Source organism: Euprymna scolopes, chromosome 46 (assembly GCF_053919585.1).
Source record: "Euprymna scolopes isolate OS-2025 chromosome 46, ASM5391958v1, whole genome shotgun sequence".
Classification (NCBI taxonomy): Eukaryota; Metazoa; Mollusca; class Cephalopoda; order Sepiida; family Sepiolidae; genus Euprymna; species Euprymna scolopes.
This window is the reverse complement of record NC_136527.1, coordinates 22,513,247-22,644,128: the sequence shown is the minus strand read 5'-3', so window position 1 is coordinate 22,644,128 and position 130,882 is coordinate 22,513,247. Positions and strand designations below refer to the sequence as shown.

Sequence of the window (130,882 nt, the reverse complement as noted above, 5' to 3'; positions counted from 1 at the left end):
TAGACGGGTGTTTATCGTGAAAGATTGGTGAAGGGTAACCAGAGATTGGAGCTCAGACGAGTGCGTTCTATGGAAGTAACGATAAAACAAAGACAGGCTCGCAGTCTCTTCTATGGGAGAGAGGTTGCAGGGAAGAAAAAAGGGCATCTCCCACTAAGCCAAGGAGTCTAATTTGTACTCTGTCAAAGCAGGATAGGCTGTTTTTAGTTGCTCCTGACAAGATGTTGTAGGAGTACTCCATCCTTGGACGTACTTGGCTCTTATATAGATAGAGAATTGCATCAGCAGTGAGATATCTTCTGGACCGGTAGAAGGATCCTACCATTTTTCCAGCGACCTTGGCTCTCTTTCATTGGTTTGACTCTTGAGTATGAATCCGTTAATATCATATGTTTTTATATAGACTGATGTGATTCTTGGTGGATTAGCTGAGTCTGTGTCAGATATATACTCGATAGTCAAAATGTGACCAGATGGTGTACTGGACAACGGATAGCCTTGCTGTTGGGTTGAGAAGCGGTCGGTTTTCTGGGTGGTCGTTTTGGCACGAGTCTAGGAGATTTCAGATTGTTGGATGTAACAGTGATGATGATGGTGGTGGTGATGATGATGATGGTGGTGGAATAAAGGAATCTGTGTTCTTAACAGATAATCAAAATGATCCCCACAAACGGGATTGTTAGGAAAAAATGACATTTAAGTGTTGTTTGAGGCACCACCAGAGAATCAAGTCAAGAGATTAGTTGTCAAGTGATCAGTTAATTTATAATTAAAAGCCATCTGGGAAGATTTAGACAACAAATTTTCTCATGGTGCATTATACAGGTGACCTTTGGGAAGAGCATTCCACGACTGATGATAAAAGAAAAATGAAACAGAAAATGTTTATTTAAAGATAAACAATGGTTCTCATAAAATCCAACCTTAAAACCATTTCTTGAGTGCTCCCCCAATCGGTTGTCAAGTATTCGTCTAAAATATTACAATTATGAGAGACGAGACAATCTGAGGATGACAGCTGAGTGAAGCCATATTGATATTTACAGCTAATCGATTCCAATATAACGAAAAGCAAAGACATCTGAACGACACACACTCCCCATTGCACTCCTGGTAAAAACTTGCCACATATTTTCTTTCTTAGTATACATCGATGATAAACAAAGAACTTTTTAAGCGAAGAACAACTGCCAGCCCCTATGAATTGTACAACGTTACTAACGCCTTCTGAACATTCTAATTTAATGCAATAATTATTTTGTGTTATGAAAAAAAGTTAATCCGTGACTTCTTTTGTCTTGTTTGTAAAACGCCATTGCATGGAAATGCAGTCTATTTCAGATCGGCCCGGTTGACACAGTTTGAAATCTGGACCAAGATTTTGAAACAAGTAAATGAACCATGGCGACGGGAGCAAATCCTACCACTGGATGGAGGTAAAGATGATGTCACAGGCATTGGTGCACGTTTCTTTCAAGCCTGTGCATTTGTTCAATCCATGTAGGGGTTACAAAAACAATGTAAAGAATATGCTGTTGTCATTAGTTTTTTTTTAGATAAGAACATCACAGAGTTACCCATTATTTCTCGCATCGTTTAATGCATATTAAGAGACAGTTTTTGTGGAAGATGCGGACATTCAGAAATCAAGCTGCATCATTTGTTGATCAGAGTGATATCTTGCAATAGAATATTTGCCTCTTGATTTTGATAATTTTATTTAATTTTCTAAAAATTAAAGCATAATAAGCTTCGGTAATTTTGGTAATTTTATTTAATTTTGATAATTTTATTTAAATTTCTAAAAATTAAAGTATAATAAGCTTCGGTAATTTTGGTAATTTTATTTAAATTTCTAAAAATTAAAGCATAATAAGCTTCAGTAATTTTGGTAATTTTATTTAAATTTCTAAAAATTAAAGCATAATAAGCTTCGGTAATTTTGTTAATTTTATTTAATTTTGATAATTTTATTTAAATTTCTAGAAATTAAAGTATAATAAGCTTCGGTAATTTTGGTAATTTTATTTAGATTTCTAAAAATTAAAGTATAATAAGCTTCGGTAATTTTGGTAAACTTTGCCAGGAAATCTATCTCCATTCTGGTCATAAAAGAATGCGAGCATGACGTTGACAACAACGGGCTGCAGCCTTTCATTTTTTGGATGTAATTGATCCAAGTGCTTCCCATGCACTAATTGGATTTTGGTCTCTGAATCGCAGTGATAGACCAAGGTTTCATCCTCTATAATCATTCTTTTGAAAACTTTTGACTCACATTATAGCACATCTTCAAATTCATTCTAGAGCAATCGACACATACATGTCACAATCACGTTGCATAGCAGTTCTATGACACAAGTCTTTCTTTTTATTCAAAGAACAACAAAATGTTGTCTCTTTTTTTTATACATTTCAACCGAGAAATTAATTCTCATACATTTCAACCGAGAAATCATTTCACCAAATATATTTGTCAGTTTTTTAAATTCTTTTTTCTAATTTCACTTGTTCCTTTAAATTACTGAAATAGAAATATTCCAAACATTCCAACTTTTTTTCTATCTATTTAAAAGCATTGGTCATCATTATAATTTTGTCCTTATCATAGTAAAAACATCCTCTTTAAAGCCAGTCTATTAAGCTTTCCTTACTTATATAATAATAAATCCATAAAAGACTTGTCACACTATTGTTTGGCCCATTTTTCCTTACTTATATAATAATAAACTATATATATAAAAGCGAAAATGTATGTATGTGTGTTCGCTTTTTCTGTATGGCTACAAAAGACTTTTTTCAGAGAAGCAGTCGCTCGTCTAACAACTTTTTATATCACGCATAAATGGTAATATCTCAGACTTAACAACGGAGCTCGCCTGTCTATTTAATTTGTTCGACTTCAGGAAGATAAATATTCAATAGTTTTCGCTCACCACATGTGGATTAAGCCTTTTCCTATAATTAATTTTGGCGGCATTTTCCCGGTTTCCCCCTACCCATGCGTTCCGCAGTAAATGAAATCTTACTCTGCAGTCAACAGTTGACCTATTTAAGTCATTAAAACGTGTACCTGCCAAATCTAGGTAATTAAATAAATTCAAACGCGTTTCCGTTGGTATGTCGCGGTGGTGCAAATCTCGCACGGTTCTTTTCACACTTTAATTTCCAATTTTGCCTCAAGGGTTCCAGTTCGATCCTCATACTTACCTACCAAAACATTTTTTTTATTTTAACCCCATCCCCCCGGAGTTTTGATTTACCCAAAACCAGACACACCTCCAAACACCTGGGCAACGCCGGGTACCCCTCGCTAATAAATCCATAAAAGACTGGTCACATTTGGCCCATATTTCCGATGTTCTGAAATGCAAGTTGTGAAGTATTTTTTAACTATTTTGTGTGATTTCTGTAACAGATTTGTTTTCTGATCCTATCATATTTGTAAGAAAGTCTTGTGCAAAATGGTTGGCCAGTTTCCTGATAGACGCTGTTCTGCTGGTTCTTGTTGTGTTAGGCTGGTATAACATTTTGATATATTGATTTTGGAAGATCATCAGATATTGTTCCATGTTGTACATACGTAAGTCCTTGGTATTTTATTTTTACCTTCTCTGCTCTGTTAAGTTCAGCATAATTAGGGACACCCTGTATGTATTTTCATATGACGCAAGAGAACTGACTTCAATTTAAATGAAGAACCACATACTTTACAAGAATGTTGTTTCTCTCCCGTATGTGTTTTTGTATGCCTTATCAAATTTGACTTCTGTGCAAAAGAAGAACCACATACTTCACAAGAATATGGTTTCTCTCCCGTATGTGTTTTAATATGACTCAACAAATTTGACCTCTGTGCAAAAGAAGAACCACATACTTCACAAGAATGTGGTTTCTCTCCCGTATGTGTTTTTATATGACTAAACAAAGTTGACTTCTGTGCAAAAGAAAAACCACATACTTCACAAGAATATAGTTTCTCTCCTGTATGTGTTTTTATATGACTCAACAAACTTGACTTCCATGTAAAAGAAGAACCACAAACTTTACAAGAATGTGGTTTCTCTCCCGTATGTGTTTTCATATGACTCAACAAACTTGACTTAAGTGCAAAAGAAGAACCACATACTTCACAAGAATGTGGTTTCTCTCCCGTATGTGTTTTCATATGACTCATCAAATTTGACTTACATGCAAAAGAATATCCACATACTTCACAAGAATGTGGTTTCTCTCCCGTATGTGTAAGCATATGACGCAACAAACTTGACTTCCATGCAAAAGAATATCCACATACTTCACAAGAATGTGGTTTGTATTCCGTATGCATTTTCACATGACGCAACAAATGTGACTTCTGTGCAAAAGAAGAACCACATACTTTACAAGAATGTGGTTTCTCTCCCGTATGTATTAGCATATGACTCAACAAATGTGACTTCCATGCAAAAGAAAAACCACAAAGTTCACAAGAATGTGCTTTGGCTTTCATGTTTGCTTGCATTATTCCAGAAAAAGTATATGCAATGAAATATATGATGATAGACAACTTTGGAAAATTTATATGAAGAAATTTATAATTATTTTAATTTTTAATATCAGCAATGAAGAAAGGCACTTCTTGTCCATTGATGAATTCCTTATCATTGTTGCAAATTCTGAAAGTATAAAATACATTTGAAAAAGTACATTTCATGTTGGAAAATTTAATTATGCTGATTTTTATTAAAAATATCCGAAACATCTATTAGGATTGAAATTAAAAAAATGAGTATAGTTTTATTCAATACTGGTTTGTTAAGAAAATTAATGTGTTTTTATTTTTAAGTATTTAACTAAAAATAATTACGTTTTTCATTTTAGGGATGAGCATTGATTATTCATATTTGGATTCTTCAGAATAATTTTCTCATTTTGGCTGTTATTTTCACAACTTTTCTATTTCACTTCTGATCTTATTCAGGTATATATTTTCGAACTTGGGAACCTTTATTTTGAACTCAGAAATCTTTACATAATTCTGAATTGAAACTCTTTTTTAATATATAAGATTAGCATACTCTCGTATTGGTAGCGATGACTGGATAAAACTTATTAAGTAAATTTTAATTCAATTTTCAATCTCACTGAGGATTGAAACTTCAACGTTCAGGAGTATGTGACTTACAACTAAATGTTACCAAGTAATCTAACCATAGCACCACGGATCATAGCAAGCAAATATAACCATAGAAACATGTCATAGCACAATGGTTCCTACCAGGCAATCCTAGTAAGAATTTGAGGAACTATTTTGTTTCTAGATGTTATCAGTATTTATTACTATGTATCATATATATATGGATGTATAGACAGTTTTTACTATATATATATATATATATATATATATATATATATATATATATATATATATATATATATATAAATGTGTGTGTGTTATTTGTTATTAATGGTTCCTATATCGTGTTAAATACTATATTAGGTAGGCTTAATAGTTGGACATTATATATTTTAAGAGTTTTAAGCAAATAAATTTATGAATAATAATGTACATTATATATTTTAAGAGTTTTAAACAAATAAATTTATAAATAATAATGTACATTATATATTTTAAGAGTTTTAAGCAAATAAATTTATATATAATAATGTACATTATATATTTTAAGAGTTTTAAACAAATACATTTATAAATAATAATGTACATTATATGTTTTAAGAGTTTTAAAGAAATAAATTTATGAATAATGATGTACATTATATATTTTAAGAGTTTTAAGCACATAATTTTATAAATAATAATGTGCATTGTATATTTTAAGAGTTTTAAACAAATAAATTCATAAATAATGATGTACATTATATATTTTAAGAGTTTTAAGGAGCTTGAGGTCTTATTCGTATTGAACGAGCATCCTACGTTGTTGGTTTTTAATATATTAGAGATCAAAAGTCAGATAATGAAATATTTAGGTTTAAAGATGCGGATGCAGAACAAAAAAGTTCATCGTGATGGACAAGTTAGTGTATTACTTGTCCCAACCCAACAACAAATTATTCATAAGGTTATATGTACCGACGTATCTTAAAAAGAGTGACAATAATGGTTGTGGAAAAGACATTTCATGTCATTAAGCAAAAATAATTCCTTTCATAAAACTGGCATTGGATATTTTGGGGCCCTATCCAAAGACACTTTTGAAAACCATAGTGACTTTTATCGATATGTGTAGTGGTTGACCGGAGGCTTTTGTGGTTCCTAATAAGAATACATAAATGGTGTTGCATCTGTTGTTGGATTAAATTCTCCTCATATTCGGGGCACCACCCCCAGCTGCTAACAGACATTTGGCCAGAAAATGTTAAAAAAGTGATGAAGAAGGCATTGAATGACCTCAACATACATCATGTGACCACATCATTTTATCACCATACAAAGTATGAAGTAGAAAGATTTCATAGGATGATGCATGACAGTTAAGCAAAAAGAGCAGAAACAATAAGTTGTCATGGGATATTTAAAAAAAATATATTTTTACACAGGAATCACCACTTATCATGGCCCAGAGGCCACTTGAGGATAAGGGTTAATAGGTATACATTAGTCAATGTAATTATAGCATAGTAAACATCAGTAGTGGGAATTTTGTAAATTGGATTATTTAGGGGGACGATGTATCAAGAACTTGTTTACATTGGACTTGAAGACAATCAGATTGTAGTCAGCTGGAAAGCAAGCAACAGGAAGAGAATTCCACAGACATGCAATTCTAAGAAAGAAGCTTTATCCATGGAATCTGTATTTAGGTTTAGGCACAGATAAAGAATGTGGGAAATTATTGATAGTGGTTTTGACTAGACGAGTGTTTTTTTGTGAAAGTTTGGCAAGGGGGGACCATAGATTGAAGCTCAGCTGAGCTTTTGCCATGAAAATAAAAATAAAGCAGAAGCAGGCTGACAATGTCTCTTCTGTGGGAAAGAGATTGCAGGGAAGAGAAAGGGCATCCCCCATTAAGCTACGACAAAGTCTATTTTGAACTCTGTCAAGGCAGGATAAGCTGCTTCTAGCAGCTCCTGCCCAGATGTGGCAACAGTATCCATCGTTGGCCGTTGTTGGCAGCTGTCACATTCTATGTGAGTGAAACGACAAAAATTATCAACATACTTCTTGGTCTACAACAGAGATGTGATCCTGCCATTAGATATTAATGCCTTGTAGAGTATACTATGGTGATGAGCAACACGAGATCACTCTAAAAGAGATGCATCGATCTTTTGGTAAGGAATAATATTCAGGAAGTTAGGAAAAACTGATAGAGAACAAGAATAAGAAAATAAAGTCAGTAGATTTTAAGATTGGAAATCTGGTTTTTTATAAGAACCACCAAAAGGCGCATGTGGAACATCTGTTGGCAACGTCGATAAAGGAATTCCAATGAGTTGGATAGCGATTGAGCCACAGAACAAGCTTATATTCCAATATTGATGAGTCAACATCAACGGAAGAAGCCGTTAATGGATTGTAGAGTCATGACGTATAGCGTGACATTAAAAATTTCAAATAATTTGGACACAAATTATCTGCTGTATCATCAAGAACAATCTGATATTCTAATTTAGAGAAGTCAACATCAATGGAAAAAGCCATTGATGGACCGAAGAGTCATGACACATAGCATGGCATCGAAAAGTCCAAATAATTTGGCCACAAGTTATTTCCTATTTGCATCTATTGTGGATGTCAAAGACAATAATAGGATCCATTCAAAACGGACGAGAGTTGGTTCTGAGTTTTGAAGTGGGAAGAGAAACCAGTGAGAGGGAATTATTTAGGTTGGGTAAGATCTATTTTCTGTTTTTAAAGAAATATTCCTTTCTTAGGGTTCGATCCATATGTGACACTTTGGAACATGATTTCCGCTAACAATTTTGACAAAGTATATGAAGCGTTAGGAATGAGTTAAGGAAAAAGAAAGATTATAAGAAAGAAATGAATTTTTTCTTGTTTATAAACTCGAACATGGAAGTCATCAAGTGTCAGCTACCGATGTTAATTTTAAATTATCAGATGATATTCACCATTCATCAGGTGCTCCCCATATTAAGACATTTAACAAAAGGAAAAAGAAACTTATTCTTGGAAAGAAAAAAATTGAGTAACAAGACAGTAACAATTTTCCGAAGATTAAGCAATGTAATTCCTTATGTTATGAATGGTGGCCACAACTGATGACATAAAGACTTACTTTGTTTAATATTCATAACACTACTTGTTTGCGGCAATTTAAAATGCGATATTCATTTTCAGCATACCTGAAAACCTATAAAAGTCGTCATGTTAAAAGTGATTGTTAAGAAGGAAAGGAAGTAACAATTTACCAAAACGCCCCTCCCCTCCCAGCCCCTCCCCAAAATATCACCATGTGGCCAGAAAGTTGGTGCTAATTTTACATTAGATTTATAAAGAAAAAAGTGATCCCCACTTTTTGCAAAATTAATTTCCTCATATCATGAAAACTAATTCTCTGCGCCACTTCTTCAGTACCCTTGAAAATCTATAAAAGTCGTCATTGTAAAGAATTTTTGGAGTTGGAAAGATTCTAGATATTGACCATTGTTTTTTTAGTTTTCATTAGGCACAGCCAAAATTCACCACAGAACTACCCCCCCTACGTAAAACGATGTAATTTTATTATGAGTTAATATTATCAATAGAACTTTTGTACCATTTAAAAGAAGGGCAAAATAAATCAGTAATAATTTTTTTTTTAAATTTTTTTCATCGAACGAAAATAATGAAATTGCAAGATGAAAATATTGTTTAAATAATTGGTGCTTTAAAAGACCATTCCCATGTAGTAAGCATTCCAAACGTGAAAACATACCCATGTTTAATAAATCTAGCAAAAATCAACAAATGATCAGATTATTTTGAAATTTTCGATACTTATCCATTTTCGAATGCAATTTCTTATATTTTAAATAAATATTTTAGTGTGTGTCCCCCCCAAATATTTTTTTTCTGTAAAATATACGAGGTGAAATATTTTAGTGCGTGCCCCCCCCCCCAATTATTTATTTTTTTCTGTAAAATATGAGGGGAAATATTTTAGTGCGTGTCCCCTTCCCCCCAAATATTTAGTTTATTCTGTAAAATATACGAGGGGAAATATTTTAGTGCGTGTCCCCCTCCCCTCAAATATTTAGTTTTTTCTGTATAATATATGAGGGGAAATATTTTAGTGCGTGTCCCCCTCCCCCCCAAATATTTAGTTTTTTCTGTATAATATATGAGGGGAAATATTTTAGTGCGTGTCCCCCTCCCCTCAAATATTTAGTTTTTTTCTGTATAATATATGAGGGGAAATATTTTAGTGCGTGTCTCCCTCCCCCCCAAATATTTAGTTTTTTCTGTATAATATATGAGGGGAAATATTTTAGTGCGTGTCACCCTCCCCCCCAAATATTTAGTTTTTTCTGTATAATATATGAGGGGAAATATTTTAGTGCGTGTCCCCCTCCCCTCAAATATTTAGTTTTTACTGTAAAATATATGAGGGAAAATATTTTAGTGCGTGTCCCCTCCCCCCAAATATTTAGTTTTTTCTGTAAAATATACGAAGGGAAATATTTTAGTGCGTGTCCCCCCCCCCCAATATTTAGTTTTTTCTGTATAATATATGAGGGGAAATATTTTAGTGCGTGTCCCCCTCCCCCCAAATATTTAGTTTTTTCTGTATAATATATGAGGGGAAATATTTTAGTGCGTGTCCCCCTCCCCCCAAATATTTAGTTTTTACTGTAAAATATATGAGGGAAAATATTTTAGTGCGTGTCCCCTCCCCCCAAATATTTAGTTTTTTCTGTAAAATATACGAAGGGAAATATTTTAGTGCGTGTCCCCCCCCCCAATATTTAGTTTTTTCTGTAAAATATACGAGGGGAAATATTTTAGTGTGTGCCCCCCCAAATATTTAGTTTTTTTCTGTAAAATATATGAGGGGAAATATTTTAGTGCGTGTCCCCCCAAATATTTAGTTTTTTTGAAATTTAGACAAAATATATTTAAATCTATCGAAAATTTCTATTTCTTATGAAACATAAGAGTTCAAATAAGTAAATATATATTTTTTTTTAATTTTAAATATATGTATTCAACAAAAATTTACCTGGAAGTTGTAATTAAAAAATTGATATAAATTTAATATTATTGTTTTTTTAAAAATAATTTAATTGGGCCGATAAAAAATTTTTTTCAAGAAAAATCGTTAAAATCCTTATGATGCACCTGCCACTGCACGAAGATGTCATATTCCAAAAATTACGTAAACCGATCAAGTATTTTTTGTGTAAGAAAATCAAATATTATGACACAATTTATCGGAGTAAAGATTGAAAAAGAAACAGATTTTATTTAATTATTTCGAACGATAATGGTGAATATTTTTTTACATTTCGATGATTTAATCTTTAAGTAAAATAATTCCTCTTAAATTTAATACAGTAGATAATAGTTTAAAAAAACTGTTCGCCGTTGCTCGCATCAGTTAATGACGTCACAAGATCATATGTACATTTTTGGAAAAGATTCACATAAAAATGATAAAAAATTAGTATTATTTTATTTAACAGTTATTTTTTTAATTCAGTCAAAGTTATTTGTAAGGTTTGTTGAATATATTTTAGAGAGAACTTAAAAATACAACATAGGTTTCTTAAATTATCAGAACTTTAAACAAATGAACAGAAACCCTGATAACTGCATTTTCAAATAAATTAGCAGGAAAACTCTTTGGTATACTTACGTGTGTACACAGTTTCTAATACATTGATACCTTATATTGAAAGCACTAGACGAGAATACAAACATTTAATTAAAGAAAGGAGACCACATAACTACATATACAAAAGGCTAAAAAAAAACAGCTTGATTCGTAAAATTTGGCTGAAAAAGTCGATGTTTCCAAACTGGGGGATCGATTTCCTAGCATGTTGTATGAGAAACAGAACACAGCTTAAAAAAATGGTAAATACTGATTATTTTTGATAATCTGGCGGATTAGTGACCAGTAGATAATAATCTTACTACTGATGCAATTCTCTATCTGTATGCCAAGTACATCCAAGGATGGAGTACTGCTGCCACATATGGGCAGGAGCTGCTAAAAACAGCCTATCCCCTCTCGGCAATCTTTCACGAGAAACACCCGTCTGGCTGAAACTACTGTCAATAATTTTCCCAACTCTTTATCTGTGCCTAAATCCAAACAGATTTCATGAGCAAAGCTTATTTTTTAGAACTGCACGCCAGTGGAATTCTCTGCCACTTGCCTGTTTCACACCTGACTACAACTTGGACGTCTTCAAGTCCAACATAAACAAACTCCTGACAAACCGCCCCCTTAAGTAAGACATACTATCAAAAACCCCAATACTAATGATTACTACAATACTATCTCATTGATTACTGTACACGCAATAACCCTTATCCCCAAGTGGCCTTTGGGCCTTGATAAGTGCTGATCCCCATGTAAAAAAAAATTCCATTGAATTTTTTTTTAAGATGACAATAAAAAAATACACAAGGGGGAGGGGTACCACTTCGATACGTACATCGAGCATTCATGTTTTAACTTGAAACATGAATCATTGAAAAATTTATCAATTTTTTTTTTTTACTTGAAACATGAATCATTAAAAATTTATCATTTTTTTTTTTTTTGAGTAAATGATAAATTGTTTTGGTCCATGTAACAAATATTCGCCCCCCCCCCAATATTAACAATGACGACTTTTTAAAGTTTTTCAAGAGTGCTGAAAACGAATCATTATAAATTTAATGTAAAATGAGCACCCACTTTATGGCCACCTAGTAAGGCGGGCATTTTTTTTAGATAAGATTTTTTATTTGTTTTCTTCTGATTTCATGTTTCAATAAAAACACAGGGACATTAAAGAACAAAAATCAAGAAAAATGTTATCAATTCTGTACGTGAAAACGCATACAGAATTGGCCACCACTGTCAGAAATTTCGTGAAAATAGTGAATAATTCCACCCCATCTTTCCAAGCTTATAACTCCTCGAAAAATGTAATTCAAGCCCTAATTTTTTTTTTCAATTAAAGGAGTAAGGACCAAGGTTTTATTTAAAAAAAAAACAAAACAAAACAATGTGTTTTTTTTTTTAAAAAAGGTTTTAAACTTCGGACTTTACAGGTAAATTTCTAAAAAACTGATTTTTTTTTTTGTTTTAAATTTGAATATATTATTTATTGACCTTTTCTCTTCAATTTGTGATATATAAAACTATTAAACATAAATTAATTATTTACTTTTTAATAGACATTTCAAAATGAGAGGCGTAAATTATTCGACCCCCTATCTTTCTAAGCTTATAACTCCTCGAAAAATGTAATTCAAGCCCTAATTTTTTTTTTCAATTAAAGGAGCAAGGACCAAGGTTTCATTAAAAAAAAAAAGACAAAAAGAAAAAATGTGTTCTTATAAAATAAGGTTTTAAACTTCGGACTTTACAGGTAAATTTCTAAAAAACTGATTTTTTTTTTGTTTTAAATTTGAATATATTATTTATTGACCTTTTCTCTTCAATTTGTGATATATAAAACTATTAAACATAAATTAATTATTTACTTTTTAAGAGAAAGTTGAAAATGGGGGGGGGGCGTGAAAATGGGGGGGCGTGAAAATGGGGGGGGCGTGAATTTAAAAAAAACGTTTGTCTAAAATATTATATTCGGTTTATTGGAAAGAACATAAAATTTCACATTGACCCTGAAAATATCGTAAAAATAGAATCAATAGAAAAATTTTGATAGATTTTTAAAATTTAAAAATATTGAGTTTAAAAATTGAAAAATATTGAGTTCGGAAAATTCATTACTGTTTTAAAAAAAAATAAAAATATTTTTATTACTTTTAAAACAACTGTAATAGTTTATTTTGGAAGTATAATCCATAAAGAAAATAAATAACCCACTTTTAACAGAGAAATTACGAGATTTTTATATTGTATTCGCAGTTTCGTGTTAGGGGTGTCAAAAATTCCTACAAAAATTCTGATACTGCTAGGCCACCACTGATAACATAAAGAATTACGTGTTGACCTTTTTTTATGTTTACGTCAGTATTGAAAACAAAATCTGATAGATTAGTAACCATTCGATAATAATCGGATGAAAAAATGAAAAAAGATGAAAATAAAAAAATACACATACGTGCGCCATGTAGCAATACTTACGTTTTTGTCTTATAATCTGCTTTCGATTAATTTTATCTGCTTTTATAAAGGAAACGATTTTTCAAATGTGATTGGACTTTACAAGCTCAACTTAACATCCAAGATGACGAACGGAAGAGCAAGTTCGCAGAAAACAAAATTGAAGAGGAAAAATAAAAAAAGAAATTATTTCGAAATAGAACCGATCTGTTTGGTGAATATCACGGATAAAATGAATATTATTTTATTTAACATTTTAATATTTACATGAGAGAGAACAGATTACAAGTTTCATCTTTATTAATTCTCTAATTCGTTACACATGCAATTTAATGGTGGAAACTGAAAGTTTTTAAAGCCGCCTTTTCGTATTTTTATTTATTTTTTTATTTATTATAGATTCCTGGTTATTCTTTATTGTGTTTGAAACATATAAGCCTAAAGTTAATGTGATGCTTGTGCAGTTTACCAAACACATTAAAAATGATGTAGTTTATCATATTTATTTATAGATTTTCTATTTTTTATCGTGTTCTCTAATTCGTTGCACGTGCAATTTAATGGTGGAAACTGATTGGTGAACATAATTTAGAAAGCTTATCATATTTTTTAATCGATTTCAAAACCATAATATTATAATTTGTCTGAGAATCATGATTGCTTTTTTTTTATTTAGTCAAAGTTATTTGTAATGTTTGTTGAATATATTTTTGAAAAAACTTAAAAATACAACATAATAAGTTTCTTTAATTATCAGCATTCTTTATACAAACGAACAAAAAACTTGATAACTGCATTTCCAAATAAATTAACATGAAAACTCTTTAGTATACTTACGTGTGTACACAGTTTCTAATGCATCATATTGAAACCACTCGACGAGAATACACAAATTTATTTTTTTAAAATGAGAAAACAATAACTGCATATCAAGAAGCCTAAAAAAAGCTTGATTCGTGAAATTTGGCTAAAAAAGTCGATGTTTCCAAAATGGAGGTTCGATTTACTAGAGTGTTGTATTAGAAACAGGGTACACCTTAAAAATGGTAAATATTGAATTCTTTTTTATATAATATCTGGAAAATTACTGAGCATTAGACTTCTTTGGAAAAAAAAAGATGACAATAAAAAAAACCACGGTGGGAGAGTACTTTTTATGTGTATCAGAATTTTGGAGGAATTTTTGACACCGCAAACATTAAACTACGAATAAAATATTAAAAAAAAACTCGTAATTTCTCTTTTAAAAGTGAGTTGTTTATTTTCTTTATGGAATATACTTCCAAAATAAACTATTAAAGTTGTATAAAAACTAATAGAACTATTATTTTTTATTTTTTAAAAAACAGTGTTTACAAAGTGCCGGCACGCCTTCATGCAGCCAGTTTTTACGTCATGAAATCAATTGAATTCTACGAGTTAATTATTTTTTTTTCACTTTTTAAGCTTTAAAAATCTATCAAATTTTTTCTATTGGTTAAATTTTTACGATGTTTTCAGCGTCAAAGTGAAATTTTATGCTCTTTCCAACAAACCGAATATAATATTTATGACGAACTTCTTTTTTTTTTTAAATTCACCACCCGATTTTGAAATGTCTATTAAAATGTTAATAATTAATTTACTCACCAAAGTTTTATATATCACAAATTGAAGATGAAAGATCAATAAATAATATATTGCAAATTTACAACAAAAAAGAAGTGTTTTTTTTTTTTAAATTTACCCGTAAATTCCAAAGTGTAAAACCTTTTTATTTAGAAAAAAAAGTTGATTTTTTTTAATTGGATGCCTATGTTCTGCTTATATTGTACAGTAAGTATTGGACGCTGACGACATGTTTTCTATTTTAGTCAATGTTTTCTTTTTTTAGATATAAAAAAATTAACGCAATAAAGAATTATTAAAATATAATAAATCAAAAACTTATGTATGTCTTTTTCGATAAGAACTTAAAATACTTACATAATGTTGCATTTTTCAAATCGGCGTTTAAGAAATTCTTTTATTTAAAAAATAAATGGAATTTAAAATATAAATATGGATAAATTCTTAACAATGAAAAATGGAACTACACATTGATTAGGAATTTCAACAGGTACGTGATTTTTTGGAATTTATATCGATTTTTTTATAATCAAAGTTAGTAAAATTTCGTTGATATTCTTCAAAACTTTTTAAAAGAAAACCTATTTAAAAAAAATTGCATAATTTGCTATTAAACCTGTTATTTTTTAATATGGTCTTGCTCTTTTAATTGAAAAAAATTAGAGTTTGAATTACATTTTTCAAGTAATTATAAGCTGGAAAAGATAGGAGGTCGAATTACTCAATTTTTTCATGCATTCTTAAGGTTGGTTTCTGACACACCTAGTACTACTTCCATATGTGCATCGAGCATTTTTTTTTTACTTTAAACATATGAATCAGTGGAAATTGAAAAAAAAATGAATGTTTTCTTTTTCTCTAGTAAACAATAAATAAGTTGTTTGGGTCCGCATTAAGAATCTTTCCAAACCCCCAAAATCTTTACAATGACGACTTTTTAAGGTTTTCAGGAGTTCTGAAAACGAATACATACTTTTAAAGTGGCGCAGAGAAATAGTTTTCATGATATAAAAAATTTACTTTTTCAAAAAGTGGGGATCACTTTTCATTATAAATTTAATGTAAAATGAGCACCCACTTTATGGCCACCTACTAAGGCGGGCATTTTTTTGTTTATGGTCTGGCTGTTTTTTTTCTGATTTCATGTTTCAATAAAGACACAGGGACATTTAAAGAACAAAAATCAAGAAAATGTTATCAATTCTGTACGTGAAAACGCATACAGCATTGACCACCACTGATAACATAAAGAATTACCTATTGATATTTTTTTATGTTTAATTGATATTTTTTTATGTCTGATAGATTAGTGACCATTCAATAACAATATGATGAAAAAAAAATTACGAGAACTCGTGCACTTATTGAAGCGTGCTGAAATAATAATAATGTTATTTCGAAAGCCATTCTTAACATGGGGAGAGGGGGATGTTTTGCAACTATTCTGTACTTTCAGTTAACAAATTAAAAATAATTATCGTAAAACTTTTATTTAACGTGATAGGGATTGCCAAAAGTCACCACAGAATTACCCCACCCTATATGTCACACGATGTAACGTTATTATAAATTAATATTATCAGTATAACCTTTGTACCATTTAAAAGAAGGGCAAAGTAAACTTGAAATAATTAAAAAACAAATTTTTTTCATCGAACGAAAATAATGAAATTGCGAGATGAAAATGGTGTTTACATAATTGCCACTTTAAAATAACGTTCCCATGTAGTAGATATTCCGAACATGAAAACATACCCGTATTTAATAAATCTAGCAAAAATCAACTAATGATCAGATTTTCGTGGAATTTTGGATACTTACATTTTAGGATGAAATTACATATAAAATGCAGTTTTCGTAAAATATACGAGGGGGAATATTTTTTTAGTGCGTGCCCCCTGCCCCCCCCCTATTTATTTTTTCGAAATTTGAACAAAATATATTTAAATCTATAGAAATTTCTATTTATTATGAAACATAAGAGTTCAAATACGTAAAAATATTTATTTTTTTTAATTTAAATACACATATTGAACAAAAATTTATCTTGAAGTTGCAATTTAAAAATTAATATAAACTTAATATTATTATGTATTTTGTTTTTTAAAATAGCGTTTTTTTTTTAATTTATATATATTATAATCATAATAATTGCCAAGAAAAAGAAACTTTGTAAACATTAATTAATTAATTAAAATATTAAAACGATTAAAATTCCATTATTTCAAAATGTTCCGTTACAACATAGATTTTTGATTAATTGTGTTTAATTTTTTTTTTTAAATATAAAGTTTTCATATAATCATGACTCTTGTAAGCTATTTTATCGCCAGATTAAAACACATTTGAAAATATTATTGCACAAAATTAAGCATTTTGTAGCCCCTCCCCCTCATATTTTGTTGGTCTCTTTTTACCGAACAAAACATGGAACCCCATAGGTAACCAAATGAACATTCAGTAAAATCGTTTAATTTTTAATGTTTAATGTTATATTCCTAAATACTTAGGAAATAAAGACAAACGTGAGTTACACCGAGTGGTATGTGTAATGGGGTTTATTTATAATACAGAAACGTAAGGCTGCTCGCCTAAGGTAAATAGAAGTACATAGTAACAAGTATGGGGAAGAAAGTCTGATAATCAACACGTAAGACTATCCGTCTTACTGCGACTGCTTGTCTGCCGCTGTCTGCCGCTGTCTGCCAAACAGTCCAATATATATATACAGTTTGTAACCGGTGTATAGCCAGTTATGTTCCTTCACAACACCTCCCCCTGAAGCTGAAATCTTCCTGATTTTAGCTTAAATACCTCTTCCTTTTAGGGTCAGGGCTTAATCTCCTGGTAACTTTTCTCTTTCTTGCGCTTTTCCTTCTGGTCAGCGTTACCCGGGGTAAAGGTTTCTGTCCAGCCCGTATGGTCGGTTCAGGCGAAATATTCATTGTTTGCGGTACACACGCTGGTTTTGGTATATCAAAAATATCGCACAATGTTTCCATTGGTGTCTCTTCCACATTTGGAGACAGTCTGGGACGTATTTGATTTCTGTGTCTTTTGCAGACAAAACTTAATCCTTGGATGGTATAGACCATGCTCCCAATCCTTTTTTTGATAATACCTTCAACCCACTGATTTCGTCCATTTTGAAAATTTTTGAAATATACATTTTCACCTGGGGAGAAGCACTTGGTATTAAGGTTTTCTTTTTTGAAAACTTTCTTTTTCTCTGGTAGCAGCCTATCGAAGACAGATCTTATCTTTCTTGCAAACATTAGCTCAGCCGGGGAAGAATTGACATTATTATTAGGATTTGGTGTCACCCTGTAAATTGCTAAAAATGTTTGAATACATTGTTCGTCTGTGTCCGTAGTAAGATTTTTCTTAAGTGCCCTTTTAAACGTATCTACAAATTTTTCGGCCAACCCATTCGATCGTGGATGGTACACAGGTGTTGTCATATGTAGAATATTTAGTGAGTCACAGAATTCTTTGAATTCATGAGCAGTAAATGCTGTTCCATTATCGCTCACTAAGGTTTTTGGCACTCCAAAACGGCTAAAAATTTCATTAAGCGCACTCACAGTGTTTTTTGCTGTTGGATGTCTAAACTTAAATATTTCTGGCCATTTTGAAAAAGAATCTACAATAATCAAGTAAAAATAACCATTTATAGGTCCCGCATAATCAATATGCAGACGTGACCAGGGTAGGTCCGTCTTTGGCCATGGCGTCGTTTTTACTGGAGGATCTCGAGCTGCTAATTGACATCCTCTGCATGTCTTGACACATTTTTCAACTTCCTTGTCCATACCAGGCCAGTACACATATCCTCTCATAAGGAATTTCATTCTCGAAATGCCCGGATGACCTGTATGAAATTCCTTCAGAATTTTCCTCTGTAACGTTAGTGGAATTACGATCCTCTCACCATACATGAGCACATCTTCACAGATGGAAAAAGGCGTTGTTTGATCTACCTTTTTATTTTTTTTTATCCATCCCAATTGATTTTTCATTTTCTTAATGAAAATGTCATTTACTGCCTCTTTTTTTTATTTTTTCGAAAGTTACCGGAAGTTCACGTATCATATTACACATTGAACTTGTACATTCACTTTCGTCTTTAAGCGCAGCAATTACCGTTTCTTCGAAACTTTCGCTTCTTTTAGGGATCAACCGTGATAATGCATCTGCGTGTCCTAACTTTTTTGAGGATACATGTTCCATCTTAAACTGATAGTTTAAGAGGGTTACAGCCCATCGCTGTAATCGATTCGCAGTATGTGTGGGAATGCCTTTCTTTGATCCAAATATGGTAAGTAGGGGTTTATGGTCGGTTTGCAAAATAAAAGATCGTCCATGGAGAAATCGATTGTACTTTGTAATTCCAAATATTATCGACAGCGCCTCTTTTTCAATTTGGCTGTAATTTTTCTCCGCTGCAACCAACGTTCTTGAAGCATGGGCGATAACTTTTGTCCTACCATCCTCATACTTGTGAAGTAATACAGCGCCAACACCGTAATCACTGGCGTCCGTTGCTAGTATTAGTTCCTTTTCTGGATTGAAATGTGCCAATGCTAAGTCTGACAGTAGACATCTTTTGATATTTTGGAAAGCAGATTCACATTCCTTATTCCAGTTCCATTTAACACCCTTTTTCAGTAACTCGTTAAGAGGAGCTCTTAAATTATGTATGTTAGGGATGTAAATTGCATAGTATTGAACTAATCCCAAAAACGATTTTAATTTTGTCACTGAATCTGGAGCAGGCATCTTTTCAATTGCTTCAGTCCTTTGTGGATCCGGTCTTCGACCCTCTTTGTCGATTATTTGACCTAGATATTTAATTTTTTTCATAAAAAAATCGCATTTTTCTGGAATCAATTTAAAACCAAATTCCTGTATTCTTTTGAATACTTCTTTTACATGCTTCTTATGATCTTGCAAATTTTCACTTTTAATTAGGATATCGTCAAGGTAGGCCATTGAAAATTCCAACCCTGCCAGCATCGTGTCCATAATTTGCTGGAAAATAGCAGGAGCAACCTTTAATCCAAAAGGAAACCTCTTTAGCTTAAAAATGCCCTTATGAGTATTTATGCCTAAGTATTTGGAGCATTCATCGCTGATCTTAATTTGCAAGTAAGCATCTGAGAGGTCTATCTTAGAAAAATTTTTTCCTCCGTTAAGCTTAGAGAACAGATCTTCTGCGGACGGAAGGGGATAATTATGGTCCAATAGACAGTCATTTAAACCCGTTGAAAAATCTCCACAGACCCTTATTCTGTTATTTTTTTTCTTTACATGCACGGTTGGACTTGCCCAATCTGTGTGGTTAACTTTTTCAATGACTTCCAGTTGTTGAAGTCTATCCAACTCTTTTTCGATTGCGTCCATCGCTGAAAAAGGCACATTCCTTTTAGGTTTGAATACTGGAGTGGCATTTTTCTTTAATTCAAATTTTGCCTCTGTCTTAATACAGAGTCCTAGTCCTTCGGCAAAAACATTGGGAAATTCAGTTTTCAAATCCTTCAGGAAGTCTTCCCTTTGGTTTGCTTTTTCTGCAGTTAAAACGTTACAAAACGAATTTATGGGTTTCTCCCATAAATTAAACAGGACAATCCAATCTACCCCAAACAGGCATGTATTCTTTCCTGGTACGACGTACACTTTGGATTTATGAGTCTGGTTAGCGAATGTCACTTTGCATTTTAATTCTCCCTTGAACTCTAATCTTTTGCCGCACACACTTCTCGCCGTCTTTCTGGTTTTCGTTAATTCAGGTCGACCTATCCTTTTCCATATATCTTCATTTATAATACTAATATCTGCACCGCTATCCAGAAGCAATGTAACCAGATGTCCATTTATCCGAACATCAACATATTTCCGTCTTTCGCAGCTTTTTTCTTTATTCATGCGAAGCGTATTTACATTATCGGTCCCTTGTCTTTTCTTCTGGGCACAGTATGTTCCCTTGTGACCTCTGAGACCACATTCATAACATATTTTGTTCCTAAACCAGCAGGTCTTATTGTTGTGTCTTAAACTACCACAACATTTACACTTTAGCTTTGGGTCTTTGTATCCTTTAAGGATCCTGTGTTCTTGGAACCTGGACTTTCTTGTGGTCCCTTGCCTTTTTACTTGCTGCACCTTAAAAATATTTTTCTCTTCAATGCGAGTGTTGTCTTTCTTTATGTTAATCAGACGTTGACACTCTTCAGTGACTTTTTGCAATGTTATGTTAGGATCCGCCTCCATAATTGTTAGGATCCGTGAACGTATATCTTTGTCCCTTGGTGCTGTGAGACCTTGTACAAAGATTAAACATTTAAATTGGTCTGCGGAAATTTCATTCAATTTAAATGATTCGCATAAACAGTTCACAGTGCAAGCATATTCTAGATAGTCTTCAGCTTCTGCCTTCTGAATGTTCAAACATTTGTATCTAGAGTGAAATAGGCTATCCCTTTTATCAAATATTTTCGACAAGGTACTAATTGTTTCCTCGAACGAAACCTCCTCCGGTTTTTTTGGTAGAATTAGATTTGCATACTTGGTGTTTTCATCAGTACCCAGTTTTTGTAGTAGCAGGGTAACTTTTTCCTAATCGGTCCAGTCTAAACATCTTTTCGTAAAAATTGTTTCGTATCTTCTGTAGTATGCAGGGAAAGTAACACCAGTATCCGGGGAGTAACGAAATTCCGTTAGTGAATTTGAAATACCCTCGGCAGAAAAATTAGTCTTCTTCCCGGTCGACGTTAGAATTAGCTTTTCTAAATTCTTTTGCTGTGTCGACATTTGTCGTTGTAGTATGTTTGTTTGTTCTTGTTGTGCCTCTAAAGTTTTTTGTGTTCTTTCTTGTTGTTGTTGCAGCTGTTGCTGTAGCTGTTGTTGTTGAATTTGTTGTTGTTGTTGTTGTTGCGCTAAAAATTGTTGAGTCATTTTTGTCTGTTCCTGGATGCTAAGGGCTAGAGCCTTAGTTAACTCTGCTAATTGTTCCATGTTAGCTTCTAGTACAAAAATGTCTTTTCGAATTCTACACAATAATTCCAAAGAAAAATCGTAAATTTACGTATATCGTAAACTAGTAGCAATATGCAGACACAACACGTTTCAACAAAGTTCATCCATAGTAATTCAACAGGCTTTGTAAAATAATTCTTTTTTTTTTTTTTTTCAACAACGTAAGTTCATACACAAAATATTTCTTACTTCCCACGACAAATAGTTCCAATTATTTATATAAAGGCAATAACAAACAATTAATTTTCCAAAAAAAAAAAAATATATGGCTGCCGTTCCCACGTGGCATAAAATGGTACAATAGTCGTTGTATTTATATTTTTTCTTTCGAAACTCGTAATCCTTTAGTGTAGTTTCGAATTCAACTTGCGACCATTTTTTTTTTTTTTTTTTTTTTTTTTTTACTTGTCAAAATAAATATAAATTCCACTTTACCTTGAACATGTTTCTATAATTTCTTGTGAGTTCTTTACGAAGAAAAATCCGTACTTTTCGCTACTTTAGGTAGGAAAAATTTTTAAATTCATTGACGCACGTGGTCAAAAATCCTTGTGTAGTTTGTTTTTTTCGTAAAACAAAAAATCCTTGCATTGTACACAGTCCTTGGTACGGTAATTTATCTCTGTTAAGAGAAAGAACATCCTTTCGTCGCCATTGTTATATTCCTAAATACTTAGGAAATAAAGACAAACGTGAGTTACACCGAGTGGTATGTGTAATGGGGTTTATTTATAATACAGAAACGTAAGGCTGCTCGCCTAAGGTAAATAGAAGTACATAGTAACAAGTATGGGGAAGAAAGTCTGATAATCAACACGTAAGACTATCCGTCTTACTGCGACTGCTTGTCTGCCGCTGTCTGCCGCTGTCTGCCAAACAGTCCAATATATATATACAGTTTGTAACCGGTGTATAGCCAGTTATGTTCCTTCACAACATTTAAGTATTGAAAATCTGATAGATTAGTGACGATTCGATAATAATCCGATTAAAAAATGAAAAAAAGATGAAAATATACGTGCGCCATGCAGTAATACTTAAGTTTTTTTAAAAAATGTGATTGATTTTACAAGCTCAATTTAACATTCAAGATGACGAACAGAAGAGCAAGTTCGCAGAAAACAAAATTGAAGAGGAAAAAAAATTCGAAATAGAGCCGATCTATTTGGTGAATATCACGGATAAAATGAATATTATTTTATTTAACATTTTGATATTTACATGAGAGAGAACAGTTTACAAGTTAAATTACAAATTAAAAGTTTCATCTTTATTAATTTTATAATTCGTTGCATGTGCATTTAATGGCGGAAACTGATAGTTTTTAAAACCGCCTTTTCGTATTTTGTTTTATTTATTTATTTATTTATTTATAGATTCATGTTTTGTTTTTGTTTTTTATTGTGTTTGAAGCAATAAAGCCTAAAGTTAATCTGATACTTGTGCAGTAAAACGTTTGGTAAAACGTTTGGTAAAACGGTACTTGTACAGTTTAAAATGAAGATATTCCTATTTTTTTTATCGTGTTAATTTTCTAATTCGTTGCACGTGCAATTTAATGGCAGAAACTGATTGATGAACATAGTTTAGAAAGCTTATCATATATTTTAATCGATTTCCGATTATTTTTTAACGTGTTTTAAAGATTAAAGCTTAAAGTTGATCGATAATCTTGACTGGTTACTTACCATGGGTGTAATTCGGCTAAAGGAAATAATTTACCCCGAATTCCAATTAAGACAGCAAAACATCGAACTGTAAATCGTAAATATGAATCGAAACGTTTCGTCACCCCCCCTTTTTTCTCAGTTTTTTATCATCGAAATGAAACGAAACATTTTTATTTGTTGTTTTTTTTTGTCTCTTTTTTTGTTGAAAAAAATCACATAACTGAAGTGAGGTTACGAAAAAAAATACAATCTTTTTCGCGACCTTCTTCTCAGGTCTTGTAACCACAGTAATATAAAAAATAAGAATAAAAATATTTATTTTCTGAAAATTTTACACAGTAAAAATTCAGAAAAATTTGGCACAAGGCCGAACATGGGGGAGGGGAAAGGACGGTCTTTGCTGTCTAATGCTAACTAATCTAACCTAACTAGTTCCTACTTTCACTCTACTTTCACCACAATACCACATTCATACTATACATCTATCAGCGTATACATCATACCATGGTAACCTAATTAAAACCCATAAGAAAAGGGGGTTTGGGAAAATAAAGTTTTTATATACAAAATAAAAATGAAATATTTACAATGTTAGTAACAAAAGACTCCCCCCCTTTGTTAAACTGTGGCAGATACACCGATTCGCCAGTCGAAAGAGTGATGCGGGCCCGAACACTTTATTGACCACACCTCTTACAAAAACTTCATAAGGGAACCCGCATCTCTGGCGAATCAAGCGATCTGTTACCTGATTGGGGAGGCTAAAAAAAGCAAAAAAAAAAAAAACGGGACAAACTTAAAACGGGGCCTAATGATTGCTATCCCACACTAGCAAGGTTATGAACACAGGAGCCTAAAAAATGGTCCTTAACTGTGACTAAAAACGAGTCAGAGCTGCTGTCTGTCTCTGCTACCCAAAATTTTTTTTAAGGCACATCCAAGAACCAGTCAAGACTTGCTTCTCTCACCCGACACACACGCGCAATTGACACCCACCTTTCAACAAAGTCTGACGAAGAGAGTCTAACTCTCTCAGCCTTGACACGAGCCTTCAAATTATCACGGAATATTCATATTCGTGTGTTCCAAATAACATCTCTCATCACTTCTAGCAATGTCAGTCACAATTCTCTTCTAAGCCTATCCGTTATTGGTGCCCAGTTGCTACAGACATTAATAGGAACCAAAGTTAATGACGATGTGTTCAGTATGCAAACCATGAGACCTGTAACAAACTCAATCAGCGGCACCACAATGCGATAATATATGAAGGCGTGACATAAAGTCTCGACCTTATCACCGCAACGTTTACAAATAGGTGAATCCGCCAAGCCAGCTGAGTGAATGAAGTCTCTTACCGACCCAGAGAGCATCCCGAATTACCAGCCAGGTCAAGGAGGCCTCATCGTTAATGAAACATCCTGACCCAGGCGCCTAAGGCCAGTTTGAGCAGAACTGCCCCTTTGTCAAAGGGAGCCTCTCTTCGATAACATCCTTTATGGGTCCTCTCACTAAAACCCGATATAATGCCTTTCGGGACAACAGCAGGGAGTTTGAGAGGCTTTCCTTCACTCTTAAGAGGAACTCCAGCATGTGCCGGCACTCGTGATAGAAGGGTAATTCACCTCGGGGCAACCTTTGTGCCTCCCCCTCGGACTGGTGCATCCCTCTGAAAGCCGGGAGGGTTTCTTGGTATCCTCCATCCAGATACCACCGTTTTCCCTATCTTGTGTGCACATTCGATCCAGCTAGTAGAGCCATAGTATGTGGAGCCGAATCTTCACGTGTGGCATACCTAGACCGCCTTCAGAAGGATGTAGATAGCAGACATAGCGACAGACCATAGGGGCCCTTCCAAGCCATAAAAAGTTAAAAAGAGCCCTCTGCAAATATAGCAGTGTATTTGACGGGATTGGAAGCACTGATAGACGATAAATAAAGATTGGATAGATGTGGGTATTACACACCTCCACTCTACCCTTTAATGAAAGGTTTCTACTGATCCACAGCCCAGCTGCGGACCAAACCACTTTCAGAACCTCCGACCAATTTTTATCCAGCTGCAGGTCAGGACCGAACCAAACGCTGAGTATTTTGTAAGGCCTGTCGCACTAACTAAAGGGCCCGTGAAGAGGCATAGCCCTCCAGGCACCAATGCGCAAACCCAAAGACTTGTCGCAGTTAATTTTGGCCCCTGTTACCATTTCATACAATCTGATTTCTACAGCGAGGACCCTAATCTCAGCACTGCTTGTTACGAGCACAATAACGTCGTCGCAAAAGGTGGAGTACTTTACCTGGGCATCCGCACCTGGCAAAGTGATTCCGCATAGGACCGGATTCACCCTTAGCCTGTGCAAAAATGCCTCGATCGCAAGCACATATAGCATGGGTGATAAGGGGCACCCTTGACGAATTGAACGTGACAAACTGAAGAGTCTCGACCTCTTCCCATTCACTTCTACCATCACCCTGGGGTTAGCATAGAGAAGATGAACCCATGAGCGAAATTGCGGGCCAAAACAGGCTGCCGAAAAAACAGCCCCCGAGTACCGATGGTCAACCATATTGAAGGCTTTGGACTAATCTAAATTGATCAGCGTGGCCTCAGTGTCGACTTTTTCTATCATAAGGCACATCGTGTGCAAGTTATCCTGGATTGTCCTGCCCGTCACAGCACATGTTTGTTCGGGGCTAATAAGACATGCCAAGACAAGCTGCAGACAGTTTGTGAAAATCTTGGCCAAAATCTTTAACTTAGCGTTAAGCATCGTTAAGGGCTGGAAATTACCTAACCCATCCCCACCATCTTTGCTTTTACAAACAAGCTTTATCACATACATGGTAAAATACTTGGGGGATTGAGCCGTTCCTAAACCATGAGTTAAATAAAACCGTCAGCAAAGGGACAAAGATGTGAAACAACTTCAAATAAACTTTGTAGGGCAGACCATCGATCCCCGGTGACTTATTAAGAGCGATCTGCTTTAAGGCTTAAATGACTTCATCCTGTGTTACGCCACCTTCACTCCTAGCCACTTTGGTCGTCGAAAGACAAGAAAAGTCAGCCAAATAGGTGTCGAATTTTCAGATGGGTTCCATGGAAACAAGCTCCTGGAAATGAGATCTAAACGCCCCCAGCACACCCTGGTTTGTGGTCATGGTACGCCCGTCCAGCAATTCTTTTTAATCTAGCCCTAATCACTAAAGCTTGGTGCTCCTTTTCAGTAAGGGAGGCAAGCTGATCCTTAATTATACTGACGCTATCACTATCCCCTTCCTCTACTGCCCGATCTAATCTAGACTTCAGTGTCGCTTTAGCTGCCATAGAATCTAGGTTGAGTCTTTTGCTAAAGTTGGCAGCAAAAGACCTAATGGCTTCCTTAATTTTTACCCACCACTCATTCCCAAAAATCCCCCCCGACAATTCCCACTGTAGGGTTAGTAATAACCCGTCAGGGAAGCCCTTCATATCGAACAATGATGTGTTGAGCTTCTAGGAACTGGCTAATCTACCTAAGTTTACCCGTACATGAACAAGTCTGTGATCCGAGTAAACTATATTGTGGAAACTTGTGGAGCTGTACCCTACATGTTCAAGTCCACACTAAGTCACGGGGCTTTTCATTTATGAATTTGTCAATAAGATCAAACTTATCCAAAAATTCTCGAAATAAAACAGCATCCCGATCTCTGTTCGTTCCCCTAGATGTTAACCCAAATCGATCTAACTGGGGATCCAGGACGGCGTTCCAGTCTCCCACTAAGATAACCGTTCTAGAAGTATATATGAACTGCTCAATTCGCTGAAAAAGGCCAGCCTAATCAACGACGCTATTGGGTGCATAAACCCCAATAAGACGAAATGCCCTAATCTTTTATGGTAACATCCAAAACACATAGTCTTCCCTCCGGATCCATGTAGCACGGTTCATACAATGCATCCAGGCATATTTAAACTAGCCAAGAAACCCCTCTCGGGTGAGAATGAAGGTACGCTGAGTAAGCCTTAAAGGTCTTAGACAGCGCATGCAAATGATCACCAAGAATAAAGTGGGTTTCCTGCACACACAAAATATCCACTCCCAGGTACTACAGGTCCAAACTCAAGCGCCATTTGCGCGAGTCAGTCGTTAGCCCTCGAACATTCCGACTAGCAAGTTTGAGATCCATGGTGGTGCCTTAGGGTTGGAAACCAGAGACGAACATCACGTTCGTAAGCATGAGGAAATATGTAGCCATCATAGTGTCGATACGAAATGGATAGGTTAGTTTAGCTATCCTATAAAGGGAATGGTTCGTAAGCATGCCGATGGCTCTCATGAGGAAATAAGTACCCATCATAGTGTCGATGAGTCCATCATTAGAGATACCGCTGATACAAAATGGATAGGTTAGTTTAGCTATCCTATAAAGGGAAGGGTGTATTTTTCGGGACCATCCCAACACAACATTTTGGAGGCTGCGAATATCAGAGTCTTTAAATCAATTACTAAAGGGGTTAAAGTTTTGAAAGCTTTGTTGGCTTCTTCCAACATTGCCCATAAGTCTTTTGCTTCTTTTTTTTTCTGATTACGGTTAACACACGCTTGACGTTCGGAAAGTCGGTAGGGACGTCAACAGGATTCCCGGCTACCTCCTTGAACTCAATTAATTTCATTAAGTCAACTCCTTTAAAGTTGGTGGAGTTATTTATTGCTGCATCATTTATTATGCAAATTTCTTTGCCAGGGCGGTAGAGGGCTTTTTTGTTTTCAGGGAGGGTATTTTTCTATGTGACTATGGGAATGAGAATGTCTCGTGAGGGCTTTATGGGAGAAGCAGTCGGAGTATTGCGGGGGGTGCAGAGGTTGAAGAAACAGGCGAGGCAGTTTTCAGTTGATTTTTCATGGGGCTGAGCGGCTGAGCGGCTGAGCGGTATTAGTTTGGGGAGTTTTGCGGGTGCAGTGGATGAACATGGTGGAAGCGGCCATATCCGAACCATTATAAAACGGGTAAAAAAAAGTTCATCAAAAATAACTGATAAAAATGAACAGTCAAAAACACGGCAAAAGAAACTGGTAGCAGCAAAAGAATGTCGACAAGAATAACACGTGAGAAAGGAATGCAATAAAACAATAAAACAATTCAACAAAACGTCGTTGAGAGGAAGAGAAGTAATTTATTTTCGAAATTTTACAGAAGTAAAAAATAGAAAAATTTGGCACAAGGCCAACCATGGGTGGGTGGAGGGGAAAGGACTGTCTTTGCTGCCTAATACTAACTAATCTAACCTAACTAGTTCCTACTTTCACTCTACTTCCACCATAATACCACATTCATACTATACATCCATCAGCATATAAATCCTTCGTCAGTCACCATAAGAACATCATACCATGATAACCTAATTAAAACCCATAAGAAAAGGGGGGTTTGGAAGAGAAATCTACCCAATGATTGCCTTACTGTAGTTATAGAAAATTGTTGTTGTAGAGCTAACATTCTCATTGGTTCGATGAGTGTAATTAAGGTGTCACCTGAGTAACAAAAACAGTGTTTTTGGCGCCAATTTTGTTGTTGTTGTTTGGATTGTTTGCATCTGAAGATCTTACCTAGTGAAACGGATCACCTTTCTTTAAGTAATAAGATACCTTGAAGGTTATCAATTTCCTTCAGCGAAGGGTCGCAACGTAACCATTGTTGCAACACCATATTTCGGATTGCACCTAAATGAACTTTTCCACAAATACTAGCATAAAAAGTATATTTAAAAAAAAAGATAGGGAATAAAAAATATAATTATGGATAAATTCTTAACAAGGAAGAATGGAAGTACCCATTGAATAGTATTTTTCATAGGTAAGTGATTTTTGGAATTAATATATAAATATATTTTATTGAAGTAAGTAAAATTCGTTGATTTTCTTTAAATCTATTTTTAAAGAAGACCGATTTAAAAAACAACAAATATTGCATAATTTGCTATAAAACCTGTTATTTTCTTTTTAATTTGGTCTTTACTCCTTTAATTGAAAAAAAAATTAGGGTTTCTATTACAAATTTCAAGTAGTTATAAGCTTCGAAAAATAGGAGGTCGAATTATTCAATTTTTTATATCGCGTTTTTAATGGCGTTTTCTGATACTCCTAGTAAACCACTTGTGTAAGCTTACTGACAGCATTATTAGCGTCCTAAATTATGAGATGGAAAAATGAATGAATCTGTTAGTAAAATACTGCGCCCGTTTTCGTGGGTGCTGAAAACGAATATCACAGTTAAATTTGCTTTATGATATGAAGAAATTACTAGGTGACCAGAAAGTGGGTGCTCATTGTACGTTAAAGTTATATAGGAAAGCGTTCCACCACTTTTTGAAAAAGTAATTTCTTCATATCATGAAAACTGCTTATCTGCCCCAAATTTACACATGATATTTGTTTTCACCAGCACCGAAAATTTATAAAAGTCGTCATAATTTTTTTAGGAGTTGGAAAGAAACTCGATATTGACTATATATATATATATATATATATATATATATATATATATATATATATATATATATATATATATATATAATCAGAAATACACGAATATTTTTTAAAGTTACAAGAATGAAATTAAAAAGAAGTTTACTTACAAAACGATAGAGTTAAGTTCCAAGATTAACTTTTAAACCGTCTTTTCAATTAAAAAAGCACATTTTTTTTATATAAATAAATTAGAATAATTAGAAGTTTTTTTAATAGTTGTATAATTTGCATATATTATGCCTTGTAGTTTAGTCCCTTCCATAGTTATCTCCCTTGGCCGGACATTTTTTTCTTATAGAGTTTCCCCTGACTCGACATCGGCAGGTTGATCGGTGTTTTATTCCCTAATTGTAGTCAGCAACCTTTCTATCCCAACATTTCGTTTTAAGCCATCTCCGGTAAGAAACATATTTCCTTCTTAAAGAGACTTTTTTAATAATTTTATTTTTTTTTTATATAAATATTATTTCATCTTAACTACGAACTTTGTTTATTTTCTTTACCCACATGTCCGACCCCCTTACTTCTAGCTGTGTTGTTCATTTCCTTACGCATACGACTCCCCATTCAACCCTTTATAACTTCTCGATTCTTATCTGTTCTCTTTGTGTGCTCAATGCATTATTCGGCTTGCTAAAAAAATTGTTAATTTATTTATCAAAGATTTTAAAATGGCTTTTTTCGTATAAATATTAATGTTTTTTTTGCTTAACTTAAATTAATTATTTTACTTAACATATTCACCGAATTTCACCGAATTTCACACTTCAAAACTCAAAAGCGGGATAATTAAACACAATCGAAGTGCTGATATTCAGACATCAAAATGAGGTATGCAAACAATTTTTTTTTAAATCTATAATTCTGTCCCTTACAACAACACAATATGTTGTGTTCAGTTTCAGATGATTATTTTAAGCATATTTGTACCCCCCTCAAAACAAGGGGGGTTGTAAGCAATATATATATATATATATATATATATATATATATATATATATATATATATATATATATCGTTTATGAAAAATAAGTACACTGTTATAAAGTTCATTCTTCTCTTAATAATCGCTGAAAATTTCGTATTGATCGGATAATTATCTGATTTTTGGTAGATTTTTAAAAAGACGGTCCGTCAAAAAGTACTTAACTAACCCCCCCCCACACACACACACAGTTTTGGCGGTGCCTATATAAAAGGATGGCAAATGTGCGTTTCAGCGGCATAAATGATTTGACAGACAAAAATTGGTGCTAATGCAGAGAGTGATCCATCCGTGCTATTTTTAAACCATATTTCCACGTTTAATTAAAGTTTTATGATATGTTTTTTTTATTCAATTGTAAGGTTAAAGTACAGAATAGGTACAAAACACCCTCTCCATGTTAAGAATGGCTTTTTAAATAATAACATTATTATATCAGCACGGATCACTCTCTGCATGAGTACCCAAAATTTATAAAAATTATTTATTTTTTAGGTGCTAGTGCACTTATTGAACCGCGCTATTTTCTTTTTTTTTAAATAGTATTTTCAAGGTTAATTAAAGTTTTATTATATTTGTTATTTATTAAATTGGGTAATGTATGTAATGGCACCCTTGAAATAACAATAAATGTTTTTGTTATATCTTAATGTTAAACATGTTTTTTTTGTTTTGTTTTTTGCAAACATATTTAAGTTTTATTTTCCGTTTTGTTACTTGTTTATTTTCAAACATTTACGTTTTTTCTTTCGTTTTTGCAATGTTTTTTTTGTTTGTTTTTGCTATGTTTTTCTTTTATACATATTTATGGGTACAACCGCTTTTCCGCGAGTATTTTTACGCATTATAATAAAAAAAAATCAACGTTTTTTCTTTTATCTTTTTTATGGACCCCACCCGTTTTCCTTAATTTTGTTTGAAAAAAAAACAAACTTAAATATGTTTGCAAAAGAACAAAAAAAAACATGTTTTAAATTAAAATATAACAAAAACATTTATTTTTATTTCAATGGTGGCATTATATACATTTTGTGCTTCCATAACTGGGTGGGCAGACAGTAACGCCACCTATAGTTAAACGGAGGAAACGGGCTCTCTCTTTCTTCCAGATTACCTTAAATTGTAAGGTTAAAAACACCCTCTCCACCCGATGTTAAGAATGGCTTTCTAAATAATAACGTTATTATTTCCGCACGGATAAATATGTGCACTAGTACCATTTTTTTATCTATATAAAACACATTATCCCAAGGTTGAAATAAAACCCGACAAAAAATAATTTTTATTATTTTTTCAACATTTTTTTATTAGACTAAATGGACAACAATTGAGGCCGCCAACTTATTTTGAAAATTTGGCCTTTGTAAGGCTTTTCAGATTGGCCATTTTTAGGACAAATTTGGCCTTGTTCCGCTCTTGTATGGACCATTGGCCTTTCTAATGTTTAATATATTGGCCTTTTTACACTCTTGCATAGACCATGGTTCCACACAAGAGCGAAAAAAAAGGCCAAATTTGGCCTCAAAAAGGCCAATCTGTCAAACATTAGATAGGCCAAATTTTAAAAGCAATACAGTGGCTTCGATTTATAGTTTTCTTGTCTCTCAAATAATTTACGCTGCTAAACTACACATTTGCCAAAATGATGAAAAACATAAAAAAATCGAACTTACTAGAGGATATAATAACTTCCGGTGAATGCTGGAAAAATATCCAATAAACAAAACATTGTTTAGTAAATCTGTATTTTATGTATGTAAATATGTATTTTAAACTAAATATTTAATCGTGGTTTATTTGGGGGAAGGCATTTCATTTAACTTAATATGAAAATGGAAATAAACTTTAAAATATCAATTATTGAATGGATTTTATTATTTCCTTTTCTTTAAAACTCATTTTATTTTTACTTTTTATGGATACCTGTGTCCAGTGACACCGATATGATGGCTAAAATCATAAATTATTGTCTTTTTCCAATAAAAAAACGCATGAATTTCTGTTTGCTTTGTTTTATATAAAAATAAAACATTTACAGATGTTAACAATAAAAAATATTTTTAATATTTCAGGAACATTACGATAAGCAGTATTCATTCAATATTTTCACAAAAAATAATATCAAAAATAATCGCTGTGGTTTTAATGATAAAAACTATCACAAAAATTTTGCTTACATGGTTTAATGTCTGTTTTTTTCTCTCAGAAAACATTCACGTTCATTTCAAGCCACGTGTGACACTCTGTTCATAAAAATCAGTAATCTTAAACTTCATGCTATTCTCACGAGATCCTCATTTAGCCAAGCCTGCATAATGGACAGTCGTTACGAAAAAAAATCACGTTTGAACGATTTTAATTAATATTCCTAACACATAAATAAATGTTATTTCATCTTAATACAATGATTTCGAGTTATTTTTCTAGTGTCGTTATTTTAATATTTTTATTTTATGTATGTGAAGATGTGCCTAGCCTTGGTGGAAACCTATTAATTGCTGATCTCGTTAAATTTACTTTTAACGGTCCTGCAGATACTCTACTACTTTTGATTTTAAGAGATTTCTGCACCTGCAATCTCGCTCCTAAAAATTGATAGATCCTAATTATGTTATCTCTCACGTAAATATTAAAATGTTAAATAAAATGATACTAATTTTATCCGTGATATTCACCAAATAGATCGGCTCTATTTCGAAATGATTTCTATTTTTGCTCTTCAATTTTGTTTTCTGCGAACTTGCTCTTCCGTTCGTCATCTTGAATGTTAAGTTGAGATTGTAAAGTCAATCACATTTGAAAAATTGTTTCCTTTATAAAAGCAGATACAGTTAATCGAAAACAGATTATAAAACAAAAACGTAAGTATTACTACATGAATTTAGTATCGATTTTTTGCGCATTTGCAGAATACGTTAAAAATGTAAGGCAGATAACTACATTTACTAAGCGAATAATCCTAATGAAAATGTTGATTTATTGTTGAAAAATTTTCGCTGTGAATTGTTTTTTTTTGTTTTTAATACTGACTTTAACAAATAAAGAGAAGCAAGAGTAACGCGAGCTGCTGATAACGCATCCACAAAGCATTCTCTACTCTTCATTAAAAAAATATTAAGTATTGTATTTAAAAGCCCAACTGGCGTGTATTAAAGAAGCATGGTGATAGATTCACCTCTTACGAAATAATGTAGTTATTAATATTCGAAATTAAAACATAAAAACTAAAATAGCAGCCACTTATCTCGAACCGGCTTCGTCTCCAAAATGCAAACTGTTGAAAAGAATTTTAGCTTAAACAACAACAGCTCCCAACTCCCAAAAGACTTTAAAAAAAAATTAACTTTTAAAACAAAAGCGTGATCACTTTCTCAATTTTTGATAGTGACGTTTTAAGAAATTGTGATATAAACGAACAGCGAGGGGGTCTGAAAGTCAACTAGTGCCGTTATAAGTAAATTAAACATAAAATGGAAAAAAACAGGAATGGAGGGGGTGTGAAAACAAAAATAAAGTTCTAAATATTAACTGCTATTATTTCAACACGGTCCGTAATTCATATGCCAGCTTTTTATTTATTAAATTGTTAGGTGAAAGTACAAAAGTGTTAAAAATATACACTCCCCATATTAAGAATGGCTTTCTAAATAATAACGGTATTATTTCCGCATGCTCTGTATTTCGAATGTAATTTTTTTATTTATGAAATTGTTGGGTGAAAACAGAATATTTAAAAGATACTTTCCCAATATAAAAAATGGCTTTCTAAATAATGTTAATACTTCAGTATGGTTCGTATTCCATATGTCAGTTTTTTTATTTATTAAATTGTAAGGTGAAAGTACAGAATAGTTTAAACATATGTTCCCCATATTAACAACGGCTGTCTGAATAATGGCGTTATTATTTCAGCATGGTCCATATTATGCATGTCAGTATCTTTTATTAAATTCTTAGGTGAACGTATAGCATAGTTAAAACATATACCTCCCATATAAAGAATGGCTTCAGCACGGTCTGTAATCTTTATGAAATTAGATTGAGAAACAGATGCTTAATGTTGACTAATACTAAACAAAAATAGAGATAATACATGGAAGGAAATTGTCTGGCTTTTTCTCAGCAGTTCAGAGATCTCACCCCCCATTTGTTTTTCAGGGAGGGGATAATGCCTGGTAGAAAACTACTTGGTTACTTAGCTAAGATAAAAGTGATGTATCTGTTTTGATGCTTCATTTCACTTTTTTTTTAGTTGGTGGAGAAGTTCTTCATAACTGAGACAATTATTTTAAATTGTTAGGAGAAAATAAAGGATAGTAAAAAACATACCCTACCCTCCACATATTAAGAATGGCTTTCTAAATAAGATTATAACTTCAGCAGAGTTCGTATTCCGTATGTCTGTTTCTTATTTAATAAATTCTTAGATGAAAGTACAGAATAGTTGAAAAAATACATTCCCTCCCCATATTAAGAATGGCTTCCTAAAACGTCTGTATTCTGTGTTATTTTCCATCTCCTCTGCCTTAAAAATGTCTTTGAAATAAAGTAAATATGAAATCTTAAAAAGGAGAAATATAAGTTTGTCTTTGTACTTACAAATTCAAAACCGTGAGTAAAATTTACCTATTATTTCATTTTTTTAATACAAACACATAAAAAATATCTAGCATTCCAGTTTAATATTGTTTTCTGTATTATGTGCGCATGCGCATAAATGCAAATATTGTTGACTAGTGGTTAATGTACATTTAATAAGTGTACATTTTGCCGATGTCTATACACGTTATTCATGTAAACAAAGATATAACTCGCTATAAATCATCCTTCATGCATGAATATTATTTCCTAAGAATTTCAGTGTTATGTGACCTGTAGTTTAAGGGTTTACCTGTTAGATATTACACACACATGTACTGTTTTATTAATATGGATAAGTACGTCAGGTTTCACATTAGCTGTTAGGATTGCATGATTGTAGTGTATAGTATATGTCATTTCAAATTGATCTTTCAGGTTAAGGTTGCCTGGACTTGCTGCTACACAGGATGTTAATTTTTTTCCAGTGTTTTCATGAGTCAAAAAATTTGACTTCTATGCAAAAGAACAATATACTCCTGTATGTGTTTTCATATGATTGAACATTGACTTACGTGCAAAAGAAGAACCACATATCTTACAAGAATGTTGTTTCTCTCCAATATGTGTTTTCATATGATCCAACAAATTTGATTTCCATGTAAAAGAAAAACTACATACTTCACAAGAATGTGGTTTCTCTCCCATACGTGTTTATATATGATCGAACAATGTTGACTTCTGTGCAAAAGAACCATATACTTCACAAGAATGTGGTTTGTCTCCCATGTGTTTTCATATGAGTCAACAAATTTGACTTCTGTGCAAAAGAAGAACAACATAATACACAAGAATGTGGTTTCTCTCCCGTATGTGTTTTCATATGACGCAACAGACCTGAATTCTGTGCAAAAGAAGAACCACATACTTCACAAAAATGTGGTTTCTCTCCCGTATGTGTTTTCATATGACGCAACAAATCTGAATTTTGTGCAAAAGAAGAACCACATACTTCACAAGAATGTGGTTTCTCTCCCGTATGTGTTTTCATATGACGCAACAAATCTGACTTCCGTGCAAAAGAAGAACCACATACTTCACAAGAATGTGGTTTGTATCCCGTATGTGTTTTAATATGACACAACAAATGTGATTTCCGTGCAAAAGAAGAACCACATACTTCACAAGAATATGGTTTCTCTTCCGTATGTTTTTTAATATGATCGAACAATGTTGACTTATGTGCAAAAAAAGAACCACATATTTTACAAGAATGTGGTTTCTCTCCTGTGTGTATTTTCACATGATTCACCAAAATTGACTTCCGTGCAAAAGAAGAACCACATACTTCACAAGAATATGGTTTCTCTCCCGTATGTGTTTTCATATGATCGAACAACGTTGACTTTTGTGCAAAAGAAGAACCACATACTTCACAAGAATGTGGTTTCTCTCCCGTATGTGTTTTCATATGATTCAATAAAGTTGATTTCTGTGCAAAAGAAGAACCACATACTTCACAAGAATGTGGTTTCTCTCCGGTATGTGTTTTCATATGACGAAACACATGTGACTTCTGTGCAAAAGAAGAATCACATACTTCACAAGACTGTGATTTCTCTCCCGTATGTGTTTTCATATGTGTCAAGAAATTTGACTTCTGTGCAAAGGAAGAACCACATACTTCACAAAAATGTGGTTTCTCTTCCGTATGTGTTTTCATATGAGTCAGCAAATGTGACTTCCGTGCAAAAGAAGAACCACATATTTCACATGAATATGGTTTCTCTCCCATATGTGTTTTCATATTATCGAACAATGTTGACTTATGTGCAAAAGAAGAATCACATACTTTACAAGGATATGGTTTCTCTCCCGTATGTATTTTCATATGATTCAACAAATGCGACCTCTGTGCAAAAGAAGACTCACATACTACACAAGAATATGGTTTATCTCCCATATTTAATTTCATCTGATTCTGCAAACTGTATATTGAATTGAGTGTATGATAATAAGCTGATAAGTTTCAACTTTAGATAAATTCTGTGAAGGAAGGTAGAATTATTTTCAAACTTTTTTAAATTACCAATGAAGAAAGGTTCTTCTCGTCCATTACTGGACTTCTTTTCCTTGTTGAAAATTCTGGAAATATACAATAAATTTGAAAAAATATAATTTATGTGGTAAAAGTGAATTTATTGTTTTATTTACATTAAAAATATCCACAACCTTTATTATTAAATTCAAAATAAAATGAGTATAGTTTTATGCAATACTGGTTTGTTAACAAAATTAACTCGTATCTATGGTCAAATATTGAACTTAAATTTTCTCATTTTTTCATTTTACAAATAAGAGGATTGATTACTCATTATTTCATTCTTCAGAATAATGTTCTCATCTCGTAGCATTAGCGATGTCTGCATAAAATCCTATGTAATTTGAAATTTTATTTTTAATCTCACTGAGGATTGTAACTTCAATGTTCATGAGTATTTAACGAAAGTGAGCGTACCTGCTAAAATCAGATCACATACAGCCTAGAAAGAAAGGCAAAAGGTGAGAGGCTTGCAGTTAGTCGGCAATCAATACCACATAAAGTATACAAGTTTAACAAAAAACTGACTGCAAAACATCCGTTTCGTTTGGCGCCATTTTGGGACCAATTATTCTAACAAAGAATAGAGGAGCCTGAACGAAGCATAAACACACGATAAAGAAATTTTCTGTGAAGTTCGGCAAAATGAAAAAAACAAAACAAGAAAAAAGGTGATATTTGATTTTTTTATCCTTGTTTTTCTGTTCCAAAATATATATGTATATAAATTTATAAATACGCATATGATGCACATCAGATGATTAAAAAAGATATATATGATTCCAATTTTAAAGTTCATTATTTTTCTCTCTTACATGTTTCTTAACAAAAATTGATTTTGAGTTGTATTGGCATCTTGTTCTTTTCTCAGTAGTCTACTATTGTTATAATGGAGCAGCATCTATTTTCAAATTTTGTGCAGGGATTGACTTCACTATTGAAAAATGAAGTGGGGTCAGTAACAACATGAATAAAAGGGGAATCTCCTTTTAACAAAATAGTGTTGTTGGAAAATAAAAAAGACAGTGGTTAAAGGAGGTGGATTGATGATGTCTAGCGATATTTTAGGGTGACCGGAGCAGTGGATGAGGAAAAATGTCAGATTGCTCCACTAAGCAAAAGACAAAGTCGGACAATTCATGAACAACTAATGTTAAACAATGAAAGTTTAACATGGGCAGAATTGAAGAGGTCCTTAGAGGACTACTATTGAAGACTAGTAAGAAAAGATGAAATAATGCGATTCTTTATAGAGGGTCTTACCATACTACTTGTTCTACAACAGAGATTTGATCCTGTCATTAGATAATATATTAATGCCTTGCAGAGTATACTTTGGTGATAAGGAACAAGAGATGCATCGATGTTTGATTCGGAAACTACGAAAAACTGATAGAGGATTCTCATAAGAAAACAAAGTCTGTAGATTTTAAGATTTGCGATCTGGTTTATTATAAAAACCACCAGAGGTGGAGAAAGCAAGATGTGTGTTGGAAACGGTATTATGTGGTTATAGAAAAAACAGACTCATTCTCATATAGTATTAAGTACCAGTTGATAGGTCCATGACAAAGGTGCATGTGAAGCATTTATGGATAACATCAATCAAGGAATGGGAAATTCCCAGGGTGGAAAGACTATTAAGAAATCACGCAGGAGTTAAATAGAAATTCAGTCACAGAACAAGCTGCTATCTGAATACAGAGGAGTCGATATCAACAGGAAAGAGCGGATGAAAAGTCTGACCTACCATTGATTGAGAGGAGAGTCATGGCAGAGAGTATAACTTCAAAAATTGCATATATTTTGGACATGACTTATCCCCTATTTTCATCACTTGTAGATGTCAAAGACGTTAATAGGATCCGTTGGGAAAGGCCTGAATAGGTTCGATGTTTTGAAGTCGGGAAGAGGAACAAGTGAGATGGAATTGTTGGGTAAGATCTATTTTCTGTTTAAAAAAAAATTCCTTTCTCGGGTTCATTCCATACATGATTTAAAAAACTTTTCATCTATCACATGTAATTGCTTGATTGGTGGAAACATGAACACATTCTACATCCAATTATTTTCTCTTTTTCTACATTTTTACTAACGAATAAAATTAATAAAATTGTTTTTTAATGTTAGAATGAGACTTTGTCTTTCTATACTACAATCCTTTCAGCAGATAAATATAAATTAGCAAATTATGGTTAAACTAACAATTTCTCAGGTAAATTCGATACACTGTTCTAAAAAATTCCCAATATAAAACTTGAAAGTGTTGTCAAAACTTCACACTCCAAAACTCTACACTCTATTGTGAAAACTTCCAACTCAAAAATTCAACATTCTTTCAAGTTAACTTGCACATGATTATGTACATTACACGCCTTTATCCAACTTGTTCTCCTGTTTGTTTCACAAACGTTTTTATTCACCCATTTCATTTGCATAGAAATAGTGTGTTGCACAAGTGACCGTCTGTTAGAGAATAGCAAGGCAGAAGCAGAAAATTATCTGTTGATCTGTTTATCTATCTGTTTATCTACCTATCTCTGTATCTATCTATATATCTATCTGTCTATATAATTACCCATCTAGCGATGAGTTGACAACAGAGATTTGAAGGCATTTTCAATGACATGTTATGTGTTCCATTTTGTGAAAGCATACCTGTGAAGGAAATGTCTCAAACTGGAAGAATAGAAGAAATCTCCAAAGATGTAAAATCCTATACTGTCTTTGGTCCTGTCTTGAAGCGTTCCTTTAAACAGATTCCAGCTCCCCAAGGACGTATGATAAACCTTTGAGAAGTAGCAGAAACATGTATGACGTCATGTTATGTTATATATGTATATATGTTGACATGCAAGCACACACCGACACCTAGAAGAATCATGGGCATCTACAATAGACATTAAAGATCTGATGACAATAGTCCGTTACACAACAAACACAACATACATAGTAACACGTCAATAATAAAACCAACTGATATTTTAACTTTTCTTTTTTGTTACACAACTAACACTTTGAAGCTCACACACATGCTAGCCAAGTAAGTTATGATTTTCCCTACACAAATTCATTATATCCACTTATGAAAGTCCCATTTATAATACCTACGACCCTTTACATCTATCACTGTTAATGTTCCATAAAATAAAAAATAGATTGATTTTATGTCATCATCACTCTTTAAAACGGAATTAAAATTAAATTAAATTACTACCACAATCCGGTAAGTAAATATGGAATTTCCATTATTGCTAGGAAAAACAAAAAACAATTTTTCGACATGTAAAAAATACATGTAAAGAAACAAAAAACATGTTGTGATTTGTTCGTACCATTTGGATTATTTGGACATCTTAAGTGTTATTTTTATAATATTTGCACAATAAATAACACTCAAGATGAGAACAGTAGTCTTAATAATCTAAATAATACAAAGAATCATTCCTCATCTAAAAAATTCAGAACCATAATATTGTAATTTGTTTAAGAATCATAATTATTTTTTTTAATTTAGTCAAAGCTATTTGTAAGGTTTGTTGAATGTATATTTGAGAAAACTTTAAAATACATAATAATAAGTTTATTTAATTATCAGCATTCTTTAAACAAACGAACAAAGATCTGATAATTGCATTTCTTATTAAATTAACAGGAAAACTCTTTGGTATATTTATGTGTATACACAGTTTCTAATACATCGATCCTTCATATTGAAACCACTCGACGAGAATACAAACACTTAATTAAAAAAAAAAGAGAAAACAATAACTGAATGTCTAGAAGGCTTAATTCGTGAAATTTGGCTAAAAAAAGTCGATATTTCCTAAATGGGGGTTCGATTTACTAGAGGGTTGTATTAAAAACAGAGTACACCTTAAAAATGGTAAATATTGAATTATTTTTTATATAGATTCTGGTAGATTACTGAGCATTAGACTTTGTCGAAAAAAGGCAAAATAAAAAAAGGTGACAAAAAACAGTGGAGGGTATTGCTTCCATACATGCATCGAGCATTTTTTTTTTACTTAAACTTATGAATCCGAAAAACATTTAAATTTAAAAAATTGAAAAAAAGAAAAAAAATTATAAAATTGTCCTTTTTCTCCAGTAAACAATAAATAAGTTGTTTTGGTTCACCTCAAAAATCTTTCCAATCCTCCAAAAAATCTTTACAATGACGACTTTTTAAGGTTTTCAGGAGTTATGAAAACGAATATATACTTTAAAAGTGGCACAGAGAAATAGTTTCCATGATATAAAAAAATTACTTTTTCAAAAAGTAGGGGATTACTTTTCATTATAAATTTAATGTAAAATTAGCACCCACTTTATGGCCATTTAGTAAGGCGGGCATTTATTTTTTTTTTTTTCCTGATTTCATGTTTAAATAAAGACACAGGGACATTAAAAAACAAAAATCAATAAAAATGTGATCAATTCTGTAATTGGCCACCACTGATAACATAAAGAATTACGTATTGACCATTTTTTTATGTTTAAGTCTGTATTGAAAACAAAATCTGATAGATTAGTGACCATTCGATAATAATCCGATGAAAAAAAGACGAAAATAAAAAAAAATGCACGTGCGGTGCGCCATGTAGTAATACTTATGTTTTTGTTTTATAATCTGCTTTCGATTAACTTTATCTGCTTTTATAAAGGAACGATTTTTCAAATGTGATTTGACTTTACGAACTCAACTTAACATTCAAGATGACGAACGGAAGAGCAAGTTCGCAGAAAACAAAATTGAAGAGGAAAAATAAAAACAAATCATTTCGAAATAGAGCCGATCTATTTGGTGAATATTACGGATAAAATTACTATTATTTTATTTAACATTTCAATATTTACATGAGAGAGAACAGATTACAAGTTTAATCTTTATTAATTCTCTAATTCGTTGCCGGTAGTTTTTAAATCCGCCTTTTCGTATTTTTATTTATTTATTTATTTTAGATCCCTGATTTTTTTTTAATTATTGTGTTTGAAACATTTAAGTCTAAAGTAAATCTGATTCTTGTGCAGTTTAGCAAATATATAAAAAAATAAAGATATTGGTGAACAATAGTTTATCATATTTTTTTTTATAGATTTCCTATTTTTTTTTTATTGTGTTAAATTTCTAATTCGTTGCACGTGCAATTTAATGGCGGAAACAGATAGGTGAACGTAAGATAGGTGAAAGCGGGTTTGTATTACTGTACACATAGATTCGAAAAAGTTGTCAAAAAACAAATATATAACAAATAAATATTATCAAAGGTAAGATAAGTTACTTTTCTACCAAACTGGATACATTTTTTGTTTGTTTTTATTCAATGTAACATGTTTTTTCAGCTCGACAAACATGCAGTGTTTACCGATGTATTGGAAAATTCAAAATGGCGCCCGACACTCTCTTCAACATAGTAAGTTTGGGAAAAGGTGTTATAAATAATAAACTAGACAAAATACTATTTAAAAAACACCGAATATATGTCAACTTATGTCACGGTAACATATAATGAGCGAATTTCTAACAGTATGTCGTCTAGTTTATTATTTATAGCATCTTTTCCTGAACTTACCGTTTTAAAGAGAGTGTTGGGCGCCATTTAAAATTTTCCAATACATCGGAAAACACTGTATGCTTTTCGAGCTGAATAAGCATGTTAGAATGAATAAAAATACGAAAAATATATCCAGTTAGGTAGAAAAGTAACTTATCTTGCCTTTGATAGCATTTATTTGTTATATATTTGTTTTTTGACAACTTTTTCGAATCTATGTGTACAGTAATACAAACCCTTAATCGATAATCTTAAATGATTACTTACCATGGGTGTAATTCGGCTCAGGGGAATAATTTTCCACGAATTCCAATTAAGACAGCAAAACATTGAACCGGAAATGTAAATATGAAACGAAACGTTTCGTTTTTTTCTCCCATTTTTCTCAGTTTTTTTTATTAATGAAATGAAACGAAACAGATTTATTTTTATTTCATTTTTTTGTCTCTTTTTTTTTATTGTTTTGTTTTTCTTTTATTTTTATTTTTGTTTTCTTTTTATTAGTTTTTTTTGGGGAGGGGGTCTTCTATTTAAGTAAACGTTCCAGCCTCAAATTTCAAATTACTAATACTAAGGTTTTTCTGGCCGCTGAAAACGAAAACAACGTTTAAATTTTCAGGTTGGTTGGTTGTTTTTGTTTCACGGCATATCAACCCTTTTTGGGTTATTTAATGCCGAATCCAAAGATTTTGAAGAAATAATTTTTAATAAAATATATTTGCTGTTTTCAAGACGCTTTCTATTTAACCTCTTGTTGGAACCCTAACAGATACTACCACTCAGGGTCAGAATGGACCTGGGAGCAATGGTAATTAAAGGCTGGCTCATCACTCCCCCAAAGCCCGCAAGCTGGGGCCTCACCACTGAATATAGTTTAAGGTCATATCCAGGACCCCTATTGAGGGAGTTTTACCCTCTGCAGGGGAGCAGTCGGTGTATTCTAATGCCCCACCGACAGGGCCTAAAATTTCAGGAACCGAATAGTTTTTCAGACCTGAAAAAATTATCGTGTGAAAATGAAGGGGATCACTTTTCTATATAAATTTAACGTAAAATGAGCACCCACTTTACGGCCACCTTTGGGGGGGTAATTTTTTAAGGGGATATTTATTTGGTAATTGTGACCAGCAAATATGTGTGTGTGCTTTCGTTTACTGTATCGAATTTGACTTCAATCGTCACCAACGCTCACAATAGTAACACAATAACCTCGTGACTGTGAATGACACTGCCTTCCTCTCACTCAAGCTTTTTATGCAGTTTTTCAATCTGTCTCATTTGTATGTGTGCCCTCTGTTTTCTTGTGATCTCGCGATCTCGTGAGACCACAGTTTATAAAACACCAGGCGCCATCTTTTTTTCACTTTTCTCACCAAACACTTCTCTGCAGCAAGTCCAGACCTCCTCCATCATGACACTGTTTACACACACATCTACACAATGCACAAATATGCGGACGCTTGCTACTCTGGTGAGTATTACACTTCCACCTGATCTGATGATCACACAGAATGCACTGCGGGGTTGGTCTCCTAGTCTGCTTACTTCTGCAAAGGGGAACATTCATAGGCTCTGGTTCTGATTTAGGTTCTGGTTCAGGTTCTGATTCAGATTCTGGTTCTGATTCAGATTCTGGTTCTGGTTTTGGGTCTGGTTCTGATTCTGTTTTTGCTGTGTCAGATGAACTATAATCATCACTCTCTGGTCTGTTGATTTCGTTCATTAGTAGTTCATCACTTGCGGATTCATTGTTCATCACTTGAGGATTCATTGCTCTCCTCTGCAGTCGTATGATGCACCTCAAAAGCTGGGCGAATGTCATGCACATAGCGAGGGGTTCCGTCAACTAGGACCAACTGCTGGCTGATAACCCCATAGATTCATCCTTGATTGAATTTGGTGGTGCACCGGTTTCTAGGTGACCTCACCCAAGCTGGACCCCCTTTAGTCTAACACGCTATGTGTATATGGCATTGGCCGGCGCTGTTATAGGTAATTTCCCATTCTTTGGCATGACGTTATACCAATACGTGGCCTCCATAATGGTACACAACTTTCTGACAGCAATTCTCTTAATGCTACAATGGCTCCTCTCAGCAATACCATTCCATGATGGCACATGAGCGCATCGTAGCTATAGTCGGACGCCCCATTCATTTAACAGCTACCGAACTTGTTGGTTGCAAAAAGCATCATTGTTATCTGTCAAGATCTCTTCTGGCGAAAAAAAAGATGAATGACAAGATGCGAACAACACTTGCCGAGTCTTGTCTTATCATGTGTCGCCATACTGCAAAACGTGTGGGTCCACAATTGATAAGAGTTAGAAAGGATTTGCCACTAATGGCCAATGTCCATCACCACCTGCTGCCACACCTTCTTGACGTCCAATCGTCCTTTTTGCCATTGTTCTGGTACAGGACCAATAAACTGACACGCCTCACAGTGCCTAACAATCTGTCTGACATCTGCCTTTGTCACTGCTGGGTCCACATGCCTTGCAAAATACAATGTCCTCTTGACACCTGGATGTCTGCTCTATGCATGAATCTTCTGTATTTGACATGGGCTAATCACACCAATTGCAACTGCACGAGATCAAGCAGTGTGCTCCACACCCATCTTCACAGTTCCATACCATCTGTGAGGTACACAGGTTAGTTGGTCGGCACGATTACAATGTGATGTTACCAGCATTACAGCCACTGTTAACCAGACTCTTCAGCATGTCTAGCCTTTGCCGGATCAACATCTCACTGGCTGCCTTAATGCGGATTCTTGTCCATCCTGAAAGCGTGTCAGACACCCAGTGGTAGATGCAGAGAGAATCCGTGTACAGGTGCAGTTTCTTCGATTGCCATTGCAGTGCGAGATTTATTCCCTTTACAACAGCGTCCAGCTCTGCTAAGTTGATGTGCTGAGCATCACTCACGAGTCGCAGCCAACATGCGTCTTTAAACACATTCCCTTCTTGCTCTAATGCGACTCCCAATGCCAATGAACTAGTGTCGACCCACACATTTATGTGGCCTGCATCAACGCACAATTTTCCACGGACAGGGTCCTCCTTGCTGAGTTTCTCCAGGGTCTCAGTTACCATCAGAGTTAGAAGAGCATCGTCAAGCACATCGTTCCAACCTGTGGTTATCCAATTCTCTCTGTGTTTGATGACACCCACAGATACACGGAGCCAGCGACAGGCTGGTAAATGTCCAACAAGTTTCCCACACCATGATAAAGCAGTCCACCTCATAACAACGTCAGGGATGCCTAGAATCTCACTGCCACGCCTCCATTGTAGGGTGCAGTCTTTCTCACAGATGTCTAATCCAAATACGCACGCTCCATTCCTCAGACGTTCAGGATTCTTGCACTGCAGACCAAACTGAGCCAATTTTTCTTGACACACGATACAGATTTTATGTCCTCATTGGTGTCTTAACGGTCTTTTCTTGAGACAACACCGCATTTACAATGGTCTTCATGATCTGCAGTGCCACATTCAGAGCAAAGCCAAGTCATGTTAGGCAGTACCTCTGACCCCGAAACCACGCCGTCTAGAACGGCTACAGCGTCTCATCTACTCGCACCTGCAAATATGCCTCCTGCAGGTCTAATATCGACACATTAGAGCCCTTCTGGCACCATTCCCTCAGTTTGCTGGCGCACACGTCAGCATCGGCAGTGTAAGCCTCAATGTACTGGTTGAGCTCACAATAATCCAGCGCTGGTCTTACTTTTGACTTGTTATGCTGGATAACCACCATTAAAGGTATCAGACCCTTGGGCGGGCCAAGCTTCTTGGGGTAGGGGATCAACCATCCATCTCTGCTCCATGCTTCAAGCTCTTCCTCGTACTCATCACGAGCCTCGTCAGGTATAGGTTATGCTGCGACACCATTCTTTAATTCAGTTGGTGCCCTTCCTTGGTCCACTTCCATGATGCAGTTCAGGCTTGCTGGCTATAGTCATAGCCTACCTTAAGGTCAGGGAGATCGCTGTGGATTGCACAGACACCGGTTTTTTTTTAAAAAGTGCACGCTCCCATCTCTTTTGCTGATCACTCCGCCCAGTGCCTTGATAGCATCGTAGCCCAGCAATTCATAGCAAATCCCCTCGCATAATCAACGCATTAATTTCCGCGGCCACACCAGAGTCATGTGGACCTTCATAGTTCCGGCTCCACAGCTTGTGTCTCACCACCTATTGTGGTGATTTTAATGTTCCTTTTAGTCCAGGTCTGACACAATCTGGAACTTATGATTGTATGAGCAGCCAGAGTCGAGAAGAACTGAGCACTTGGTTCACGTACACAGTTATCGTAGGTTGCACATCATTTAGATCTTGTCTAGGAAGCACGGCGGCGCTGACATCCTGCCCCCTGACGCATTTTCTGCACAGTTTTGGGCTGGGTGCCCTATGCCGCCACATTGGAAACAACGCAGTCGCCCCCACCCTTTGTCAGTGCAGCTTCTCACAAAATGACCTCGCTGACCACAGTGGTAACATCTTCCATTAGTTGTGGGGCTCAGACTGGGAATCTCCCAGGCCTCCTTCTGGGCTGCCTTTGTCACCATCACAACTGGTTCCCCCAGGTCCTCCTCATTTCTGCTGATAGCTCGGGCGCATTCCATCAAGTGCTTTATAGGCATTGCGGACACTCTGGTAGAGTCTCTTAACAATTGCTTAACACGGGTGGGAAGGCCAGCAACAAATGCACATGCCAATGTCCTCTCCTACACTCCATTGTGGCAAGTTTCTTCATTTCCACAAAGAATCCATCCACAGTTTCTCCCGGCATGAGTTTCCTGGAGGCGAATCTTTCATAAGCCATGCAAGGATCCATTGCAAATGTCTTGTACAGCGCATTTTTATAGTCGTCACATAAGCCTTCACGGTGGCACTAAGTTGCTGATACACACTCAGAGCGCCCCCAGTCAATCTCAGGGGAATCACGGTGTGCACTCTCTTTACCTCACAGAGATTGCAGGTCAACTCGACCCTCTCAACCAAGTAACGACAGATGTGGACCCATCAACTTCTAGAATCAGTTTTAGATCAAACTGAGTGGTTCATTTTTCACAGCAATAGCCGGAATAGCTTGTATCAAATTCAACTTCAATCGTCAACAACGCTCGCAATAGTAAATCAAGAACCCTGTGACTGTAAACGACAATTCCTCCCTCTCACTCAAGCTTGATTTTTATGTAGTTTTAACCCTATCTCATTTGCATGTGTGCCCTCTGTGATCTCGCGATCTCGCGAGACCACAGTTTATAAAACACCAGGTTCCATGTTTTTTTCCTCTTTTCCCACCCAACACTTCCCTGCGGCAAGATCACCCCTCCTCCATCACGGCACCGTTTGCACGCACATCTACACAATGCACAAATACGTGGTCGCTTGCTACTCTGATGAGTATTACACTTACAACAATGACCACTAGTAGATGTATCAGAGTTTAGGGAGAATTTTTGACACCCCTAACACAAAACTGCGAATAAAATATAAAAAAAACTCGTAATTTTTCTGTTTAAAGTGGTTTGTTTATTTTCTTTATGGAATATACTTCCAAAATAAACTAATAAAGTTGTTTAAAAATAATAGTAATATTATTTTTTATTTTTTTAAAAACAGTATTTACAAAGTGCCTACGTGCGTTCAGCCAGTTATTTTTTCACGTAATGAAATCAATTGAATTTTACGAGTTAAATATTTTTCAATTGTTAAAATTTAAAAATCCATCAACATTTTTCTATTGGTTCAATTTTTACGATATTTTCAGGGTCACTGTGAAATTTTATGTTCTTTCCAATAAACGAATATAATATTCTAGAAAAGTTTTTTTATCCCCCCCCCCTTTTTAAATGTCTATAAAAATGAAAATAATAAATTTTCTCCCCTCGGATTTATATATCCCAAATTGAAGATAAAAGATCAATAAATAAAATGATCTAATTTAAAACAAAAATGAATAGTTTTGTGCAAATTTACCTGTAAAGTAAAAAGTTTAAAACCTTTTTTTTTAAAACCACGTTGATTTGTTTAAAAGTGAAACCTCACATTTTAAAAATATTGTCCTGAAAAAATTGAACACTTACAACAATTTTTTTCAGATTAAAAAATCACTGCATAAGGAAGTAATAAAATATATTAAATCAAAAACTCATGTATTTCTTTAATTGAATAAAAAAAATGGAAAATTGGTCGAGTGGATTTTGTTTAAACGGCAAAAACTTATAAGATAAATGTGATAATTTTGCAAGTACTGTGACCCATATCTCACGCACAAGGCACGATGCCTCACGCATATGTGTTGTTTTTACGTTTTTGAAATAATTAATTATCGCCCTGTTAGCATTCCGTATTTGACAACTGCAAGAAAGCAAGGAAACACCGCTTTCGCTAACACTGGGTAATAGCTTACAGAATGGCGATCTTTTCCAATGGTTGCTTTAAAATTCTTTTATTTAAGAAGTACACGGAATATAAAATATAAATATTGACAAATTCTTAGAAATTAAAAATAGAACCACCCATTGATTAGTATTTTATATAGGTAAGTAATTTTTTGAATTTATATATATTTATTATATTTCGATTTAGATAAAATTTGTTGAATTTCGTGAAATTCTTTTTAAAGAAAACCGATTTAAAAAATATTGTATATTTTTCGATTAAACCTTTTATGATTTTAAAATTTGCTCTTTGCTCCTTTTATTGAAAAAATAGGGTTTAAATTATATTATTCGAAAGATAGTGAGTCTAATTAACACCTCCTTTTTAATTGCGACTTCTGACACTTCTAGAGCTTATATACAGCATTTGGTACAGATCCTTTTGTTGCATGGTAACAGTTGACTATCCGGCGACTATATTCCACTGAAACGGTGAGCGTTTACTTAGCTGATTTACGGATGTCAACGACAAAATGTTAAGCTTTGCCATTTTCGCTGGGCTGATCTAAGGATGTCAGTTGGCTTTTATCAAGCGTTGTCACGTATTGACAGATTAACAACGGACGAGTTATTGGTCAAAACGCGAAACATCCTTAAGGAACCAGAACCAATTACAACAGCAGCCGGCACTAATCATGCAACATCTAAACCTATGGAGACAATATAGATTTCTTCTCAGCTACCGCTATGCATTAGAACCCTGTCTGCTATAAATGTGGGGGCCCTAACCATTTTGCTAAAAGTGCCAGAGTCAAAGTTGTATGATGAATGTTTATCCACAAACACATAGAACACTATAATGTTTTCGCTGCATGTTCACTGGGACTGTCACAATCTGCACTGAGAAAGGTATCACAGCTGAAGTTGACGTCCTGGTGATGCAAGAAAATCCCTTGGATTCAACTTATCAAACCAAATAAAAGCATTAAAATACATAACTGAATCAGGTAGGTAGAAGAGAAACTCATCGAACCGAATAAAAGCAGTAAAATACATAACTTATCCAGGTAGGTAGAAGAGTAAATTATCGAACCGAATAAAAGCATTAAAATACATAACTTATCCGGGTAGGTAGAAGAATAACTAATTAAACCGAATAAAAGCATTAAAATACATAACTTATCCAGGTAGGCAGAAGAGTAACTTATAAAACCGAATAAAAGCATTAAAATACATAACTTATCCAGGTAGGTAGAAGAGTAACTTATCGAACCGAATAAAAGCATTAAAATACATAACTTATCCAGGTAGGTAGAAGAGTAACTTATCGAACCGAATAAAAGCATTAAAATACATAACTTATCCAGGTAGGTAGAAGAGTAACTCATCGAACCGAATAAAAGCAATAAAATATATAACTTATCCAGGTAGGTAGAAGAATAATTAATTAAACCGAATAAAAGCATTAAAATACATAACTTATCCAGTAAGGTAGAAGAGTAACTTATCTTGCTTTGCCACTTTCTTGGTTGATTGGTTTCTCTTAACAAAACTCCTCAAAACGGGTCAAGATCAAAGTGTAGTTTCTTTTCTTCAGATGCTGCACTTCAATTTCTTGTTCTCTGTCAGTGGAGGAGAAATCCTTCACGACTGGGACAATGTTTTATTTTTGTTCCTTTTCTCCACATTAAAAACCGACCATGGTGTCTAACTTTATCCTGTGGGGAGACATTGTAAATAGGAACAAAACTCCCCAAAACGGTGAATTATTATTTTAATTATCTTGAATGCAACTTTTTTTATTACAAAATATTTTTCTACTTTATTTTTTGTTGCGGTGAAAAGTGAAGATACAGGAGAAAATAATTAAAACTAATTATTTTATTTTGTATCTTCACTTTTCACTTTTGCTTCTCTTAACAAAACACCCCAAAACGGTGAATTATTATTTTAATTATCTTGAATGCAACTTTTTTTTATTACAAAATATTTTTCTACTTTATTTTTTGTTGCGGTGAAAAGTGAAGATACAGGAGAAAATAATTAAAACTAATTATTGCAGTATTTTTTTTTTTTTTTGATTTAAAAAAAAACGGAAGAAGTTTTGTTTCGTTTCCGTTCTTACATCTTCAGCTTCTTGATACAACTTTTAGATGAACCTTTTTTCGTGGCGGAAGCCGGTAAGAAACCTATCTTTTTACCTTTTATTTTACTAATTATCTTTGAAATAGACACAGAAAAATAGTATTTATTCTTAATGGGAATTTTTGGGTTTTACAAGGAATTTATTTAACTTTTAAACTTTGATGTATTTGTCAGTTTCTTCCAACGTGATAACAGTTTTCATTATAACTTTTTTCTTCAACTGTAGTTTATTACATTTAATCTCTTTAATTAATCTTTTCTCGTATAGATTAACTTTAGATTAATCGGGTTTGTATTACTGTATACATATATTAATCTTTTAAACACTATCGGAAATCTATATAAAAATAAATAAATAAAAGTACGAAAAGGCGGCTTTAAAATCTACCAGATTTCGAAATTTCTTTTTTTATTTTTCCTCTTCAATTTTGTTTTCTGCGAACTTGCTCTTCCATTCGTCATCTTGAATTTTAAGTTGAGCTTGTAAAGTCAATCACATTTGAAAAATCGTTTCCTTTATAAAAGCAGATAAAGTTAATCGAAAGCAGATTATAAAACAAAAACGTAAGTATTACTACATGGCGTACGTGTGTGTATTTTTTATTTTCATCTTTTTTTCATCGGATTATTATCGAATGGTCACTAATTTATCAGATTTTGTTTTCAATACTGACTTAAGCATAAAAAAACGTTCAATACGTAATTCTTTATGTTATCAGTGGTGGCCAATTATGAATGTGTTTTCACGTACAGAATTGATAACATTTTTTTGATTTTTCTTTTTTAATGTCCCTGTGTCTTTATTGAAACATGAAATCAGAGAAGAAAAAAAGGCGAATAGTTCTAATGAAAATGTTGATTTATCGTTGAAAATTTTTCGCTGTCGATTGTTTTTGTTTTCAATATTTACCAAAAATAAATAAATAAATAATTTTATAAATTTAATTTTATATGTTTTTAACGGTTTAACAAGTTTTAAAAAAGTCAAATATAAAAAAAGGTCAATTTCTAAAATCTTTAAAAATTACAAATATTCTTTACAATGACGACTTGTACAGGTTTTCAAGGATGCTGAAAATGAATAAATACTTCAAAAGTGGTGCAGAGAATTAGTTTTCATCACATGAGGAAATTATTTTTTCAAAAAGTCAGGATCACTTTTCTATATAAATTTAATGTAAAATGAGCACCCACTTTCTGGACACACGATAATATCTTGGGAGGGGCTGCCTTAAGCCGTTTTAATAACTTGTTACTTACTTTCAATCTTAATAGTCATCTTTACCATGACGAATTCTATAGGTTTCCGGGTATGCTGAAAACGAATATCACATTTAAAATTGCCGCAAACAAGTAGTTTTATGGATATTAAGGTAAGTAATTCTTTATGTTATCAGTGGTGGCCACCATTCATAACATAAGGAATTACATTGCTTAATATTCGGAAAACTCGTTATTGTCTTGTTAACTCAATTTTTCTTTCCAAGAATAAGTTTTTTTTTTTTTTTGTTAAATGTTTTAATATGGGAAACGCCCGGTGCATGGTGAATATCATCTGATAATTTAAACTTAACATCGGTAGATAACACTTGATGAGTTCCATGCTTGAGTTTATAAACAAGAAAAAATTCATTTATTTTGTCTTTCTCATAATTTTTTGTTTCATAACTCATTCATAACGCTTCGCATACTCTGTCAAAATGGTTAGCCGGAATCATGTTCCATAGTGTCACATATAAAATGAAACCCGAGAACGGAATATTTTTTTTAAATAGAATATAGATCTTACCCAACCAAAACAATTCCCTCTCACTGGTTCCTCTTCCCCACTTCCAAACTCCAAGCCAACTCTAGACCTTTCCGAATGGATCGTACTATTTTGGTTGACAACACAATTAATGCAAATGGGAGATAACTTGTGTCCTAAATATTTGCAAGTTTCGCTGTCATGATATGTCATGACTCTCCGTTCAATCAACGACCTTTCCCGTTGATGTTGACTTCTCCATATTGGGATATCAGTTTGTTCTGTGGCTCAATCACTATCCGACTCATTGGGCTTTCCTCGATCGATGTTGCCCACAGATGTTTCACATGCGCCTTCTGGTGGTTCTTATAAAAAACAAGATTTCCAATCTTAAAATCTACTGACTTTATTTTCTAATTCTTGTTCTCTATCAGTTTTTTCCTAACTTCCTGAATGTTATTCCTTACCAAAGTAAAAGATTGATGCATCTCTTTTAGAGCGATCTCATGTTGCTCATCACCATAGTATACTCTACAAGACATTAATATATTATCTAATGGCAGGATCACGTCTCTGTTGTAGAGTAAATAGTATGGTGATAATTTCATCATTTGTTGTTTAGCTCACATGAGATCTGACAGTTGCCAACATTTGGTTTATATATATATGTATATATATATATATATATATATATATATACATATATATATTGCTTAACTGTCATGCATCATCCTATGAAATCTTTCTATTTATTTCTTTATATGATAATAAAATGTTGTCACATGATGTATGTTGAGGTCCTTCAATGCCTTCTTCATCACTTTGTTACCGTTTTCTAGCCAATTATCTGTTAACAGCTGGGTTGGTGCCCAAATCTGGGGAGAATTTCATCCAACAACAGAGACACCACCATTTCTGGCTTCTTATTAGGAACCGCAAAAGCCTCCAGCCAACCAATATACAATATCAATGAAAGTCACTATGTACTGGTTACACGAAAATGTCTTTGGGCCTAAAAATATCCAATGCCAGATTTATGAAAGGAAAATGAGGCTGATTGCACTTCTGCATTTGAGGTTGTTGCTTCCTCAGATCTCTGGTTTTGCACATTTGATATATTTCCTACGTATTCATTCACCTCCTTAAATAAACACAACCAGAAATATTTTTTGCTTAATTGTGTGAAAAGTCTATAACCTCATCAATAGTTTGTTGTCGAGTTGGGACAAGTAATACACTATCTTGTCCTTCGCTATGAACTTTTTTGTTCTGCATCTTTGAATCTAAACATTTAATTATCTTCCTCTTGTTCCCTAATTTAATAAAAACCCAACAACGTAGGATGGTCAGGCGATACTGATGAACCCTCAAGCTTCTTATATGTTGAAAACTATTTTGGCTCAAACAAAATGATACAATAATTTCTATCATCTATTTCCACCAGAATTCTCATTGTCTCAACTAGAGGTCCACACAAACAGCATCCTGCCTTTTCAAGTACCATCTCGTCTGTGTATCACTAAGTTTAGGTTTTTTGTTTTTAACATCTTTACCCTCACTCACCTAGATCATTTTTGACAGACATGCTCAATCGCATCATTGAGGCATCTGTGTACAATCTTTCTCATGATCAGGGTAAGCCAGTATAACCATATCTGTGAGCTTCGGTTTTAGGCTATCAAAGGCAAAATGACATATGACGTCACATTAAAACCCCACATATTTCATCATTAGATGAACTAACGGCTCTGCAATCTCAGAAGACTATTTTATAAATAGTCAATAATATGATGTCATACCAATGAAATAATATGACGTTATACTAATGAAATAATTTGACGTCATACCAATCCAAGCTCTGACTTTTCTCACACGAGTTGGAGATGGGATTTTATCGATTTGACTTTGTCCAGTTCTGGCTATATAAACCCCACACTGATAGGTTTCACCCTGAGCTTGTACTCATGTGAACTGGCTAGTAGTACCCTATCTATGTGATCTAAGTGACTTTCCATAGTATCTTAGGATATTAAAATACCATCCAAATATTGTAATGCATAATCTTTCTTTCCCTGTAGACTATGGGCAGTAATTTCAGGAAATCCCGGGAGTGTTTGCAAGTTCAAATGGTATCACATTAAAGTGAAATCAACCCCAGTGGCAAGTGAACAAAGTGTCCTCTTTATCATTCTTACTTAATTTTACCTGTCTGTACCCTGACTTCAGATCTAATTGTAGGAATTATTTGGCTGACCCAAGTTGGGCTTATATGTCATCATTGACTGGTAACACTCAGGCATACTTCTTCGTGAGTTTATTTAAAGCCCTAAAATCCATGCAAAATCTTTTATTACTGTTAAGTGTTGAGACATTATGTTGAACAAAGATGGCGGTAGTAAATCAAATCGCAAAGAATTAATGCAGTCATGATCTCAAGTGTTGAGTATTTCTTATGAACAAAGCTGGTTCCTTTTAGATAACGAAGGACTTGTTTTGCATGAGTTAAGTCATTAATTGTCAGTTTTGATAAGTTTTTGGATAGCTTTGTTACAGTGTAAAATATATCAGGCCTAGTGATGGTCATCAAATGAATTAGATTTCCAATAAGTTCTCGTATAATCGATTGCCTGTTAATTTAGTTTCGATCTCTATATTCTTGTTTATACCAATATCAATGGTGGTAGTTGGCAATCTCACATTCCAAACTTCATCAGGATTTTTTCAATGTACCATGATTGTTATAGTTTCATTTTCACAGGTAAACTTTATACCGAGGAACTATGACAATTGTTGAAGATTGGTCATTTTAAATTTTTTGTTTAACTTATTTTTTAACATCTTTTTAAGTGTTGTCTCAAAATTGTTGTGAGTAATATATCGTCAATCTAAAAAAAACAAAATCAAATATTTATTACCTATATTTGTGGTATCTATGTGCAAGTTTATGGGACACTGCTTGAATTCTTGTTCTATTAAATAATTATTGAATGTAAAATTTTAATTGCGAGCGCTTTCTTTTAACCTGTACAGTGATTTATTCAGTTTCCATACAAAATTTTTATTTTTCATTTTAAATCCCTCTGGGGGGAATATATATCTCAAAGTCAATCAGAGCATTTAAATAAGCATTTTTTTACATCCATTTGATGGATGTTTAAATTGTATTGAGCGGCAAGTTTCAATAAAATTCTAATTCTAGTTAAAGCTTGTTTCTTTCAATAACTACAAGAAACCCTTTGTATCACCAATAGCAATGGCCAAGAACACATTGCCTAAAAGTACTTCTTTTAAACTCCTCGGCCTAACGTTTATGTGAACAAACATCTTTCTACTCATCTCGCTTCATAATGCCCCCGCAAATTATGTCCCTGATAGTAGCCCCCTACTTCAAAGTGGCACTGTGCCTTGTTCGGGGTGAAAATTGAATAAAAAAAATTGTCATTGGTGAGAATTTGGCAAAATATTTGATTTAAGAGGTTTAGTGCATTTGATGAGGTTTCCCATCATCCAAGGCATCTCTTATAACCAGAGACAGACTTCTGTCGCCTAAGCATTGAATCAGTTCTGCAAAAATAGTCACATATTTTTGATAAATTCAGTGTCATCAAAATTCTCTTCTGGAGATTTAATAAGTTTGTGTAGTTTTGGTATCTTAAATACACCAGGAATTTCACCTGCCACCGTCAAAGCAAAGTCGATGTTGCATTAAAAACACTGCTATTTATTACTGACAACTCTGATTCCCTATCCATCAGACTTCCATAATTCTTTCCCTCAATTCTAATCAAAACAGAATATGATGCGCCCATGTTATCAACTATCCCATCGGTGTACCCTTGCCCACCTCAACAAAATAGTAATTATCTGCCTCTTTCCTTCTCTCTAGTTTTAAATCCTAGTCCCCTACTCTGTACTTGGTTTCCTGTTTTACGTCTGTCTCCATATCTTCAGGAACTGGCTAGACCCATAGCCTCAACTAGTATCTGCTACAAACCTCCAGGGGATAGTTTTTATACTCATTGTATGCATTAGGCCAGATCCTCCATTTAACTTCTTCTAAGGCTTTCTGATAAGCCACTTGAAGATCATGTGGCTTGTGTCTTATCACAAGCATCTCCACCTTCCTATACTTGAGACCTTCTATACAGAATCACAGTACCTGTTATTTAACTGGTCTGCTTCTCTGGACTATCCCACTAAAAGCGGCTTATTCTCATCTAACTATCCTGTGCATATAGTCAGGTACCCCTTCTAACCTACCCTCTCACGTTTGCTAATTCGACTTTGTTAGGGTTTGCGACAATTCCATAGTAGTTCTCTAAAGACCTCTTCAAATCAACCCATGTTAAACTTTCATTGTCAAAGATGAGTCTGGTCATGAATTGTTCGACCAGGCACCATGTGGTTAAGAGAGCTATCCGATATTCTTCCTCATCCAGTGCTCTGGTCACCCTAAAATACTGCTCTACATGGTCCACCCACTTCCTGTAGCCACCGTCTTTTCTATTTTCCAACAGCATTGTTTTCCTTAGAAAAGATTTCTCTCTTATCAGTCTTCTTACTGACCCCACTGCCTTTTTCAATTCTCTTCATCATCCATCCACCTGCTGTAGCCACCATCTTATCTATTTGAAAATAGCTGCTACTCCATGATAACAATAGCAAATGCTACTGATGAAAGGACGAGATAACAATACAACTTACAATCAATTTTTGTTAACATGGAGTGTAGACTGCGATGTTGATTTGTTTTTGTATAACAATATAAATAATTTTATTTTCTCTTTCTTATACTGCATATGTGTGTGCCTAGCTAGATATGGAGAGTGTGAACCGGGAGGTTGGTAGAGTAAACAATGCTTGTGCGATGCTCATTCCTGGCTGACTGTAGGCCTCTCATCCTTTTTCTTTTTCTATGGTTTATATATGTGACATGCTTTTTCCAGATGCTCTCACCTTCGACACTTGCATGCGTCAAATAGTGAGCCATGTTATTCAATAACAGTAAGTTAAAAAAAAACATTGAAAAGCTGTAATATGTGGAGAAATTGAAAAATCAGTTATGGTGGAATATATATGGATGGAAAAGGGCAACCCTCTACCATCTATAATACAAGGGATAAGAATCTGTTTAAATGTGTGTATGTATATATGTATGTCTCGCAAAAACGTTCAAGAGGCAACGGATTTTCTTTTCGATCGTCTAGCTTTAATTTATACCTATGTCACTTTCGATGGGCACAACATCTAACATGTTACATTTTTTTTTACTTTCTTTTCCTCCTTCGCGGTACAGGTTTGCCTGCCTGCCTACTACCACTTTTTTGTGTTCGCAATTTTCCTTTGTTTTTTTTTTTGCTCAACCAACACTTTTACACACACCTCAACTTTCTTTTCCACCTTTGTCTCACCAGTCTGAGCCTGCCTGCCTACTACAACTTCATTTGTTTTGCTCGACGCACACCTACAAACACCCGGTCAATGCTGGGTACCCAGGCTAGTTATGTAATAAAGAAGAAATTATAGATGGAGGTAAACAATGAAGCATTATCTGCTTAAGGGAACAGTGCATATTCCAATGATCAACTACTAAGCATATCTAGTATAATATTTAACACGATATAGAAACCATTTATTATTATAAATAATGTTAATATATATATATATATATAAACATGTTTATGTATATATTTAGTAATAAGTAATAAAAAGTGTCTAGAAAAAATAGTTCTGCAAATTCATACTAGGATTGTCTGCCAGGGCCATAGTGCAATTGTAAGAGTTCTAAGTAAATTCACTTGTAAGTTACATACTCGTGAATGTTGAAGTTTCAATCCTCAGTGAGATTTAAAATAGAATTTAAAATGACTTAGGAATTTTTACACAGTCATCACTAACAATCCAAGGGCATCCTAATCTCATATACTAAATAAAGGGTTCGATTCAGAATTATGTAAAGATTTCTGAGGTCAAGGGAAAAATTCGACAAAAAATAGAAACATTATGAAAAAGATGAGAACATTATTCTGAAGAATCCAAATAATAGGAATAATCTAACTTCACCCACAAAATGAAAAAAACGTGATTTTTTTTAGTTAAATTAAAAAAAATAATTTTGTTAAATAACCAGTATTTAATAAAACTATACTCATTTTTCAAAAATTCATTACCAATAAATGTTTTGGATATTTTAATAAAAATCAACATAATACAATTTTACCACATGAAATGTATTTTTAAAAATTCATTTTATATTTCCAGAACTTACAACAATGAAAAGAAATCAATTAACGGATAAGAAGTACTTTTTTGCATTGATGATTTAAAAAGGTTTAAAATAATTATAAATTTCTTCATTAAATGTTTCTATGTTGAAATTTATTAGCGTTCCTACCATCATAAACTTCATTGGATTTTTACTTTTTGTGTAATCAGATGCAAGCTAACATGAGAGACAAACCACATTCTTGTGAAGTATGTGGTTCTTCTTTTGCATGGAAGTCAAAGTTGTTGTGTCATATGAAAAGACATACGGGAGAGAAACCACATTCTTGTGAAGTATGTGGTTCTTCTTTTGCAAGGAAGTCACATTTGTTGAGTCATATGAAAACACATACGGGAGAGAAACCACATTCGTGTGAAGTATGTGGTTCTTCTTTTGCATGGAAGTCAAATTTGTTGAATCATATGAAAACACATACGGGAGAGAAACCATATTCATGTGAAGTATGTGGTTCTTCTTTTGCATGGAAGTCAAATTTGTTGAGTCATATGAAAACACATACGGGAGAGAAACCACATTCTTGTGAAGTATGTGGCTCTTCTTTTGCACGGAAGTCAAGTTTGTTGAATCATATGAAAACACATACGGGAGAGAAACCACATTCTTGTGAAGTATGTGGTTTTTCTTTTGTACAGAGATCACATTTATTAAATCATATGAAAACACACACTGGAGAGAACGTCCATTCTTGTGAAGTATGTAGTTCTTCTTTTGCAAGGAAGTCACATTTGTTGCGTCATATGAAAACACATACGGGATTCAAACCACATTCTTGTGAAGTATGTGGTTCTTCATTTGCAGAGAAGTCGGATTTGTTGCATCATATGAAAATACATACAGGTGACAAACCATATTCATGTGAAGTATGTGGTTCTTTTTTTGCACGGAAGTCATATTTGGTGAGTCATATGAAAACGCATACGGGAGAGAAACCACATTCATGTGAAGTATGTGGTTATACTTTTGCACAGAAGTCAAATTTGTTGCGTCATATGAAAATACATACAGGAGATAAACCACATTGTTGTGAAGTATGTGATTATTCTTTTGCATGGAAGTCAAATTTGCTGAGTCATATGAAAACACATACGGGGGATAAACCATATTCTTGTGAAGAATGTGGTTCTTCTTTTGCACTGAAGGCAACTTTGTTGAGTCATATGAACACACATACGGGAGAGAAACCACATTCATGTGAAGTATGTGATTCTTCTTTCGCACAGAAGTCAAGTTTGTTGAGTCATATGAAAACACATACGGGAGAGAAACCACATTCTTGTGAAGTATGTGGTTCTTCTTTTGCACAGAAGTCAAGTTTGTTGAGTCATATGAACACACATACGGGAGAGAAACCACATTCATGTGAAGTATGTGGTTTTGCTTTTTCATGGAAATCAAATTTGTTAAATCATATGAAAACACATACGGGAGAGAAACCACATTCTTGTGAAGTATGTGGTTCTTCTTTTGCACGTAAGTCAGATTTGTTGAATCATATGAAAACACATACAGGCGAGAAACCACATTTTTGTGAAATATGTGGTTCTACTTTTACATGGAAGTCAAGTTTGTTGCGTCATATGAAAACACATACTGGGGAGAAACCACATTCATGTGGAATATGTGGTTCTTCTTTTGCAAGGAAGTCACATTTGTTAAGTCATATGAAAACACATACGGGAGAGAAACCACATTCTTGTGAAGTATGTGGTTCTTCTTTTGCATGGAAGTCAAATTTGTTAAGTCATATGAAAACACATACAGGGGATAAACCACATTCTTGTGAAGTATGTGGTTCTTATTTTGCACAGAAGGCACATATGTTGCGTCATATGAAAACACATACGGGAGAGAAACCACATTCATGTGAAGTATGTGGTTCTTCTTTTGCAATGAAGTCACATTTGTTGAGTCATATAACCATGCATTCGGGGAGAGAAACAACATTCATGTGAAGTATGTTGTTCTTCTTTTGCATTGAAGTCCAATTTGTTGCATCATATGAAAATACATACAGGAGATAAACCACATTCTTGTGAAATATGTTGTTCTTTTGCACAGAAGGCACATTTGTTCAGTCATATGAAAACGCATATGGGACAGAAACCACATTCTTGTGAAGTATTTGGTTCTTTTGTATGAAAGTCCAGTTTGTCACATCATATGCTAATACATACAGGAGAAAAACCTATCAATCATTCCAGTCATTATAGGAGATACTGTGCTAATAAAAAAGAATTTCATAAACTATCTAGTGATTAGGCGTTGTGAACCAAGTACAAGAGAAATTCAATAAATTGTTTTTAAAGATCTATTCGTTGGGGTAACTCAATTAATGGGAGAATGTTTGACATATAGCAGAATCCCATCAAAAACATAAATGAAATTAAAACAGACAAACCCCATTATTCTGATATATATCGTTATTTTGCATGGAATTCTCCTTTATTTCGCCATAGGAAAACACATACAGGAGAGAAAAAATATTCTGATTTAATATTTGGTTCTTTTGTATAAAAGTCAGATTGGTTGCATTATCAGATTGCTTGCAACAAACATATACAGGAAACAGTCATACCAGTTATTATATGTGCCACAGGACTTATGAAGAAAAACTTGAAGTCCTACCTAACTAATATTCCTGGTGAGCCTAGTGCAAAAGAGATCCAGACAATTGCACTTAAGGGGAAAAGGAGGATACTAAAAAGAACTTTCGGTTGTTTTCAATAAGAAGCAACGAAATGTTGGCAGCTGGTTTAGCTGCCCCCTACCCAGCCTTACAATCTTCAAAGGAAAAAAATTAAAAAAAGAGAGAGAATGCAGATTCTGCCACATGGAATTGGAAAGTGTGGGTCATCTGATATCGAGTTGGAAGTTTCTTTTAAAAGATGGCTACTACACAGCAAGACATGATGGAGTATGTAAGTACCTCCACTGGACCATCTGTAAAAAATAAACATGCAATGTAGTAGCAAGTTCTGGGAATATTAACATTAAAGAACAGTGGGAAATGATATATATACCATACATTACAACTATGTAATCCCTACAGCCACCTACCTTGAAAATGCTGCTGTCAAACCTTACATAGTTATATGGAATAAGTCAGAGTGACAACTTTGGTTGTAGTGAGTGTCATTAATGATGGACGTCTGAACAGCTCTGAAAGAGAGAAACAGACCAAATATCAATGTCTCATGTATGATATTAAAAGAAACTGGAATCTTAGGGAGATATCAATCATACCAGTTATAGGTGCCACAAGGCTTATGAAGAAGAAGCTGAAGTCGTATCTAACTAATCTTCCTAGTGAACAAAGTGTAAAATAGACTCATTAAATTTCACTTAAGGGAAGAGCAAGGATACTAAAACGAGCTCTTGGTTGGTTTTAATAGAAAGCGAGGCAATGTTGGTGGCTGGTTTGGCTGCCCCATACCCAGTGTTACGATCTTCAAAGGAAGAAAATTTTAAAAAACGAGACAAATCATATGCTTGCGAAGTGTGCGGTTCTTTTGCATGGAAGTCAAATTTGTTCAGTCATATGAAAACACATGCGAGAGACAAAGCACATTCACATGTTGTATGTGGTTGTGCTTTTGCACTGAAGTCAACTTTGATAAATCATATGAAAACGTACAGGAGAAAATTTCTTTACTAACTCAGTGTTTGAGAGATAAAGAATTTAAATGGAACATTCGAATATCTATGTATCTCATATAAAGTTCAAGTGTTAGCCGCAGGTTGTGGGCCTCATGATTTCTGAGAACTTTTATTTAAAAAAAAGAAACAAATCATGTTCTTGTAAAGTATGTGGCTGTTCTTTTGCAGATAAGTCATATTGGAGACTGACCAACCATTTTGCACATGGCTTTCTTAAAAACATTACAGAATCAGAAAACAAATTTGCTACAAAATCACACAAAATAGTAGTTTAAAATACTCCAACTTGCATTAAAGAAAATTGGAAAAAGTGCTCAAACAAAAGTGGGACAAGTCTTTTTTTGATGTATTATTATTATTATTATATGAAAAAAGGGATACTTTATAGATTGACTTCAAAGAGAATGTCTTCACTATGATAAGGACAGAGTTATAATGACTGCTCACAATTAAAGTTTGATTACCAATGCTTCTAAGTAGATAGAAAGGAAACTGGAATCGTTGGAAAATTTCTATTTCAGTAATTATAGGAGATAATAAAATTAGACAAACGAATTTTAAAAACTGGTGAACCAAGTGCAAAAGAGATTCAAACCAGACAGAAACCACATTCTTGTGAAGTATGTGGTTCTTCTTTTGAACAAATGTCAACCTCCTTGAGTCATATGAAATACATGTGAGAAAATTGGAAAAAGTCTTTTCTTGATTGTTTATAGATTTATTAATAAATAATTATAAGAATTATTATTATTATTATTATTATTATTATTATTATTATTATTATCATAAGTCTTTTCTGTATTGATAATAATAATAAAAATCATAATAATAATAATTATTATTATTATTATTATTATAAGGAATGTTTTGTAGACTGGCTTAAAAGAGGATGTCTTCACTATGATCAGGATAGAATTCTAATGACTGCTCACTATCAAAATTTGATTATCAATGCTTCTAAGTAGATAGAAAAGAAGCTGTAATTTTAGGGAAATCTCTATTCCAGTAATCATAGGAGCAAGTAAAATTACTTAAAAGAATTTAACAAAGTACCTGATAAATATATCTGGTGAACCAAGTGCAAGATAGACGGTTTGAATCTTAGACCTTCCAACTCCCAAACTTGACACTTGTTGTCAAAATTCTCAACTCCCAAACTCACACTCTGTGGTCAAAACGTCCAAATCCAAAACATTTCAAGTTTATTTGCACGTCTTCTTCTTACTCGTCTTCTTTTTACATCTGTTTTTATTCACCTTTTTATCATTTGCATAGAAATGCAACAGTCTGCATCGCTCTAGTGATCGCCTATGATAAAACTAACTTGGTAACTTAGTGTTTTTTTTCTGTTTTTGTTACAAGACCAAACTTTTCATACAAAGTAAAATAAGAAAAACTAATTTTTGTAATGTATGTGGCTGATCCTTTGATTATGTTGATAATTTTCATTAAGAAAATAAGTTTTTATTCTCAGGTAAATATTTAAAAGGAAAGAACACAACTTTTATGCCAAAGTAACTATTTTAGTCTTTTTCTTTTTTGATACAAGACCTTTTGAAGCATTCACACATGCTAGCCAAGGAAGTTTCGATATTTCCTACAAAATAAAATAAGAAAAACTAAAAAGCCATATTTTTGTAATGTATGTGGCTCTTCTCTAAAAATAGAAAAGAATAGAATCCTTTGATTATGTTGATAATTTTCTTTAAATAAAAAAGTTTTTATTCTCAAGTAAATGTTTACAATGAAAGAACACAACTTTTATGCCAAGGACTTCAGGTTCTTCTTCATAAGCCTTGTGGAACCTATAAATGGTATGATTGATATCTCCCTAAGATTCCAGTTTCTTTTAATATCATACATCAGACATCTTAACAGGTTTTTACTTCTAAAATTTACTACATCTCAATAAAACATCTATTTTATATCGAGTATTCATGTTTAAATATCTACTTAAGCGTTGTAAGATTTTTTTAAGTACGTTCAATAGTGAACAGGAATGGAGATGAGAGATTTCCTGGCAATGTTTAACTCAATTACAGGAGATTATTGCACTTAATTTTATAGGAAATTAAATAAAGTTATCAGCATTAGGAGGCTTATTGTACTTCATTTAATAGAAAATTAAATAAATAAAAATCAACATTAAGAGGTGGGATCAGATCAGCAAATATGTCCCTGCAAAATATCACACTGATAATCTGATGATGCAGCTTGATTTTTGAATTTCTGCATCTTCTACAAAAACTTTCTCCAGAGATGCATTAAACGATGTGAGGAATGTGTAACTCTGTGATGTTCTTATCTAGAAAAAGAAACTAAAAACTGTGGCAATTTTTGTTCTAATTATATTTGAAATTAGACTGTGGCATTATTATTTACTTTTGCAGCATCATGATATCGAGAAAGTATAATTTTGTTTCCAAGAACACTAGGTATAAATTGCTTGGTTTACTTAATGTAATATTTTAATGTTCAACAGAATTCCGTACAGTCTTTTCACAAACACAGTTTTTCTCACTTGCGTTTTCGTTTTCAAGTGATCAAGGATTTTTGTTTAATGCTCGATTCAATTAGGGTAATTGACTTCTGATCTCGTGGTGGTTGAGGCCTGGCCCTCACTTTAGATAAATTTAACAGACAAAAATTACACGTGTAGTAAAACAATGAAGATTTTCTGGTTTTCAAAGGTTTTATTTAAAGAGAAATTTTTCAGAGAGGAGAGACCATTATCTTATTAACTAATTACTTCTTGATCAGTTTTTCTAAGTTAGTTTTAAGGATGAAAATTTAGAGATGCAGACAGCTAGACATGAAGGTTTTAATGGTTTAGATTTTCCTTCCATATTCAGACTGATTTTGCTTGTATAGAATCCAGATTCAGACTCCCTCAAAACTCTATTCCATCCTCAAATACGTGATATACCTTTTTGCTATATCATGTTACACTTGCATTTCTTACGTGTTTAATTATTGAACGAAACTTTCAATCACACCACCTGCAGCATGGCATATTTCTATTTGCTAAACAGATTATCCTGATATGTACGGCTCTAAAATTCAGACGTATAATCCCAATATTAAGAGTGTTATTTTTCTAGTTTAAAGGTTAGGAGGAGAGAACGAGGTTGGCGGGGAGAACGAGGAAAGGAAAAGTGGGGGAAGTGAATTAAAAAATAAAAAAGAATATAAAACGAAAAATACATATAAAAAGTAGTGTTAATGAAGAAATGTAGTATTGGGAATCCCAGCTTAATTGCTATCTAGGTAGTTTAGAAATAGAAAGTTATGTAAGCATATTTTGATTTCCCATCAGCGAGTTAGCAGGGTCAGAAGGTTAGGTTTGACAGGCATCAAACTCGCTTCCAGTTGACGACCACATGGGCTGGGAGTTGGTCCAGGCAGCAGATGAAGCAGACGGAAAATTGGGTCCCTCCCGACAATCAGGGTCCGAGATGATAGGCTTGCCTTGAATAAAAATTTGAAGCTTCAAATCCCATCTTGTTCATTAATGAATCTGTCTGCAGAAGTAAGTACCACTCCCCAGCAAGATGGCAGACCAGCGACCAGAAGATATCCGCTGGCCAAAGCAACCAGGTATGTTCACACTACATTGCGCATACACGTCTCAGAAACCTTCCAAGGCAAAAGAAACTGTAAGAATGAGAACACACACACATATAGCAGTGGACTTCATGTAAGATACGTAAGATCATACACGCACACACACGTATATGTAAGAACAGTGATAAACGTTACAGTACTCATAACAAGAAAACGTAAAAGTAAACAGTAAAACCAAAAGTTTAATAATAAGAAGAAATAAGAATAATAAGCACATAAACAGAAAGAAAAGAACAAATATCTATATATATATATATATATATATATATATATATATATATATATATATATATATATATATATATATATATATTTGTTGCCTACATAACCCCAAAGTGAAACAATGATGAGGCTAGCCAATACCAGATGCATAACTATTCGGGAATGCTAGGCGTCGTATGTGTTGAAAACAATTCTTGCATCTAGTATCACGGTTAGGCCACTATAGGTGAATAAAGAAGATATTTCCAAAAGAAATCATCGTATTTTTAGCAAAATGCGCAGTTATTTATTAATTTCTTTTCTTTTATGGTATCGATTCTTAAAAGGATTTAAAAGTACTTAAAAGCATGGTATATTGAAAATGAAAGTTTCGGCTTATCGTTTTAAGCATATTTGGGCCCACAAATACAGAAGGGGTTGTAGACTATATATATATATATATATATATATATATATATATATATATATATTATAAAAATGTACATCATTATAAAATTCATTCTTCACTTCATAATCGGCGAAAATTACGTATTGATTGGATAATTACTTGATTTTGATAGATTTTAAAAGAAAGCCTCCGTCAAAAAATATACTTACTTTCTCTTTTAGTGTTGGCCGTACCGATTTTTTTGTGTCTGTTTTTTAGTTTGTTTGTTATTTTTACATATTAAAATATAAAAGTAACTGAAACAATCATGATTTAAGAGTTAATTCAATTTTCTTGTGCACGGCAGCTTTTACAATCTGTTAATATTGAATAAAAATGGCTTTCAATATTTATTTTAACAGTAGAAATTCATTTCTTTCAACATTTGTACAATTTAGATATCATGCTTATCCCCTTCACAATAAATTAAAAACGAAAATATCTTATTTTCTGATTAAGGGGGAAAAATAGATAATGTGCTTAGTCTGGCAATTTCCTTCGAATTATATTTTTACAATTCCAAAATCGACCTACAATATAAAGTTTTAAAAAGTAAAGAAAAAAAATAACGCATGAATTTCTGGTTGCTTTTTTATAGATGATAACACCTCCACAACTTTTTTTTAAAATTACGACTTTTAAATGTTTTCGACTATGCTGAATGAGAAAATATCATTTAAATTTTGCAGAGTATTTTTGCGGATATAAAGACTTTTATTATGCACTATAATTCACTGGCTTCCATTTATGCGTGTTATAAATGAGTCTACTTCTCTGCGACTGCCAACTCCCACTTTTTTTTAAAATATAGTATTTGCGGGTTGGTACGCTGACAACGAATATCACAGTTACATTTGGAGCAAATATCCCCCCTCCCCATCAAATGGAATGTTTATTGCAAAATCCATTTCTTTAAGAATTTCGAGGATTAACATGGGGAGGTTAAGGTTGTCTATTCTGAAAGCCGTTCTTTACATGGGGAGGTTGAGGATGTCTATTGTGAAAGCCGTTCTTAACATGAAATTACTCAAGGAAGTATAGTCGTAATTGTTTTGGCTTATACACATGCATATTACTAATTTCTCGGTTGTGAAAAAAAAGTGGATTTGTTTCCGTTAGGTGGCACTGTCGGTCACAGAGAAGTAGATTTGTTTATCGCGTGTGCATACAACATTAAGTGAATTTTAAAGTGAATTAATGTTGAGGTGAACTTAATGTTTAAAAAATACCTTAAACATATTTTTAATATTTCACAAACATTACGATAAGCATTAAGCAATGTTCATTCAATATTTTCATGAAAAAATAATATAATTATAAAAATATTTTTTAATATTTCACGAACATTACGATAAGCAATGTTCATTCAATATTTTCATGAAAAAATAATATAATTATGAAAATATTTTTAATATTTCACAAACAATACTATACGCAATGTTCATTCAATATTTTCACAAAAAATAATATAATTATAAAAATATGGTACTTGCACAGTTTAACCAAGACATTAAAAAAAGGAAAATATCGAAAAAAAAAGTTTAAATTGTATGTATCCGTTATGGAACGAAGTTCTCCGGAAAAAAAAAGTTCTCTTAATTTCATTAAGTAGTTTTTTTTTTTTTTTTTTTTTACAGTGGAAAAACACGTTTTTATAAGAGCGCGTTGAAGGCAGACATCTTGGATTTAAAAAAAAAAATGTTTGAATTTTAGAAACACCACGTGAGATAACTTCAGTTAAAGCGCCGACACTCCCTCCCCATCTTTAATACTAGCTTTTCTTCCTAAAAATCGAATCTTTTGCTCGGTATCATAACAAATAGTTTTTTCGCTGTAAAACAAAAAAGGTAAAATCCATTGAGAGCGTATGGTGTTTATATGAGAAAATAAAGCTGTTTACGCATTATAAATGTTCCTTTTCTGTGTCTTATGTTATGTACATTAGTACATTATGGGTCATTTCGAGTTAAAAGTTTATTTACTGCACCCATCTGAACTAGAGAAAATCATGATTTAAAGGTTGTGTTTTTTTTTTTGCTTGAACTTTGTGCTTTTCGGATTATTTTATTATGTTTTATTTTCTTGATGGATATTTGGGGGTTGTCAGAGATTATAGTTATAGGTAAAATCATTAGAAACACTTCAAACAGTGGGGAAGGCACTTAAATCATAAAAAAATAACGGTAACATAAGTGCATAAGCACCAAAATTGTTTTTTTTTTATGTTTTGTCTGTTTGTTAAATCCGGCTAAAAAATAATAATAAAAATAAAAAAAATAATCCGAAAACTGCAAAGTTCAAGCAAAATTGAAAGTTTTATTTGTTACGTTTGAATAAAAAAATATTATTAAATCAAAAACAGTCGTGTTCTTGTCGAGTATTTTTTTTTATTATTATTATAATTATTTAAGAAAATAAAAGGTACTCGTTTTTGTTTACAAGTGCTAATCTGGACTTGCACCAATTTTGTTGTTAATAATTACCTATAACTATAATCTCTGTCCCCCCCTCAAAATAAAACTGACAAAAAATATCCACCAAGAAAATAAAACATAACAAAATAATCTGAAAAGCTCAAAGTTCAAGCAAAAAAAAAAAAAAAAGAAAGATAAAAAAAAAAAAAGCCAATGGACAATTTGGTCATTTCGGTTTCCGGTACACTCGATCTGATTAGGTGCGTGACTTTGTGGCCACCCTCTGAACAAATAAAAACGTTATATTTAATCGTATGTTCTGAACGGGAAAAGCCCCCCCCCCCCCGCTAGTAATTAAATAAAATGAACTTTTTGCCATTTTTTGGCTTCTGTAGAATTTATTCGCGATTTGTTGTCACTTGTTTTGATCTGTTACTCACCTCTCGCTTTGGAGGTTGGGGGGTAATTAAGCTTTTTTTTGTATCAATATTTTAACACTTTACTTTATTAATTATCTTTGAAATTTATTTAACTTCTAAATTTAGCTGAATTTGTCAGTTTCTGAAGCCGCCGTAAAAACATTTTTCATTATAACTTTTTTTTTCACGTGTATTTTTCATACTTTAATCTTTCAAACACAATTTAAAAAATCAGAAATCTATTTAAAAAATCGATAATAAATAAATCTGTTTCTATAATACAAACAAAAAAAATACGATCAGGCAGCTTTCAAAACTATGTTCACCTATCAGTTTCCGCTATTAATTTGCACGTGCGACGAATTAGAGAATTTCGTCTGATTCTCGCTTTAACACGGTATGTTTGGGAAAAGGTGTTATAAATAAAAACCCAGATAAAATACTGTTAAAAACTTGCTCAATATATGTTACCGTGACATAGTTTGACATATATTCGGCGGGTTTTTAATAGTATTTTTTATAGTTTTTTTTATTTATAACACCTTTTCCCAAACTTACCGTGTTAAAGAGAGAATCAGACGCCATCTTGAATTTTCCAATACATCGGTAAACACTGTATGTTTTTCGAGCTGAATAAATATGTTACATTGAATAAAAACACGAAATATATATCCAGTTTGGAAGAAAAGTGACTTATCTTGCCTTTGATAACATTTATTTGTTATATATTTGTTTTTTGACAACCTTTTTCGAATCTATGTGTACAGTAATACAAACCCGAGAATTTTTATTATCTACGATTTATTTGATGTAAAATGAAAAGAATACTCTTCAAATGTTTATAGTTTTTATTTAATATACAAATATTTTTATTATTTATTAAACTCTATAATAACACAACTATTGTAAATTCGGATGCAGCCAAATATTTAGATTAACTTTTTTTTTATTTTGTTCAGATGTATAGGAAAAATGTAAGCCAAAAGGATTAATAAATACATAAATATTCAATTATCAATTTTTCTAAATCAATATAATCTAAATGTAAATTTGAAAATCCGATAGTAAAATAACGTTACTGACAATAAATTTTATAGTGCTAATGCTGATAATGTTTTTCCATAGAAATTACAGTAAACACACAAAATGACGACGTCGTGTTTTTGGTTTATGATGATGACGTAGTACAGAATAGTTTGGAGGTCCTTAGTTGTCAGCGACCTCGAATACCCCTATAAAACCAAATTAGAGTGATCAGTATTCTGTTGTAGCGTAAAGTAACATTTGGGTGGTTAGTAAATTCGAATTTAGGAAAACTCATCCCGGGAAAACTCGTCTCGGGAAAACTCGTCTCCGGAAAACTCGTCTCGGGAAAACTCGTCTCCGGAAAACTCGTCTCGGGAAAACTCGTCCCCTTTCGCTAGGTAGGAAAACTGGTCCCGTATTGAATAAATATCGATTGAAAACACATTTTATGATCGTTCTTGAAGGAGATATTGCTTTTTAAAATAGACTATAGCCCCCCCCCATAATATTTTAAAAAAATATTTTTATTTGTTTAATGTTTTTTTTTGTTTTTTTTTTTTCTACCTAACTGGCTAAGTTCTTAGTGGTTTCACTTATTTTAAAGCGTTTATTATGTTCATACAAAGTTAATTACAATTTTTTTGGTTCTTATTTTAACGATGTTTTTTTTGGAGTCATAAAAACAATAATAAAAAAAAACAAAACAAAAAAATTAAAAACTGGGAGCGTTACTTTTTTGTTTTGGTTTTTTAATTATGATAGTTTTTTGTTTTATGTTTTCGTTTTCTCTCATACCAAATGCAATGCACTCATGCGTTATTTAAAATTATAATTCTATCAATTATCAACATTTATTGTCGTCCTGTCAAATTTTGCAAAAATTAACTAATAAATCAAAAGCGAAATATTTTTTTGGCGCGAGAGATGCCAGGTGCTAACAATCTCTCGTTAACTCATTTTTAATATTTTTAATTTTTACTTCAAAATTCTAAAATCAATCATTCAGAGAAAAAGTAATCACTAAATAAATTTATTAATCAATTTTATTGAAAACTCCGCTATCGTTTATCAAGAATCTTTTTAATTTCATTTTTTGTTGGTTGTTTTCCGAGGGAGATATACCCCCCCTCTCTAAATTATATTTCAAAAAATATTAAAATTTTGGTTTGTTACTGTACACATAGATTCGAAAAATAATAAACTAGACAAAATACTGTTAGAAATTCGCTCAATATATATTACCGTGACATAGGTTGACATATATTCGGTGTTTTTTTTAATAGTATTTTGTCTAGTTTATTATTTATAACACCTATTCCCGAACTTACTGTGTTTAAGAGAGAGTCGGCCGCTATTTTGAATTGTCCAATACATCGGTAAACACTGTATGTTTTTCGAGCTGAATAAACACGTTACATTGAATAAAAACACGAAAAATATATCCAGTTTGGTAGGAAAGTAACTTATCTTGCCTTTGATAACATTTATTTGTTATATATTTGTTTTTTGACAACTTTTTCGAATCTATGTGTACAGTAATACAAACCCAAATCGATTTTACCCTTTTATAACAACAGTAAATAAGTAAATTCTTTTTATATTAATATAAAAAAATATGCGGTCTCGTTTATGAACATAATAAACGTTTTAAAATAAGTGAAACCACTAAGAACTTAGTCAGTTAGGTAGAAAACGGACACTTAGAAAATCGATTTTATTAAAAAAAAAAAAAAAAAAAACATCAAACAAGTAAAAAAAAATTTTTTTAATATTATGGGGGGGGGCTATAGTCTATTAAAAAAAAAACAATTTCTCCTTCAAGAACGATCATAAAATGTGTTTTCAATCGATATTTATTCAATAAGGGACCAGTTTTCCTACCTAGCGAAAGGGGGCGAGTTTTCCCGACACGAGTTTTCCGGAGACGAGTTTTCCCGAGACGAGTTTTCCCGGGACGAGTTTTCCGGGCACCAGTAAATTCAGCTAGGCGTGGCTGTAGGTGTAGTGTAGATGTATCAGAAGTTTTGTAGGAATTTTTGACACCCCTAACACGAAACTGACAAATAAAATATAAAAATCTCGTAATTTCTCTGTTAAAAGTGGGTCATTTATTTTCTTTATGGATTATACTTCCAAAATAAACTATTACAGTTGTTTTAAAAGTAATAGAAATATTTAAAAAAAAAAAAACAGTAATGAATTTTACGAACTCAATATTTTTCAATTTTTAAACTTTAAAAATCTATCAAAATTTTTCTATTGATTCTATTTTTACGATATTTTCAGGGTCAATGTGAAATTTTACGTTCTTTCCAATAAACCGAATATAATATTTTAGACAAACGTTTTTTTTTAATTCATGCCCCCCCCATTTTCAAGTTTCTATTAAAAAGTAAATAATTAATTTACTCACCGAAAAGTAAATAATTAATTTACTCACAAATTGAAGAGAAAAGGTCAATAAATAATATATTCAAATTTAAAAAAAAAAGTAATGTTTTTTAGGATTTTACCTGTAAAGTTTGAAGTTTAAAACCTTTTTTTTTAAACCACGTTATTTGTTTTTTTTTCTTCTTTTTATGGAACCTTGGTCCTTGCTCCTTTAATTGAAAAAAAAATTAAGGCTTGAATTACAATTTTCGAGGATTTATAAGCTTGGAAAGACAGGAGGTCGAATATTTCACCCCTCCCATTTTTAAGTGTCTATTAAAAAGTAAATAATTTATTTATGTACCAAAGTCTTATATATCACAAAGTGAAGAGAAAAGGTCAATAAATAATATATTCAAATTTAAAGCAAAAAAAGTACTGTTTTTTAGAAATTTACCAGTAAAGTCCGAAAGTTAAAACTTAAAAAAAAAAAATAACCACGTTGTGTTTTTTGTTTGTTTTTTTATGACACCTTGGTCCTTGCTTCTTTAATTGAAAAAAAATTCGGGCTTGAATTACATTTTTCGAGGAGTTATAAGCTTGGAAATATGGGGTGGAATTATTCACTATTTTCACGAAACTTCTGACACACCTACCTCACCCCAAAAAAATAATTCAGGTATTTACCTTTCAATGCACTACCCTCATATATTATATTTCACGCCTCTTCTTCTTCTTCTTCTTCTTCTTCTTCTTCTTCTTCTTCTTCTTCTTCTTCATCTTCTTCTTCTTCATCTTCTTCTTCTTCTTCTTCTTCTTCTCTACCACTTTCTCTCTCCGACTCTGAGACCAGAAATATATTTTCTATTTCAGTTTTTTTATTTTATTATTTGATTATTTTTTACTTTCTACATTTTATATCCCATATCTTGATAAACGGCCTAATGATGTGAAACCCCCGCTCGTCTATTTAACCGTCTGCCTAATTCTTTCTTTCTTTTCTTTCTCCTTCAATAACTTACCACTCTCTCATTTCCTTTTGCCCTCCTCTTTCTCTCTCCCCGCTGCTGTTTTGATTTGAATCTTTATTTTGTACTTTTCGTACTCCGTTATAATAAATATTTAATCTGCCAAGTAAACTGATTAAAATATCAGATCGTTATTTCGAGTCTGGTAGTGGAAACATGGGTAACTAAACAGACAAAAAAACGGTAATAAAAACATATTTTGCTCTGCATTAGTATTGAGCTCTTTTTCAGGTTTATTCACCATTTTCTCATTATATATATACATTCTTTCCTCCCTTTTTTCTTTTTTCACTACCCTGCCTTTTCCATTAACCTTCCTATGTATATACAGTCCTGGTCAAAATCATAAGACTACTTAAAAAAGTAATTATTAGATCAGGGTTAAGGTTTCGAATGAAGCAGATTTCATTTTTTTCACCATATTTTCCCTTTTGGCAAGGGTTTCAACCATTTGTTTGATTAAAAATTCGATAATATGCGTAAACGCTTACTTTCTTAAGTTGTCTTATGATTTTGACCAGGACTGTATATATATATATATATATATATATATATATATATATATATATATATATATATATATATATATATATATAATATATATATATATATATAATATATATATATATATAATATATATATATATATAATATATATATATATATATAATATATATATATATATAATATATATATATATATAATATATATATATATATAATATATATATATATATAATATATATATATATATATATATATATATAGAGAGAGAGAGAGACAGACAGACAGACAGACAGACAGACACACAATAAATAAGTAAAAATTATATTCCAACATGCATGATATTGACCATCTTATAAGGTATTCCTTTAATTCAGTTGACTTATACAATTCATGACAGTATCTGTTTCGTAGCGCAAAATCAATCACTAAATTATTATATCAATGAATGTAAGTAACCAATTATTTTACAATTCACCATTAGCAGAAATGAAGTACAACTTATGACTATCGATTGAAATAATTTTTAATACTTAAATTTTATATTGGACAGATTAGTGAATTAATTTATAATATAAACCGAGTAAATCTTTTTTTTAATAATATAACGTGAACGACATTAAAACTATATTAGATTAATTATTAGTTGAATATGGATGACTATGGGTTACGAAATGTTTCTAATATTAATGTAAAAGGAGAAGAAAAAATGAAATTAAAGAGTAAAAATAAATAAAAGTAAACTTAATATTTCGTAAGTTTTATCCCAAGGGAAGTAACTCTGCCTCACTTTAATTCAAATAAATTAAATTATTTACAATTACGATAAAAAGGAGGTTTCCGATAATTTTAAAACTTAACTTAACGTAAGTATATGCTTGGAATTGTATGATTTTTGAAAGCTTGATTATAATAGTCAAGAAATGTAACATAGTTTATAATTTATTAATGTTATTTTTATAAGTATGAATACACAAGTTAGAATTAATAAATTTACTAATTATTAAATAGAACTTCTTCTGATGAGTTAAGGACATAAGAGGTTCACTGATTGATATAATAATTAAGTGATTGATTTTGCGCCTATATATATATATATATATATATATATATATATATATATATATAGAGAGAGAGAGAGAGAGAGAGACAGAGAGAGACAGACACACAATAAATAAGTAAAAATTATATTTCAATTATTAGAAATTTACCTGTAAAGTCCGAAGTTTAAAACTTAAAAAAAAAGTAACCACGTTGTTTTTTTTTATGACACCTTAGTACTTGCTCCTTTAATTGAAAAAAAAATTAAGGCTTGAATTACATTTTTTGAGGAGTTATAAGCTTGGAAATATGGGGTGGAATTATTCACTATTTTCACGAAACTTCTGACACACCTACCTCACCCAAAAAAATAATTCAGGTATTTACCTTTCAATGCACTACCCTCATATATTATATTTCACGTCTCTTCTTCTTCTTCTTCTTCTTCTTCTTCTTCTTCTTCTTCTTCTTCTTCTTCTTCTTCTTCTTCTTCTCCTCTACCACTTTCTCTCTCCGACTCTGAGACCAGAAATATATTTTCTATTTCAGTTTTTTTTTTATTTTATTATTTGATTATTTTTTTACTTTCTACATTTTATATTCCATATCTTGATAAACGACCTAATGATGTGAAACCCCCGCTCATCTATTTAACCGTCTGCCTCATTCTTTCTTTCTTTCTTTTCTTTCTCCTTCAATAACTTACCACTCTCTCATTTCCTTTTGCCCTCCTCTTTCTCTCTCCCCCTCTTTTTATTCTTCATTTTTTTTCATCATATTTTCCCTTTTGGCAAGGGTTTCAACCATTTGTTTGATTAAAAATTCGATAGTATGCGTAAACGCTTACTTTCTTAAGTGGTCTTATGATTTTGACCAGGACTTTATATATATATATATATATATATATATATATATATATATATATATATATATATATATATATATATATTTACCAGTGGTGAAAAAAGCGGACTAGAGTGCTCAATGTGTAGTCAGAGCAATATATAGGAAATTTATTACTGTGAGTCCAGAATGAGTTTACAAATTGTTTCAGCTAGAGGAAAATCCTCAAAGAGAGGAAAAAATCCAACTAGTATCGTCAGAATTCATAGATGGACTAAGTTATAAAGTCAAATAAGAATGGAAAAAAGAATGAAGTACTATTGGGGTGGTTGGGGTTATTTAGGGAGCATTTATGCACTCTAAATCTGTCTTTGAACGTGGTGCTTGAGAGGCCAATGTAATTTTTTTTGTTTTGTGGGTCTTCAGCAGGGGCAATAGTTGCTTTGCAAACCACATTTGTTGAGAGACAATTTTGCTGGAGCGGGCATTGGGGTTTGTTAAGGCAGTTACAGTTATTTTGACCATTGTTATTATAGTTGTGGTTATTTTCAACCCGTTCCTTCACTAACATTAACTCTCCAACCTGTTGCCATGGTGATCCTTTAAATTAACTTTTAAGTTTAAACCGTTATAAACTTTTAAGTTTAAACCGTTATAAACTAAAAAAACGTATATAAGAATTTACACATAATTAATATTTAATTATAAACCCCTCTCTTATTGCATACACTCCTACTACTTTAAATTCCAAAGTCCTCTCCCTACCACTCCCCCTTCTTTTCTAACTCCCCTTTATCTACGATGTTTCCATTCTTATTTGACTTTATAACTTAGTCCATCTATGAATTCTGACGATGCTAGTTGGATTTTTTCCTCTCTTTGAGGATTTTCCTCTAGCTGAAACAATTTGTAAACTCATTCTGGACTCACAGTAATAAATTTCCTATATATATATATATATATATATATATATATATATATAGAGAGAGAGAGAGAGAGAGAGAGAGACAGACAGACAGACAGACACACACACAATAAATAAGTAAAAATTATATTCCAACATGCATGATATTGACCATCTTATAAGGTATTCCTTTAATTCAGTTGACTTATACAATTCATGACAGTATCTGTTTCGTAGCGCAAAATCAATCACTAAATTATTATATCAATGAATGTAAGTAACCAATTATTTTACAATTCACCATTAGCAGAAATGAAGTACAACTTATGACTATCGATTGAAATAATTTTTTATACTTAAATTTTATATTGGACAGATTAGTGAATTAATTTATAATATAAACCGAGTAAATGTTTTTTGATAATATTAAGTGAAAGACATTAAAACTATATTAGATTAATTATTAGTTGAATATGGATGACTATGGGTTACGAAATGTTTATAATATGAATGCTAAATGAGAAGAAAAAGTTAAATTAAAGAGGACAAAATAAATAAAAGTAAACTTAATATCTCGTTTGTTTTGTTCCAAGGGAAGTAACTCTGCCTCACTTTAATTCAAATAATTTTTATTATTTACAATTACGATAAAAAGGAGGTTTCAGATAATTTTTAAAGTTAACTTAACGTAAGTATATGCTTGGATTGTATGATTTTTGAAAGCTTGATTATAATAGTCAAGAAAATTGAATGATGTCTGGTTTTCAATTCAAATCAATTGATTAATTATAATAATCGTAATGATCAATCGTTTTAAGCTTAGTTTAGTTTCGTACATACAAACATGTAACATAGTTTATAATTTATTAATGTTATTTTTATAAGTATGAATACACAAGTTAGAATTAATAAATTTACTAATTATTAAATAGAACTTCTTCTGATGAGTTAAGGACATAATAGATTCACTGATTGATATAATAATTAAGTGATTGATTTTGCGCTACGAAACAGATACTGTCAAGAATTGTATAAGTCAACTGAATTAAAGGAATAAATTATAAGTTGGCCAACATCATGAATTTTGGAATATCATTTTTTGTTATTTATTCTCTATATTGCTCTATAATTACATTGAGCTTCTTAAATAAGGATTGGTATAGATTATAAGAAAATATATTTCAACAGAACTATATATATATTCTCTTCTTTCTTCTCCCTATTTTTCTATTTATTTTTTTCCTTTTCTCTCTCTCTCTCTCATCCTTTCCGTCAACCTCCCCTCTCCTCTCTTATTAACCATATCACTCTCTCCCACTCTCCCCTTCTTTCTATTATTTTTACTCTTCCCCAACCCTGCCCCTAACCCCCTCCCCCTTCTTTCTATATTATTCCTTCCCTACTCTATCACGGTTACATCATTTCATCATTCTCGCATTCACATCACTCCCTCTCTCCCTCATATCTATTCACTATCCTGTTCTATTCAATTCATCTATTTTTTATTTAAAAAAAGGTTTATTATTTATTAGAAAGTTTTTTAATTAAAAATGGGTACATAAGAAAGGGAAAATTCCTGTAAAATTAGACCAAACATGGCGTATTGCTACTTGGACGTAAGGTACTACTAATTGGAATCATATCGAACATGGTATTGTGGAGAGCTTACCAGTGAGATGCCTATTCACATTACATTTAAACTTCTGCATGTCATTACACCCAGGGAATTAGGAATTATGGGAAGCGGGTTCAAAAGTCAAGGGGAATTCCACTACAATATAAGGATTGTCGGCACCTAGAGGCTTCAACATTGAAGGGTTGGTATTTTTCTGCTTTCGCATCATTCGGGAGTTTGTACATCGAGGGTTCACAAGTGCTATTTAATCAGAGCACATTCAATTAAAGAAGTTACAAAATTGGCAAACAGATGCAACATTCCGGCGATGTGACAGGGGTTGGAGCATGGCGGATAGTGCAGATTCTATTAGATTTGAAACTCTTTTTGGATCATGTCTAATAGGTAAAGACTAGTGGTAGATTTATCAGCTTAGATGTGACGACAATACTCTGCATGGTAGAGATAAAGGATATGTGGGAAATGTTAGGCCGAAAAGTTTGAAAAATGGGTTGTCAGGTAATATGTTTTTTGTTATGGTAATAGTTTATAGTTTTTTTATAATTGTTAAAGGAACGAAGCTTAGTCTTAGTAGCATTACCTGTTTTTATTCATTTGCGGTTCCATTCCTTTACAAACTGAACGTAGTTTTCTAATACCTCTGCTATTACTTTTGATATGTGTACATTCGTTTTCCCCTCATGTCTATTATAGTGAAATTACAAAACTGATGAAAATATTCTTGAAATTTCACATTACTAAATCAGATAAAGACTATTTTTCAACCTTGAAAAGAATTGTAAAAATTCGAAGGAACACAATTAGTTCTTAAAGAAACTAGCATTGCTTTCAATTGAAAAATATACTTCACTAATACACAATATGTCAGGTTGAAAATGATCTTTTCTTACAAATTAAAACAATAAGAATGAAGTAAAATAAAATATTTATTTCTATATAAGATTCTATTAAGCTTATATATTTTTATATGTATGCATATATATGTATTTTTATGTTTTAATTTTACAAAATATCGAAACAATAAGTAAAACTTTTTCTGGAGCAGTGTAACAGAGTACTCATGAGAAAATCAGCAGCAGCTATAAGATAGCTGGCTTGCTATTTTATATTGCCTTTAACCTTAATCACTACCGGTTTTGAAGAACTGTTAAGGTTATGTGCGTAATTGGAACAGATTATCTCTTTTCGGGGAATCAGGTGAGAGGGGGAAATGTTTTGTGGAGCTGGATTTTTTTTAGATAAATTGAAGTTGTGTCTAATATTGCTGGTGTGGTAGACCTTTGTAAAAAAATCCGATCTTCGTTCTGTCGACAGAACCGTTTTTATTTTTTTATCGCCACCGAGTTATTAATTTGTTTTACATGGACATGCTTGTGTTTTGAACATATATAAATATATGGAGGCGTTATCAAACGTTCAAACAATTATTTTGCCATCCGAAAACTTTCATTTTTATCTTTTATTCTATTAACAAGTTTTTGAATCGGATTAATTAATTTTGTAAAATGGCCGTTTTCATCTTGTACTAGATAATGTTGTATGGTCTTTACTTCCGGTTATTGCATCCTTATTTTGGAGAGTGGATGTGTTTGCATTTTATCATCTTAATTACTGTTAAGTTGAAGGGAGTGCAGAGAGTACAACCCAGGACATGAGTACAACCCAGGCTATGATAACGTAATTGTGTGAAATTGGCAATACTCATATGCGCAGATCGAAATATAAATTGAATAAGATTATAAAAATAATAATTAGAAAATCGAAAGAAGAGAAGAAACATTAGAAAACCGAAATAAGTAATTGTATTAAGAGAAGAAACATTGCTAACTAAAAAATTAACTAGGATTCAAAATATGAATTCATCTGTAACATTATTAGATTTTAATGGAATTTGTCTTTCTATTTCGATTGTCTTTATTCTTTTAGATAATCATGGATACATGTTTCGTCATCTCTAACTCTTATGTGTGATTAAAGACCGAAACTGTAGTTGCTCTCTACCGGTTGCACAAAAAAACTGCTTCTGAAACTTGAATGAAGTTCTTCATCTTATCCTCGTTCACACTGTTTATGAAACACGTGATTCGGAAAGAGGGATTTGAAGAGACAGCAAAAAAACATATGGAAGAGCACACTAACCTGAAAAACATTCATGTGAAGCCCCCCCCCCGCATTTAACGGTGGAAGTTATTTCAAGGTATTAGCAATAATTATAATAAGCAATTGGTGATGGTAAAAGTCAAGTATATGTTTTGCTTCATGAATGTATTATCCCAGGCATTATCTACTTATTTTGAATCACAAATTTTATATTATTATTGCGTGAAGTATGGCGAGGGCAGAAAGGTTATTTTCAGCAATTGTTTAATTTGACATTTCTAAGAGGTTAATTCTAAATATGAATTGACCTTTCTCTAACTTAAGCCATAGAAAGCATATGAACAAATCAGACTTTCGTGGTATTATTTCAATGTAGTGTTTGTTCTGTCCTAGAAGGATGTGCTCGCAGGTAAAACCTTTGAATGTGTGATTTTTCTATTGCAGTCTTTATTCAATTTTCGGAAAGATAGATTCCAATGATAAAATATGCAACTCTGTGAGGCATGTGAATAAATGTAGATTATAAAATAGAATTAAATTGTTGAATGTTGTTTGTGCAAAAGGTTTTAACGACATATAAGCTATATATGATGAATCACATTCCACCACAAAATTATGACCATGACGTTTTTAAGGTGATTAAATTTCTTTTTGTGTGTACGGATGGGAGTGCTATATTTGAGAATTTCAAAACAAACAACTTAGCATAGTACTTTTGTATACTTTGTAGTGGTGATTAATTCCTTTCGTCATTTTCAAATGCAAGTTAGTTCTTACAAGGATTCATTAACTCAAAATATTCATAATCGAAAATTGTTTAAAACTAGAAAAACCACACTCTTAATCTTATATATTGAGAACATACGCCTATAACAATTTTGTTATTTCTTATGAATTTTGGTGAGGGTTACAGTCGTACAACTCATAATAACCTGTTGTTTACCAGAAATATGCTGCAGGTGGCGTGATTAAAAGTTTCCCTCGATAAATATAGAGGAAATGTGTCACATGATATGGCAAAGAAGTATCTCATGTGTTTGAGGATAGAAAAGAGTTTCCAATCTGAATATGGAAAGAATATTCAAAGAAGAAATACATGGAAAAATAAAAAATGCAGAATAAAATACTTAATCAAAAGTTAAATTAATAAAAGAATCAATTCGAACATTTTGTTAACTTTATTTCACGTTTGCAGTTCTCAGAAATGAAGGGGTTCCTACCTATAATAAATCTTTCTTTTTATTAAAAGAACCAGAATGTTGTTTGTCTCTTTTTTAATTTAATATATTTCAATCGAGAAATTAATTCTCATGCATTTCAACCGAGAAATCATTTAACCAAATATATTTGCCAGTTTTTTAAATTCTTTTGTCTAATTCAGTTGCTCTTATAATTACTGAAATAAAAATTTTCCAAAGATTCCAGCTTTTTTCTATCTTATTAAAAGCAGTGGTAAGCTTTCATTGTGAGCAGTCATTATAATTCTATCCTGATCATAGTGAAGAAATCCTCTTTAAAGCCAGTCTATAAAACATTCCTTACTAATATAATAATAATAATTCCAGAAAAGACTTTGCACAATATTGTTTGGCACATTTTTCCAATTTTTGAAATACAATGTGTGGAGTATTTTTAACTACTATTTTGATTTCTGTAGCTGCTCTGTTAAGTAAAGCATCATTAGGAACGCTCTGTATGTGTTTTCATATGCCTCACCAAATGTCAATCGGATGCAAAAGAAGAACCACATAATTAACAAGAATGTGGTTTCTCTCCTGTATGTGTTTTTATATGGCTCAACAAATGTGACCTCCATGCAAAAGAAGAACCACATACTTCACAAGAATGTGGTTTCTCTCCCGTATGTGTTTTCATATGATTCAACAAACTTGACTTCCATGCAAAAGAAGAACCACATACTTCGAAAGTATGTGGTTTCTCTCCCGTATGTGTTTTCATATGACTCAATAAATGTGACCTCTGTGCAAAAGAAGAACCACATACTTCACAATAATTTGATTTCTCCCCCGTATGTGTTTTCATATGACTCAACAAACTTGACTTCCGTGCAAAAGAAGAACCACATACATCACAAGAATGCGGTTTCTCTCCCGTATGTGTTTTCATATGACTCAATAAATGTGACCTCTGTGCAAAAGAAGAACCACATACCTCACAAGAATGTGGTTTCTCTCTCGTATGTGTTTTCATATGACTCAATAAATGTGACCTCTGTGCAAAAGAAGAACCACATACCTCACAAGAATGTGGTTTCTCTCCCGTATGTGTTTTCATATGACTCAATAAATGTGACCTCTGTGCAAAAGAAGAACCACATACTTATCAAGAATGTGGTTTCTCCCCCGTATGTGTTTTCATATGACTCAACAAACTTGACTTCCATGCAAAAGAAGAACCACATACTTCACCAGAATGTGGTTTCTCTCCCGTATGTGTTTTCATATGACGCAACAAATTTGACTTCCATGCAAAAGAAGAACCACATACTTCACAAGAATGTGGTTTCTCTCCCGTATGTGTTTTCATATGACTCAATAAATCTGAACTCTGTGCAAAAGAAGAACCACATACTTCACAAGAATATGGTTTCTCGCCAGTATGTGTGTTCATATGACTCAACAAACTTGACTTCCATGCAAAAGAAGAACCACATACTTCACAAGAATGTGGTTTCTCTCCCGTATGTGTTTTCATATGATGCAACAAACTTGACTTCCATCCAAAAGTAGAACCACATACTTCACAAAAATATGGTTTCTCGCCTGTATGTGTTTTCATATGACGCAACAACGTTAACTTAAGTGCAAAAGAAGAACCACATACTTCACAAGAATGTGGTTTCTCTCCTGTATGTGTTAGCATTTGATGCAATAAACTTGAATTGCGTGCAAAAGAGGAACCACATAATTCACAAGAATGTGGTTTCTCTCCCATATGTGTTTTCATATGACACAATAAATGTGACCGCTGTGCAAAAGAAGAACCACATACTTCACAAGAATGTGGTTTCTCTCCCGCATGTGTTAGCATATGATGCAATAAACTTGACTTCCATGCAAAAGAAGAACCACATACTTCACAAGAATGTTCTTTGCATCTCATGTTTGTCTTGCATCTGATTCCACAAAAAGTAGGAATGTAATGAAGTGTGTGATGATAGGCACGCTAATAAATTTCAACTTTGGAAAATTTATATGAAGAAAGTCATAATTATTTTAAACGATTTTTAAATCAACAATGCAGAAAGGTGCTTCTTATCCATTAATGAATTTCTTTTCATTGTTGCAAATTCTGAAAGTATAAAATAAATTTGAAAAAGTACATTTCATCTTGTAAAATTCAATTTATTATGTTGGTAGTTATCAAAAAATATCCACACATCTATTAATTAATTAAATTAAAAAATAAAATGAGTGTATTTTTAATTCAATACAGGTTTGTTTACAACATTAATGTGTTTTTATTTTTCCAACTGAAAGTAATAACGTTTTTTTATTTTAGAGATGAGGATTGAGTCTTCATATTATTTGATTCTTCAGAATACTGTTCTCCACTTGGGTATTATTTTCACAACGTTTCTGTTACCTTCGATCTTATTTGGGTGTATTTTGTCGAACTTGAGAACCTTTCTCTTGAACTCAAAAATCTTTACATAATTCTGAATGGAACGTTTTATTTAGTACATGGGATTAGCACACTCTAGTATTGGTAGCGATGACTGGGTAAAAATTCCTAAGTAATTTTTAATTCTATTTTCAATCTCACTGAGGATAAAAACTTCTTGCGTTCAGTAGTATGTAATCTACAACTAAATTTTACCTAGTACTCTAATCATAGCAACATATATTAGCATTACAGGTCCTAGCAGACAATCTTGGTATGAATTTTAAGAACTATTTTGTTTCTAGATGTTATCAGTATTTATTACTCCATATCATATAAATATATATATATACATACCTATAGACAGTTTTTATTACATATTACTATATGTATATATATTATTATTAATGGTTCCTTTATCGTGTTAAATAATATATAACCTAGCTTACTCTTCATTGTTTTTCTCCATTTATAATTTTTACTTTATCCCATAATGGTAGATGATTTAACTTTTCCATCCATATATATTCTGCCACAACAAATTTTTCAATCTCTCCACATATTACAGCTTTTCAATGATTTTATACCCTTACTGTTAGTGAATGACATGACTCACATTTGTATAATTTTCCACATTTACATGGAATCTATAAGTCATGAGTTTTTCATAAGTGGATTTCCATGAACACGTTTCTGTAGAATCGAATCACCCTTGAATACTATATAATGTCTAGCTCTCTGTTGTATTGTTTTCTTAAACCTTCCACCTTATTTTGATATTTTTATCAGTAGCAATACACATGAACAATACAATGCTTTGGATAATCACACATTCCAAGGGGATTCTGATAAAATAGTCATATTTTACAAACCAAAGCATTTTAAGTCGTCAATATACCACTGTTTTGTCCTTTTCAAACGAATTTATGAATAATAATGTGCAGTATATATTTTGTATAATTTTTAGTATGAGTCATAAGTTTTGTAGGCGTGTCCTATCTGGATACGTTATTAGACTACTATAATCAGGGTTTTTTAAGTATAAGTAAAAATAGTTTGTTGTTTTTGCAATTGTTATATGAATGCGCTGTTTTTCTTAAGTCAGATTGCTCTTCACTGTTCTCTTCCATCTATAATTTGTACTTAATCCTATAAAAATAGATGGTTTCCCTTTTCCATCCATATATATTCTGCCATATCTGATTTTTAAATCTTTCCACATATTACAGCTTTTCAATATATTTCTAATTGTACTGTTAATGAATGACATGGCTCACATTTGTATAATTTTCCACATTTACATGGAATATATTAGTCATGATTTTTACATAAGCAGATTGACATGAACAACATGTTTCTGGAGAGTCCAATCACTTTTGAATATTCTATTGTGTCTAGCTCTCTGATGTATTGTTTTCTTAATCGTTCCTTATTTTGACATTTTTATCAGTAGCAATACACATGAACGATAAAATGCTTTGGATTATCACACATTCCAAGGGGATTCTGATAAAATAGTCATATTTTACAAACCGAAGCATTTTAAGTCGTCAATATACCACTGTTTTGTCCTTTTCAAACGAATTTATAAATAATAATGTGCAGTATATATTTTAAGAGTTTTAAACAAATAAATTTATAAATAATAATGCACCTTATATATTTTAAGAGTTTTAAACTAATAAATTTATAAATAATAATGTTCATTATATATTTTAAGAGTTTTAAACAAATAAATTTGTAAATACTAACGTACATTATATATTTTAAGAGTTTTAAACAAATAAATTGATAAATGGGCATTGTATATTTTAAGAGTTTTAAACAAATAAATTTATAAATAATAATGTACATTATATATTTTAAGAGTTTTAAGCAAATGAATTCATGAATAATAATGTACCTTATATATTTTAAGAATTTTAAGCAAATAAATTGATAAAAAATGTTAACATCATAAAATGGCGTTTTCAATAAGATTTTGTAACAACTCCCCCGATTTCTAAATGCTCGTACTGCACTGGTATGAAGAATGTTTTCGTGAGATTTAGAATCTAGCCAAGAAAAGATTGCACTTTTAATAGTTTCGCTTGTCTGAAATAGATTTGAGCACTCGCTTTTCCGTTGTGTAAAAAAGATTTCAACATGAGTATGGAACTTTTTTGTTTTGATTTTATTTGAACTATCATAAAACAATCTTTTTACTGTTTTAATCTGTTAAAATAATAATTGTATATGGTTTTCTGTTGTTGTAAATAGCAATTAAAACACATGATATCCGTAAAAAATCGTTTTGATTTTGAGTGTAGACTGTAGCATTAGGAATAGCATAATAACCAGAAGCAGCGATAGCACAGCCCCTGTAAAAGGACGTTTTGTGTTGTTGATTTTTATTCCAGATCGATTTTTTTAAATAAAAATTTGATTATAAAAACTTTTCTTACATGTTTAGTTAGAGCTATTTTCTTATCAAGCATATAAATATTTAAAAACTTTGACTAGTGGTCAAAATTTTAAATATTGTGTTTTTGTTTTAAACAACCGAAAATGTGACTGAATTATGTTTTAGGTTCACATGTATGAGCGGTATCACCTCTCTATTTTTTTAATTTTCGTCTTTTTTCCAATGTTTGAAGCGAATTATTATTGAATAGAAACTAATGTGCCCAATTATGAAAAATGCAAAATCGATATTTAAATATTTGTAGGAGGTGCTCAGTTAAAAAATAAAAACGGTAGAAAAAGACATGAAATGTCATTTTTAAAAAATCAAATTTATTCAAAATTTGTGAACAATTTGTCAGCTTTAACAAATAGTTATTATTTTTTAAATATATAAATAGGTGGGTAAAAATACTTGATACTTTTACAAACGTTGCGTTTTCTGTTAGAGTGACGTCACTTGTTTTAAATGACATTTATTTTTGTTTGTTTGTTGTAATTCTTGTATAATTGCTTATGGGTGTCAAATGCCCTCGTAACAAAAACTCGCTTAATCCTTTGTCTAACCCTAGGTACGAGTGGCAAGCCTACTTCTAAAACCTTCAGCCCTTACAATAACGCTAAGTCCAAGTGGTAGAGCTCCCCACTAAACAAAATTTTTCGGTAAGTTACATATAAACGTAAAAAAAGATCTTTCCTTAAGGAAAAGTGCAAATGATTGTTTTCCCATAAAAATTATATTGGTCAACTGTCCTAAGACGCTAGAATGGTCTTAAATGCTAAGTCATTTTACATTAAATTCATGTGAAACCAACCCCCACTCTAAATTCTAAAAGTTCTTTTTGTTTCTATCAAATATCCAGGATGTTAACGCATAACTTCCCTTAGCTCTAATTGTAGAAATTTAAGAATAAAGTAATAAATAGCAGTGTTTTAAAGCACTTAGACAGGAACCTGAACTATGTGATAAAAATTTTAGAATAGCTAATGAGTCCCTATTAATTGTAGAAGGTTAATTAATGCTCGATTAAGAGTAGGAATAGAATGTTAGTCTTTCCGTCATGAGTGATTTGTTGCAGAGAATCTGAACACACGTGTGATAAAAGCCATGGGTTGCTAAGAAAAAGGAGATGAGAATGTACTTCGATTTAGGTGTTAGTAATAATTAGCAGTGTTTTTAAAGCACTTATAGGAACCTTGACTATGTGATAAAAAAGTTTAAGAACAGCTAATGTTTCCCCATTAATTGTAGAAGGGCTTGCTCGATTAAGAGTAGGGAATGAAAGTCAGTCTTTCTACCATAATTTCTTTGTTGCAGAGAATCTCAACACAAATGTGATAAAAGCTGCAAGTGGCTTAAGAAAAATGGGGTGAGGATATACGTCAATTTAGGTGAAATGATGCAAGCAGATGTAATTGAATGATCGAATAGTCCATGGAGTTTTCTGATTGTGTAAGTAGAAAAAAAAGGATGGTAGTAAAATAGATGTAAAGGCTTTAAATAAAGTCATGAAGAAGTTTGCCTGAGTGTTACCGGCCATTGATGATATATTAGCCTTACTTGGGTTGACAAAATACTTTGTAAACTTAGATCTGAAGTCAGGTTACTCTCAGGTTAAATTAAATAAGAATGATAAAGAAAAGAACTTCATTTACCTGCAACTGAGGTTTATTTCACTTTAACATTATACCATTTGGTCTCGCAAACGCCCCGAGGATGTTTCAGCAATTAATGTCCATAGTTCTACAGGGACAGAAATATTATGCATTACCATATTTGGATGATATTTTAATATTCTAAGATACGATGGAAAGTCACTTGGATCACATAGATAGGGTACTACTAGTCATTTTACATAAGCACAACCTCAGGTTGAAAGTGATGTAGTGTGAGATTTTAGGAGAAGAACAGGATCTGGGGTTCAAAGTTAGTGAACAGAGTATATAGCCAGACCTGGAAAAAGTCAAAATCGATAAAATCTCGACTCCAACTACTGTGAGACAAGTCAGATCTTTCATTGGTATGACGTCATATTATTGTTGATTTATAAAAAAATAATTTCTGCCTCAAATGATCTATGATCTGATATGATCTTTGTTAAAAACAAATTTACTTTTTTATCTCATAATCTTAGTGATATGCAAAAGAGATAGTACGTAAAATCGTTTTATTTGAGCCAAAATAGTTTTCATTGTATAAGAAAGTTGAGGGCTTATTGCTGTCATATGTTATGTTTTTATTATTATTATTAAGACACTTTTGGGTAACTAGGAGATAGTGACTTTCATGGATATGTATAGAGGTTGACTGGAGGCTTTTGCGGTTCCTAATAAGAAGGCAGAAACGGTGGTGCATCTGTTGTTGGATGAAATTCTCCCCAGATTCGGAGGACCACCCCAGCTGTTAAAAGATAATGTCCGGAAAATATTAACAAAGTCATGAAGAAGGTGTTGAAGGACATCAACATACATCATGTGATGACGTCATTTTATTACCAAACAAAGAAAGAAGTGGAAAGATTTCATAGGATGATGCATGACAATTAAGCAAAAAAGATTAGGAACAATGAGTTGTCATGGGATTTATACATAAACCAAATGTTGGCAGCTGTCAGATTTCATGTGAACGAAACAACAGAATTATCACTATACTACTTGCTATACAACAGAGACGTGATCTTGTCATTAGATAATATATTAATGCCTTGTAGAGTATACTATGGTAATGAGTAACACGAGATCGCTCTAAAAGTGATGCATCAATGTTTTTGGTACGGAATAAGATTCTAAAAGTTAAGAAAAAAATGATAGAGAACAAGGATAAGAAAATAAAGTCAGTAGATTTTAAGATTGGAGATCTTGTTTTTTATAAGAACCACCAGAAGGCGCATGTGAAACATCTGTGGGCAACGTTGATTGAGGAAAGTCCAATGAGTTGGATAGTGATTGAGCCACAGAACAAACTGATATCTCAATATGGAGGAGTCAACATCAACAGGAAAAGCCGTTAATGGACCGTAGAGTCATGACATATAGCATTACATCGAAAATTGCAAATAATTTGGACACAAATTATCTGCTGTATCATCGTTTACGGATGTCAAAGACAGTAATAGGATCAATTCAAAATGACATCAAAAATTGCAAATAATTTTGGACACAAATTATCTGCTGTATCATCGTTTGTGGATGTCCAAGACAGTAATATATAATATAATGGAGTCTACATCAACGGCAAAGGCCGTTGATGGATTGGAGAGTCCTGACACATAATGCGGCATCAAAAATTGCCAATAATTTGGACACAAGTTATCTCCTATTTGCACCTATTGAGGATGTCAAAGACATTAATCGGATGCACTTAGAAAGGCCTAGGGTTGGTTCAGAGTTTGGAAGTGGGGAAAAGGAACCAGTGAGAGGGAATTCGTTAGATCTATATTCTGTTTTTTAAAAAATATTGTTTTCTCGGGATTCGTTTTATATGTGACACTTTGGAAGATGATTTCAGTTAACCATTTTGACAGAGTATGTGAAGCGTTTGGAATGAATTATGAAAGAAAAGATTATTAGAAAGACAAAAGAAATGAATTTTTCCTTGTTTATAAACTCGAGCATGGAAGTCATCAAGTGTCATCTACCGATGTTAATTTTAAATTATCAGATGGTATTCACCATGCATCGGGCGTGCCTCATATTAAGACATTTAACGCTTTCATGTTTCTATGAAGACACAGGGAAATTAAAGAACAAAAATCAAGAAAAATGTTATCAATTCTGTACGTGAAAACGCATACAGAATTGGCCACCACTGATAACATAAAGAATTACGTATTGACCTTTTTTAGGTTTAAGTCAGTATTGAAAACAAAATCTGATAGATTAGTGACCATTCGATAATAATTCGATGAAAAAAGATGAAAATAAAAAATACACATACGTGTGCCATGTAGTAATACTTACGTTTTTATTTTATAATCTGCTTTCGATTAACTTTATCTGCTTTTATAAAGGAAACGATTTTTAAAATGTGATTGACTTTACAAGGTCAAGTTAACATTCAAGATGACGAACGGAAGAGCAAGTTCGCAGAAAACAAAATTGAAGAGGAAAAATAAAAAAGAAATCATTTCGAAATAAAGCCGATCTATTTGGTGAATATCACGGATAAAATTAATATTATTTTATTTAACATTTTAATATTTACATGAGAGAGAACAGATTACAAGTTTAATTTTTTATTATTATTAATTCTCTAATTCGTTGCATGCGCAATTTAATGGCGGAAACTGATAGTTTTTAAAGCCGCATTTTCGTATTTTTATTTATTTATTTATTTATAGATTTCCGATTATTTCTTGATTGTGTTTAAAAGATTAATCTAAAGTTAATCTCTATGAGAAAAAAGTAATTAAAGAGATTAAATGTAAAAAATTACAGGTGAAAAAAGTAATAATGAAAACTTATCACGTTGGAAAAAACTGACAAATTCATCTAAATTAAGAAGCTAAACTTCTTCCGTTTTATTTATTTATTTTTTTTTTTTTGAATACTGCAATAATTAGTTTTAATTATTTTCTTCTGTATCTCCACTTTTCACCGCAACAAAAAATAAAGTAGAAAAATATTTTGTAATAAAAAAAAATATGAGTTGCATTCAAGATAATTTAAAATAACAATTCACCGTTTTGGGGGGTTTTGTTAAGAGAAGCCAACAAACACAAAAAAAGTGACAAAGCAAGATAAGTTACTCTTCTACCTGCCTGGATAAGTTTTCTATGTTAATGTTTTTATTTGGTTCAATAAGTTACTCTTCTACCTACCTGGATAAGTTATGTTTTTTAATGTTTTTTTTTCGGGTCGATAAGTTACTCTTCTACCTACCAGGATAAGTTATAATGCTTTTATTCGGTTCAATAAGTTACTCTTCTACCTACCTGGATAAGTTATGTATTTTAATGCGATAAGTTACTCTTCTACCTAGATAAGTAGGCCGATACAATTTTCAGATAATAACTTTATTCATCCAAAATGATGGGGGTCTGAAAAATAATTTAAAATTAACCGTTTTGGAGAGTTTTGTAAAGAGAAGCCAACAAACAAAATGTTATGGTAACATGGGTATAAAATGATGGAGGTCTGAAACATACGATGATATTATGGTAACATGGGTATAAAATGATGGAGGTCTGAAACATACAATGATATTATGGTAACATGGGTATAAAATGATGGAGGTCTGAAACATACAATGATATTATGGTAACATGGGTATAAAATGATGGATGTCTGAAACATACAATGATATTATGGTAACATGAGTATAAAATGATGGAGGTCTGAAACATACAATGATATTATGGTAACATTAGTATAAAATGATGGAGGTCTGAAACATACAATGATATTATGGTAACATGGGTATAAAATGATGGAGGTCTGAAACATACAATGATATTATGGTAACATGGGTATAAAATGATGGAGGTCTGAAACATACAATGATATTATGGTAACATGGGTATAAAATGATGGAGGTCTGAAACATACAATGATATTATGGTAACATGGATATAAGATGATGGAGGTCTGAAACATACAATGATATTATGGTAACATGGGTATAAAATGATGGAGGTCTGAAACATACAATGATATTATGGTAACATGGGTATAAAATGATGGAGGTCTGAAACATACAATTATATTATGGTAACATGGGTATAAAATGATGGAGGTCTGAAACATACAATGATATTATGGTAACATGGATATAAAATGATGGATGTCTGAAACATACAATGATATTATGGTAACATGGGTATAAAATAATGGAGGTCTGAAACATACAATCATATTATGGTAACAAGAGTATAAAATGATGGAGGTCTGAAACATACAATGATATTATGGTAACATGGTATAAAATGATGGAGGTCTGAAACATACAATGATATTATGGTAACATGGGTATAAAATGATGGAGGTCTGAAACATACAATGATATCATGGTAACATGAGTATAAAATAATGGAGGTCTGAAACATACAATGATATTATGTTAACAAGAGTATAAAATGATGGAGGTCTGAAACATACAATGGTATTATGGTAACATGGGTATAAAATGATGGAGGTCTGAAACATACAATGATATTATGGTAACATGGGTATAAAATGATGGAGGTCTGAAACATACAATGATATTATGTTAACATGGGTATAAAATGATGGAGGTCTGAAACATACAATGATATTATGGTAACATTAGTATAAAATGATGGAGGTCTGAAACATACAATGATATTATGGTAACATGGGTATAAAATGATGGAGGTCTGAAACATACAATGATATTATGGTAACATGGGTATAAAATGATGGAGGTCTGAAACATACAATGATATTATGGTAACATGGGTATAAAATGATGGAGGTCTGAAACATACAATGATATTATGTTAACAAGAGTATAAAATGATGGAGGTCTGAAACATACAATGGTATTATGGTAACATGGGTATAAAATGATGGAGGTCTGAAACATACAATAATATTATGGTAACATGGGTATAAAATGATTGAGGTCTGAAACATACAATGATATTATGGTAACATGAGTATAAAATAATGGAGGTCTGAAACATACAATGATATTATGGTAACATGAGTATAAAATGATGGAGGTCTGAAACATACAATGATATTATGGTAACATGGGTATAAAATGATTGAGGTCTGAATCATACAATGATATTATGATAACATGGGTATAAAATGATGGAGGTCTGAAACATACAATGATATTATGGTAACATGAGTATAAAATTATGGAGGTCTGAAACATACAATGATATTATGGTAACATGGGTATAAAATGATGGAGGTCTGAAACATACAATGATATTATGATAACATGGGTATAAAATGATGGAGGTCTGAAACATACAATGATATTATGGTAACATGAGTATAAAATGATGGAGGTCTGAAACATACAATGATATTATGGTAACATGGGTATAAAATGATGGAGGTCTGAAACATACAATGATATTATGGTAACATGGGTATAAAATGATTGAGGTCTGAATCATACAATGATATTATGATAACATGGGTATAAAATGATGGAGGTCTGAAACATACAATGATATTATGGTAACATGGGTATAAAATGATGGAGGTCTGAAACATACAATGATATTATGGTAACATGGGTATAAAATGATGGAGGTCTGAAACATACAATGATATTATTGTAACATGGGTATAAAATGATGGAGGTCTGAAACATACAATGATATTATGGTAACATGGGTATAAAATGATGGAGGTCTGAAACATACAATGATATTATGGTAACATGGGTATAAAATGATTGAGGTCTGAAACATACAATGATATTATGGTAACATGGGTATAAAATGATGGAGGTCTGAAACATACAATAATATTATGGTAACATGGGTATAAAATGATTGAGGTCTGAAACATACAATGATATTATGGTAACATGAGTATAAAATAATGGAGGTCTGAAACATACAATGATATTATGGTAACATGAGTATAAAATGATGGAGGTCTGAAACATACAATGATATTATGGTAACATGGGTATAAAATGATTGAGGTCTGAATCATACAATGATATTATGATAACATGGGTATAAAATGATGGAGGTCTGAAACATACAATGATATTATGGTAACATGGGTATAAAATGATGGAGGTCTGAAACATACAATGATATTATCGTAACATGGGTATAAAATGATGGAGGTCTGAAACATACAATGATATTATCGTAACATGGGTATAAAATGATGGAGGTCTGAAACATACAATGATATTATGGTAACATGGGTATAAAATGATGGAGGTCTGAAACATACAATGATATTATGGTAACATGGGTATAAAATGATTGAGGTCTGAAACATACAATGATATTATGGTAACATGGGTATAAAATGATGGAGGTCTGAAACATACAATAATATTATGGTAACATGGGTATAAAATGATTGAGGTCTGAAACATACAATGATATTATGGTAACATGAGTATAAAATAATGGAGGTCTGAAACATACAATGATATTATGGTAACATGAGTATAAAATGATGGAGGTCTGAAACATACAATGATATTATGGTAACATGGGTATAAAATGATTGAGGTCTGAATCATACAATGATATTATGATAACATGGGTATAAAATGATGGAGGTCTGAAACATACAATGATATTATGGTAACATGGGTATAAAATGATGGAGGTCTGAAACATACAATGATATTATGGTAACATGGGTATAAAATGATGGAGGTCTGAAACATACAATGATATTATCGTAACATGGGTATAAAATGATGGAGGTCTGAAACATACAATGATATTATGGTAACATGGGTATAAAATGATGGAGGTCTGAAACATACAATAATATTATGGTAACATGGGTATAAAATGATTGAGGTCTGAAACATACAATGATATTATGGTAACATGGGTATAAAATGATGGAGGTCTGAAACATACAATAATATTATGGTAACATAGGTATAAAATGATGGAGGTCTGAAACATACAATGATATTATGGTAACATGGGTATAAAATGATGGAGGTCTGAAACATACAATAATATTATGGTAACATGGGTATAAAATGATGGAGGTCTGAAACATACAATAATATTATGGTAACATAGGTATAAAATGATGGAGGTCTGAAACATACAATGATATTATGGTAACATGGATATAAAATGATGGAGGTCTGAAACATACAATGATATTATGGTAACATGGGTATAAAATGATGGAGGTCTGAAACATACAATGATATTATGGTAACATGAATATAAAATGATGGAGGTCTGAAACATACAATGATATTATGGTAACATGGGTATAAAATGATGGAGGTCTGAAACATACAATGATATTATGGTAACATGGGTATAAAATGATTGAGGTCTGAATCATACAATGATATTATGATAACATGGGTATAAAATGATGGAGGTCTGAAACATACAATGATATTATGGTAACATGGGTATAAAATGATGGAGGTCTAAAACATACAATAATATTATGGTAACATGGGTATAAAATAATGGAGGTCTGAAACATACAATGATATTATGGTAACATGGGTATAAAATGATGGAGGTCTGAAACATACAATAATATTATGGTAACATGGGTATAAAATGATGGAGGTCTGAAACATACAATGATATTATGGTAACATGAGTATAACATAACAATTCAACTATCTGTTGGATAAATCTAAGATTCACTAATGGCTGGATTATGATTATGTAATACACTATCCTTTATCCCTCCCCGAGTCATTTGCGAGTATTCTGAATGACTGATTTAATATCTGTTACTGGTGATGATTACAGATAGAATGATGTTCTTTTCAAAGCACATATTAATAGTGTCTTTATACTGTCTTTGCACTATGACCTCAAATCATGTAAGAAAATGAAATTAAAATAAGAATTAATACGTGTACTGCTTGTACATAAAATAAAGAGACAGTCATGAACCATCATTGGGTAAACTGCCCCCTGGTTCGGGGATTATTCTGCCCCGTTTAATGTTCATAATCACTGAGCCACTTTGGTTCTTGTCGTGGGCGACTGGAGCATCTTGGAATCTGGTCGAAGGAAAGTTGTTCTGGTCTTACTCTAGGAGTCACGCTCCTTCTCAGTGTAGTTGGTACTGTGGATGAAGGCGTTGGAGCCTGCGGTGTGGGAGGTGGCCTGGATGATGCAGGCATGGGAGGTCTGAAACATAATTTATAATTAACCGTTTTGGAGAGTTTTGTTAAGAGAAGCCAACAAACAAAATATTATGGTAACATGGGTATAAAATGATGGAGGTCTGAAACTTACAATGATATTATGTTAACATGAGTATAACATAACAATTCAACTATCTGTTAGATAAATCTAAGATGCACTAATGGCTGGATTATGATTATGTAATACACTATCCTCTATCCCTCCCCGAGTCATTTGAGAGTATTCTGAATGTCTGTTACTGGTTATGATTACAGATAGGATGATGTTCTTTTCAAAGATAATTTTTTAATAGATAGTGTCTTTATACTGTCTTTGCACTATGACCTCAAATCATGTGGGAAAATGAAATTAAAATAAGAATTAATACGTGTACTGCTTGTACATAAAATAAAGAGACAGTCATGAACCATCATTGGGTAAACTGCCCTCTGGTTCAGGGATTATTCTGCCCCGTTTAATGTTCATAATCACTGAGCTACTTTGGTTCTTGTCGTGGGTGACTGGAGCATCTTGGAGTCTGGTCAAAGGAAAATTGTTCTGGTCTTACTCTAGGTGTCACGCTCCTTCTCGGTGTAGTTGGTACTGTGGATGATGGCGTTGGAGCCTGCGGTGTGGGAGGTGGCCTGATAGATGCAGGCATGGGAGGTTGACTGTCATCCACTGGTGGTGGTCTGTCCAAGACTGATGGCATAGGTGATTAAGGCTGAGTGACATGAGGTGGTCTACCCTGCTCAGCTGGTGTAATGTGACGGTCCGAGATGGAACAGCTGGGGCTATTGGTATCCCAATCACTGGTGTAGGTGGGTTGGGATTTCCTCCTTTGAAGTGATATCTCAATCATGGTCAATGGTATATTTTTCAGGAGGGGAATACACCGGCATGTACTTTCGTAGAAACTTCCTGTTGCGTAAATGTCACTCTGCCCGATCCGTCCATGCGTACAACATACTGGTCAAATTGATGAACTTCAATGACAGTTCCAGTTTTGCCCCATTTTCTTGGACAAGGGCCAGTTTGATTTTGGATCCTGATATTGTCTCCCACTCTGAGAGGTGGCACCCGCTTTGTATGTTCAGCTAAGCGTCCGGCAGTTTTCATGAGGTTTGTACCAGCCGGGCATGATTGGGATGAAGTCTCGCATTGCCCGCCCAAAGACACACATTGCTGGAGATAATTTTGTATCTCTGTCGGAGGTGTTTCGATACTGCAACATGGCAGGCTGAAAGGCATCGGTGTCTAGTTCACCATTTGGTTCAGTGTTGTCTGTAATCATGCATTTCACGGTCTTCACCTCAACTTCTGCTCTACAGTTGCTATGTAGAAAAGCTACAGATGAGAGCCTATGATTCACACCCCAGGTCTTCAGGAAATCTCTGGTTGTTGAAGCTGTAAACTCTGGACCGCCATCTGCGTATAACTCATCTGCTATTCCAAATGTGACGAATGTGCGTCGTAAGCAGTCAATGAAGCCAGAGGCACCATTGTGTGCCCTTTAAACGATGGGCCAGTTTGAGTATCTATCAACAATCACCAGGTAATTACCGCCTTTGTACTAGAAGAAGTCCGCACATACACACTGAAATGGATACAAGGGGTAGACGGGTGGCATTAGTGGTGCACTTGGTTGAGATGAGGCATTTCGGTTGCAATGATTGCAAGAGTTTCTGAGTTTGGTGATGTCATTACTTATATCAGGCCAAAACACAGAGGTTTCTGCTATGACGTCATGGATGAAATGCCTTGATGTGCAGAGTGCAACGCTGTAAGCACATCTTTTCTCAGTAACGGTGGAACCACTATCTTGTCTTTGTATATAATGACACCATTAACGGTGGAAAGGTGGTCGGGGAACTGATGGTATATTCTCAAAGAAAGCGGCAGATCATTTCGGATGTCTGACATAACACTTTCAATTTGCTGTACTAGCTTGAGCATGTCCTAGTCGCTGACTGTTGCAGTTCTAATCTTGTCCCAGGAGATACACTGCAATGATGTGATTGAACACAAGGCTGATGAGTAGAATATGGCTTCACCACATTGCGAAGCAGTGTCTGGCTCTCTGGTAATAACATCCGAGGCTTTGTGCTGCAGTGTTGGGATGGTTTGTGGCACCTCACTCCGGCTGTAGCCATCAACAGAGGCTAAGTCATCAATGAGAACCATATTGTCAAGCCTTCCAACTGGATGGTGATATACGGTATCGGCAGCACAATGTTTGGCACCAGGCACGTGTATCCTTGTGAACTTGTACCTTAGGGAATTTTCCTTCAGATTGCGAAGTCTTGAATTGGGGATGTCTTCCAGTGATCTGTCCCCAAAAAGCTTGATCAGGGGCTTGTGGTCTACTGCGATGATCAACTTGTCACATCCTAGACCAAAGTATCTTGCTTTCTCCAAGGTGTCAGCAACTGCAAGGGCTTCATCTTCGACGGGTGCATACCTGGATTTTGTGGGGCTGGTGAACCTGCTACCAACAAGAGTTATCTTCCACCCGTCTCGGCAACAGAAGGGCACAGTTTTGATGCATATGCAATATTTTTAGAACAGCCAGAATCCAATGCCATTCTTCGGCGAGTTCGTAGCTAGACAAATTGGTTTGTTTTTGTCGAATATCTGGACACCATGTTCAATTTCACTGATGATGACTGCTTTTGACTCCTGAAAAAGACGTTCAAGTGTGTTGTCCCTGTTGAATAGAGTTTCAGGTTTCAACAGTTGTCTGAATGCTTGCATCCTGTCCGTCATGCTGAAGGCGTATGATACCTAGTGTACATATTGTCAAGTACGAAAATAAACATGGTCAATTCGCGCCCAGGGTACAGGAAAAGAACATGGTCGACTATTGGCGATCGGACCTCCATCATAGATAAGGCTGATACTATTTTCAGATAATAACTTTATTCATCCAAAATGATGGGGGTCTGAAACATACAATGATATTATGGTAACATGAGTATAACATTACGATTCAATTATCTGTTGGATAAATCTAAGATGCACTAATGGCTGGATTATGATTATGTAATACACTATCCTCTATATGCTAAGTTTTTTATTTTGCAATCCTCAAATATAGCAAGTTCATCCATTCACAAAAAATAAATATAATTACCTTAAGAAATTCATTGGTAATAATTTTGTGGTGGAATGTGATTTATCAAATATAGCTATTATATAGTAAAAACCTACTGCACACCAGAAAGTTTTACCTGGGAGCAGATCCTTCTAGGACAGAATACTGGCAAATTTGCATACACGCTTTAACGCATACATGCATACATATTAAAAATATATACATATGCATACATATAAAAATATATACATATACATACATATAAAAATATATACATATGCATACATACAAAATATATACATATGCATACATATAAAAATATATACTTATGCATACATATAAAAATATATACATATGAATACATATAAAAATATATATATATGTATACATATAAAATACATACATATGCATACATATAAAAAATATATACATATGTATACATATAAAAAATATATACATATGCATACATATAAAAATATATACATATGCATACATATAAAAATACATACATATGCATACATATACAAATATATACATATGCATACATATAAACAATATATACATATGCATACATATAAAAATATATACATATGCATACATATAAAAATATATATATATGCATACATATAAAAAAAATATATACATATGCATACATATAAAAATATATACATATACCTACATATAAAAAATATATACATATCCATACATATAAAAATATATACATATGCATACATATAAAAAATATATACATATCCATACATATAAAAATATATACATATGAATACATATAAAAAATATATACATATGCATACATATAAAAATATATACATATACATACATATAAAAAATATATACATATCCATACATATAAAAAATATATACATATCCATACATATAAAAATATATACATATGAATACATATAAAAATATATACATATACATACATATAAAAATATATACATATCCATACATATAAAAAATATATACATATGCATACATATAAAAATATATACATATGCATACATATAAAAATATATATACATATGCATACACATAAAAATATATACATATGCATACATATAAAAAATATATACTTATGCATACATATAAAAAATATATACATACGCATACATATATAAATATATACATTTGCATACATATAAAAATATACACATATGCATACATATAAAAATATATATACATATGCATACATATAAAAATATATATACATATGCATACATATAAAAATATATACATATGCATACATATAAAAAATATATACATATGCATACATATAAAACATATATACATATGCATACATATAAAAATTTATACATATGCATACATATAAAAATATATACATATGCATACATATAAAAATATATACATATGCATACATATAAAATAAATACATATAAATACATATAAAAAAAATATATATGCATGAAACCAATTAGAAAATGATGTCAAGCTATTCATAAATAAAATGATGTCCAGCCATTAATGAAGAAAATAATGTCAAGCGTTTAATGAAGAAAATAATGTCAAGCTTTTAATGAAGAAAATGATATCAAGCTATTAATGAAGAAAATGATGTCAAGCTATTAATGAAGAAAATGATATCAAGCTATTCATGAAGAAAATGATGTCAAGCTATTAATGAAGAAAATTATGTCAAGCTATTAATGAAGAAAATAATGTCAAGCTTTTAATGAAGAAAATGATGTCAAGCTTTTAATGAAGAAAATGATGTCAAGCTATTAATGAAGAAAATGATGTCAAGCTTTTAATGAAGAAAATGATATCAAGCTATTCATGAAGAAAATGATGTCAAGCTATTAATGAAGAAAATGATGTCAAGCTATTAAGGAAGAAAATAATGTCAAGCTTTTAATGAAGAAAATAATGTCAAGCTTTTAATGAAGAAAATGATATCAAGCTATTAATGAAGAAAATGATGTCAAGCTGTTAATGAAGAAAACGATATCAAGCTATTCATGAAGAAATTGATGTCAAGCTATTAATGAAGAAAATGATGTCAAGCTATTAATGAAGAAAATGATGTCAAGCTATTCATGAAGAAAATGATGTCAAGCTATTAATGAAGAAAATTATATCACGCTTTTAATGAAGAAAATGATATCAAACTATTAATGAAGAAAATGACATCAAGCTATTAATGAAGAAAATGATATCAAGCTATTAATGAAGAAAATGATATCAAGCTATTCATGAAGAAAATGATGTCAAGCTATTAATGAAGAAAATTATGTCAAGATTTTAATGAAGAAAATGATGTCAAGCTATTAATGAAGAAAATGATATCAAGCTATTAATGAAGAAAATAATGTCAAGCTTTTAATGAAGAAAATGATATCAAGCTATTAATGAAGAAAATAATGTCAAGCTATTAATGAAGAAAATAATGTCAAGCTATTGATGAATAAAATGATATCAAGCTATTAATAAAGAAAATAATGTCAAGCTATTAATGAAGAAAATAATGTCAAGCTATTAATGAAGAAAATGATATCAAGCTATTCATAAAGAAAATAATGTCAAGCTTTTAATGAAGAAAATAATGTCAAGCTTTTAATGAAGAAAATAATGTCAAGCTTTTAATAGAGAAAATGATGTCAAGCTATTAATGAAGAAAATGATGTCAAGCTATTCATGAAGAAAATGATGTCAAGCTATTGATGAATAAAATGATATCAAGCTATTAATGAAGAAAATGATATCAAGCTATTCATAAACAAAATGATGTCAAGCTATTAATGAAGAAAATGATGTCAACCTATTCATGAAGAAAATGATATCAAGCTATTAATGAAGAAAATGATGTCAAGCTATTCATGAAGAAAATGATATCAAGCTATTAATGAAAACTATTTTGCTAAATATATAGGTGCTTATGTAGGCACCGCCAAAAATGGCTGCAAAATCAAGTTGTTGTTGATTTTTTAAACTAAATTACATTTATTAAAATCCATTATTTCTGAGTAACTTTTTTTTCCAGAAAGATAAAACCCTGAATTTTATCATATAGAAAACAGAATAATGTAAAACATTTTCTACTATTTTTAATTAAATTTTAAATGTAAAATTTTCCCAAAAAGTTAACAATTGACAAAAAACGTACTTAAATATTTAAAAAAAAAGGTTTTTGAAATAATTAATTTATTTATTTATTGTCTAAGATTTAGGATGATTTTCTAAGAGAATATGCAATAATATTAAAATATAAGTACCTGAATTTCAAATAATTCAACTTATTCATATAGGTAACTAGATATTTCGCGTCCATGTAGAGTCGAGATCGACTCTGTTTACGTTTGCGTTTTATAAGAAGAAAACTATGGAAGACCAAACAGGCCAAAAAAACTTATTTTTCAGTGACGAAAATTTCAATGTATTATTAAGCTGAGGCTGGCCAGTACCAGATGGGTGACCATTTGTATGAGTTTGGTTTTTAATGTGTATGTGTGTGGGGGCCAATCTCCCCAAAATGGGGAGGGGGGCAATTTAAAGCAGAATAAAAAAAAATTATTTCAGCGCGTTTGGTCCACCGTAGGCGAAAGGCGGCAAACGTTTTCAAACGGGATCGAAAAAAATTATGCTATTTTTGACACAAAGGGCACAACATTTATCGAATTTTTTTTGTATCGATTATTCAAAGCATTCCCTGTTTCATAATGGTCATGCATTATTCGGCTCGCTAAAAAAAATTGTTAATTTATTTATCAAAAATTTTAAAATGGCTTTTTTCGTATAACTATTAAAAAAAATTTTTTTTTGTTTTGCTTAACTTAAATTAATTATTTTACTTAACATATTCACCGAATTTCACACTTGAAAACTCAAAAGCGGGATAATTAAACACAATCGAAGTTCTGATATTAAGATGTCAAAATAAGGTATGCAAACAATTTTTTTTTAATCTATAATTCTGTCCCTTACAACAACACAATATGTTTTGTTCAGTTTCAGATGATTATTTTAAGTGTCGGAATTTATCTTGCTTCCAGATAAATTCGACGCTAAAGTAACTAGGCTGAAAAAAAAGCATGAAACAAAAGGGGGGGTAAGGAATAAAATATAAATGTCTTGCTTTAAAACGAAGAAGAAACTTTATTTACAATAAGTTGCAAATTTTTCCCTTTGCGGGCATTAAACTTAAAACGCCAATGTAACTTAAAATGAAAAAGTAACATGTAAAGAAAAAATAACGACACTGCTGGTTCTTACAAAGTTGTGCGTATCCATTACGAATACAACAAGAATATACAAAATAGTACTATCTCCCATTCGCACTCGCATATGAAGTTAATTTCAGGAGGGTACTCACAATTGAAAGCCTGTCAGGCAAGTGGCCTTTTTCATTTTTTTTTGTTTAAAGTTCTTTGAGAATTTTCCTTTCCTGCGTGAAAACCGTAGACACACATGTATTACAGGAGCAAGACCTCGTCGCTTGTCCGGATAGGAAATTCCATAATACCTTGTCACGTAAAAGGTATTTTCTTTAAATTTCACTCCTTGTAAAATAATAATAAAATAAATACGTGCAGGACCGCAGCCACGTAGTTAATTTCCAGAAGCCTGTCTCGTCACAGCCGGGTTTACTTCTTTCAAGGAGGGCTCTTCAAAATTCCATCTTCAGCGCCGGGCAAAGAACGCGTTCTCTCTCCTCGACAGCAGAATTTCAAAAGAGGGCGAAATATGCGCTGAGCTTGTGACGTCATCACAGAGCTAGCATTTCTTTTTTCTCCAAATTGAAGGGAGTTTCGTACAAACCGAAAATATACGAAACTAAAAAGCATAATGGATACAAACACAAAAAATCATATATAAAAACCAGATAAACAATAATAAATGTAAACAGGGGGGATGCACCATTATGGGTACAAAAAAATTCCAACATTCTCCCCCAACAGGAAATGGCAGTCAACCTACAGTTGGATGACACCTGTAAAATTTACAATACAAATTTTTTTTTTATATATACATATACTACACAATGTATGGTCAGGAGCTCTCCAGGAAACGCATATTAGAACAAAAAGCAGAAAAATGTAAAGGCTTATTCTACAAAAATTCACATGAAAACATTCATGTTTAAGGTTAGAACAGAGAATATTCTGCCAGGTAATCAACCATTAGCATATAAGAGTAAAGGCTTGAGAAGTTCACTTACCATCCACCCTCCTCATCCTTATATTATCTCTGGCGAACATCAAAATATCTCAGCTCCCTCGTAACCACAAGAGCCCAGTGAGATCAACACAGGTGCTACAAGAGGGACGAATCCAATCAACCCTACGCTTGGACGAGTTCTTCAACTCGGTGAAATAAAATAAAACTTCAACCCAAATTTTTTCACAAATTATTCAAGGCAATTGCAGTTTTAAACGCTTTCATAGCTATATACATATAGCTAAACAAACAAAGTTGAGTATAGGTGTCAGAAACACCTAGGTAGCTTGAGATGTAATATTTATGGAAGACTCCTATCACGGAGAGATCCAATCTTGTGTTCACCACTGAAACAAACATCTCAGCATTAGAAAAATCATTTCTAACTAAGTATAGGATGGTTCTGAGCGCCTCAGAAACACCCCTGGACAAATCAAGCTTGACTCCGATAGCTCTTGCAATACTGCAGTAAGCTACGTCAAGGCAGATCTCCACAAAATATTCAAAAACAAAAACACCTGCGTGTGACTCCCAAGCAGGAACCGTCCTACTTAAAGGAGCAACTTCACAGAATGAAGGTTCTGCAAGTGATTTCGGCACAACATATCCTACACTCCCGTAGGAACTCGGAGAAGCTGAACTACACACCATGTAGTCAGCAAATTCAACAGGATCCCTCATGGGATTCTTTATCGAGTTACACTCAACCTGAATCTGGACGCCCCAGTCCAACTTGAGTTCACGTAACTCTTCAAAAACCATTCTCCTCTTGGTTTTTATACCTTCACAGGTGGATATAGTGCTTTCTGCTCTATACCCTTGATGGAGAATTTCTCTCCCAGTGATAACATTAGCACTTAAAGACGTGCACAAAGCTTGCACTTCCACACAGGATAGACTCCTGTCCTTCAACCACTGACCATTGTCAGAACCACATGACCGGAGTAATATCCCACCGTCATGATTAAGTTCCTCGGTATTCTGACAAGGTTGTGGAAGATAACCACTTATGCGAGTTTTCGAACTCACATGGTTAGAGGGCAAAACAATTCCAACATCCCATGGAAATCCCTCCATAAATTTCATAATATTCATGCCCACACTTAACAAGTCGTGGACACGAGTGGTATCATTTATGATACCTGGGAATCTCACTCCCAATACCTTCTTTAAAATACTACAGGCGAACTGCCCGCCAGAAAAATCAAACTTCAGCGCCTGACTACGCAGATCCTCTGAAGTGGCACTTGCAACACTGCTTTCAGACTGTGATACAACATCTTCCAAACCAAACTTGCCAGAACTCAGCGAACAGTTTTCAGAGTCTGGACATTCAGGCTTAGTAGTCGGAAACTCGCCAAGCATCTCCCTAGGGGTTTCAAATATCTCAGGGTTGCACAAGGAATCACACTCTACATCATCTGCCAACCTCGAAAGAATGAATCGAACCTGGGACGAGAACAATACAACATTAACAGCATCCGCTTCCACTAACGAACAGTCCACGTCCTCACGTAAGGAACGATCACCCAACAACTCTGTAATATCATCTACCGATGACAACCATTCATCGACATCGGCCTTCATCGTCATAAAATAAGGTTGGGGTAATTCCCTCTGCAACCGCAACAAATCCAAGACGGCGATAACTTTCCCCAAATAAAACTTTCGTTTCTTTACAAGGAATCCGGAAGAACGAGTGACCAACATCGTGCAGCGTTTTTCTTTTTCTTTCAAAAATATGGAATAAATCGAAACAAATACAAATCGGCGTTCGAGAATTATACACAAAAAATGCACACACAAAGGTTACAAAGATATTTGCATAAAATTCCTTCCTCATAGCATAAACAAAACAAGACCAATACAGCATATTTAGCCGTGAAAATATCAAGGGATACAATCCCTAGTTACAAATTAAAAGAGTCACTATGACTTAAATTAAAATTAAGTGAATTTAAAATTCAAACTTCTACATGGAAGTTAATTCACTGGAAATGAATAATAGCGTTAACAAGCTTACAGCAATATCCTCACTGAATACGACCTAGGAAAAAAGTGGAAAGAGAGTTTAAATATACAACTACGTCGGGGGAGGGTACATGCCACTATGTCACATGTGTATCTTCAAAGGAATTCAAATAACCAAATGCAAATACGGGCTAAGAAAGAAAAAGGGGGCTTGTCTTTTCACAAACTCTTAGAATAAAGTCTGCAAAGCAAATGGGTATAAATTCGCTATAGAAAAATAATAAATATCTTCAACGTATAAAACATTTCTAATAATGTTGTCCGGTTAATTCACAACCCGGAAACATTTAACACATGTGAGAGAACGCACGAGTTCATTAAATCAAATAGTGGGGTATATACTTATTCCTTTTTTTCTAATATATTGAGGAAACATACCAACATATAACTAACACCGGTCTGGGACACAGCGTCTCTATTTACTAGGCTCCCCACGAGGGTATAATTAGATAAAAGTCGTTTCTTAAAGTGGGGAAAATCCAGCTTCCGAAAAATATCGAACACGCTGAATAAGGACGAAAAATAACATTACCTCAGTCTAGTAGGATTTCTTATTCGCTGACTAGGGACAGAAAGTGCTATAGTTTCTCCCACCCTAACTCGCAATACCCGTGGAAATTCAACTAAAGCGGGTAGAATATAAATTATATTCCGAAGGAGGTTTACGAAATTTACAACTTCAATTCTAAGGAATAGAAAAAAGGAAAGTGTATACTTATCGCTTAATCTTTTTATTAAGAAAACTATTTATGAAAAATTGTGCGCAAAATATTACTCAGATATAAATAAAGACACTAGACGCACATAAATGCTAAATTCGGGAATTTACATTGAGCGAAAGACGAATGTTGGAAACACTAAATTACATTACACGCTTTCTAAATTCCGGACATAGCAGTCCTCAAATATTTTAAGGAGAGCGTTAACTGACGCACTAAATTACAAGTTGGGAGGGAAGGCATCAATAAGCCGTGTTGTGGACGAGGAAGTGACAGAAACGCGTCTCGAAATAGAAGGGGCATAGGCGTTGTATCATACAATGCGTACAGTAACTTAGTTCGCTAAATTATTTGAGATAACTGACCACTTAGTTTGAAAAGTATTCTGAAATAAAGGAATACGAGTTTGTAAAATGCCTTCAAATAACGGAAGCAATTTACAGTGGTCGAACGAATATAAGTGACGCTGATAGCGTCAAGTAGCGAAGTTAACAGGAATTTCAATAGGCTAAATTCAATCCTAACTTGAAAGAAAATGAATTAAAGTGTATCTCTATTAGAAAAGGGTACACGATAACGGACAAAAAAATGACTAAATGTATTTAATATAAAGTTTGCAAAATGCATTTACCGAAAGAGACTAGCGTATCTCGATAAAAAAGGAAATATACTTAATTTTCAAAGGGTTCCAAAAAAGGGAATAATAAATTTGCCTAATGCATTTAATATGGGACAAGATTGGCCCAATGCTTTCAAATAAAAGACATTTCCCAACTACTCTTAAGAAAAATTTGCAAATTGTCGGGAAACAATTTGCAAAGTGCCCACAAATAAAGGCAGAAATTTTCTAAACTACCTTTAAATAAACGAAAGAAAATTTGCAAAATGTCGGAATTTATCTTGCTTCCAAATAAATTCGACGCTAAAGTAACTAGGCTGAAAAACATGAAACAAAAGGGGGGGGGTTAAGGAATAAAATATAAATGTCTTGTTTTAAAACGAAGAAGAAATTTATTTACAATAAGTTGCAAATTTTTCCCTTTGCGGGCATCAAACTTAAAACGCCAATGTAACTTAAAATGAAAAAGTAACATGTAAAGAAAAAATAACGACACTGCTGGTTCTTATACAGAAGTTGTGCGTATCCATTACGAATACAACAAGAATATACAAAATAGTACTATCTCCCATTCGCACTCGCATATGAAGTTAATTTCAGGAGGGTACTCACAATTGAAAGCCTGTCAGGCAAGTGGCCTGTTTCTTTTTTTTGTTTAAAGTTCTTTTAGAATTTTCCTTCCCTGCGTGAAAACCGTAGACACACATGTATTACAGGAGCAAGACCTCGTCGCTTGTCCGGATAGGAAATTCCATAATACCTTGTCACGTAAAAGGTATTTTCTTTAAAGTCCACTCCTTGTAAAATAATAATAAAATAAATACGTGCAGGACCGCAGCCACGTAGTTAATTTCCAGAAGCCTGTCTCGTCACAGCCGGGTTTACTTCTTTCAAGGAGGGCTCTTCAAAATTCCATCTTCAGCGCCGGGCAAAGAACACGGTCTCTCTCCTTCACAGCAGAATTTCAAAAGAGGGCGAAATACGCGCTGAGCTTGTGACGTCATCACAGAGCTAGCATTTCTCTTTTCTCCAAATTGAAGGGAGTTTCGTACAAAAAAGGGACACGGAACCCAATCCAATAAAACAATATATATATAAATATAAATCATGAACCAGCATAAAAAATATAAGTATATACACAGGGGGGAGTATACAATTGTTGGTGTAAAAACAGAAAAAATTCCAACAGGAATCTTAAAAGTTATTTTCGTTTTCAGTGCAACCAAAAACTTAAATAAAAATTTAAATGATTTTTTTAGGGTGGAAGATACTGCACTTTTGCCCCATTTTATTTTTTATTTTTTCTCAGAGATTTATTATTGAAATGAAACCAAACAGCTTTATCCGTTTTTATTTTGATGGATCTCCGAAACCAATAAATAACACTATCTTTGCTCCCCTCCAAGTGAAGATACAGAAAAAATAATAATTTTAAAAAATGGAAAAAGTTTCTTTTGTGGCAGCCTCCCGTTCTCTGGTCAGCAATTGGCCTCTAACCTGATCGAAACTGTTGGTCGTGATCGTCTATCTTCAGGAATGTCTTCACATAATTTCTAATCATCTCAGGTTTCGTGGCGATTTTTTTGAAAAATAACAGGTTTAATTGCAAATTATGCAATATTTGTTTTTTTTTTTTTTTAATCGGTTTTCATTGAAAAAAGATTTGAATTGTTAGAAATACAAGAACAGGACTTACCGGCTGTTTCAAAATAAATACAAGATCTACAATTTTAAACATGTGAGGATACCACTACATTCTCCTTGGTATGGACGTGTGTGGGAAAGGCGGATTAAGACGTTGAAGAAATGCCTTTATAAGTCTATAGGAAGATCAGTGTGCTCTCAGACTGAACTTCTTACCACAGTCTCAGACATACAATGTGCAGTAAACGATAGACCTCTAACTTACATAAGCTCTGACCAATCCGTCTGGGAAGTAATCACACCCAATCACTTCCTGCACATAGATATTGACTCCCAACTTTCTGGTGCGTTTGGAGAACACCGATATTAATGAATTCGAAGTACCCATCAAACAAAGATTAATAGCTTCTCTTAGAAATAGAGATGGGCTACTAAAGGAATTTAAGAGAATTTGGAAGGAAGACTACCTGCTTTCTCTTAGAGAGCAACATCTAGAAATGAATACTTCGACCAGTAATACTATCCAAGTTGGAGACATTGTGTCTATCAAATTACCCAACAAAGCAAGACCCGTCTGGGCATTAGGAAGAGTCATTAAACTGTTCTATCGAGATGATGGACTGGTGCGGTCGGTTCAAGTAATGCAAGGCGATGAAATCATGCACAATCACACTATAATCAACTTATATCCATTAGAACTACAAGCTGTACAAATCTTGGATGTTAATGAGGAACTCTTGGAATCAGAAGAGGATCAGGAGGAAGAGGACCCAGATCAAAATAACGAACGACTTTGGATTTGCCCTGAATGTAACCTTCCAGATAATGGGACGGCGATGATATGTTGTGACCAGTGCAATTTATGGTTCCATTTTGGGTGTGTAGGGATAAGTGGGCCACCACCAGAAGAGGATGAATGGTTCTGTCGCAGTTGTTTAAGGTGGGGGGATTAACATTTAAAGCATAGGACATCTATAAAAATCAAATGTAAGTTGATTTTCATTTTGGCTGGGGGGAGTGTGTTGGAAATACAAGAACAGGACTTACCGGCTGTGGCTAGGGAGAGATGGAAAGTTTTCCCCAGAAATTCCCGCCAATTTTATAGCAGTAGGTCTTGTTGTACGATTGTTCTGATTGGATGTGCAAGCATATAATAGGGTCTTCTGGGAACGATCATCAGGGCTTTTTGGCGCCAATTTCAGTTAATGAACAGATTGTTGTAATTGAGTTGACTTATTTTTCCAGTGGAATTGATCTTTGATAATCTTTTACAAGACCAAGGTAATACATTATCTAAAGCGAAAGGTCGCAACATACCTTTGTTGCAATTTATTTCCTGATTTACTTTGAAAAGTTCGAGTGGCTTTTTCCCACAGAATAAAATCAACGAAATTTTACTTACGTCGATTATAAAAAATCGATACAAATTCAAAAAAAATCACTTACCTATAAAAATTACTAATCAATGTGTAGTTCCATTCTTCATTGTTAAGAATTTATCCATATTTATATTTTAAATTCCATTTTTTTTTAAATAAAATAATTTTTTAAACGTCTATTTGAAAAAGGCGCCATGACGCAAACACTTTACATTGTTATAAAAAAAACGAAAATATTTTTTTATTGTTGTGAACTACGGATGGACAAAAGGAAGTAAAAACCACACGTTCGCGTTAGTCGTCTAGCCTTGTCCGTGAAGAAATATGTGTTCCATAGTTTAAAACTAGTCAAATTTTACTTATAAATTTTGCTTTTAAAAAAAGATAGTCAAAGAATTTTTTATCTTCTCTCAAAGAAATGCATAAATATTTGATATTTTAGTTTATCGAGTGAATTTTTTTTAAATGTCTAAAAAAAGAAAACATTGAATGAAATAGAAAAAATTGTCGTCAGCGTCCAATACTTACACTACAATATAAGCAGAACATAGGCTTCCAATTAAAAAAAAATCAACGTGTTTTTTTTTAATAAAAAGGTTTTACACTTTGGACTTTACAGGTAAATTTCCAAAAACACTTGTTTTTTGGTTTAATTTACAATATATTATTTATTGATCTTTTATCTTCAACTTGTAATATATAAAAATTGTGTGGTTAAGTTAATTATTAAAATTTTGATAGACATTTCAAAATGGGGGGTGAATTAAAAAAAAACGTTTCTCTAAAATATTATATTCGGTTCGTTGGAAAAAGCATAAATTTTCACATTGATCCTGAAAATATCATAAAAATTTAACCAATGATAGATAGATATCTTGATAGATTTTTAAAGTTTAAAAATTGAAAAAAAATTAACTCGTAAAATTCAATTGATTTCATTACGTAAAAAATGTCTGTATGAAGGCGTGCTGGCACTTTATAAGCACTGTTTTTTTTAATAAAAAATAATATTCCTATTATATTTTATACAACTTTAATAGTTTATTTTTGAAGCTATTCCATAAAGAAGAAAACACCCCACTTTTAGAAGAGAAATTACAAGTTTTTTTTATATTTTATTTGTAGTTGCGTGTTAGAGGTGTCAAAAATCCCCCCAACATTCTGATACACCTAATACATCACCAAAACATTTTAAGTCTCACAAATCTTTTTTTCAGTTTTTTCGCGATCGACTTATTTTCTCAAATATGTATCACGCGTTTTTTTCCTACCGTCCTTGAATTTTTTCTTTACCTTTTTCTCTGTCTGTCTCTCTCTATTATTAAATTTTTTCTTGACCTTTTTCTCTGTCTGTCTCTCTCTATTATTAAATATTTTTCTTTACCTTGTTCTCTGTCTGTCTCTCTCTATTATTATTTTTTTCTTTACCTTTTTCACTGTCTGTCTCTCTCTATTATTAAATTTTTTTCTTTACCTTGTTCTCTGTCTGTCTCTCTCTATTATTAATTTTTTTCTTTACCTTGTTCTCTGTCTGTCTCTCTCTATTATTAAATTTTTTCTTTACCTTTTTCTCTGTCTGTCTCTCTCTATTATTAAATTTTTTTCTATGTTCGTCGTTGTACTTTTTTCTATGGCAAATCGATCACACCCTCAGGGTCACTATCCTGGAATCACGGATACCAAATGTGGCAGGCTCCCGTGTTCAGGTCAGCAATTGGCCTCTGACCTCATCGAAACTGTTTGGTCGTGATCGTCAGGTTAAATGGAAGGGGGATCTCGGCCGTTCTGGGAGCGTGTTTCTTTCTCGAGAATTCAGCTTCAATCTGCTGCCAAACGTCTGGGCGCTTGTTTAAATATTTAACTATTCAGGGACGGTGTGGGTATGGCAATTTGCCAGACCAACCAAAATCCAACACGTTATGAGCGGAACCCCCCAGCCATTTTGTGTGTGTGCAATTCAGCAAACCGCCTGCAGTTCTGAAAATCTGAGACAAAAATTGAAATCTTTGCACACGACCCTAAGGGGTCAAATGCTGTCATCCAGAAAGCTATAATCTAAACAGCTGTTCTCCAGGCCAACAAGTATAAATCTCGTTAAACAATAAAATTTATGTCAGTTTTTCTCAAGTGCAAGTTCATCACTTTTGACAGGTCACCAGCCGCTGTCCAGGATTAAATTAACGTTTAACAGACAATCTCAGCATATTTACCGGCCTCCCTCAGGGTGTAGGGGGTCTCAACCTCCCCAATGGTGAACAACATCGCTCCCTTAAGACGGTGACGTCACATTTTCGTTTACAAAGAAACTTGTCAATGTTACCTGATACAAAATACTCTTGAAAAATAAATATTAGTTTTCTGTGACAATTTCAAATATAATTAGTAAAATAAAGGGTAACATTGCAAGGTTTCTTATTGGCCTCCACGACGAAAAATAGTTTGTATCTAAGTTGCACCAAGAAACGGAACTTCATGTAAGAACGAAAACATGAAAGCATATCCTAGAGAAACGAAACGAAATTTCTTCCGTATTTTTTTAAATTACTACAATTAGTTTTAGGTAAGTAGAAGAGTAACTTATCTTGCTTTGTCCCTTTTTTGTTGAGTTCACTATACAGAACTCTGCAAAACGGTGAATTTTTATTTTTTTAGATATTTTGATGTTTTTTACAAAGGGGTCAACACTTATCAAGGCCCATAGCGTACTCGAGTGTAAGGGTTAATGAGAGCACAGTGATCAAAAACATGTCTAGGTGTGTCAGAATTTTGGGGGAATTTTTGACTCCCTTAACACAAAACAAAATATAGATATAAAATATACAAAATTCGTAATTTCTTTTTTTTTTAAGTCGGCTGTTTAATTTCTTTATAGAATATACTTCCAAAATAAAGTATTAAAGTTTTTAAAAAAAATAATAGAAATATTATTTTTTATTTAAAAAAAAGTATTAACAAAGTGCATGCGCGCTTTCATGCAGCCATTATTTCTACGTAATGAAACGAATTGAATTTTACGATTTAAATCTTTTTTAATTAAAAAATCTATCAGAATTTTTATAATTGGTTCAAATTTTTTTAGATATTTTCAGGTTCAATGTGAAATTTGATGCTCTTTCCAATAAACCGAATATAATATTCTAGACAAACGTTTTTTTTAATCCCCCCACATTTTGAAATATCTATTAAGAAGTAAATTACTAATTTTCTCATCTAAGGTTTATATATCACAAATTGAATATAAAAGATCAATAAATAAAATACTCTAATTTAAAACAAAAGGATAGTTATGTGCAAATTTACCTGTAACCTCAAAAGTTTAAAACCTTAAAAAACACATTGAAATTTTTTTAGGTTAAACCTCACATTCTGAAAATATCATCCTGCAAATATTGGACAGCTACATTAATTTTTTCTATTTCATTCAATGTTGTTTTTTTTAGATTAAAAAAATCATTGCATAAAAAAGAAAAAAATATTTTAAATGAAAAACTCATATAATTCTTAAAGAGAATTTAAAAAAATGGAAGATTTGTCTGCGTTTTTTTAAAATAAAATTTGATGAGTGAAATGTGATCATTTTTCAATTACGGTGACACATGGTTGACTAATTTGATTGTTGACAGTGACCACATGTAAGAAATTCAAAGGAGAGATAAGACAGATATCAACACTACAAATGTTTGTTTCTTTATATAGTTACTACCGGGAAATATATTTGGTCTAATTTTTGTTTTTTTTGTTTTTGAAATAATTAATTATGGCGCTTTTCAGCCTCTGTATTTGTTAAGTGGAAGAAAGGGAGGCAACTCCACTCTGTGACCACATGTTAATATATTTGAAAATCGCGTTCTTTTCGAATTGTTTCTTTAAAAAAAATTTTTTTATTTAAAACATACATGGAATATAAAATATAAATATGGACAAATTCTTATAAACGAAGAATGGAAAAAAACCCATTGGTTAGTATTTTATAGGTAAGTTAGTTTTTGCAATTTATATATATTTATGAAGAGCTCAATTCTGAAAATGAATTAATCTTGTGTCTAACTTATGCCGTAGAAAGCTTATGAAAAGTCAGACTTTTTTAATAGTATTTCAGTGCAGTGTTTGTTCTGTCCCAGAAGGATCTGCTTGTAGGTAAAACCTCCTGCTGTCACAGGGCAAATGTGTTTCTTTTCTATCACAGTAGTTGTTCCGATTTTAGAAAACTAGATTCCGATTATTAATAACTTAGCATAGTACCTACGTATATGTACAAATGTAGATTTTAGAAAAGAATTTAATTATTGTATGTTGTTTGTGCAGAAGGTTTTAACTATATATTAGCTATATACGATAACGCAAATTCCACTACAAAATTATTAGCAAGAAATTTCTTCAGCTAATTATATTTCTTTTGTGTGTGTGGATAGATGTGCATATATTGTATATATTTAAGGGTTGCAAAATAAACTTAGTATAATACCTACGTATACTTTGTATATATTTAAGGATTGCAAAATAAACTTAGTATAGTACCGACGTATACTTTGTATATATTTAAGGATTGCAAAATAAACTTAGTATAGTACCTACGTATACTTTGTATATATTTAAGGATTGCAAAATAAACTTAGTACAGTACCTACGTATACTTTTTAGTGGTGATTAATTCCAAAACAAGTAAGTTCTCACAAGATCATATTAACTCAAAATATTTCGACCATTAACTAATTGTATTAAACTAGGAAAATAACATTCTTAATGCTATATATGGGGACCGTACGCCTATGACAATTTTGGCAATTCATATGAATTTGGGCAGGGGTTAGAGTATTACATCTAAGGATAATTTGTCGGCAAATTGAAATATACTGTGTTGCAGGTGGCGCAAGTGTCACATGATATGGCAAAGAAGGAAGTTTGAATTGAGAAGCATGACCTGCAAGATGCATGCAAGAAGTTAGAATTGAGAAGCATGACATGCAAGATGCATGTGAAAATGTAGAGAAAATCTAAGCCACTGTGACGTATATGTCTGTCCAGCTGCATCTCTCAATTCCCATCGTTAAGAAAAACTGATTAGTTAATTAGATATTGGTCTTTCCTCCCATAAACAATTTTTCATTAAATAAAAATTTGAATCCTCATTATGTTTTACTACATCTGTAATTCTTTTTCGTTAAAGTTTATTAAAGTGTATGGGCTTTTGTTGAACATTAAAATGTTACATTAAGTCAAATTACCAAATCCTGTATAACTAATGCCTTAGGTAAAAAAAATCAGATTTCTTCATCTAATGCAGATATTATTATACATTAGGGGAGTCAGGGGAACAGAAATTGCTATACAAAGCTATGGACAAACAAAACAGAACAAGGTAAACTAACACACATACACAGTACCATGCACGCATATTTAAAACAAAACTTTTTTTAATCAATTTTCATCCCAAACAAACTTTGAAGTAGGGGGGGGGGCTACTATCTGGGACATAGGTTGCAGGGGCATAATGAAGGGAGATAAGTAGCAAGATGTTTGTTCACATTACTCTTGAACTTCTGCATGTCAGTACATATACATATTTTACTTACATGTGCATATGATTCACACTATGAACATATTGACTCACAAATCTATAAAGCTTTGTGCTTACTTACTTTGCTTTCAGTACCAAACACGACTTTTAATAAAGAACCTTAATGATTGAAATTAACTATTATATCCTTAAAAAATTGTAAATATAAACATGTTTTCTTATAAAATTTCGTTTTCATCAATTTTTTATTCAAAAAATTATACTCAACTAATCCAGCAATAGTCCATGGAAATCGATATCCTGATGCTGCAACAGTAAATGATAATCGGATGTTGTTCAACACTCTTGCTTTATTGTATGATTTGGAAGGAGAAAATGCCACTAAAAATGTTCGTTAATAAATATAAAATTGTTGACAGGCGTTCAGTACGTAATGCCTTGGTCTAATTTTTCATATAAGTAGAACAACGAAAATTGTCATAGTTATTAGTTTGTTTTCTAGATAAGAACATCATAGAGTTACACATTTCTCGCATCTTTTAAATCAGAATTCAAGCTGTATCATCTGGCAAAGGCGTTCATTTCAAAAACAATTTTCAGGCTTCAAAATGTGAAAATCAGACCAACGTGATGCTGTTACACAATTTCAACGTTTTACAAGAATATGATGTGACATCGTTTCTTTTAATTTCATAAAGTTTTCTATAGTGTGTCCTGTGGTGTGCTTGATTGCAAAAAGAGTACCGATCATTGCATGACATTTGACATGCTCCATTTCACACTGAACTAATTTCAAACACTTGTAAATCAGGAATAACTAGTTCAGAGTTGTAGTTTGCCATATGTGACAAAGTACAACTCTGAACAGAGATATAAATATGCAACAGATTTATTAGATCAGAGAAACGGAAGTGGGTCAGGCTCATTACTTATTGAATGTGAATCGTAGTCAAAAAATGTTTCACAATAAAGATTTGTACGAGAATAACAATGATAAAAGTTTAAAACATGAATTAGATATTTATACATGAGCACTTGATATAAAATAGATGTTTTATTGAAATATTTTAAATTTGAAAATAAAAGTAAAACCTGTTCAGACATGACCTCAGTTCTTTTGGGTGGTGTTAAAGATTTACATGAGAATAAAACTTTGTTTTTAAAAGAAAATTATTAACAAAATCAAAGTATTATATTCGTTTCTCATGTTTTTTTTGCGTGAGAGAATAACACATTTTTTAACACAAGAATACAAACACACATAACAAGAATATGGCTTTTAGCTTTTTCAACATTTTACATTTTAGTTCTCGCTGTGGATTAATGTGTAAGAAGAAGGCATGCTACATACGTAGTCGTGTGCAACTTAACTTGAAAGAGTGTTGAGTTTATAAGTTTGAAGTTTGGAAACAAGTATAGAGTTTTGGAATTGGAAATTTTGGCAACAAAGTGTCGAATTTTCCTGATAAATAGTTAGTATACCCATACATTTTAGTTAGTGTGAAGAGATCCTCCTGTAACTTACACATAATTTAATTAGAATATATGGATATTTATAGACAGTTATTTATAGTTATATATGTTATCGCTTCATTGCAAACGTTTGTTTTTCTACAAATACTGTGTAAATACTCCTTAGGATTTTTCATTAAACGAGTGTGTGTATTTCATACACTGTTTTCTTTTGTTTCAATTTTCATCAGTCCAAGTATGGGTCTCACATTTAATTCTATATGAAATGCATAGATATTTGAATGTTCTATTAAAATTCTTTTGTCTTCCGTATGTTTTTGCATATAACACAACAAATGTTCCTTCTTTGCAAAGAACCACATACGTCAAAAGAAATGTGGTTTGGCTCTTTTTTAATTTATTTTGTTTAAGCTGGTGATGGCGCATTCTACCGGATGCTAGGCAGTCACCTTTATCTCATACATTTCCACCGAAAAATCATTTTAAGAGTCTAATGTCCCTTTTTGATCAATTATTTGAATCTCTCTTGAACTTGGTTACTGAAATATAGATTGTTGAAAAATTCCACTGTGTTTCACGTCGTACATAAATCTGGTATTTTGTTATTTTTACTCTGACTCTTTTAACCCAGTGTTATTGAAGACATTAACTTCTAAGGTTGTGACTTCTTGTCTCATCTAATTGTCAGGTTTAACAGCTCCGTTTCAAGGCATGTAGCTTTAGGAATTATAGAGTCATAGCGGATTGTGTATAACATTTCCAATTGCTGTTCCCATGACTTGCTGCAGCATTCAATATTCAACATGTTATAGATCGTCATTTGGATATATTTACACATTCCATTATATTCCACTGTATATTCCTCTTGAAGAACCTATCAGCTCGATATCAACTGGCTCATGCTCGCTTTTTCTGTGTATTTCAAACTTATATAGTCCTTAAACCTTATATGGTCCTGGGTTAATGCATCCAGAAAATACTTGTCACAATATTGTTTGACCCATTTTTCCAATTTTGTGGAATGGAAGTTCTGGAGTATTTTTAACAACTTTTCCTTTGGGTGATTTTAATAGGAAACTTGTTTTCTAATTCTCTCATATTTGTAAAACAATCTTGATTAAAATGGTTGGCCACTTGTTTGATAGAAGTTGTTCTGCTGATTCATTTCATGGGGTTGGAATACAATGTTGAGATATGGATATTGGAAGACCATCAGATACTGTTTCTTGTGTGTGTTTTCATATAATGCATCAAATTTTACATCTGTGCAAAAATTTTTAATTTTCTTAACTTTTTAGCATCCACGCTATAAATTTTACCTCCCTTCAAAAGAAGAACCATATACTTAACAAGAATGTGTTTTTTCTCTATTTTAATTTTCTTATCACTTTTTTTTGATGGGGATGGAGCATTCTACTGGATGCCAAACATTCTCCCATTAATTAAGTTGCTCCAAGCGAAAATCTTTTTTAAGATTTTAACCTCCCTTCAAGTGCTATTTTTTGTATTTATTTTGCACGTGGTTCACTGAGTATATTCGTCAGATATTTTTTGCAAATTTTTCATTAGCCTGGGGGATTCTATAATGAGAGGTATTACTGCCACATTCGTAAGATTCCAGTTTCTTTTTATTTCGTACATAAGTTCGTGGTATTTTGTTATTTTCTACCTCTCTTCTCTGTTAAGGCCAACATCATTAGGAATGTTGACTTCAACTAGGCTTGCCACATTCTCCTTCTTGTCCCATATAACTATGTCAGGCTTACTAGCTACATTTTCTAGGTATGTAGCTGTAGGAAATTACTAGTAATAGTGGATAGTGTATGACTTTTTCCAACTGTTCTTTCTGGTACAAGTACCCAAGATTTGCTACTACATTTGGATATGAAGGATTTTACAGTTTTTCTAGTGGAGATATTTTTGTCCCGTATGTGTATTTATATGATTCAACAAAATGTGTTTTCACATGACGCAACAAAGCTGACTTCCATGCAAATGAAGAACTACATACTTCACAAGAGTGTGGTTTCTCTCCTGTATGTGTTTTCATATGACTCAACAAATATGACTTCTGTGCAAAAGAAGAACCACATAGTTCACAAGAATGTGGTTTCTCTCCAGTATGTCTTTTCATATGGTTCAACAAAGTTGACCTCTGTGCAAATGTAGAACCACATACTTCACAAGAATGTGGTTTCTCTCCTGTATGTCTTTTTATATGACGCAACAAAGCTGACTTCCATGCAAAACAAGAACCACATACTTCACAAGAATGTGGTTTCTCTCCTGTGTGTGTTTTCATATGACTCAACAAATATGACTTCTGTGCATAAGAAGAACCACATACGTCACAATAATGTTGTTTCTCTCCTGTATGTGTTTTCATATGACTCAACAAAGTTGACTTCTTTGCAAAAGAGGAACCACATACTTCACAATAATGTGGTTTCTCTCCCGTATGTCTTGTCATATGACTTAACAAACATGACCTCTGTGCAAAAGAAGAACCACATAGTTCACAAAAATGTGGTTTCTCTCCCGTATGTGTTTTAATATGACTCAATAAATTTGACTTCCATGCAAATGTAGACCCACATACTTCACAAGAATGTGGTTTCTTTCCTGTATGTGTTTTCAGATGATACCACAAATAAGACTTCCGTGCAAAAGAAGAACCACATACTTCACAAGAATGTGGTTTTAATCCTGTATGTGTTGTCATATGATTCAACAAAGTTGACTTCTGTGCAAAAGAAGAACCACATACTTCGCATGAATGTGGTTTCTCTCCTGTATGTGTTTTCATATGATTCAACAAAGTTGACTTCTGTGCAAAAGAGGAACCACATACTTCACATGAATGTGGTTTGTCAGCCATGTTAGATATATTCCACAATATATATAATGTAGTGTATGATGATAACCAGGCTAGTAACTTTTAACTTTAGAAAATTTATGTAAAGAAATGTATAATTATTTTAAACCTTTTTAAATCACCAATAAAGATAGCTCTTTCTTATCCATAAATCAATTTCTTTTCATTGTTGAAAATTCTGAAAATATAAAATAAATTTAAAAAATTATATTTCATTTGAAGTTCTCATGTTTATTCTTATTATTTTCACAACGTTTGTATCTTACTTCCGATCTTGTTTAGGTGTATTTTGTCATACCTGGGAACCTTTCTCTTGAACTAAGAAATATGTACAGAATTCTCAACGGAACCCTTTATGTAGTACATAAGTGTAGCCTGCTCGAGTCTTGGACTTCTGTTTCATCGACATTCATGGCTCTTGTGGGCTTCGACGTTGTTTGGCTGTGGAATTTATTATATATATATATATATATATATATATATATATATATATATATATATAGGCATAAAATAGTTTGCACTTATTTTTTCAAATGCTGCAAATTTAAGCTAAATTGAATGTAAGTTGAAAAAATCAATACCTTATTTGAGTCATCTTTTATTCCTCTATAATTTTACCTGTTCATATTTGATTTTTAATTGAAGTATCCTAGTGTTCATATTAATTTACAAAATTGACTTCAAATTGAGAAGGCATAAAGAAACTCTGCACTATGGGAAATTTTATTTTAATATAATTTTAGAGCATTACTGTAAACCAAATACAACATGAACACAATGAACTAATTAATATTTAGTAGTATAACACTTCTGCAATTTGACAACCTGCAATATTTTGGGCATTCCTTGAATTAGTTTTTTGGGCTTCAGCAGAAACTCTGGTTAAAGGGCATCACATTTCACTTTTATTTTTGTCCAAAATTCTTCACGATTTGAAATTTTGTCATTGTGTAGCTGTAGCTTGATGTAATGTCATATGTTTTTAATAAAATTGAGGCCTGGAGATTGTGCAGGCCAATTCAAACATGGAATATCATGCCCTTCAAGTAACCTCTTGATGCTGTCAGTTGCGTGAATGGAAGCATTATCCCACATAAAGATTGGATTATCATCCAAATTTCGGCCAAAGCACGGTAGAAAATAATCAGTCAACAATTAATGTTATTGGTTGAATGAATTTGACTTTGCAAGCGAACTATAGGCACTAATACTGAACCGCAACCACCTTGTAGCATTGAAACTGTGCACCGAGGATTACATTCTTCATCCTCCCTTCGACTGACGTAGTGCCTGCAATCAGTGCCTTGGATATTGGATTTTCGTTCATTGCTAAAAATCACTATCGAGTGATATGAATGTCATGATCTTCAATGCATCTGACAGAAGCCAACGGCACTTTCTGTTCTTTACAGTAATTATTTCTTTCTGTTTGGTTTAAAGAGCATTTGTTTCCTTAAGACAGCTTACTTTTCACTGTTCTTTGCAATCTATAATTATTTACGTCATCCTATATGGGTTAATGGTTTCCCATTTCCATCCATATATATTGTCATAACTGATTTTTTAATCTCTCCATATATTACAGCTTTTCAATGTTTTTCCTAACCTTACTGTTAGTGAATGACATGGCTCACCGCTGTATAATTTTCCACATATACATGGAATCTCTTAGTCATGATTTTTACATATGCGTCTGTACATGCACATGTTCCTGGAGAGTCAAATCATCCTTACTCTCGTGTCTACCTCTCTGGTGGTTTCTCTTAAATTTTCCATCTCATTTTGAGATGTATTCTTATTAGTACAGATTGATTTTGCTTGATGTTGTAGGAAACAAACTATTATATTGTTTAGATTATATAGATTGTGAGAATTGACTGGCTACATATTTAAAGCTATTAAGAAATATGTGGATGTTATAAAAGTCTTTTAATGATGTTACCCCACATGGCATCACATGACTTAAAAAAAACTAATTCCTTGATATAGAGTGAAGGTGCACACATGAAACGCACGCATTACAGTGGAGGGTGAGCACAAAAGCAGGTCGTTTGTATAGCCAATGGCAGCGGAACATACATTTCATTTGCTGCAGTTTTTGACCAGTTATTCTAACAAATATTAAGGGAGCCTGGACGAATTGTAAACATACGATAAAGAAGAAAACAAAAAATAAGACAATTCCATTTGTTAACCCTCCTCTATCTGCTCGAAAACAACAAATATATATAAAAAATATACATATATGTGATGCGCATAAGATAAAAAAAACAATACCAACCAGTCACTTTGAGAACAGGTTGCCAAATAGCTAAGTGTAGAGTGGCTTGTAACATTACTGTGATTATTATGCTTGATGAACAAAAGAATTAAATCCTCAAGAGGGTAGACACTCAGGTTTAGAATGAAGCATGCAGATATAGTTATACTGGCTTATCCCAATCCTAAGAAAGACAACGGACTGTACACAGATCAGATGGCGCATAGAGGTTGAAAAACAATTTACTTCTTATCCCATAAACTTAGTGAAATGCAGACAATATGGACGACTATAGAAAAAGAAGCATATACGATACACTAAATAATTACATACCTCTAGAATATTTAATGTATATTAATATTAAACTCGTCTATTCAATAGAGTTGTGTCATATAAGAAGGTTAAAGGCTCATCAGTATCACACAAACATCTATGTTATTAATAATAAACTTGCTTATTCAGAATAGGAAAATACAGAGGTGGGCCTTGAAGGAGAAGGAAAATGTTTGTGTGGATCTCTTGTTATGCACAGTGGATCCCCCTGATAGAAATAGATGGTAGGAATTACTCAGTAGGTGCGATAAACTCAGATCATTTTGCTTCAATAGAGTTTGTGTCATATAAAAGGTAAAAGGCTCATCAGTATCGCACGAACATCCTACGTTATTATTGGGTTTTGATATTATTAGACAAGGAAGTTTTTAGATTTAAAGATGCAGATGAACGGTAAATCGTCTAAAATGGAACCAAAACGTTCATAGTGATGGACGAGATAGTGTATTATTGCAATCTGGTGACACACAATTGTGAAGGTTATATGTACCGCAGCATATGGCCACAATATATATATATATATATATATATATATATATATATATATATATATATATATATATATATAGTAGTGGCTTCCTTCGGTCTTGACGGCTCTCCTGAGTCGACATTGTTAAATACCAGTGGCAAGTGGAGGTTCAGGATGACTGAAAACAATGCAAAGATGAGTGGAAAGCACATACGGCGTCTAGAAATCTCAAATACTCACCCCTCTGGTACTAGCCAGGCTCAATGTTGCTTAACTTCAGTGAGCTAATGAGAACCGTTGCGTCAACATGATAATGCCGTATATATAACTCGATTTCATGATGATTATTTTTTAATTTAGTTAAAGTTATTTATAAGGTTTGTTGAATGCATTTTTGAAAAAGCTTAAAAATACAACACAAAATGTTTCTTTAATTATCAGCATTCTTTAAACAAACGAACAGAAAATTTGATAATTGCATTTCCAAATCAATTAACAGAAAACTCTTTGGTATACTTATGTGTGTACATACATTGATCCCTCATATTAAACCAATCGTGTGTAAACAGTTTCTAATACATCGATCCCTAATAAACGATGAGAATTCAAAGATTTAATTAATTAATTAATTAATTAATTAATTAAATAAAGGGGAAAACAATTAAATATCATAAAAGTAAAAAAATAAAATTAAGCTAAATTCTCAAAATTGGCTGAAAAAGTCGATTTACTAGGACTTTGTAGTATAAACTATCAAATATATTGAAATTTTTTTGATTTCAAATTCTTTTTTTTTCATTGTAAACTATAAAGAATTGTAGTGGTCAATGTCTAGAATCTTTCAACCTCCCCCTTCCACAAAAAACTTTCTTTACGGTTACTTCTTTACAAGTTTTCGGGGGTGCTGAAAACGAATATATGCTTTAACAGTGGCGCAGAGAAATAGTTTTCATGATATGAATTATAAATGTAACATAAAATGAGCATACACTTTATGGCAACCTAGTGAGTGAGGCTAAAAGCAAAGTTGTTTTTTTTAATTTCATCTTTCAATAAAACCCGGGGACATTAAAGAACAGAAAAAAGAGAAAAATCTTTATCCAGATACGTGTCATTCCTTATGTTTTTAGTGATGACCATTTCTGTATGTGCAAGCATATGTATATTTTTGCCGCAAAGTACTTTTCTGATTATTAAGCAGTGTAAGTCCTTATGTTATCAGTGGTGGCCAATTTTTACACTGTGTAATATTTGGAAAATGACTTGTTTGCGACAAAGTTTAATGGGATATTCGTCTACAGCATACAAAAATCTATAGAAATCGTCATGTTAAAGGTGATTGTTAAGGTCGAAAGTAAGTAACCAAACGGTTTTCAGGCAGCACCCCATCCAAAAAACTATCATCGTGTAGCCTGAAAGTGGGTGCTCATTTGGTGCTGGTGCACTTATTGATCCACGCTATTTTTTAAATAGTTTTTTCAAGTTTAATTAAAGTTTTATGATATCTGCTTTTATTAAATTGTAAGGTGAAAGTAAAGAATAGGTACAAAACACCCTCCTCTTTCCATTGAAAGAGTAGTTTTCTAAAAATAACATTATTATTTCAGCATGGATCAATAAGTGCACTAGTACCGCTCATTTTACATTAAATATATATATATAAAAAAAAGTGATTCCTACTTTTGGAAAAAATAATTTCCTCATATCATGAAATCTAATTTCTTGCGCCACATTTGAAGTATATATTCGTTTTCAACACACCCGAAAAACTATAAAAGTTTTCATTGTACAGATGTTTATTTTACTTTACGTCAAATTCTAAACATTGATCGTTGTTTTTTATGTGTAAGTATTGAAAATAAAATAATAAATTAATGATAATAATCCACTTAAAACATTGAAAAAGATGAAAACATTAAACAATGAAAAACATTTAAGATTTATAGTTTTTGGGTTTTTTTTGTTTTTTGTTTTTTTTACAAAAAAACAACATTAGTTAAAAAAATTTATAAATTATAAAATTAGTTTTTCCTTTGGTAAGCGATAACGAAGTATTTTGTTATGAAGTAATTTTGGTAATCTCCAAAAATACCGTTAGGCTTACAACATGGCCGCCAGAAGAGTCAACAAAAAACTGCGAAAAAAATATATAAAACTCGTAATTTCTGTTTTTAAAGTGGGTTGTCAATTTTCTTTATGAAATATACTTCCAAAATAAACTATTACAGTCGTTTAAAACATAATAGAAGTATTATTTTTTATTTTTTAAAACAATGTTTACAAAATGTCTACGAACGTGCGTAGAAATTCAATTTCATAAAGAAAATTGACATCCCACTTTAAAAACAGAAATTACGAGTTTTATATATTTTATTCGCAGTTTTTTGTTGACTCTTCTGGCGGCCATGTTGTAAGCCCTACCGGTATTTTTGGAGATTACCCATTTTCATTAGGATTATTCACTTAGTAAATGTAGTTATCTCCCTTACATTTTTAACTTATTTTGCAAATGCGCAAAAATCGATACTAAATTCATGTAGTAATACTTACGTTTTTGTTTTATAATCTGCTTTCGATTAACTTTATCTGCTTTTATAAAGGAAACGATTTTTCAAATGTGATTGACTTTACAAACTCAAGTTAATATTCAAGATGACGAACGGAAGAGCAAGTTCGCAGAAAACAAAATTGAAAAGGAAAAATAAAAAATAAATGATTTCGAAATAGAGCCGATCTATTTGGTGAATATCACGGATAAAATTAGTATTAATTAATTCATCATTTTAATATTTATATGAGAGAGAACAGCTTACAAGTTTCATCTTTATTAATTCTCTAATTCGTTGCACGTACAATTTAATGGCGGAAACTGATAGTTTATAAAGTCGCATTTTCGTATTTTAATTAATTTATTTATTTATTTTAGATTCCTGATTATTTTTTTTTTATTCATTTGTTTGTTTGTTTCCTGATTAATTTTGATTGTGTTTGAAAGATGAAAGCCTAAAATTAATCTGGTGCTTGAGCAGTTTACCAAACACATTTAGGAGCAAGTTCGCAGAAAACAAAATTGAAGAGAAAAAATAAAAAAATAAATCATTTCGAAATAGAGCCGATCTATTTAGTGAATATATCGGATAAAATTAGTATTATTTTATTTAACATGCTAATATTTACATGAGAGAGAACAGTTTACAAGTTTCATCTTTATTAATTCTCTAATTCGTTGCATTTAATGGGGGAAATAGTTTTTAAAGCTGCCTTTTCGTATTTTTATTCATTGATTTATTTAAGAGTCCTGATTATTTTTTTTTTATTGTGTTTGAAAGTAAAGCCTAAAGTTAATCTGGTGCTTGTGCAGTTTACCTGACACATTAAAAATAAAGATATTGAAAAAGAATTACGTGACTAAATTTAATATCTACACGGAAAAAATACACGTGAAAAATAAATTTATTCTGAAAAACTGACAAATTAAATTCAGGTAAATTTAGAATTTTAATAAATTCCATGTGAAAATCCATTGAAAGATAAATATTAGTTTTCTGGGAATATTTCAAAGATAATTAGTAAAGTCTTAAGATATTGAATTAAAAAATACACCTTGTTTGTACAAAAAAAAAATTAGCCCCCCCCTCTCCGAGTTTAGTACAATCTAACAACGCATCCGTATTTATCTAAATTAATAATTTCCAAAAATAAATTAATCATTATTAAAAATAATACCATTTTTCCAGTAATTTTTCTTAGTGATTCTAGATTTAAATTATATATATATAATAAAAATTACAATTACATTTACCAAAATGATCCAAGATGGTAAAATTAAAGTATATTATAAATATTAAAGAATTAATATTTATAAAATTATCTCAACCAGATGTAAAAGCTCGATAAAACCAAATAGGAAATAGACCTTATAATATGAGCAAACAGTTAATAATATATGTTAAAAAACACTTTGAAATGAGTTAAAAACACATTTAATCTGAAAAGGAAACACTAGATAAATGGCTAGTCCTTAATCCGCGGAGTTTCGAAGAAATACTTTTTTCTCATCAGAGGGTAGGAATTAGCAAAATGCGGGATCAGATTTTGCATGCAGAAATAAATCCGATCACCACTAAAATACTTGTAGAAAAGGCAGAGGGAGGCAACATTTCGTCGATGTGACAGAGGCTGAAGCTTAGATGCCAGTTCAGGGCCTATCAGGTTTGCGACTCTCTTTTGAACCTTGTCAAGAAGCGAGAAACTAGTAGCAGATGCACCAGCCCAGATGTGACAGCAATACTCCATACATGGGCGAATGGTGGCCTTATAGAGGTACAGGATACTTTCGAGTGTTAGTAGTTGTCTAGCACGGTAAAGAGAGCCCACCTTTCTTGCAGCGGCCCTGGCAATGCCTTCAATGTAATTGTTCCAACTCATGTTTCCTGTGAACGTTAGGCCAAGGAGTTTGAAAGATGTACTCTCAGCTAAAGAGTCGTTGGCCATTGCTATAGGTGGTAGAGAGAGTTTCTTGTAATTATTGAAGGAAACAAGTTTAGTCTTGGCAGCATCGAACGTGACCAACCACTTTTGTCCCCATTCCACCACAGATTGGAGGTCTTCCTCTAGTGTTTCTGCCATTTCTTTAGAAATGTGTTCATTCGTCTTCCTGTCGTGCCTGCTATAGAGTGTAGTGTCATCAGCATATATACCCATCTCAGAGGCAATTTTGTCGGGGAGGTCATTTATGAATATCAGGAACAATAGAGGTCCAAGAATAGAACCCTGGGACACCCCCGCATTTATATCATATTGTTTAGATGTACGACTGTCGAGGACAATCTGGATTTTTCTCTTATCTAAGAAGGATTTAATTATGTTAAGTATTCTACCAGTGATACCGTATGATCTAATTTTCCTGAGGAGACCCTCATGCCATACCCTGTCAAAAGCCTTCGATATATCTAGAGCTACCACTCTGCCCTCCCCCGCTTTGTCCAGTGAATGGTATATACGTTCAGAGATTACAGTGAGGATGTCTGCTGTGAAACGGGCTTGTCTAAATCCATATTGTTTTTCAGTCAGAAGTTTAGCATCTGTAAGGTGATGGATTAGAGCATGGTTAATTAAGGTCTCAAATATTTTGACAAAAAGTGGGAGGAGGCTAATGGGACGATACTTTGATGGGTCAGTCCTTTCGCCAGAATTCTTGAATATTGGTACAACAGAAGCAGTTTTCCAACAGCCCGGAAAGCAAGCTTCATTAAGGCATTTGTTGTAGAGTTTGGAGAGAACTAGAGCTACTTCGGCTGAGCACATTTTTAATAGCACAGCTGG

General features: G+C 32.6%; 1 protein-coding gene across 3 annotated transcripts; it reads right to left on the bottom strand.

Annotated features, from left to right (window-relative positions):
- Positions 1-32,080: 32,080 nt before the first annotated feature.
- On the bottom strand, positions 32,081-128,209 carry LOC145271402 (uncharacterized). Of its 3 annotated transcripts, XR_013865854.1 has the most exons (3): positions 128,108-128,209; positions 89,801-89,888; positions 83,242-85,390 (listed from the first exon to the last, which is right to left on the bottom strand). XR_013865854.1 is itself a non-coding variant. In XM_080126938.1 (2 exons), the coding sequence occupies exon 2, from the start codon at positions 37,603-37,605 to the stop codon at positions 36,394-36,396; it is 1,212 nt and encodes a 403-aa protein (XP_079983064.1). In that variant the 5' UTR covers positions 37,606-37,775; positions 128,108-128,195; the 3' UTR covers positions 32,081-36,393. The 3 variants fall into 3 exon arrangements, 1 of the variants encoding a protein (XP_079983064.1); XM_080126938.1 differs by lacking the exons at positions 83,242-85,390; positions 89,801-89,888 and adding an exon at positions 32,081-37,775 and having other exon boundaries at positions 128,108-128,195; XR_013865855.1 differs by lacking the exon at positions 89,801-89,888.
- Positions 128,210-130,882: the final 2,673 nt, after the last annotated feature.

Bases quoted from the DNA above. Each gene is read 5' to 3' on its own strand.
- LOC145271402 (XM_080126938.1), bottom strand. From the start codon at position 37,605: ATGAAATTAAATATGGGAGATAAACCATATTCTTGTGTAGTATGTGAG.